At 37.4% G+C, this 144,179-nt stretch overlaps 1 protein-coding gene across 1 annotated transcript; it reads right to left on the bottom strand.

Annotated features, from left to right (window-relative positions):
• Positions 1-14,623: 14,623 nt before the first annotated feature.
• Positions 14,624-63,381, bottom strand: IGF1 (insulin like growth factor 1). Its single transcript, XM_052790424.1, has 4 exons — positions 63,127-63,381; positions 58,593-58,749; positions 22,793-22,974; positions 14,624-15,043 (listed from the first exon to the last, which is right to left on the bottom strand). The coding sequence occupies exons 1-4, from the start codon at positions 63,187-63,189 to the stop codon at positions 14,984-14,986; spliced, it is 462 nt and encodes a 153-aa protein (XP_052646384.1). The 5' UTR covers positions 63,190-63,381; the 3' UTR covers positions 14,624-14,983.
• Between the last annotated feature and the right edge of the window lie 80,798 nt (positions 63,382-144,179).

Raw genomic sequence — 144,179 nt, forward strand, 5'->3', positions numbered from 1 at the left:
TTTTATGTTATGTTCAAATTATATGGCATACCACCTTGATAATGTGTTCAGGCTTCAGTAATCTGAGAGACCACATGACACATTTCTAAACTGAGAGTTTTAGAGGGGCCTTCATCATAGACTATTATATAATTACTGTTATGTTTCAGCTTTTACATTTTTGCATTTGACCTTTCAGTTTCCTGAAACTTTTGACGTTAAAATTTTGCAGATTTACTCTCTTCCTGAGTACTATCTGTAATTGTATGTACACTCTGAAACTGGGCAAGTAATAGACATTTCTGCATATGGGGGCAAGCTGAATAGAAAAGAATCCACTGTATTATTAAAAATTATTGAGTATTGGTTTTAGCCAAATATTGAACAGAATTTTTTAGAATGGGAGAGGCATTCCAAATAAAAGTTGCCTTTGTTTGTTCAATTGTTTGTCTTGATAGATTTACGAACCTTTCAAAATTTTATGTTGCGTATTAAATCAGCTTTTTGTCCAGATGGAAAATCCCTCATCTACACAAGCTTGTGCTGCATACGTCCATATAATTCTAATGATTCTCCCCCTTTCTGGTGCTTGAAAGAATTTAAGAAAATAATGTAACAGGTCAGGAAGAAATCACAAGATGCTGGAGAAGCACTGTGGTGTCATCAGTTAAACTCTGATTTTTTTAATCAAGGTGCCAGGGACAATTTACCTGTATCTGACGCTAGTGTGCTGAGTGATATTGGGGAAGTTACTCTGTACAACCCATAATAAAATGAAAACATTGCCATTCATTTCCCACATTTGAAGATGTGAGAGCCATAATGAGGGAGGTTTTGTAATATTCTTTGGAAATTTTCAGCTTTAAGCAAATAAATTACTGTGTTTATCTGCTACTGGGAAGCTTGAAGGAATAGAGAGCAGTGCAAAGGGGAGGACAAAGTTTCTTCCTGATACCCTAGACTTACTCTCACACAGAAACCAGATAGCATGGAAAATGCTTCCTGAGAGAGTCTCTGGATGTATAATTACTAGAACATGAGGGATGGGGAAAGAATGTTTAGCACTGGTATTTTTTGTACAAAGAAAATTGTGCACACAGAAAACAACAGTTGAAAAGGAAACAGAGAGAGAAAGAAGGTGCTTACGGTACTGATGAATGCTCAAGATATGCCAGAAAGGATAGTTTTAGAATAAGATATGTAACAAATGACATTTTCTGAAGTAATAATTTGTCAATACATTGGAAAAATACTTTCAGATGAAAATTTAAACACACATTTACAGAGTATTCTTACCTTGGATATATTGTGTTAGCTAAATGTGATTATATGGATACTTTCTAGGAAACTAACTTTAACAAACAGTGGTGGCAGCTCCTTAATTAACAGTGTTACCTGAAAAGCAAAGATCCAGCTGCATAAAGACAACCCAAGAGTGTAAGGGAATTAAGAGTCTGTCTGTTGTTAGGAGACAGTGAAGAACGTTATTCTGTGAGAATCCTCTTTCAAAAATCAGAGAAAGGATACGTGGATTTGATGGGGTTTGCATTGGATAAGGGAATAGAAAGAAGGAAGAATTAAAGGAACAGAGAAAAGAAGTAAGACAGCATATAGAAAAAAGGTAACTAACAGAACAAAATCAAATCAAGGGATTTGTACTCTGACAGGGGAAAGAATCAGAGCTATATGAAATATAAGAAGCCTGAAGTTTGTACTTTGTTATTTATTTGAAAGGCACATAGTAATTTAAAATTCTTAAATAAAATAAGGTTTGAAGGTACCTCTTATTAAATATTGTTGAAAAATGTCAGCGAAGGAAGTAAAAAGCATAGCCAGAGAGAGAAATTAAAAAAGAATAAAAGTCATTTCATAGCTTTCTGTTGAACTAGCAAAAGGCATATCATGAGTTGATGAAGAAAAAATATAGTAGTACACCTATATTAATAGACTTACATTACATGGAAAAAATACTTATGGACATAGAATTATAATGATTTTAATAATATCACTTTTATTAATAAGAAACATTTTAAATGGACCTATTTATGGTATGTATTTGCATACTGATTCAAGTACCTTACAGAATCTTCGCCAAAGACTCAGATGGCTTTTTTATACTGGTAACTCTGTTACTGCACTGGCACTTAGAGCCAATAAGTTTAAAGAACCAGTCTGTTTCCTCGTTAAAAGGAAGCAGAAATGCAAAAAGACTGAAAGACAAATCATGCCAACTAGAGATTTTCTTTATTTAGTCCCAGGAAAGCTCCAGTCCCTCTCAGAATAGAATGGTTAAAAAGTGGGTTGACCTTATCCTCAAGATTTCAGCAGTATTGCAGAGCCAGACTTGCTGGCCACTGACATTCGACAGGATACAGAAATACAAGCTTCAAACTGATATAAGGGAAAATCCTAGATGTCAGTGGTTACCCAGAAAGGCAGTAGAAATGTCCCCATTTGAATACGAGATCTACATTTGTGAGATGCTGATGAAATTCCTTGACTCACTGGACTCCTTGGGTAGTGATAAGGTTAGCATGCTGCAAGTTAAGCTATTAAGTTATCTTGATTTTGTGATTACAGACAGTATGGACACTTAAATAGAAAGAGCAAAAAGTGAACTTAAGGATAGGAAGAAATGTTTTAATATTAACTGGCACTGTTGTTCTGGCTTGCATAGCAGAGAACATGCAGTATTTGAACCAAGTTAAAAAGCTGGGTAAAAAAGTTAAATGCTGTTTAGACAGAACAAGAACAGCAGGAAGTGTGTTTGATAGTAAGTTATATTTGCAGAAAAGGCTAATTCAAATGTTTTGTCTGAAGTCAATCGCTTATTTATTGATTACTAAAACAACAATGAGATGTGCTTAAAGCAGTACCAGATTGTGTTCAGCATGTTAAATTACCAAGAAATTTACTGACTGATTTGGCTCTAAGAGCTAGGAATGAGTTATGTGTACGAAAAAATATTTGAAGCTGGGAAGTACCAGCAATGACAACAATATACAGATGAAGATCTGCAGGATAGGCAAAGATATAGATTATTTTCAGAAAAGCAAGGATTTGAAGACTGTGAAATGAAGAAAACTATCTCCCTTGCACAGTATGAATACAGATTTTGGTAGGGATTCTGCTGCCAGGTAGTTTCAATAAAATCCATATGAATCCAAACACAGGTAACAGACTGATACTTCCATAATGTGAACTAGAGTACAAATGATGGATGTGACAGAAACATAAACTATTTGAAAGAATTCAAGAAAATTATATCTGAAATACCAATGCCTAGACCAAAACTGAACAAACATTAGCAGCTTCTCTGTGGTCTGTTAATGGTGGGAATAACAGATTTCCCCTGCTCTGTCTGCTTTTAAACCTAAAAGATCTTAAAGTGATTAGAGTTGTGTAGTATGCTGTGTGCCCAGAGATGTTCCACCTCCAGAATTAAAATACCTCCCTCTTCTGTAAGCCACACTGGGATCTGGAATCCATACTGTATAGCATTTAAGTCTTCAAAGGTCTTTATCTCATCAGAAGGCTGAGGGCATGCTTAATGGTGTAGTATTGGGCACCCAAAAAGTGCTGGCATTGTTGCTTTTTTTTTTTTTTTTCCAAATTGCAAGCTATTGTAGTATGTGTAGAATCAATGGGAGATCTGATTTGATTCCATTTTCAGCCTGATGGCATTCAAACCTTTATCTCTCAATTCTTGACAACATGCCCAAATCAGTAAACTTACCAGCTTTTTTTGTTGGATGGACTGGGAAGGCATTCGCTGCTTCTCCTATTGCACTGGGTCACTACATAGCAAGAATAGGTGGTATATGGAACAGAAGGAAAAACCAAACAAAAAGAGTGAAAACATCACTTAGTGGAGAGAGCACATGCTGTGAAGGCAAGTCGTGGAGGGATTTGGAGTCTGGTCCAAAGAGAGTGCATTTTAATTGAAATGGTTGTTGTATTAGAGGTGAAGTCCAAGCACTCCCCAAACAAAACCAACCCAGTGGTAATCTGGAAATCCTGCTTTAATCTTTGTTTTATCTCAGTTTGACTAACACTTTTCTTCCTGTTTTGTTCAATTTCTTCTCAATATTTTGGTTGTCAAAATACAGAGATGACAAATTACTTCTATTCAGAAAGCCAGCAGAAAATCTGTGTACCACTGATGTATACTGCAACATGTGCAAACTGTTCTGAGTGTTAACAGCTCTGTCACCCTCTCAGTTGGTAAAACATACTTCTCAGAGGTAACTCCTTTTCGTAGAGATGAGAGATTGGCTTAGAATCACCACTAATGAACTTTATGTAAAAAGTATGTACAAGACATATAATAAGTAACAATATAAGGTCATAAACCAAAATTAAGGCAATAATGTGTGAATAAAGGTATTTTTAACCATGTGTAAAACAGTATGAAAATACAGGACAAAACCACACATAGCTGAATGAAGTTGGCCAAGTAAAAAAACAAAATCGGTTTAGTTTTCCACACACAACGTAAACATTGCATTAATAAAATAAGAGTTTCTTCCATGACATTTTTAACAGCTGCTGTTGATAGTCCTAAATTTTAGTAAGCTTCTAGAAGTCCTGCTGGCCTTCAAGTAGCAATGGATTTCTGTATTGATTTTTCTCTTTAGCTGTGATCCAAAACCAGTCCAAGTTAGGGCAATAAATAAGATAATTTCCCGGTAAGTCAATATCCAGGCTTGGTTAATCTGCAGCAACTCTTTGATCAAAAGGTTCTATAAATTAAATTATCTGCATGTGGGGAAGTGCACAACTGAAGAAAGGAGCTGGCTACTAAAGTTTTGATTTTTTCTGAACTATTAGTAATTTCCTAGACATTTCCTTAATTCCTGTGGAGTGTTCTTATTTTGCTTGTGTTAGCATAGCTTATCATACAGTCGTATTTATTAACAAGTACATGTTGTTCACACAAGACTGAAAACTTGTGGTAATGTATGCAATACATATGGTTAAAACTTCAAAAAATTGTGATTAAGAATACAAATGAATGGATTTTTAAAATGCTCCTAGGCCATGTTACCAAATCCACAAGTTGTTGTGGTCTCTGTTAACTGCTTCTCATCATCAGAAAATAAGAATGAAAATATGTTTATTATTGTTGGGTGATTATTTTTAAACTGAAATCTCCACACATTGCTTAAGTATTATGATCAGACAGTGTGGGTTTAAAAATTATTGGCTGTGAATATTTAAATACAGAGAAGTTTATGTGAAGGGTATTACTTTAGGGATTGTGCACTTAGAGATTGTGCACTTAGAGTTTAGAATGGCTACTATGCCAGCAGGATAAAAATACAAGAAGTCAGAGTAAAGATAAGATGGGGAAACCAGTCCAGGAAACTGTTTTGCACTGTAGCCAAAATCAATATCTAGGGAAAAATGCTAGAACAAGGCAACATGTAGTGAAACTTTCCTACCCTCCATTGATTTACAGTTTAGGGACTTCCTGAGCCAAATTTTTGTGTCTATTTGCATTTCCAGTGGTAAGGCTGTCCTCAGGCCTCCCAGAACCATGAGTTCGCTGGCAGAGTAAAGCATTGCCCACAACAAAAGAAAATGGATTTATGGAGCACTTAAGCCAAATGGAGATAGACAAGTTCTTGGGACCACATGAGATACGTATGAGGGTGATAAGGGAGCTATGCAGTGGTGTTGTGAGGCTGCTCTCTATAATATTAGAAAGGTTATGGCAACTGTGGGAGTTTAGTGACTGAGAAAAGGCAAACATTGTACCCATCTGAGAGGGCCAAGATCTGTGGAGATACAAGTTGGCCTTTGTATCTGGAAAGTTATAGAAAAAAATCTTCCTGGAAGCTGTTTCCAAGCACATGAAGGACAAGGTGGCAAATGGGAACAGTCAGTAATAGATTTACCAAGGCATAATCATGCCTGGTCGACGGGATTGCCTTAATATCACCCATAAACTTTGTGTTCTTATTGTTCACCCCTTCTCCAGCTCATTTAGGAAAAGGTTGAACAGCATGGGTGCTAGAACAGGTTGCAGCAGATAGCCCCTCCACTATCAACTGACCATTTTTCCTGATTTATCTTTTCTGCTTTTTAACCAGTGGTGTCCACATATGAAGAACTTCTCTCTCGTTCCACAACAGTTTAGTGTTTTTAAGAACTTTAGATGAGGGACTTAATTTACAAGAATTTTGGAAATCCAAGATCACCCTGATCTTCCTTGACTCCATGTTTGTCCTTTCTTCCGAAGAACTCCCAATAGATTTCTGAGGCTTAACTTCACAACAACCATCTTCCTTTTCCTACAAGATACCTTATTTATTACATAGTATTTATTCACATACCCACAGATTCTGCTCTTTAGAACAATTTAAGTGATAGAGATACATGGCATAGTAGTTTGTAGTTCCTTAAATGTCCCTTGGATATTTTTAGAAGAGTCAGTATACATTAGATACTACCTAGTTCTCATATAGCAAGGAGCTTTTGAGTGAGTGGCTGTATACCAGAGTTCAGATATCTTCACCTGTGAGTTAATATGGTTTGTTCCTGGTCATTCATTACTATTAATTTTATCTATAGGTTCCATAATTCCTTCTGCTGACACTTCATCTTATCAAGGCTCTTGAGCCACTAGTTAACTTTCCACGCCAGTCCTATCTTAGGAGTGAAGCCAGCTCATCCTATTCAGGTATGGCCTGATTTTGGTGTATTCTGAGAATTGAAATGTATATTATCAGGGAAGAGAAAGGAAGAATGCAAATTACTGCAAAATCTATGTGGATGAGGAATTTTCAACGCATTTTTTATTAACCATAATCCTTTATTAGACCTCACAGAGGTGTAAACTATACATACAAATACATTAGAAAGATACCCTCTTAACAGTAATGCTTCACATTTTGGACCTGATACCAAGAGGGTTGCAAACATTTCAGTACATTCTACAAACCAAAGGGTGCATTAGCCTTTATGTATACAGAGTGACAAAGCCCTTTACTGAAATCAAAGTAGATAGATAAAAGTGAAAATCAGTCAGCTACCTCTTCCACCCTTTACCTACCATAAATGCATATAAAAGCCTTTAAAAGCATGAATACACTATTATTTATGGAGCAAAGTTTACTGTTCTAGACAGCTTGTAGAGAGAGGGGAAGAGAATGGTCAAGATGGCATTACATGAACTGCAAACTAGCAAAAATTCTTGATTTTTTTTATATTTGTACATATTAAGAGCTCTGTTTTTTGATTTATTGGTTGTTACTAGAAAAGCTTGTAAGTGCTAAACGGGGAGAATAGCGCAACAAAGACATTGTTGAGGTATTTGGGGGATTCTGCAACACAATGATGTTACATACACAGTATGAAATATTATTTGTCATCAAGTAGTGACATTGTATTATGAGTAAGCACAAGAAAATAAAAAAGAAAGAATAAATCCAGTTAGAACTTTAATAGAGAGTTTAAATGGTTTTTAGTGAATGAACATTTAACACTTGTCACTGTTTGGTTATAATGACTTGAAATGTTAATAGTAGCATTATTCAGTAGTGAAATCAGAAATTCATGTATCCACATTCATGCTTGCATCATGGAAAGCCCAGTTTTAGTCAGGATACCAATTGAAGTCTAACAGTGAAGAAAGGGAGGACAGTTATTATTCCTATTGGAAAGGCTGTCCTGGAAACCAAGTGCTATTGATCTCTTCATTTAGCACTTCTGGGTGGCTTTGCAGATAATTTGGGAGGAGAGAAAGCTCATACATGATTTGATTATCAGCAGCAGGTGGTGCTGCTTCTTCTACTTTAACTTTGTTTCCTAAAATCCTGAGGCTTGATAAACATGTTTAATATTCAACCCAAAGACTCCAAGGATTAAGAAACTGTAAAACAGACCCATCACATTCTGATAAAAGCAACATGAAGTATCAGACTACAGGTGAAGCTGTTCAGAACATTATGAAGTACTAGTATGCTTTCAGTGGAGCATTTTATGACTCATGTTTGATGAGACTTAGTTTAATCAGGCAACTATTATCATTATACACTTTTAATAATTGTTTTTTCATCTTGCACAGGATTTCTATAGAATTCAGTTGAACTAATTCCTTAGAAATGGTAATAAATGAAAAAGTAAGATTTATATACTGTATCATGCAGTGTAACTTGCATGTGCTTTATTATATTCAAACTTGTCTCTAAGTGGAAATAATGAAGAGTATTATAATTCTTATGCAGTATTTATATCAATTTGATTTGAAACTCTAATCTAAAAAAAAAGAAAAAAAAATGGAATTCATCCCTGTGCACAAAATAAGGACACTGTACCTCTTTCACTGGTAGCACTTTAGTCTATTGGTCTTGGATTCTTTGTCTTTGATCATTGTTAAAGTGGGTTTTTTCATACCATAACCCGGGTTAATGCTGGTGAACCAGGAAGAGTGAATATTCATTTCATTTTAAAATGTACAAAGTTAAATATTTCACTACAAAAGATGAATTTCATTGAATCAGTTGTAAATATAGTTATCTGGTTAAACCTTTTTCTTTAACACAAGTACATGAAGCATGATCCTATTTATCAAGATAGAGTCCTTTTTGTTCTGCAGGTATTTTGTAGTTGCTTTATAGGAATGAGATTATACTAATGAATATAAAATACAATAAGAAGGAATGTCTTTGATTTAGTTAAAAAATGGTTCATACCTTTCAAATGTGAAAAAAAAAAACCTCTCAACTATATATGTGCTCTTTCTTAAGAACTTCAATCAAGTGTGAATATGTAAATGTTGTAGGTGGGTGTATGTATGTTAAATATTTGTGGGAAAGGATGTTTAGCAGCAGAAGTATCATGTTGACGTTTTTTATGACTTTTGTGAGCCAAGCTGGCAAAACAAAAAGTTACTGAAGAATATAGAGAAATCAAAAATTATTATAAATAATTTGGGATATAGGAGTTTACAGTGCTAAGTCTTCTCCATTTCTGAAATAGTTAAGGGTACTATAGAGAGGCGTGAATTATTCTTACAAAACCCATCTAATTGATGAATAATTGAGATGATATTAAATGACAGAAATTTTCATTCTTCTCTGTTTATATTACCCATTGTTCTTACTTTGAAGGGATGCTTACACTTAAAAAAATCTCACTTAACAGAAGTTATCTGGAGAAGAATGAAATAAAAGAAAATTTTAAAATCAATGTTTTCATAATAAGGCCCTCAGAGTTAGTATTTTATGTCTCTGCTTAAACAGATAAATAAATTTGTCTGATGACAGCAAAGAAGTGTCTTATGATTTAAAAACCAGGTCATTTCTTTAGGTGGATTTGTGACACCCATGTTATACAATGTTCTTCTAAAGTTAGATTCCAGTTGGATTATTGAATATAATCCATGAGAAATAATGTGTAAAAAGCAAGAAGTTTAAATTTTACTTGAGAGGAAAAAGAAGAAAAGCATAATATACATGTGCACATGTTATAACATTTTTTATATATACACATATACATACATATGTCTCTATATATGTATATATCTATATATACATACACACACCCTTTATGCAACTAGTATAAGATTTCTGAATGTAAGCATCAGGGAGGTCCTTCTAGTTTTGGTCTCTGCTAGACTGGTATCTCTATACTGTACTATATGTAATCAAGTTTCAGATATTCCCATAACATCCTTCATGTAAAAAATCAAAGAAGATTTATATATATCAGATACTGTGTGTTTGGACAGTTATAGACCAGTAGAATATTCCAATGCTGTGAAAAGCAAAATGTATAGCGTAGGATCACAATGAGTAAAAACTTTGTGTTAATAACATTTTTCCTTCTTTCAAGACAACTTTAATCTAGTTGCTTTACTTAATGCTACTTCCACAGATGAATTGGATAATTAGTAAGCTCATCAAGGCAAATTCTTTATTTTTTGTGGATTGTACCCAAGAGGAAAAAATCTTAATCACTTGAAAGCCTCATCTCCTCCTCCTTACCCCTGCCCCCCAAATCAAAACAAAGTGAATCAAAACAAAACACCCCCCCCTCCCCCCCAAAACACACAGACAAACAATAAAATATGCTGCAATAGTGTTTTAACTAGGTTTGCTGGGGGGAGGGAGGAATGAATGTTGGTTTTGAATAGAAGTTTGGCATTTGGAAGACTTGTTTGCACTGAACAGTATCCTTAAAAGAGGGACCAGTATAGGTTGAGTCCCCAAATAAATTATTACTATTCCTTTTCTGACTAAAAATAAAACATTTTAAATATATTGATTATACCTTCATCAGAACATAAGTATTCTATCTAGCCTATAGGTTCCAAGAATCTCTATTTGGGCTTAACTTACCATCATTTCAAAACAAAACAATGAAATGTGAAATTTTGCACATCAGGATGTTCATAGTGACCACATAAAGTTAAAAAAAAATTCACAGACTGTTAGCCATGTATTTCAACTTTTTCTCACATTTGAAACTAGTGAGAATTACAAATAGCATCAGTTTCATGTTAGGAATATTTATTTTTTCATTCCTTGTTAAGATCAGATGCATTTCTTTCTGTTTTTTTTTTTTAAAGATTATTGAATTTTGGGGGGCATACCATGAGAGAGAAGGTAATCAGGTAAAAATAAAAATGTGTGATCAATGAAAATCTCAATCATATCATGCCACTGACTTTAAGCCAAACTTTATGCTGATTTCATGCTAGAGTGTGGCTTAAAAATCTTTGGTATGATATAGGACTTGCATTAATTTGAACAGACTTTCAGTTATATCCATTGTTCCCTGACTTCAAATGCTTGTCTTTGTCTGTATTTCTGACTTGGAGTAAAGATTCAGAATTGCATTTCAAGTCTATGAAATTTTGTGGCATTTTGACTCTTATTCCTGCCCCATCTCCACTGATTTAAGATTTCTTTGCCATTACTGAGTGACAAAAAGTTGAAAAGTTATGGCTAGTTGTACTTCTATTTTAATAACCATACCTATATAATTGTCATTTTCATACATTAAAAAAATATTTATGCTTTCTTTTATATTTTAGTCAAGTACTTTCTTAAACAAAACAATAGCACCACTTTGGCATTGTTGGCCAAACCAGTAAGAGGTAAAGCAAATATGCATACACTTTTCTGAACTTGTCTTAACACGCATGTGGTTGTTAAAATGGAGAGCCAAGAAGACACAGTGCTTGGCCTAGAGTCTTCATTAATCAACTTTAACCATTGATACTAGGTCAACAAACAGCTCATGGGGCAACTGAACACAGCTACTAGTTGTGTATGGAATTCACTTCTGTAAAGAAAGCCTACCACTAATTTACCCTTTAATCTTAAAAATTGACTGTAATCTGTCTTGGGCAAAAGGTGCCTACCTTAAGGTACCTACAGGGACTGAACGCAATATTCCCTTATTTGATTATCTTTTCTCTCTTGACTCATGAGCCTCATACAAGTCTTTCACACAAATATAAGTGTAGGTTTGTAAGTACATTTTGAACAGAATATAGAATTTATACCTTTTCCATTTAAATGCTTAACGATTAATTATTATTACTATGGAGATGAGGCTCAACTTTTGCTACCTTGATGAGAGAGATATCTTATCTTCAGTGGGTTTAGGTCTGCAGTCCTTTTTGAACTAACTGAAAGTAATGAGGCTTAATTCACTTTTTTACTTCTGCAATTCAGTGACATTCTGTGTAATAATTGGAGTTTTATGTCTGTTCTAAAATGCAAAAATCTGTGACTTCTGTCACGTGTTTTACATGATATGGAAGGATGGGCAGTGGGATTTTCTTTACCACTTAAGTGATTTATGAGTATCAATGGCATCCAGTGGGACCCCTGTTCCTAAATGTCTGGAGTGCTTTTGAAAATCCAGCTGAACCCTTCAATTTCTCTAATTAGAAGTTTTTCAAGCCAGACTACTTTGTACTTTTGGGAGGGAGATGTTTTGACTCATGCTTCAACTTCTTTAAGTAGCGGATTTATTGAGATTACTAAGCTAATGCAGCCCTTTATCTTTCACACTGACTGGTACATCATGTGATCCCTGCCATATGACTGGAGATTTCTTATACAAGTATGCATTTCCCATCCATGCATTTCTCTATGGTGGTGGAGCTGCTCTCCATTTTGTGATACCGTTTGTTCTCTAGTAAAGCAAAGCATTGCCTTTGAAGCTTGTAGCTATTCATTACTTATTGTAGTTTCTTTCAAGAATTGTTCTAATTTGTTTAGATAGTCAAGCTCTGATGTTAGGTGTTGCTGTCTATGAGTGACATTTTCTAATTATGATCTCTCAACAGGGGAAATATGGTGGCATGAATGTGAGTGCATGAATCCCCAAATCAGACCAAAATTTGAATTAATTTACAGGAATTAAATAGCACAATGATGTATGGTTATTCAGAGCATATGTTAACAGAGCATCAGTAGAATGTTAGCTACAAAGTAACTTGCCACCACAGAGATCTACAAATTGCTTTTTGTGCTCACATTTTTCCCTCCTCCCCTTAGAACTTCAGAGGAGGTAGGGGACAGAGAGAGTCATGGGACACAAAATGGAAATAAGTATTATGTCTGTGGAAGCATCAAAATAATGGCTTATTCTTAGAATGCATTTCAGAATTCTGAACAGCCATTGAAGGAAAAATACTTCCCTCTCCATCCCCTCTGCCGAAAAAAGGCCTGTAAGAGCTGCGACAAATATCAGAATTGCTACCTGTTTGTTGAATTGGTGGTAAATAATTTAGGTTAGTTTCCCCATCTGTTTCCCTGTACTTTCTTCCTTTTTCAACAGAACTATCTCAGTCAGTGACAGCTGTGACATATTCTTTTTATTCATTTACTGTTCTGCTTTTACATTGCAATAGCAGCCTATTGTGCATATAAACATGCATCTCAGAAAGCGGACGGTTTATCGAATTGCATAGGAATATGTTGCACTTTCCTTGGAAAAAATACAAACCCCAAATTTTCTATGGGAATAAAAAAGGAACTAGAATAATTTGTTAGACTTTTAAAACCTACCTTTCCTGTCTGTTTCACAAGAAACTACTGAGGAGCTGTACAATATGCAGTCTGCAGAGATTCTTCTCTCGTGTTGTAATCAATAGTTCAGTCATCTACTCCCATGGATGTAGTAGAAAATAAGGCAGATTTGAGCCTTTAAAAAGAGATAGTCCCTTTACAGATCTAATCTAACATCTCCCTAATTGCTCCCTTCATACAGTACTCTCCTTGCCCTCCTTCGGGCTGACCAAGGGATACCTCATCCCTTGTCTGAGCTTACCGCGTGCAGGGGAATGGGGGGAAGAAGTCGAGTGGAACCATATTGCAGTTCTGGATGGGGTGGAACAGTACATTCTCCTCTGCCCTCTCTTCCCTTCTCTCATGGAGAAGTTTATTACTCGCCTTGGGACACTGTTGGCTTCCTATCCCCCTGTACTGCATGGCTGATCTAGCACTGAGTTGATTTACAGAAACAGAGCGTAGGACACAGTGTCAGTCAAGGTAGAATCAGTGCAGTACCTATCAAGGTTACAGGGCAGAGATTATCCAGAAATATGTCTCCCACAAGAGTGCATGAAAGGCTATTGTAAGTAGCAGTTTGAAGGACGTTATGCTTCACCTTTTCTTGAGGACTCTTTCCACACTGTAATTTGGTGATTAGATTAGCTTTTCTGATTTACAGAGAGATGCAGCAGCCTAATTAACAGTCAATTTAGTCACATCTGATTGTGGGAAGAATTAAAATGGCAGAGAACTTGAGTAACCCTCTGTTACCTTTGAATAGAATGCTGATATTTCAGAAGGATTTAGGCCCTGATGGGCTACCCTTTGAAGTCAGTTAAGGGCTATTTTTTCTAATTGTCTTCTCTGGGCCTAGGCATCTATGAATTTGTGTTCCACATAACTATAAGTGAAAACACCACAATTCAAACATCTGAAAGGAAACACGTATCTGAATTTTCTTTTGAAGATGGGAAAGTTATTTCCATGAAGGAATCTGAAGCCGTTTTAGTTCATTTAAACTGAGTATTTTAAAAACTATTTTGTTATTTAATCTTTGGCTTGATCTTTTCATATTTGCTTTTACCCATTACCATTTTGGCCAGACCCTTTCATGTAACAAACTATAAAATAGCACCATTGTACTATAAAACAGAGATTTTTACATACTGTTTGATATATGTGTATTATTGATATGCTAAATTTTACATACTGCATTATATGGAGGAAGAAAGAAGTTACCTATACTGTTGCAAAATAATTACCTGGAAGAATCATTAATGGTTTGAGAGCCTATGTATGCTTTAACTGCTTTTAAAAATCTTTTGTCTCACAAATTGCAACAAACTGCATCTTTGCAAGAGAAGGAAAAATAAAACTGTCTTAAAACAAATGCATCTATAACCCATATTCTGTCAAAATGCCACAGATGGAATTAATGGATGTTTAAAACTGTATATGTTACTTTACTGCTGCTGTTACTGGGAATGTCAAACTGTGCAAATATGAAGGGGTAGACAAACAATGTTATCAGACACTGTAAAACAAACAGCCTGTTGCTTGTATAGAAGTGCAAATAAAAAAACCACCACTTAGACAAGGCTGATGAATGACTCCAGCAGCCAGTGTTCATAGGTTAATTTAGTGCAATTGGATCCATCAAAGGCCCATAAATTTGTAGGCTTTTGAGGGGCACAGGACTTTAAGAGATTTTGTGCAGGACATTTAAAACAGGTTAACAAACAGTAATATATCAACCACAGAATTTTTTAGCTCTGGGCTGGTTAAAATGTTCTGTTCTCTAAAGACTTAATATTGGAATGTTTAGTTGCATTGTTCGCTGGGAGAATGCCCATTGGTTGAGATTGCATCAAGCTTATTAAACCATAGGGTTTTTTAAGTCTTCCAATGTTTAACAAATAATTTATTTACAGCAAAGTATCCTGCAGATGGCACATTCATTCTTCATTCTTGTGGATGGCATGTTCTTACATTCTGTAGTTTCTGTTTCCTGTGTTCCCTCTACTTGTATTCTTCAAATGCACTTCCTGAAGGTGTAGAAAAAAAAAATTATTCCAGATAGGTTTTAACACGCTGTATGACCACAAAATTCATATTAGTGGGAAAACAGTTATCCTGAATGCTGGAATTGTTAGAGCCCTTCTGCCAGTTCACAGAGAACTTAACTATACAAAACTTCTGTACACTAAATTCCCCGTTCTCCCAGGCATAAGCACTTTGCTGCCATTGTTGATCTTGGCAGAGGAAACATCTGCATACTGGAACCTGGATGGGCTTAGACACACAGTAGGTACCAAAGATTTTCTTTCTTTTAGAACAAGGACATTTGCAAAAGCAGGATGTCTAGGGGCCAGGGAACTTTAGAGTTGTAACTGCAAGATTTATGGAGCCTCCTGGGCTTTGGTACCCAGTGGTCAGAGGTTTTCAAAACTGCTGAGTGGGACTCTGTTACCTACATATTGCATAAATGGCATATTAGATGTGTAAGGTTTTTGTTGGATAAGACCTTTAGGAGGATAAAAAGTGTGGGTTCACTGCAGGAGCTGCAGCCAAATAATTTGTATTTGCAAAAAGAGACCTGTTGATGTGCCAGGCAAATCAAGAGGGCTTTGGAATGAATAATGCCCTTGGTTCACTGTCATTCCATGCACAGGCCAGTTTCCAGCAGCAGTGGTGGTTGTGGCATAGATCTTTCAGTTTGATTTCCTTATTTGCCATGCTGGTAAATATTAGCTGGGCCCAAATCTTTTCATATTCAGTACCAGACTAGAGGCAGAATTCTTAAGTGACTCTCCATATTTATAATCCCCATCAGAATTAAAATTCTCAGTTAACTGAAATCATATCTGTTGTTCTAAGAAAAGCCAAAAATAAAAAATCTCCCTGAGAAAGGTGAGGCATGTATATGCAGCTCTACCACTGCATTATCTGCTATTTAAGCCCTAAAAAAAAAAAGGAAATGTAATCTCTAAAATTTAAAAAGTAATGAAATTTTTGCCTGCTTGTCTGATGGACAGAAAGAAAATGGAAGCTGATTTGATGCATTACAGTAGTTTTGTGGCTTTTTAAAAATGATTTCCTACATAAAATACTATTCTATATATAACTTTTCCATTTGCCTCTAGTATCTATTAAACACAAAATAAATCAGAAACTGGCAAAGGATCACAAAACTTGAGCTCACATAGAGCTTATTAATTTTTACTGGTTTTGGATTGGGTTCTGATGGATATGAGTTGAATTATTATTTTCAGAATATAAAAAAACCCCAAGCAGTATTAGTAATTGTTAAATTAATTATACCACCAACAAGTAAAACATTGAGCCAAACTAAGATTTATCATCACTGACAAGCCAAATTTGTTAATAGCAAAGTATTCATAATGAAGAAATGTCTTTGTTAGCAATCTGCCATTCTAGACATTCTTAGTCCGAAATGCAATACTAAATGAGGAAGAAGAGATTAATCATCTAGTCATTATTCCTGTGATCAGTTCAGTAGGATACTGGCTTGTCTTCATCAAATTTTGCTAATACCGCTATAGAATAGCTTCCTCAGCACGGGTCAAATACAGAAACAGAAATGTCAACAGAACTCTCCTTATCCATAAATTAAAATTTTGCTGTTCCGTCGCCTGTTTCTCTTGCAGCTTTTCAAAAAATACCTTTTCTGTCTTTAGTTTTCCCTAAGTTGTACCTTAGATTTCACCCTGAAGTACTCATTCTGGATTAACCCTTCAATTTGCACTGATTTTCACTAAAATCATCATTGCAGCACTTCACAGGAGTCTGCCACTGTTAAGGATCCTGCCTTATGCTACAAATGCTTATATTGGTAACAATGAACTAAGAAAACAGGAATTCCTGGACTCATCTGCCCTGTTTTTTTCCTCATGGCAACAAAGTAAAATATCCTGGTCAGTGCTGCCCCTAGGTTCTCCTCTTTGAAGAGAGTTTACCAGCATATAGGAAAAGTTATATGCTACATTTTAGTTGCAAAAAGTCATACATTCTTAAAAGCTGCACACTCATGACCTATAAAATGGACAGTGAGAGCCTTATTATGAAACAACAGCCATTTTGCATTACAGTGGCTTTCAAAGTATACTTAGATTGAAAATTAACTATCTGTTTCCCAAATGAAAATATAAATTCTCTCCACTGCTGTTGTTGCCTGACTTTAAAATGGTTTTATCATCCAAATAAAGCAAATACTAAGATGCAGCAGGGTTTCAGTTACAGCTTTTAATACTGACATGTAGATAGAAAAAGAGCTGTTATAATACACAGGCTAGCTTTGAAATTGAGGGAAGATGGGCAGGTTACTTTTAGAACAGTTTCTCCTTTGGAATCAGCATTTTGATGAATAACTACAAAGTGGCACTGGTGGTGGCAGCAGTAACATGCGTGCCAGAAAATGCTTTGACCCACATAACACATTTTTTCAAGTATGCAGTGTTGAGACCATTAAAAAAAAAACAGTGTGAATGCCTGAATCAGGTTCTCAGACCTGCATTTGCGCTGGTATAGAAAAGCTTGCCTTATTTCTCAAGTCTTTGAAAATAAGGTAATTAGAAATAAAATTGTTATCTGTGGTGCTTGTTTCATTAGCAGATCCTCTGAACTGATATTCAGACCCAGACAAAGACAATAAGCACTTTAAGGTGGCAGGTGCAAAATGTCAACTTTGCATAAGTCAGTTCAGGAACAGAGCAGTGCAGACTTCTAGCCTATCACCTTAAGCATGGATCTTTGGAGACACAGCAGCATTAACATAAGGATAACGACAACCTCAGTGATAGTAAAGGTCATTTGACTAAGATGGAGGGGTATTGGGAAGCATGCAGCAGCATTCTTATCCTATTAGGCTGGACATTTAAACCTCATATTGACATTAAAAGGTCTCTTGCTTTATTGGTAATAAATGGAAAGTCTAATGTTTGTAGTAACAGGCATGATATCTTAGCTAAGAACTCCCTGGGGTCTCTGAAAACTTTGTAGTTCTGTGGGCAGTGTGATCAGTAACATCATAACAGGGCTGGAAAGTAAGCAATGGGAGAAAATAATTTTCTGGGGTGAAGAGGCCAAGTTCTTCCATCTGGTACACCTAAAGGTTCCCCCATTGGCTTGGTAATGTGGCATGGCTGTAGAAATTAGGATTAGTGCCATTATGCATATTTTGGCCTGTAAATGTATCTGTGAGTTGATATTGAGCCAAATACAAAAGAATCTGCCAATCTTAGAAAGATTAATGAGAAATAATGTTATATTTTTTCTGTTTTCTTAATGACATTTTCTTAAACTAAAAATATTAACATCTTTTTCCTCTCTCTCTTAGTCCCACTTAGTATTTATTTAAATTTTGAAGATTAGATAAAATCTGAAAAGGATTTTTGAGGCAATCTGCTTCCTATTGATACTTCGTTGGTGTATATATATATATATATATTTATGTGTATTTTCCACATATGAGGCCTAAAGAAGAATAAGGACTAAAAATCTGAGGAAGAGCAAAGTTTTATCAAGATGTACCCCTCTTTGGTCCTTTTGCTCAGGTTGCAGGGGGACAGTATGGCATTATGGTTTTTTGCTTTCCCTCTTCTTTATTTACTGGATTTTAATATCAGCCTTACCAGTGTTCACATTCATGTAATAATTTTCAAGGTACCTTGTAGCCTTAAATTGGTAAGAACTTTGTGCCACTGGTTCTGTGACACTGCTTCATTCAAAAAGGTCAGTCTTCCCTCACATACACAATTGTTGTGGAAATAGCTCAATTATTTCCTTTGCTTGAATAGAGAACAAGGGTTTTTTCAACGTTCTATTCACTAGTTTCCCAAATTGCTGTTAAAACTTAATTCACTTAAGGGTAAATAGACTAAACTTTTATTAGTATTTCTCAGAAGAGAAAGAAACGAATGAAAGAAAAGCTAGATGGAACCATGTACACTGAAGACAGAACTTTAATTCCCCTCCTTGCTCCTCTTTCGCAGTTTAGAACTATAAACATAAACTTAGTGTAAAAATAGGTGAAACCATTACTTTGCTTTCCAGCACAAATACTGAAAGTTTCTCCCTTCTCCTTACTCCTACCTTACGAGCTGATGTATTTGCTCACTAAATGAGATTCTAATCTGAAAGCAATGTCAACAATTATTCTTATGGTTTTAGGTTAAAAAAAATCTTGATCTGTAATGTGCTTTGGTTTCACACCTGTTCTCTGTTAAAAAATCAGGGACATCTTTCTTGGCTTTAGAAATGCTGACATATGATTAAGTTGTGTCCTCTTTAATAATCTCTGCTCATATACATAACTAACTGCAGTTGAGGTAGAATTTTATAATGGATTTGTATCATGCAGTTGATCACTTCCTATTTTTTAATTAGCTCTGGCAAGAGGAAAACCTCAGTATCTCTCATTTTTTAACAGTAAGAATTCTACTGAAAGCTTTCAACAGAGTATTCAAATAGCAAGCAAGTAAACAAAACAGGCGTCGGAGCAGCGTAATTGATGAGTGATCAGTAAATGAGCAACCAACAGATCCTCCAGGTTGGTTGGATTTCTTTCTTCATTTCTTTTTTTTGTGAATCTGTGAAGTATGCTGTGTATATAATAACCCTAAGTATATAATAACAATGTGTTTATTTTTCACTTTTCAATATACTTTTATATTTATTTGTAAGTGAGGGTCTTAGAACAGGACAAATAATGGTCTTATAGAGAAAGAAATATTTTGTTCGTTAGCTACAAACAAATAAAACTCTACACATACAGTCTCTGTAATTGGATTAAAACTAGTTCTTAATGTTGGCCTTATAGCAGCAGATAGGCATTTGGGGAGTTCCCAGCTGACCTTAATCATTTAGTGCCTGGCCCTCATCATTCAGATTTGTGCGTGTAGTGTAGCAACTTTTGTAATGTAATGACCAAAGACCAGCATTAACATAACCTCTAAGCAGAACAGCCCTGCGCCATTGAACTAAGTTATTCTACCAAATTGTGCATAGGAGGAATGATCTGCTCAAGGAATTGGGAATGTGGACCACTTACTTACAAAAACACTTAAACTAAAACCCCAATCCTGTATTTGTTGATTAAAAAGGTTATGAGGCGATGCCACATAAAAATTACATTAGAAGTATGAAAAGCATAAGAAACCGATTGTGTATGGAATCTGAGAGTAACAGTACAATGTCTTATGTATTCCACTTAAGCCTGCCTTAAATCTTGTATCTAAATAAGAAAATATTAAAGAGGACATATATATTATCTTACATATATATATTCACTTTATATGTACAAGATATATGTCTCATATATAACATAATATTGAGAGAAAAATATACTAAAGCAGAAAAAAATTGCTCAACTGAAAAATAATTTTACTTTAGTATAATTAATTGTTTAATTAAAATCAGTGACATATCAACACTATGAATTAGCTAAATGCATTCATATTGGGGGAGCCTATCCAAAGAAAAAAGTATGAACATAGCATTGTCTTTCTTAATGGAGGCATGTACAGCTGACTGCAAAAAGCAAGAAAAAATAATTACATAAGAATATGTACCAGAGATGTTTCACACAGTTTTTCTTAATGAATTGTTTCCTTTCTCTTCCCTTCCCTGTATTTTCCTTTTATCTATCATAGATCTGAATAATAGTTTCTCCTACCTCTTCTGTATTTTTGTTTCCTCAATCTAATTTTCTCCATCCACAGATATTAATGAAAATTTCAGTCTGTTTTTTCCATCAGATTTCTGTTATTTTATCATCAAGTTCCCATCAAGAAGCATTTATGATTTTTCTGCTTCTGTTCACCTCTCTCCTCCTTTTCACATACATTTTCTTTAAAGGTGTTGTTTTCTTTAATATTAATTTTTCTCTAATTTTATTTTCTCTCCCCTCTTCTCAAAATCCTGTCTTTTCTGTGTAATGCACCATGGTTCATTCAGTTCTTCAACATTTCTCATCTTCTCAGCCTCTCTGATCTAATTCCCTCCCCTTTCTTTTCCTCTGCTCCTCATTGTCCTTTTACTGCCCTTTCCACATCTTGATTTTTTCTCCTTTTAATTTCCCAGATGATTTCTTCTGCAGCTAGGTTCTTTCAATTACTACATACTCCTTCTAATTTTTTTCTTCATCCAGTATTCCCTCTTGAACACTACCTCCCCTGCTGCTGCAGAAAGATGCAAGGCCTCTCTTCTGTTCCTTCCTGCTTGTAAGAAAAGTGTTTTCCTGCCTATCTTTTGAGCTGGGAAGAGGACAGCTGCCTAAAGAATGACATCATTCCTTAGCCCTCCAAGGAAAGTGGTGTGGAGATCCATCAGAGAGCTGGCAGGTATCTTGTCTCCTTTTACTTGAAGTTACAGAATGTTTTACCCATCAACTTAGCAACAAGTATTGGACGGAGCACACAGATTGCTGGCTAAGCCTGTTTTCTTCTTTTCCCACAAGCCTTAAATCTATGTGTGCCCGGATAGGAATAAACCACAGGGTTTTCTTGTCTATAGTTTTCTTGTCTATAGTTGAGCTCTACCTGAAGAAGACTTTACTTGTCGTCATGTGTGCCTTTTGAGGTGTTCACGGCTAAGGTGATACTTCCCCGGAAGAATCGTACAGCCACTACTTTAAAAGGTTGAAAAATCCTGAGGAAGAGGTGAAAGGATTCCATTCTATGGATTGACTTATGGAAAAGAAATGGATGCTGGAACAATTAAAATTGTTCTTTTCATAAAGGTGATATTAAGGAAATTACTATATAGTGCTGGTTTCCTGACTTCCTATGAAACCTTAGGATTTCATGCAGTTCCATTCTTATAAGAAAAAATTTTCAGATAACTGCAGGAGTGGAGTCAACATATGTGTAGGACAGACAGGGTCAACAGCAATAAAATATATCACTAGAGGCTTACATCAGATGACAGATAACATGCAGAACAGATGTTCAGAACTCAAACAGGAGAGACAGTTGGACGTGAGCTTAGTGGTAGCTAGTCTAAGATGGGTTACTGAACTATAGGCTCTGTTGAGAAGAGATGAGATTTAACTACATATATGTACAGTATATATGTAGTATGACAGGAACAAAAATCTAAATACCCTGAACTCCACAACTATACAAATAATACCAATGAATATTTGAAGTGCTTGGAGAATATACATATTAAACACTAAATAGTTAAAATGAAGCATGTAATGATTACAGTGACTATGCAGTTAATTTAGTTCTGATAGATAAAAAAAAAAAGGCCAAAATAATGAGGAAAGAAAAAAATCATTTGTTCATTTACATATAAAATGAATAGCAGAAGACTGTGTTTTCCCGCTTGATCACTCACTCTACCTCTTCCTGACAAGGAAGGATGAGTGAGGAGGTTCTGGATAGATCAGTTGTTAAATATTCAGTGTTTGGTTTCTCTTTTGAAAGAAGTCTTAGGTGCTATTTATGATTGAATGATGTGAGCACTTGTCATTTACTACCCAGTAGCAGGATAAAGCCTCACAACTACTAGCTGAGCAATTCCATGTTTTATTCAGTGTTCTAAGAAATGAGATATAACACACCATTTTTTACTTATTTCCTACCATGGACACTATTTTCCAAAACTCCACTAAATCTCAGTGTCCCTAGTAGGCAGAACACATCAGTTGTTTGCTATGTTACCAGCCTTGATAGAATTTTCCTTCCCTAAAATAGGCAGGGGTTTGGGTTTTTTTTTTTGTGTGTTTTTTTGTTTCGTTTCGTTTTGTTTTGTTTTCCAGCCTGGCCTACCTTTTGTGCTTTTGGCATATCAGTGTGGCGCTGAGCACGTACAGAGCGTGCAGATTTAGGTGGCTTTATTGGAGCACAATACATCTCCAGCCTCCTCAGGTCACAACTCTGGAAGCAGCATTCATCCACTATTCCCTTGTGGTGTAAGCGTCTACTGCTGGATCCATACCCTGTAGGCTTACCTATTCAAAACACAAATGGAAAGTTTTTATGTTAGAAAGAAAATGCAAAGATTTCAGAAGCAATCATATTAAGTTGCATTATTTTAACTGAGTCACCAATGACAGTTGTAGAAGCTGCCTGTGTGTATTTGTTCTAAGACCCTGTTCTCAGACACAGGTTCAAAAGATGTTCCTGGAAAAGGCCAGCGTTGATCTCTGTCTATGGGTGGTTGCTATGTAAGCATTTGAGCAAAGTTGTATCTTCTTAGAAACGTATTAAAAGATTTTCTTGAACTGCCTTGGCATTTAAAATGGAGAGGGAGGAAGCTGAAATCTGGCATTTAGAAGCCTTGCAAAGGAAATTTGCCCTTTAGCTTTTGGATAAAAACTGATTGTTGAGCTGACTGGTGTTTAAAGATCATAGATCATGCCTGTGTTGTAGGCAAGTATTTTCTAATGAAAAAGGCTACACTGAGCCACTATGTGAAGTCAGAATGGGTTCCAAAGGGGTAATACTGTATACAACTGCACAGTCTGCAAGATCTGCAAGCTCAAAAACTAGTGGGAAGCAGGAAATAAGGCAAAAAAGTAAGCAATGAAATGCAGCAGAAATAGGAAGATGGTCAATAGGAAAGATAAAAGCAGAAGATTTTATATCCTATAGCTTTGCACAAGACAGAAAATGGGACTGACATAATGTGGTCTTTCCTGTGTTTTGTGTTTGCACTGGGCATCTGTACAAACTACTTGATTGGCAAATATTTTTTCACTCAGCTCCAGTAAAGGGTGATGTTTTCATTCATAGAACTCTTACACTCTTCTCTTTTTTTCCAGTGATTTATGATTTCTTTAGTAACTGTTGATTTCTCTGCTATACTATGCAAAGATTACAGGCTCATTATTTCCTGGGCTTGTTTGTATGCAACCCAGTTGGATGTTCAGTTGCCCTGTTATGACTAACTAGAAATGAAGGAACAGTAAATTCACAAAAATAAGTAGTTGCTTACTTACTACATCTATTTTAAAATTCTGGTAGAATTTGGTTTCAGACAGTAAAATTTTGTAAAGGTTAAATGTTTTGTTTTGACATTTTAAGCATTAAATGTTTCCATTTACAGAATGATCCACATTGGTTAAGAACCCAAAAATGTGGAAAAAAAGGAAAGAAAATTGCAGCAAGAGCCAAAAAATGAAGTAACTCAATTTAGTCAGCAATTTTTTTCTTCCCTGCCCCCCCCCCCCCCCTTCATTTTTATCACTGAGACCAAAAATCTGTTATTCACAGATTTTGGCAGGAGTTTACTTTTTAAGAAATTACTCAAGCTAGATAAAGAATAAGGGTATCAAAAAAGATGAAAATTCAGTTTCTCTTTGGGAAATTATTGGCTCCAATGCTTACACAGCAAATTCTAGGTTAACATCCATATACTTGTCCTGCAGTTGTCAATTTGAAGACAACACTGCATTTTGCAATTCTCTGTGATTAAAACATATGTCCACTGATGAAAAACCCTTGAGGCCATAGCACATCCGTAAATGAAAAGACCTCTAGTGGTAAAGTATGTCTAACATTTTAGCCAGCAATACAGTCAGCTAAGAACTAACTATCCCTATGAGCTTTATAAACCCAGACAATAGGTTTTTAAATGTCTTTTTTTCCAGGGACTATAAATTAAACAAAAAGAAAAACATGCTTACTTAGTATATTGCAATCCACTGAGGGCCTCTATACTGTACATTGCCTGCTAAATTATTTGTTTCATAAGACTAAACAGAACAGCCAGCCAAGAGTAGATTACAGTAATATTTTGATTTGTCTGTGTGTGTGTGTGTGTGTGTGTTCTTTTCTGTGTATCACTGAAAAGTATTATAAATACTAAGACACAGAGTTTGGGTTTTTTTTTCCCCAGACTATTTTCACTCACTGAATTACAATATAAAGTACAAGCTTTTTTCTGGAGATTTTTCTGAAGTCTGTTAATCAGGTTGTCTTAGCCTAATACTTTTGAAATTTAGCAGTCATGGTAAAATGTGGAGTGTCATTACTGTACGGGATACCCAGAGCTGCTCCACATTTTGTCTTGCTCCCATTTAAAACATGGAAGGGCAAATTCTGTTCCTGGATATACAGGTGTAACTCTCCCTAATAGGTCCAGCTGAACTGTAGGTACAAATAGTTGATTAGTTAAGCTTACCTTTCTTTTCTCAGTCTGCCAGTTTTTCATGAGCAAACACACTCTAAAAGCTTCTGTTTGAGAATGTTCTTTTAAATGGTATTTCATAGCAGCTAACAGGCATAGGGGTTTGCTTGATTCCCTGCCTACTGCTAAAAATAAGGATGGACAGTTCATTGGTTATTCTCATCTGGCTTATCACGACCTTTCTACCTAGAAAAGATGTTACCTATTAAAGAAATTCTATCAATCCAATAGAAGATTTCAGGATTTGTAATATTTTGCACTTCAAAGAATCTTACAAATGGTAGCTGCTCATGACATTCATGCTAGGTAGGTTTTCTTTGATGGTACAAGATGTAGAGGAACTAGAGCTGTGTACTCTAACTTTTAATAACATCACTCATTTATTTGTGTATGATGCCTTCCCAATAAGTCAAGCAGGAACTTACACAATTTTTTTGTTAGTTGGAAGTTGTCAATTCTGAGTTTTATTCTCATCTAGCTACTATCTAGTTGTGTGATTATGTGGAAGTTATTTTACCCTTCAGCGTCTGAATTTAACCATTCATAAAGTTGATAAAATACCTTGAATAACCCCTGATGCATTGCCTGCCTTATTTAGTAATCAGTAGCAACATTTCTCCTGCACTATCATATGCATAAGTAGTTAATACAAATCCTGAAACCTGGAATCTTTCAGGTGAAAATCTCAGTGTATTTCACAATTATTTTTACTGTAGACAGACCAAAGACGCCTATGAGTTGTTTTTCTTTCTGACAGAATAACAACTTTATGAAGGAGGATATAATACCTTATAACTCTTTAAAAAACCGGCATAGTACATGTAAGACGCTTGAATGGAATCACTAACACATCAGTGATGTGGTCAGCAATGAAACTTGATGTTTATTTATAGACTGAAATATTCATGTATTACAATTCATGTATTACATGGCATACTAAATGCTCATCCTTCATAAAAAAGATAACATTAGTATTGTGAAGTCAAATGGTTTTAATTTTTTGCTTAAAAAAAAAAGTTTTCCTAAGGTTTTTGGAAGACCTAAGCAATCAAGTATACTTAAAATTCATATGAAATAGAAGGTTATATTACCTAAAGTGCTATACAACAGATAGAGCAAATAAATAGAGAAAAAAAAAAGGAAAAATTATTCTTTTTCCGTAACAATGATTCTGGACTCTACTTTTGAGAAGTATCTGATGTCTAAATTAATTTTAAACCAATAGATTTTAAATTGTTGCTGTCCTCTTAAGTGCTGCAGTATACAAAGATGCTATCGCAGACAAAGATGAGATAAAGAATTACAAGGAGATACTACCACTTCTACCCATATTATCAGTATTTGGCCCACCTTCTTCTGGAAGGACTGCAGGAGCAGGCAGTCCCAGTTCATTGAGTTACCAAAGTATGCACTTAGATCTAGGCAAATGTTCAAGCTCCTACACAGTCTGTTGGACTAAAGCACATATTCAACAGTAAGGACATGCCTGAGTGCTCTCCTACATAGGGAATGATGTAACTAAGCACTTAAGTTAATTTCTAGACCAAAATCTGTATTAGCAAATAAATGGCTGGTGCTTTAACAGTTTTCTGTTCCTTAATTTTTTTTTATGATGTGGCCTTAAAATACTGACTGATCCTGCTGTGTCAGTATACTGGGCACCCGTATAGTTCTTTCTCATCTTTCTGACACAATTTGAGTGCTGCCTTCCAGCTGTTATCAAAAAGTTCCTTATATTTACTCAACCTTCAAAGTGCTGCCTGTGGACATATAACAGTCCTAGGCATTCCTTTTTGCTGATGTACACTGATCTCCTTTCTTTCCTTTTTTGTCAGTTGCTAGCTCAAAAGAGGTTTCATATCATGTAGGTCAAAGTTTACTTAATAGAATTTTTGGCTCTCATTTAATCTACTGTACCAAATATGTGAATGTTTCTTTCCATGTGCTACAAGCAGATACGAAGTCTAGTCACGCTGTTCTGAAGTCCCCTGAAAGCAGGCCAAGGTACAGAATTCCAATAGTTAAACAGCTGGCTTCTGTACTAACAGCACTTCCCTTTAAATAATGCAAAGTCAGTGGAGTAATTCAGCAGGGCTTGTTTACGTTTCATTTCTTTGTTTCCCCCCGTCTTTCCAAAATATCTCCCTGGTGCTGCCATTGGTTCTGCTCTACTGATGGTTTCAATGTGAGAAGCACTGGTGTAGGTGGACTGTAGAAGTCTCAACTGTCAAACTATCTAGGCATTCTGTGGAGAATTATAATCTACTGTTGTAGCATTAATGTTAGAAATTACATGAGAAATAGCCCAGGATAAACACAAAGCTCATCTACTGTTTAGAAGATTCCAGGAAGAACTGCAGTTAACATGTCCTGGAGCTTTTATGTGAGTCTTTATATTTGCTGTATGTAGTGTCTTTTTTAGCCCAGCAATAGAACCCAAGAATGCCATTTAGACTGTAATTCAGAAAAACATCATAAATCTGAAAAACAGTGAACTTATTCCTAACCTACTATTAGAGCCAATCTTCAGCTAGAACTGCAGCTTTTAAAGTAATGTGAAAAGCTATTGACCTATCATTGTACTATAATCTTGTCCTGAGAAACTCAAAATGTTTCCTTCAAAACATCAGGGTTATACAATTTGTACAGTTTTCAAGCATTGATAGCTGTTTGGGGGCACTTCTGTGAGGGATCCTCCAGAGAAGTGTGATGACAAACTTCTTTTCTCATTTACCACTGTGTCCAGTTTGCAGCTTACAGTATCTGGATGTACGTAAGCATACTATGAAGCAGTAGGTCAGGCAGACAGAATTTTTCGGTGGCTTGAACAGCAAGGTTGAGAGTCTGTGGTGCTGTACTACAATGTAGTAACTGGACAAGCAGATCCTGTACGCTAGTTCCAGACTGGGAGCTGGTGGTTGGAGTATTTTTGAATTGCATGTACTATCTGTCTTATGGTGGCACAGAAGACTAGGGATGCTGAGTTTGAGATTCACCTTACTCAGCTTTACTATTTGAAAATTAGGGATCTAGTTTAAGATAGTCAAGTCAACAAGCAGGTGTATCTGGAGAGTGACTTATTCCTGCTTTGAATGCTTTCCTTAAAATGAAATGAATCCTTGTCCTCTGAAAGAGCCTGTGTTCTTTCATCAACTACAGATAAAGCTACTTGATTTAGAGTATACGCACAACTTCTAGGTAACTGAACTCAAAGAAAATTAATTCCATTGAAAGTGGTTTGTCCTAAATCACAAAATGCGTGTCACTGGTAGAGTACAAAGCCATTCTCTTTTATTTCCATTTTAACGATTAAATGTAATGACACATATTGTTCTAAAAAGCATAGCAGCCAGCCTACTGTTTAATTATATATCTCCATACCTGTTCAACTATGTTCTGTACATAGGCTAGTATTCATGATAAATGCATACATATGCAAAATAAGAGATTGTTGATATCACTTTTCGTCTCCTTGTGATCTTAGACAAATGGTTTAATGTTATATTGGTAATACTTCTTGAGGGTACTCTGGAATTTCTTATCTGTATTTGGAAAATTATGAGTCAATGTTCAATCAGCAGGAAATGCCTGTATTTTGATACTTCTATGAACTGTTAAAACAAACAAGCAAACAACAGATCTTGTGAACCGTTGTAAAGTCCCTTAAGAGAAATACCTCAAGGTTTAAATGTTGCGAAGTAGGCAATCTGATTTTCATGTAAATAAGTTGCATGCATTTTGAAGCTACAATATTTAATTTTTAGCTTCCATTTTCCTTCAATGTTTTGTTAGTGCCAAAAAATAATTATGCTTAGGCTGATTTTTGTTTGTATTCATCAAAATGAGCATATATTAGCATTTATAAATGCTCAATGAATGGATGCTCTAGCTCTGAAGTCTAATTTAATATGCATGAGAATAGAGGATAAGCTTTATCAGTATGCACAAGTAAAATCTTTACGAAAGCATATGCATTTGTTAATATTGAGATACTGCACTAGAGCTACTGCTTTGTGGAATACTGGATTGCATTAATTACCGAGTCTAAGGCAAGATGTTTGCTCATTGCTCTGAAATTCTAGGTGAGTAAGACTGGGAAAACATAGGCACTCAGTTAGTACTGATCTATAAGAGAAATCTATCAAGACTTCACAGAATGTTTTGCCTGAATAATTAAGATTTATAAGCTGCACCTTATGAAAAAATGAAAACTCTTTGATGTTTCAAATGGAGAGTAAAATAACTATTTCGCTTCTTTAAAGTCAGTTAGCTGACAAATGTAGATTTATTCCAAAAGGTGTCTTAATTTTTAATTTGTATGTCTGTGTTTATTTAGTCTGCCACACAGTTGAAGAAGGTAATTTTTTCCTTTAGAAATATGCTTTCAGAAGCATTTTTTTCTTCATTGTGTATTTAATTGGAAAAAAAATTTCTCCTCTTCCCCTAAACTTATTTCCAAAGTATAGCACTTGTAACAATTTCCTCTCACATACAGCTGCACTGTACTCTGCCCTTTTTATGGAATGGCTGCTTTGGAGGCCATTAAGTATACGAAGCATGTGATAGAGCCATTATGCTTCACACAGTAGTTCCTAAGCCAGTTGCAACGTGTGAAGAGAAAGACCTATAGTCTTGTGAGTATTGCACTGGGATATGAAACGGAAATTTCAGAGTTTAGAATTCTTTTGAGGAAAAAAAATAGCAGAAAGAGTGGGAAACAATATAATGTATTATTTTACACCAATTCAGTGCTCTAGAAGGTGAAAACCTTGCCAACCTAGCACAATTTACAAGCCTACGTCAGATTCCAGGGCTGGAAAGTGCCAGAAGCTGCCAAAAAATATATACTTTGGCAAGGGAAATGCTTTGCTGGAAAGAAATGCACTATTGCAAGAATAGCCAGGTTTATCGGGGTTTAGGACAAGATAATTAGAAACCAGTAGGTCATTGTTACATTTGAATATTGCCCCCTGTGGTGCATCAAGGAGCACAATGGTAATACAGTCACCCATCCATAATGAGGATATGTTCTCTCCTCTTCTTGTATGTGCTCTCTCAGTAAATAATTACTGCTCACCCTTAGGTGTGGTGGAAGGATGATCAGTCATGATAGGACCTTTTATACCTTTCTTATCCTGTAGCCAATGTAAAACTGCCTTTTATTTGGATTACCAAATGAATAACAATGCAAAAACCATAACTGGGTGAAAACCTAGCATCAATGAAGTCACTGGGAAATCTTTTAGTGCAGTCAGGATCATGTCCTGATGAATCCGGTGCCATAAGCTACTTTATATAACCTGATCCAAGGTCTATTAAAATCAGTGAAAAGACTTCCATTGCCCTTAGTAGGCTTTGCATCAGGCTGATAATGAACAATCACTTGCTTTTTCTTCCAACCTTACAGTTCAGTGAGTAAATACTATCTTAGTGGCATCTAAAGAGATTTGCAGGGAATGGATATGATGCGATTCCTTGAAGGAGGTAAGAACAAAATGATGTACAATGTGAAGCAGAATGACTGCTGTGCAGTTAATGCCGCTGACCACATAACAAGCAGTACATTGCTTTGCACTGTATAATCAAGATTTTTATCTCTATAGGTACTCTTTCTCAGCTGTATTCTGAGACATGAAAGCAAATAACAAATGACAAACATGGTACCCTTGCTCCTGCATTTTGGAATCATCATCTGGTTAAAGGCAGAAGGTATGAATGGCTGTTGCATTAAGTAACTCCTGTCTAATACCATTCACACTATACAGAAGTGCACCTATTGACACACGTTAATTTTTATTTCTATTTGTACAGCCCTAGCACTTGCAGGAGGTTAAGCAGTTGAGCGCAGGCCACCGTCATCTTATCTACTATAGAGGTAGACAATTTTCATTCCTTTATTAGAAACAAGAGTGACAATAGAAAAGAAAGCAGGAGGGAGAAAGAAGATAACAGTAAGGGCCTGGCTCACTTCTCACACTAGTTTTGTATTTGTCTAATGCAGTTAACTTCAGTGGATTTACTCAAATGTGCTCTAAGCTCTAGAGCTATAAGCTTTGTTTAGTAAGATCTGATATCATTGCCGAGGGCTTTGTCAGCAAGAAGCATCCAACCTTGTACAATGATGCAGCAACAGAGCATAAGGAATAAACAAGATTCAGCATTGTGCCTGTGCAGTATTATCTGAATCTTGTTTAGAATTTCAGTTATTGAACCTTTCTGTACAAGTCAGAATGACATTATTTTAATTACTTCAAAAATTACTTTATGCGCGGTAAGATGACTTAATGCTTTGATAGAAATCCAGCATGTAGTTTTCTTATGGCCAACATTTTAAACATGAATTATTTTCCAGAAAACTTATTTTTGATTTTCTGCTACTTTTGGCATATTGGGATACTTTTACTAGTGAAGACTGACTTACAAGATTCCTGATTAGAAAGGACAAATTAACCACTACATTCAGAAAGGGAATTAAGACAGAAAGATTAAGAGACAGATTCTTTTAGCTTCGCTGATGTTAAACAGTACTTTATCCTAAATTGAGAGAGCTCTTTGCAGAGAAAGGTAGTACTTAATTTGACTAATATTTATGGCACCTACCTATCAATTATTTGCCCGGGAGAAGGCTGTGACAGTGCCAGGAACTGAACCTCCATCAACATAAGCACAAGGCCAATGCTTTAACTACATACCTGTCTTCCTTTAACCTTATTTTTGAGTCAGTAGGGCATGTAAGAATCTAATCTTGAAATGAAACATTCCTTTGAGGTCATGATGCTCCTGTTAAACTTGTCTAATGAGATAAAAGAAGAAGTGATACTTTCCAGTGAAGTCCATAGTCATTAGGGAGTGAGGATGAAGTCACTGGGATGAGAAAGGGACAGTGAGTTGTGTCTGGAAACAAAACCAGAACCAAACCTAGCTAAAATATACTGTTATGCTTGATTCACCTTTCACTCACACTGGTTTTCTACCAGTGGTAGCTCCATTCTTTAGTGATTTAATACTGCAATAGGAGCTAGGAGAATCGATTCTAGTGACAGGTACATAAAGAAAAAGTCACCACTGAATAATAAATGAAACTACTCTTGTTCTCCTTGACCATCCACTCACCTTGCTATTATTGAAGACATGCAGGGGGATTATAAAGGAACACTGGTATAGTGCAGGGAGAATTGGTTCCAGTATACCATCTTAAATACCAAACCTACAGTTTCTGTAGGATTGTTGAAAATGGAAGTGCTTATAGGCAGTAACGTTGGTTTATGAAGCAAATAGGAAATAATTCTTCTTTTACAGGGCTGACAATGCCCTCTCCAGTCATGGTTTTTAAAACAGAATGTGGTTTCTGAGTAGATCTTTTTAAGTTCTCACTTGCCAAGTTTCAATGGCCTTTTCAGGGAAGTTCAAAGGTTTTAAAAGTTAATTTCCATTTAAGGAGAAGTTTTTCTAAGTAACCGGAATTATTCTCTTCTTTTACTATTTCCTTTCCAACTTGTTTAGACTTGATTAATGATTGAAACCTCTGCATCAGTTAAAGATGTTTTTCAATGGCTTCTCTTATTTGTCAATCTTGCTGTCCTTTTGTTTTGCTTATAGGAATACTATAAACTTTAGAAGGGCTGTGAATAAGTATGCTTACAATGGTGTAGACTTTTTCATTTATCTTATTGGTGTACTCGTGTGTAAGCTGACTCTGTGTCACCTTATTAAAGTGTAAGGTGAGTCTGTAAATGCTAACTCTGTTAGATGTGGTTCAGTCTACAAAATCATTCTTCCCAGCACTGGGTCAGTGGTTTTGCACATCACGATGTCGACTTCATCAGGCTGAGCCTAACCCTGCTCAGGAGCTATGGTGGTTATGCAAAAAACCCCACACAAACCCTCCAAAAATATTGTGGAAAAATGAAAAAAATACTTGTCTTAAGCATACTTGGCCAGTGGAGGGCTTACATGGTATCACAGAAAATGAGAAAGTGGAACCAAGTAATTCCTATGAAGTGCATTTCTAAAGAATCTCTTTTATTCCTGTGTTGGTTATGAGAAATCACAGCCCTTTTTAATTCTCAAGCCTTCAACACCTATCATTTAATTTTTATTACTTTAAATGCTAATAAATCTCAAAGCCTGGAGGACTTTGAAGAAAGCTTTTGATCATCTGAAAAGCATAGATTCTGAGTTGTGTCTGAAGATATTACTTGGACATAGGCATCAGTATTAAGGCCTTTTCAAATATTTTTGTTGTGAGTCTTTTGATATTCAGTTCTGAAGTTACAAGTTACTTAGCTGTATTTGAAATTAATGATCTAGTATTCAAATATGACCTTAAGAGTCAAGCTGTACATAGGAAAATTATGTTCAGGCACACTCTGTTGGTACCCAAAATTTGACTTAATAAGATCATAAGTATTTTCAAATAACTATCTTTAAGTAGTTAGTTGTAGTTAATCCTACAATTAAATCTGATATTGATATACATAAACCGAATCAAATAGGATAGAAAACAATACTTCCACACAAAATCCCCCACCAAAACACCAAAATCCTTGTAATTTTTTCTTCTTTGCTTCTTCTGTCTAACTTGATACAACTAAAGGAATGGGCAAATGTCCAAGAGACGTTAGGTCATTTTGAGATATTATAGATGTGCAGTTAAAAATTGGGGTTTTTTTATAACATATTCAAATTAGCTTTGTTGTTAGCCACTCAAATGTCATTAGAAGTGGAATAATCTATACAATTTCCTCTGACTTTGCCTTCTAAAAGTACTATTGCATAATTGTGATAATACTTGCAACCTCCTGCACTCTTGGTATTTATACATTTTGAGTGTGGATGTAGATGCCAGCAGTACAGTATTTTCTTCTCTTAGCCCTTCTGTACCAAAACTTTTTAGAGTTCTTTCCATTGAGAGTGATTTTTGGATAAAATATGACCATTACTCTCACTGAACCTTTGGTCAAAATGTATACCAAATGAAAGTTTTCTGTGGTTTGGGAAAGTTGGATTAATTTTTTTCCCCTTGTTTTTCATTTTACATTCCTCTGAAGTCCTCTTTGCTAGCCAGAAAAGGAGGTGCCAAAATAACCCAAGGAGGCTGTGCAGCCTGTCCGGAAGTGAGAAGTTCAGCAAGTTTGGTGAGAGTGGCTGTTCATGTAAAAGTTCCAGCGTAAGAACCTTAACCGGGACGACGCTTTAATTTTGCAGAACTCATTTTCCCCATTTGGGAAGTAAAATGAAGTCACTTTCACAATTCTGTTTGTCTAAAATGGCTCTGAGTTTTCTCTTCTTTGCTTTTAAATGATTATCTAAACTGCTTCTCTTGTGATTTTGCTTAATTATTTGCAATCTCTCCTCATCTGTCAGTTGCTTATGCCTCTCATGCATTACTACTTCTCTTCTTCTAATATCACTTCAGAACTTTTCTAATGAATTTCCTAAAGTCATTCTAGTATTCTAGGTATTCTTTGTTTATCCCTCTAGCAGTTAGACAGCAGGGCATTAAATAAGTTGTTATCAATTTAAAGTTCATAATTGTTTTGACTTTCCATCCAGCATCATAAAACTGCTATGCAATCAACTGTGATCACTCTAAAGATTAAAAACACAAAAATACACTATTGCATATGGTTTTCTCTATACAACCTCAGAACAAAGTTGGTTTTAGACCAGATAAATTTAACGTGTATCTCATTTAGAATTAGTGACAATAAAATACAATCAACATAAGCATCATCCTTGCCATTTTTTTGTAATCTTAGTGATACAAAGCATAAATCGAAATCTTTGGTGCAGGAAATAGCTGCATATTATGAACCTGTGCGGGACTGAATCTCTATCTTTCTCTCTTTACGTGTCTGTCTCTCTACTTGCATGGCTGTGATCTTTTGCCAACAGCTACTATGCAGCATCCTCATAGAATACTACAGGTACCACGGAGGCATACGCTGCCTCTCCAATGGCTTCTTGTGTCTTCAACTGTATATATTATGTGAATATTATATGAATTACCTGCTGTAGTGAAATATATAGAAGTTTTTTTTTTCTCTATCATAAGAGATAGAGAGATGGAGCTGTTGTAATGAAGCCATATCACTAGCAAATAGATCTGAGCACTGGAATTTCCTGGATATTATTTATATTATAGAGCAAACTGGCTATGCCTCCAGAAGATTTGAGTGATCAGCACATAATAGATAAAATTTACCCTAGTACATAAGGTTTACAAAAAGACTTTCTGTCCTTTAAATGCTTTTTATCAATTGTTCTTAAGGTCAAGGTCTACTGAAAAATTTAAACCAAATATTTATCTGACAGGGACTGCAGTTTATTTCTGCATCATTCTCAAGTTTTTGGTTTCCTTTTTCAGTTAAGACTGGTTTTATGGCTGGTCACACATTAGCCCCGAAATCACATTATCGGTAGCAGCCATTAAGACTAGCTGTAAGTAGATATACCTTTTTTCCTTCAGTGTTGAGATCCAGGAGGTTTTATAATTGTCACATCTTCTGGCCAGCACGTGCTGCTGGAATGCCTGGGGACTGACAGTGGCACTGTGGTCATTGTTTTGGTGCATTATTTATGTGCAAAATATGGGCGGTCGGTTCAGGTTGGTTTTTACACTAGAGGGCTCCTCCAGCCTTGGTTAGCAGTGTGGCAGAACCTCCAAGTCAGAGCGGTGGAAACATGCTGCAGTGTAAGGGTATGCCTGCGTTATAAGACATAACAGGCTCGCTGTGTCTTCGCTTCACAGAAATTGCTTCTGTGTATCATGATACTGTCACTTCACAAGCAGTATTAGAGAGGCCTGTGATAATTTTTCCTCCTTCTTACCACATAATGTGGGAAGAACGAAAACACTACGGAACTATTTCTGGGCAAAGAGAAGTTAAGATTCGCTCACTCTTCAGTTTATAGGTACACAGGAGAATGGTAAATGCTGTAATCAAGCCAGCTGGCAAACTGGAAATCTTACCTTGAATGTTTCCTTAAATTATGGTCACTAGGTAACATTTTTGGAGGCTATTGAAAATCACGTCAACTCATCTCTCTGCTCTTAGAGTGGCTGAGTTGATTTAATTTCAGTAGTGGGACCTGTATTTTTACAGGTTGAAGAAAATGCTTATGCTAGCTCTGCATGTTGCAGTAGCTTTTCCTGTCAGTATTTGGATCTTGGACTACAGTGGCTCAAATAACACAAGAACTAGAAAGTGAGAAGGAAACTTAACTGTTGGAGGAAGGCTCCCCCATGTAATAACTCCTCTTGACTTTTTTTAGACCAAAATTTCAGATAATTTTGACCTGTAAATACAGTTCTGGAATTTGAAAAATAAATTGGTAAAGAAGATGTGCAAATCAGGAAGTAAAACACTTCTCCGATATCTGCCCTGTACTCTGTCCTTTGGCCTCTTTTCTGCACTATTAATAGTTTTCTTAACTGTCTATACAGAAATTTCTTAGTATTAATCAGGGTAGGCTTTCTTCATTTCCAGTTTAAATGAAGTATTACAGTAGAAAACCAGGAAATTTACAAACAAAATAGCTGTCTGCTGTAGTTTAGCAACCTTTTAAGTTTCTAAAATAACTGAACTCTATTCAGTGTGAGGGGTTGTGTAGTAAACAGCGTTGTCCATTCAAGTAAGGATATCAGAACTTGCTCCCAAAACACTGAGTTATGTTGATATTTTAAAATACTGCTACTGATCTCCACAGCTTAAGCACTTAAGCCCTGCCCTGCTCTTTGTCAGCTTCATGCTTGGGAAATGTCACTGGAGTGACAGCTGGTGGAGTGAAGGCAAAGAGCAGAGAGGAAGCATTGAAAAATGCTTGGAACATATTGCTGTATTGTAGGGAGAAAAGATACTCAAAATCTAGAAAACGATATATGGCTTTTAAAATCCACAACATTTTCCATCCTATGTAAAAGACTGCTTGGTATTGGCTGCAATTAAACTTATATGTGTGAAGAGCAGTATATTTATCAGAACTCCTTGCCATTCTTCAATAATGCAGCAACAAGGAAGATTATCCTTTCCCCTACTCCAGGATGATGTCATTGTACTGATTAGGACTTAGGAAAGGTTTATGTTCTTAACACTAGAATTAAAGAATATAATACTCCTTTTAATATAGTAATTTCTAGCTCTACTAATTTTCAATGTTTATCTTGCAAGATCATTAGGAAATTCAGAAATAATTTCTCTGGTTTGAGAGAAAAAGAGTGGGGTGATCTAAGGATAAATAAGCTCTCTGCTGTAGTGTTCCTTGACCACTGTATCACATCTGGCAAGTATCTACAAGGTCTTTCAAAATGATACGCTGTAAAATTGCTAAGAAATGCAGTCTTTAAAAAGTCAAACATATTGTTAACATTTTAGTGTTGAAGCTGGTAGTAATTATTGAGTACTATATTTGTTTCCTAACAGAACAGACGTTCTTAATTTATTATTTCATGTTGTAAATTTTCACATTAGACACCATACTGGCTCAAGATAAAATATCAGTGATAGGACACTTGTTCTTTCTTTTTATTCAGAAGAAACCAGACATTATTGCACCATGTCCTCTATCTTGCTCAGATGCGTTTTGACTCATTTCCTTACAGAAATTGCTGAAACCTCTCCAGAGTTCTTCACGGACGATTCATTCATTATTGTCTCAGTGCTCTGGCACAATTATATAAAGTTGTATTTAGTGGATATAGAAGAAGAAAGATTAAGAGTTAGCTCCTCTGGATGGGCTATATGGCATCTGGTATAGCTCAAGCAGGAATCAGTGAGGGGCAGCCCAATCCCTAAAGAACAATTCATCCTGTCTTATTGTACAAAGTGCATATAAATGTTTGAAAATTAAATACTTCTGCAAAAGCAAACTAAATATCCCTTAACACTATCACCAACTGAGCAGCCAAACACAAAGTTTGGTAATCATACATATAAATTATCATTCTTTGACACCATAATATTGCCATTGACTCTGATAGTTAGAGCAGGTAACAACACCTAAACTTCAGATTGCCTCAACTTTGTAGTATTAATCATTGCCTTAATGTTGTTATAACTTAGCCAAAACTTAGCTGTCTGGGTTTCAGGGTTTGTGCATTGTGCATCTTTGATAAGTTTTTGATGTTTTTTGTCATCGTCTTGTAAAGGAATGGGAGAGTGAAAGGTGCGGCTAAAACCATTGAGTCATTTCCTACAATAAGATTAGAAGCCACATGGTTTTGCCCTTATTAAAATGTAAGCCCCTCTTCTCTGAAGTGTATGGCTATTTTATTGAATAACCCTTGGGCTTCCATGATGTGAAGGTGGAATTTGTGGAGGAGGCAAAAAGGCAATTACTTTGGTTCAGATATGTACACTTGTGTCCTGCATGTGGAAATTCACCTAAACATTGCAAATTTCCAAGGTTCTGAGGTATTTATCAGTAAAGGTAGGTATAGGTATTTATCAGTCCAGTATAAGTATTTACCGGTTCAGTTAGCTGAAGAGTTGGGCTGCCACAAATGTTTTTCTTTTTATACCCCCCTCACGATAATTTCAAGGAGTTGTGATTCGGCAACTCTCTTGCTGTTCAGAATGGCTGCTATCATTTGTTACTGCTACCATAACTGAACCTGCTGTCTGATATTGACGTTTCCCCATCTGAACATTGAGGTGAGGTTTCTCTTAAAAAACATTTTTTCTTGGACTCTACTGAGACTGAAGTTAATTGACATGTGGCTACTTTGTGGTTAGGTGATCTGGTGTGGGTATTTCTATAGAGATGCTTCACAGCCTGCTTCCCACTCTGCGCTAAGCAGGACTGCAAGATCGATACTTCTATAGCTAGCCACTGACATGCAATTGCTAGTACATGGTGCAATTACTGCCCAGCCCAGATTTGGTGGGAAAAATTGGACACAGTTGCACGTGCTGTGAGTTTGTGAGAGGACAACTGTCCTTGAAACCTGGTTCAAACATGATTCACCCTCAAAGGAATCAAAGTCCTAGTTCAGGCAAGGTAGCTGCCAAATACGGAACTTTATTACCAACTTTTAAAGGCTCCTCTGTCTTAAATTATGTTTTCTTTTGATTCATCATTTTCACCTCTTTCCAGATGAATTTTTTCTGCCTTGCTTGTTAACACCTTTCTCTTACTGCTAACTCTCGCCTTCTTTTCTTCTGCATGGAATTTGGATGTATAATGACTGTTTTTAAAAGAAATATACTAGAGTATTGACTCCTTTAAATTAATGATGGATATCTCAAAGCTCAGACTAAGGGATTTTTTTCCTACTGTTCCTGCCTTGAGAATACTAGAAACTTTGTACAGAGTTTCTATTAAATTTGAAAGAGTAAAACTTTTCTCAACTGATTTTCCCAAACCAAAATTACGTAGCAATTCTGAAAAATAATACCGTCACAGCTAGTACTGACCCAGAACTGACAGATATCTTACCTCCAGGGGGGTCACTGACTTCAGGGTAGTTAACCTCATGGGAATATTGATAGAAACAGGGCTAGTAAAAAAGCATGCAAGGCAAGTGCGCTCTTCTCTGAGGTGACTCTTGATTTATTGCCTCATCTCTATGTTAGCATTGGCAGAATGTTGTGGAGAATGAAAAGAAATTGCTTACTAGGCTCTACCACTTTATTGAGAGGATGCAAGGAAAGTGGTGTGAAAAGTGGAATGTGTGGGGAATTAGAGTGAGAGCACTGTATTTTGTTGCTGGCAGATGTCTGCTAGGCTTCACCATTTTACTGGGTTGGTACAATTCAGTTGTTATGACACATCCAGGAAGAAAAACAGAAAACACGAGCTGGAGGCTTGGAGAAAATTAAATGATGATGACTCAGAACTTACACCCCAAACTAAAATGAAGATTGAAACACTGCACCAATTTGTTTAGCAGAGGAATCTGAAGCACACGTGAAGAAATGAGCTTCCAATTTATTGACGCTTTGCACTGATCTTTAGATGAAGAGGGTAATATTAGAAAGCTAGTGTCAAGGTGAAAGGCAAGGGTGATACAGATAAACTGCAAGCTGAGCTTATGTTTTTGCTGCCATTCGCTTTTCAAAATATTCTTTTTGTTCAATGTGTAGTCAGCCCCACATCTGCTTCTGCTGAAATCCAAGGAAAAGTGTTTCAGTGCCTAGAAGTGTTATTGTTTGACTCGTTTGGCTGGGAGAGTGAGTCTCAAGTAACCTATGAACTCTGTGCCATATACTTGCAGTAAGCAGAGGGCCTGCTGGGGTGATCTACTTAACTTGCCATTAAGTTTTATGTAACTGTTATAGTATTGTTTAAAAACAGTTTGAGGGATTCTCTGCAGAAATATGGCATACATTAACTTCTAGTTTGGAAGTAGTAGCCAATTTTTATCCCTTATGTAAACAGATCTATTTTTATTGTATTTACTGAACCGTCTTCCTAAGTCTGATAGACTATTACCTATAATTTATCATCCTTACTGCAATGTGGCATTTTGCTTAAAACTTTAACCCTTCCAGTGGTTGAGTTATATATGGGTGAGCTTCTGAGAAATAGTATTTGGATGGATCTGATTGGTTACCTGAATTGGGGGATTTCAAAAGCATTTAAAAGGTGAATAAACATCCTTGCTTCATTTTCACACATGGTGAAAGTAAGACAAATACAGATAAAATGGGTTTGTTCAAGGTTAAGTAAGCTAGTTAGTCCCAAACCTAGAAATAGACATAGCCCTCCCAGCTGCTTTATTCTTTATCCATTGCCTATCTACAGAAGCACTTGGTCTGTCCTCTGAAATATAAAAGGTGAGAGAGAGTTTACACCAATTAGGCTTCTTGTATTCGGAAGTCTTATTTCTGGACGCATGGATTGCACAGAAAGGGACTCTGTTAGCCAGAATCGTGTACTGCTGGACTCATACATTTCAACATCTCACCATTTCTTTTTATGGGTGCAAAATTTATAAAGACATTTTCTGTACATGTGAGAATTTGGTTAGCAACAAGATCATCTTATGCAGCATGTCAAGAAATCAAGTGACTGTGGGTTTGATGCTGGGAGTAATCTGTGTCCAGAATTCTTGTGCACTTTAAGTAGCAGTTATAATTGCCAAGTGTTGAAAGACCAGATGGTGGTCTTGTTATTTGTTACCAGAGAAATTCAGGTCCTTTTATCTTTGCCAAAGAAGCTGTAATTCAGTCTACCCCAGATGATGGTGTTGTACGGGGCATATCATCCCTTATCTTGTGAAAGCATAGCCTCAAAACTCATTGAATAGGATGCAGCTGACAGGGTATAGTAAGCCTTTATTTCATATTTTTATGCATCATAAAGACAGTGTTAGTGGTCTCCTAAGTGGATTATCAAGAGGGCAATGGCTACATTACACCACTGCTGATGACTGTGATCACATAAAGGGACAATGAGTCCAACATAGTGCCTCTGGTTTACAGCTCCAATATACTGATATTCTAAAAGGAGGTAACAGATAACACCAGATACTCCCTACCGCATGTCACTTGAGGCAAAGGGTATGTGTCATTCCCTTTACTAGTACCCGGCAATACTGAATTCTGTTTATCACCAGCCACTTGGCAACAAGAACTATTATTCTTGGTCAGTGCTTTGCTGCTGCCCTGCACAGCAGCTGCTCTGGAATTTCTGCAGCTCGCAAGAATGAGGCAATTTCTGTCACTCCAGTGAGAGCAGAAAGAGGCTAATGATTTTTTGGAAAGGTGCTTAGGTTTGAAGAAAAAGAGAGGAGGATTACATTCCCCAGTTTCTGTTACATGCTGTTCTCCATTGCTTATAGTTGTCGGGCCTAACCTATAATAAGTTAACTTGGACTGATAGATAGACCATTTACTCAGCAATTGGGAGTACTATGCTATTTATTGACGGCATACATCTAGGTGCATTGTGGCCCATTTGTAATGTAGAAGCTCAAGTTTATTGTTGTCCATTAAAATGATCAGGATTAGCTCTCTTACGAGACTATACCACTATGAGTTATATTGGTGATGAAACCTGTTCTTACTGCGTCTGTTGCCTGAACCCAGGCTTCCAGTGTTAACATTGGCTTAACAAGCTTTACATTTTCTTTTCCCCTTATAAAAAAAATATAAAGAGCTCATATTTCAAAATAAATCTCCTGAATTGTACTTTGTTTAACATCTGACACAGCTAAGATTTTAAGCTGCTGAATGCACATATAATGCACTTTAAAAAGTGACATTGCTATGGTTATGAGTTACACAACAACATGATGTCAGCCCTCTGATTGGTGCCATGGTATTTAGCAATGCCACTTGGACAGGAAAGTTCACACACAGAAGCCTGTCCAACAGTTCTAAGAATTTTATATCTTTTGAAGTATTCAATATATTTCTTTATGTGTTGAAGCACTGGCCTTCCAAATCCTTGTTTTTATTTTCCAGCAATCTCAGTGAACTTGGGGTCATTGGATTGCTTGCTTTCTCACTGGCTGCACTGAAATCAAGCAGCCATCAGCTAAATTACTATAGTTTAAATGTGTCTAAAAAGAATTCAAAGCAGCACTTTAAAACAGCATGATGACTCTGTTTTCAACATGGCACAAGTATATAACACAAACCAAAGAGGTAGAGGTGGTTCAAAGAAAAGGTGGATTTTCTGTAGTGGCTCAAACTAAGAAAAAATGGGACTTTCAGATTTCAACTGCCTACTTCAGCCACAAGTTTTCTGTGATTATAGTTGTTCCAGCAAGAAATCAATCTACTGTTGATACAAATTAGGTCTTAGTTTTCCAAGACATCTCTCCATCTCCTGAGACTATAGGGAAACAGCAAAATGAAAACTTTATCAAAATATTATCAATCTATACTGGCAATATGGCAATGAAAGCCTATCAGTTCCTTCGTCTGAAAAAAAGTCAAATTAAGGACAGTTAGGATGGACTCGGCCAACAAAACCATATTTATATGTTTAGGTTGTTCAGAACAGTTTTCCATGTGTTGCATACAATACGGTGATGCAGAATGGGGAAAGCAGGAAAAAAACAAACGTATGAAGTGGGGTTTTTTTAGTAGATTACTGTCCATTGCCAACAAAGCTTGATAAGTGAAAAACATTATACTGACTGTTGAGATATGCATTGGTGGTCTCTGCTAACATTCACATCATAAAATTACTTGAATGAATTCTCATCCAGTTGGTAGTTTCTATTGACTACCCATGAATGGATAAGCCTAATTTATATTGTCATTATTGAAGATAGGAAATTAATTATTCCAGCTGAAGGTTTAACATGCAAGTCTGAGAGGTGTTTACACAACCACAGTACTCCAGGAACTTCTTGTGAACAGATATAGGGATTTTCTGTACCACCTTTCATGACCTCCTTCATTAGTTGAAAAGGAAAAGAATTATTTTTATGTTCTTTCTTAATTGTTTTTAACCTTTTCATCTAAAATCAGATCTCTTGACCAAGAGATTTCCATCATTTAAAATTTTAAATGATTCTGCACTGAATTCTATTTATCACCAGCCACTTGGCAACAAGAACTATTCTTGGTCAGTGCTTTGCTGCTGCCCTGCACAGCAGCTGCTCTGGAATTTCTGCAGTTTGCAAGGATGAGGTAATTTCTGTCGCTCCAATGAAAGCAGAAAGAGGCTAATGATTTTTTGGAAAGGTGCTTAGATTTGAATAAAAAGAGAGGAATATTACATTGCTTTTGTTTCCAGCTGTCTTGGCAGAAGTGCTTTGTTAGCTCAGGTAGGATGGGGTATATGCTGAAACTGCTTTTGAGCAAGTGGCACACTTGCAGCTGCATGTTTTAAAATCTACTTTTGCCTTTTTGCTTCAGTTTCCCCTGTATAAAGGGAAGGTCCTACCTCACTGTATATCTAGGTTAAATTCATTGTCATTTGTATTCTGTTTTGAACATACCAAGTACTAGCAGAAATGTTAAAATTACTTTGCAGAAAAAATCCTTGCCATCTCCAGTTGGATATGCAATTACTAGGGCAACAAAAAAATTTAAAGGAACAGATGATTTCCTAGGAAATTGTAGGATAAAATGGATTTGTCTGGGTGCTGCAATCAAATACTTCTATGCTGAGCACTCTGGAGGAGTTTATGAGGAAAATATTAATTCTTATTGTCTGCAGTGTTTGGATCTTGGAAGTCAATAGGGCATGAGACCATCCATTACGTAGTGAGGACAGAATAAATATTTGAATGATTTTTTCCTTCTCCCAAGAAGTGTGCATCCTGCATAACTACGGATACGATTTTTTTTTAAAGACTGTAGTCTTTTAGTGGTGGACTGTATCATAATGTAAAACTGATTGGCCTGTGACCAAAATTAACGTTAATATTCCCTGATTTTAAGGGATTCTTAAGACCACAGCTTAAGTCACTAGTTCTTTCATTAAGCTCTTCTGTTTGAGTTGCAGCACATGTTTAAAAAATGTGTTTAATTCATACAGTCCTGCATTATTTGTCTTATGCAAACTAATACTTTTTAATAACACCTGCAGATTCTCTTACTCCCTATATTACAACGTATTTAGAATTCTTGCAATAAATTTAGGTGCCATCAGATGGTCTCATTGCAGTGGAGACTAGGTCTAATTCACAAGTACATGAAACTTCAAAATATGACATCCTAAAGAAGTTTGAGAGATTTTTAATTATATTTTTCTGGTCAGAAGACAAAAAACCCCAATAAAATATGCATTGTCTCCAACTTCCTGCAATTATTATAATTTTACTCATGTTCAATCTTTATCCTGTGTTGTTTGTGGTCCATGTTTAGGCTTTGGCATCTTGCAAATGAGGTTAGTAGAAAGGTAGCATTACAGTACTTATTAACCACTGGCTGTTCCAGAATGCCTCTTAGAATATTTATTCAAATTCAGCCTTCATTATTTTTAGCTCACTTGGGAAATTATTAGCTTTCATCTGATGCCTCACATATTTATGCTAGAAATAAGAAGATTTCATACTAAGCGTATTAGTATGTTTAACGTCAGAGAGGAAGCCAAGTCATTATGCCAATTCTTATTTTAAAGAGCTTTTAATAGTGATAGCTTTTTCACAAGTAGTCAATAAGGTCCATAAGCAAAATTTAGACAAGTAGCTAAGGACTCTGACTCGTATTTCCAAAGGCAACTAAAAACACAGGCATATGCCTAGGTTTTTACCCCCCCCCCCCCCCCCCCCGGCCTAGGACCACCTATCATTGATTTCAGTGGAAATTAGATCATGACTGCTGCTGAAAAATCTCTTGAGTGTCCATCTGCCTCTTCAGTGCCTAAAAAAACATTGAAAATCTGCCTCGTATGCCTTTAGGAGCCTCCAAGGTCTCACTGACTTTTCATGAGACTTGTACTAATTTTTGAAAATAGATTAACACTTCTAAAAAGTTAGTGTTCAGTCTTTTAGATGTAGCCACAAAATCAAGAGCAATTTAAGCACTTCAGCAAACACTTACGTACAAAGAATTGATAATTTTTAATAGTTTGTACCATGAATGGTAGATGAACTTTAAAATTACACTACAAACCTTTCAGGTTGGTTTGAATGAATGTTAAAAATGAGGAGTTTTTTGATGTACGTGTACCCTTTTCAAATCAGGCACAAGTAGTATCTATTGATTGCTCAAAAGAGCCTCTATTTGCTATATTTATAATACAGAAGGAAAAATATCAGAAGTTCAGCTGGTAGTTCTTAGGAAAAACAGATGACTAGTTAGAAACCAGTGGGAATTCAGTCAAGGGAAAATATTTGTGGTGCAATGATACTTATGGCCAAAAGACCTAGGAAAATCAATGATCAATGTTTTCTTTAGTGAGCAGAGAGAATTCCTCAAATTAACTCACACTATCCTCAGTGCACTGAGCCAAAGCCAACTGAAGTTAATAGATAACCTTGAGTAAGTATCCATGGACTCCTGATTGCGGATTATGAAGTGAAGAAACTCCGGGACAGGGCCAGCCTGGATTACTAATACATCACTATTTTCCCCTTCTTTGGTATCATCTTTGTCCCTTCTTTATTATACTATATATCAGCTTTTCCTTGACAATGTCTCTTTTTTCTCTGCCATATGAAAGCATAGCTATGTACTTTTTTTTATATTACATCCTAAAAAAACCCAGCAAGGGCATTCCCACCTGTTTCATAATTCAAAGATAGTCGTTTTGCATTCAAAATTTGTTGCAGGTTATTTGATTCTTGAAGGGGGGTTCAAGCCTGATTTATTAAAAAAAAAAAAAGTTCTTTTTTCACAGAGCTTCATCTGTTTCATATCAGAGTATAAATTTATATTTGAAAAGAGCAGCAGACAATAAGAATATCACCACTTCTGAATTCTGCTCATTTTATTAGTCTTCATCTTAGTGATAACAGGAAATAGTTGTATTTTATTGCATCTGCTTCTACTGCTTTCAAAACCAAGATGACTGTGTAACAAAAATCATAGTAGTTGACTTAACGCCATTAGAGCTGCAGTTGTAGAATTTCATTCCATTGTTTGCAAAAAAGAAAGGTAAGGGTCAAATTCTACAAAAATATCTTCCTATTATTTTTTGAATGACCATATGTCAGGAAAGACATTGAGCTGCTTGAGCGTGTCCAGAGAAGGGCAACCAAGTTGGTGAGGGGCCTGGAGCATAAGTCTTATGAGGAGCGGCTGAAGGATCTGGGGTTGTTCAGTCTAGAAAAGAGGAGGCTGAGGGGAGACCTTATCGCTCTCTACAACTACCTGAGGGGGGGTTGTAGTGAGGTGGGTGTTGGTCTCTTCTGTCAGGTGTCTGGAGATAGGACAAGAGGAAATGGCCTCAAGTTGAGGCAAGGGAGATTTAGGTTAGATATTAGGAAAAATTTTTTTACTGAGAGGGTTGTCAAACATTGGAATGGGCTGCCCAGGGAAGTGGTTGAGTCACCATCCCTGGAGGTATTCAAAAAGCGAGTGGACAGGGTACTCCAGGGCATGGTTTAGGAGGCATGGTTAATGGTTGGACTTGATGATCTTGAAGGTCTTTTCCAACCGAAATGATTTATGATTCTATGATTCTATATTATCTTGACCACTCCACTTTTTTAGATGATTGTATCTTGGGATAGCTATATTAAATCTACTGTATCTGATTCCTGAAATAGCAGCGGAACTCTACAAGTGTACAAAAATCATTCATGTATCTCATACAAGATCACCCTTCATGACTTTTAAATAGAGAAGTCACTACATAACTGTGAAGTGAGAGAATTGTGTGGAAACCCTACCCTCATTTCTACCCCATTTCTCTCAAGCCAGACCAACTGCAAATCATACAATGCACAATATTAAGAGTAGCCCGAAATAAGCTAAATTGTATACATATTTATTCATAGCAAGTATAAATAATCCTTTCTTGGTTTTAGTGCTTTACTCTCACTGCTTCAAAACAATACAGTTACTGAAAAAGGTTGGTCAAGATCTGGACAACTTAAGTACAATTCCTACCCCCCATAGCTGGTTTGGAAATTTTAACTACTGCAATTACTCTTCCCTGCAAAGGGATCACTTCAGAGAAGATCACGGAATGTGGTTCTGTACTGTTTCTATATTGCCATGGATGAAGGGAGGAACTGAAGTGAGGAAGGTACAGGGACTTTGTGCTGTTGATTCGACTCATTGAATGGTTAACAACCTCAGGTGGGGTTCTGTCTTACTTCAGTCATATTATTTCTTTTATAGATGAGCTCATTAGGTCAGCAGTAGCTATTTTTTAAATCTTCAATTTGCCTAAGTATCTCAAAACTGTATGGCCATTGTATCAATGAGTATCTCAAAACTGTACTTGAGCATCATTCTGTGTCCTTTCTCCATGATAATACTTTATGGTACAGCATTCTAACGGAGAAAATGCTTCCTTAATGACGCCTCATATTTAGATGTCACTCTAGGTTTTAAATATTATTATTGTCTCAATTTCTTAAAAAATTGCTGGGCCATGTATATTCATAGGAATAGAAATGAATCCGTGTGAACAGCAGTATAAAAAATTGCTTCATTATTTATGCATGGGTGAGTGCACTTGTCTCATTATGCAGGAATAAAATGTGAAGGAGTGTTACTTATTATGGCGTGTAAGAGTATATTCTATCTACTACATCAAGAAAGCAAAGATAGATAAGCTTTTCCCTTTTACTGTCTCAGAGCGGAGTGCTTTCTCCAATAGGATTCACACTGAGTCAGACTAAGGCCTGGCAGTTCTTAAAGGCCAAAGGAACAACTCTAACTAGTGTTACCTGCATAAGGCACATTCTGGGTCTTTGCTTAACTGTATTATATGATGGCAGCTAAAATAAGCTTGGTTTTCCTTTGATCTGAAATATGGTCCGTATAAGTGCATACTTATCTCCACACTGAAGTTCACTGTCTGGTTTTAAATTGAGTCATCCCACCAAAATTTAGGCTCTTATTGAAGGGTCCTTACTCAACCGACTTAACTAGCTTAAGGATACAATTGCCATAGCTTCCTTGCTTAATTTAGTGGAGAAGGAAAAGTATGTCCTATGGGATACTCAGAACTTAATGAGAGCTCTGAAAATTTCTTACTCCTCTCACTGACTGTAGAATGAGCTTGAGTAGGCTCCTAACTCAGATACCTCATTTAAGTGCCCAAAAGTAGATGGAATGAATCTGAACCAGAATCTCCTTGTGTATATTGGATCAAGCTCTGTTTAACCTTTAGCATTCAGAAGGTTCAGTCTGTATGTGGATAAAAGAAAATTATGTTTGTCACAGATTGTCTGACTAGAAAGAACTGAATTTAAAAGTCTTTTCTCTGAAAACAGGTGAAAGGAACAATACAGGCAACAACATAAAATGCAAATGAGAGCTTTTCTAATACATCTACCCTTCTCTATATGAATCATGGAGGTGTAACATTACCTATTCTTTCTACACCACTATCCTCCCTTGAAAAAAAGAAGAAAATAAAACCACCAAAAAACGTCAGTAAGGAATACTTTGATATTACTGAATTCCAAAATATAAGTAGGGTCATAATGCAAATTATTTCAGTAGTACCTCTGTTTTCATTCAGTGCCCATTGATTTAGAGTAAAATGCCAGAAACAATTAGAAAAAATAGAAGTGTTCTAAAAGCAAATATAGATGGTGTTTTTGCATTTAACCTTAGCTATATATTTCAGAAATAGACATGGCTTTTATTCAGGACATGTATTTGCCAATAATACATCTGATTAAACTAGGAAAATTAGACATACTATCAGTAGCTTGCTCCCAAATTACACAAGAAGAAATTAGATACGTTTTCAGTAGCTTGCTCTCAAATCTCTTCAGTCTATGAGTCACCAGATTCTTCCTGCCAAACTAAATATGTCTGTGAAAGGCTGGAAACTTTAATGGAAAGAAACATAAAACTTGAAATACGTAGGAAAAACTAAGTTTTTTCATGGAAGACCTGTTGACTAGTAATTCAGGAATTCAGGGGATGTAGAAACAAATTATTACATCTTACTTGTCTGCAGAAGTTTCAGGGTATGAAACGTATTCAATTTAAACCTGCTATGTTAACCTAAAATAGATGTCCTTATTAGCTTTCATGTAACCTAAAGTAATCAATGAAGACTTACAGAAGGAAGTTGTAAAAATTTCATCATAACAGTAGAAGCTCTTATCTAGTCATTTTGATGGGGCTGTGTCGTGGTTTAACCCCAGCCAGCAACTAAACACCACACAGCCACTCACTCACTCCCCCCCACCCAGTGGGATGGGGGAGAAAATCGGGAAAAGAAGCAAAACCTGTGAGTTGAGATAAGAACGGTTTAATAGAACAGAGAAAGAAGAAACTAATAATGATAATGATAACACTAATAAAATGACAACAGCAATAATGAAAGGATTGGAATGTACAAATGATGCGCAGTGCAATTGCTCACCACCCGCCGACCGACACCCAGCCAGTCCCCGAGCGGCGAATCCCTGCCCCCCACTTCCCTGTTCCTATACTGGATGGGACGTCACATGGTATGGAATACACCGTTGGCCAGTTTGGGTCAGGTGCCCTGGCTGTGTCCTGTGCCAACTTCTTGTGCCCCTCCAGCTTTCTCACTGGCTGGGCATGAGAAGCTGAAAAATCCTTGACATTAGTCTAAACACTACTGAGCAACAACTGAAAACATCAGTGTTACCAACATTCTTCGCTCTGAACTCAGAACATAGCACTGTACCAGCTACCAGGAAGACAGTTAACTCTATCCCAGCTGAAACCAGGACAGGCTGAGTTAAAAGAAACCTTCAGTACAATTCATGCAAGTCTGAAAAAAATCCCTCTGTTGTAAACTGGATTTGTTATGTATAGTACCACACAGCCATCAAAGCTTATTAGGAATATACTCATCTTTTCAGATCCACAACCATAACGACATCTTCTCTACCATTTTCCCCACAACACTTATACTTTTTCTACCTTTGCATAAGCCATATATTTAAAAATATTCTTTAGAATACAGACTTGTTGTGAAATATAAAGTTGTGTGCGTAATTTCAGCTTTTATCCATTGCCTTAGTAGGATATGGCTGTTTAATTAACATACTTTTGAAGTCAAAACAATTTTCAGTAGTATTTACTTTCCTTAGAAGTTGCAGTTTGTAGGAGCTGGGGGTGTTACTTAAGTGCTTATTTGTTTGGAGATAGAAATAGTTAATAAGTATTGCTAGAATACTTATTTTCAGAAAGAAAGCAGTTTTGTTCACTGGGCTGGATTGAGTCAGAATGGTCTGAGCCAACCCCTTCTTTTTTCTGCGTACTCAGCCCCGTGTAAATTTCTGCCCAACACACAAAGACACAAACACTATAAACAAATAGTTCTGTATCAAAAAAAATCATATAATTTCAGGTTTGGGTGTGAGCCATAATTTCCTAATGGAAGTGCTTTAACAGGACACTCTTTCCCTACTTCCACGCTTTTATGGGCACATAAGGAAGCAGAAGAATCTGCTGTCTGGAAGCACTCTCTTACTCTAGAACAGTTATATTACATAGATGGGAAAGCTGGGATCCCAGAAAATTTCAAAAGTAAGATGGGAAATATATAAATATGCTGTAGACTCAGGGAAAAAAAAAAAAAAAAAAAAAGAGATGAGCCCTAAATTGTTTCTTTGATAAAAGGAAGCTATTCCAGTATTCACTAGCAAAGGATTTAACATGAGGTAAGCAAACAGCTTCCACTCTGTCTCGTAAAAGCAAGAACACTGAAAACATATGAAATTTGACTGTATATGGGATTCAGTCAGAAAATACAGCAAGTACCTCAGATGTGTGTCTGATTTTGTAGGAATTTAGGTTTACTAAGGAATTCAAACCAGTTTTCTAAGGAATTCCAAACCAATTTACCAGGAATTGGCATTGGAGAGGCAATCAGAAATTTAACCCAAAAGTTGCTCAGATAAAATTGGCAAGATAAGCTCACCTGTGTAATTTGTCTAATACTTAAAGAAGTCTGAAAAGAAAATAGCATTTGTCTTTTCTTGCTTTGATGCAGTAAGAAAAGCAATTTATCCTATTATTCTGAAGGTTATGTGTTAACCAGTGCCTAAGGTACAGCTTTTCGGTTGAAATCGACATTTAGTATTTAACTAGATTCAATTTTTTAAACTTTTACTTAGAGTGACAATGCAAAATTTTCTGTAAGTTGGAGTGACTGACTGGTCAGTGTACGATATGCCCCTCCAAAGGCTATGGATGTGTTAAAATTCCTGTTCTCAGAACCTCATTCACAGATACAAACATGAAATATGACTGTCATTACTTAACAATTAGACCCAGTACTTGGACTATATCTTATATAGAGATTTTGCATTAAATGCACCACAAAGAAAGTATGAATTAATGGCTTTTTCTTCTTTTTGACATGGAAGTTCCTGTGGTTATTACCAGAGATAAATTTAGCATAAATTCTTCAATAAGTATACATTTGTGGTATTGCTTTTGTCTTGATTTCTAGACTGAGAAATGACTTAAGTGTTGGTTACCCCTTTCATTTGTTGTCATATTTTTTAACAATTAAGCTTTTATCATAGGGAAATATTGACATATGGGTGTGGTTTAATAAACAAGTTCAGTTCCATCCTTTTTTAGCAAAGCTCTGAAATGAAAATGGCTTTAAGTCTCTTTGATTTTCAGTGATGTGAGAGGGTTTGAAACATGTATAAGAGCTAAAGTGCTGAATAACCTCTAGAGAAATGGCTGTATGAACTTCCTTCTCTGAATGAGCACTCTGTATAGATTGCCCTAGATGCTCAAGTATTTAATGTAAGATGTTTTTATTAAGAGACTCTGTGGTTCTGCTAAACTGAGTAATTTGCCTTGTGACTCTTGCTGCTGTTGATCAAATATTGCAAATGCATGATTATTACCAGAATAAATGAAGAGGTCCATATGCAAAGGTTTTGGCCAATTGCATAGAGCATATGCCAGAATTTAAGTCAGTGAAGGGTTTTTCTTGGTATTTAAGATTCAGTGGAAAAGTAAGAGGGGCAGCTATGCCAAGAATTAATGCTGATCTTGCCAAGTGCTTCTTTGAGTGATTTTATCCAACATGAGACTAAACAATGTATTAAATACACATATAGCAGTTAGGGAATCAAATGTCAAATAACAGCTTTCTGCTATTTGAGACCAAATTTGAAACTTGGTCTAGTGCATAGATAAAGGCAAACACCATAAAAAGCATTAGCATCTCTAACATCTAACAACTAATATAGACACATATAAATTGAACTTCTGAAGAAACTGTACTTATTTGGTTTTGGTAATGGACACTTTCTGCAGAGATGTTTCTTGCTGAAATTTATATAAATGGTTTGCTTCCAGTCACCTCATTAAAATTATCATTACTACTACAGTCCCTCTTAATGAAAAGGTTGAAAAATTATGAAATCCTTGGCGAACTGAGAACTAGCTGTAGAGGTGACCTGTTTGCGGAGTCCAAATTTAGTGTGTTTTAGAGGCTAAATCCTCCTAAACTCACTGTGTGATCCATGGAGAAAGAAGGCGGAACCTCTTTCTCTGTTATTAAAGAGGTAACTTCAGAAGATTAACCGCACTAAACTAAGGTTAGCTTTTATGAACACTCCCTAGCCTTTCTTAATGTGGTAAAAAAGCACAAAATTCTTTCAAAGACTGGCTTATTTTCAAAGAACTTCCTCAATCATTACTACCAGGGGCAACAGAGCACACACCATACTTACATATCAGTTATTTGACTACACAGTGATACAATTCCAGAAGCAAGAGCTGTCTTTTTTCTTACAGAAGTATATCAATAACTGTGCCTATAGTCCTGGTTCCCTAAGCACTGACCCTGCAGACCTGGCTAAAGCACATCTTAGCTCCTTTCCAGGCTAGCTTTCCTGAAAGAAGTAAGGAACCTGGGTATAAAGATTGAGGAATACACTCAAATCTTCCATGGATACAGGATTTGGACATGAATGGGGCATATAGCCAGACCAAGGAACTGAAAAACACTCTCAGATCTTGCTGTGTGAACGTAGCCAAGATGACCAGCATTTCTTTGCAAAGATTTGTAAGACTGTCGCTGACACCGCAGGCTGTGTGTGTCCACGGCAGCTTTTCAGCATGCCTCTCCTGGGTTTGTAACATTAACTTTCCTTTCAATCAGGGACACAGAGAGGAGCTAATGACTCATAGCTCCTTACAGGTATGGAGTAGTTAAAGAACTGAGTGTCATGCCATCTCTTGTAATTATGTTGATAGGTTTGACAGGCCTAGAAACTTTAATAACATCTTAAAAGCAGACTTCCTGAAGTAAACAAGCTGTTAACTAAAGGGGAAATAGAAGCAGCAAAACGTAATTGCCTATTGCTGTGCCCCTTATTTCCTCCTTTGTAAGGCAGCAATTCCTCCATATATACCTTAGTTCTACAAAGCAACGAGATCTGATGACAGCTCTGATTACCCAAAATTATGTTCGCTGTCTTACCCTGATTTTCTGATGATTATAAATCCATAGTCTTATGTTGCACACAGCTGGGTATATTCCCAAGGACATCACAGAATTCTGATTGTTTTAGTGGGGAAAAAAGGTAGTAAAAATCTGTAATGATTCTCCACAAAGCAGTTGACACAAAGACCATTATGCTGGATACCAGAAAAGCCTGGTTTTTATGGGATTCACTCTTTTGCCTATGGAAACATGTGCTAGATCATTCTCCATTCTCTGAAGAATATCAGAGGAACTCCATTGTGTCAGGTATGTAAATTCAGCTCCTTCTTTTCCATGCAAATGATGCTTCAAAAGATTCACCATAAGCCCAAAGCAGGTTTTTTAACAGAAAAAAAGTGGTTTTTTAATTCATGAAATTGATTGCCATGGCTTCAAATAAGCATTGCCATCTAACTTGGGCTTTAGAAATTAGAATGACTGAAAGTGTCTAAGTAAACAAGTTTACTTTATTGGCACTTGTGTGTACTGTTAGCCAAACTGGTATCCATTTATTGGAAAAGGAAAAGGTATATTTTCAAAGGAGAAGAAACTAGATAAAAAAGAATATAGCATTTGCTCCTTAGAGCAAACTACATTTGCTTTCCTATCTCATGGTAGTAACAGTCCTCAGGAAACAACATGAGCAAGAATGAATGATTGTCCACCAAATTCAACTTGTATGAAGGAAAAAAAAAATCTTTTTTTTTGGTTAATCTACAAAGTAAATTCCTGTCATAAGACTAGACTATTTCAAGCAAATTTCCCCCCTCCTGGGCCATAGCTTCTGTAAGTTTCCTGTAATTTGTCCTTTCAGTTTTTCCAACATTCTCTGCCCTCAGCATTGGTTTGTAATAGCAATGGCATGGTAGACCTTTCTAGGCATTAAAATGCAAATGAACACAGCAGCCGTCTCACTTTGCTTCATGACTGTTGAATCCAGAGTTTTTGAGACTAGAGAAACATTAATTGAGAAGAGTTGGAGCTAAGCATAACCACTTGTACAGCTGTGGCCAGGCTCCCTGTTTGTTGGCTTCTCCTAACATCAGGGAGCGTGCAGGAACTTGAGTGGCAGAAGTTCTGCCAGAGAGGTGTTGCTAGATAAAAAGTAGCAACAAACTGCTCTTCATGGGTGAATCATGGGAGAGAGGAAGCTGTCCAAGAAGTAGCCAGTGCTGGTTGGGGTGAAATGTGACCAAAGGCAGATGCTCTATTTTGAGATTTGTGTAGTGTTCTCCCCTAAAAAAACCTTTAAGAAATGCTCCTTGCCAGTCTACCTCATGAAGAAAGGGAGTGGTAGAAACCACATTTGACTTCCTCCTGAAGTCAATACTTTTCTTTGTGTGTGGTAAGCAGCTGGGGCATTTCTTCAGAAGCTGTAAAGAATTTTCTTTTATAGCTAGGAAGTTGGGCAGAGTAGACTATATAAAGGAATTTTTTTCCTTCCAGTCCTAGCCATAGATATAGCCTTGTGGTTGTGGAGTAGAGTTTCAACAGAAAGTAACTCAATTATTTCTATCTTCATTTCCACCCACAACTCCCAAGGAATAGTCAGAAGTTTTGACCTTGAATTGGAACCGGGAGATCCACCTCAGCCAAAAGGTATTCTTTATATTTGGAGTCTCTAGTGACATACAGAATGATGGAATAAAAACCTTCCCTCACAGCTATTTCCTGTGCAAGTTAAAGACAAACATTACCATTGATTATACTTTATATAAAGGAACCAGAGTATGCAAATAGAAGGCTTAAAATACAATTTAAATTGACATCCTCTTCACAATAAAAGAAAGTTCACTGGATTTTTACTTCTGCATTCTTAAAAAGTCCCAAGAAATGGAGCAATGTTTTTAACTTCCAGTAACATGCTGCATTCTGTAATACATTTGTTATGAGAATCTCAAGTTGTTTTACCACTGTCACTGGACTTACTTTTCTATAGTTCTATATTTTAGATTAAACACTAACAAATTAGAGGGAGAAGGCTAAAACAGATTAAATTGCTGCCTCATGAATCAGAAGTAGTCAGATAGAGGACACACGTTACTTAGCATCCAAGGGCCACGTATCAAGTCCATAAAATTCCTGTTGACTACAACAGTGCAAGACTTTCCCTAACCAGGGTGGTCATTCATTAGTAAAACCTTCCACAGTCTTCCATAAAAAACAAGGTAGACCTTTATGGTGTCAACAGTTCCATTATTTCAAGTGAAAACTCAGAATGTAGGAAAACAACAAAGAAAACTAGAGAGAAAGCCTTTACTGACAGCAGATAAAACTCAAGATTGCAAGGGTAAAGATCTCCTTTAAAACTTCAGAAACTCATCCTGGTTTTTTAAAGTAAGGATGATCTAGCTTAGGGAATGTAGAGATTTGAAACGGATTGTGCAACCTTAGGATAACTGTGATGACTGAAAACAAAGAGAGTTATTGCTAATGATTAGCATTTCACATGTCATCTCACCTTGGGGAATACAAAGAGTACACGTAACTAGGTCTGATTGCTTGGCAGTAACAGCCACTCTTGTGGTAAGCAAGTGTGATAGTTCTCTGAACAAGCAGCAAATACTCTGCAGGGAGAGGAATGACTGGGAAAATGCCTAAGATACATGCACAGTAAAAAACCCCTGCTATGCTGCTCTCAGGATGCAGTATATTGTCTCATTGTTTTCTGGTGCAGAAACAGGAGGGGGAGATGAAAGTCTTCCCTTACATTCCTTCCAGCCACAAAGAGAAAGTATTTGTAGGACACTCAAGTAGCCCCTTAAGTGTAACTCAGCTGCTGATAAATGTAACAGATTTTGGTGTTCAAATGAACACATAAAGAGTTGGTAGAAAAATGTAAATTCCTTTATGAGAGATTCCAGTATTTTTAAAATTGTGTTTAGCACCAGAATACTAAGTTAAACAGCACCCTAGAATAGATGCTTACTAACGTTAGCTAAAGTGTTAAATACAGAAAAAAAAGGGTTCTTCAGTGAACTAATTTGCATATATGAAACTAAGGCTCCCAGTTTCAAAGGTAAACTTTAATAGAAAGTGCCATGAAGACAGTGAAAATGTCTGCAGCTGGTATGTTGAGGAAATCAGGATTTTCTGTAAATTAAAGGTGCAAGAATCTGGATTTCTATTTTTATTGCAAGCAAGGAGACAAGTATTGAAAGCAATAATTCCATGAATAGAAATGAATAGGAATTAGGTGAGTAAGATCAGAAAAACAAAAGTGATAGCTTAGAAAGCAAGAGTGATTAGGCTAAAATGAGGACTATAAAAGTAAAAAAAAAAAAACAAAACCAAAACAAACCAACCACAACCAAAAGCAAACCAAGAAACAAAACCTAGACCTTACAAAGAATATAAAAATAAATAGAAAAAAACCCCCTTCAGTTAATTTCTTAGCTTTATAGCCTAACCACCCCAGATTTTTTTTTCTTAGTTATATTGTTTGGAAAGGTAACTGAGGCCCTGAAGGAGAGGAAACTTCAGACAAGCATATATTAATACTAAAAGTAAACACTCGCTTTAGAGGCACTAAAAGCACAAATTCTTGCATGTTGAATTCTTGAATAAATATATTAATGAATAAATTCAGAATTAATATATTCCTAGCTAAAAGTTTCATTAACTTTATGTTATTTGAGTAGCAAATAGCTGAGAATCAGAAATAGATCTCTATTATTTACAAGTTGTGTATATATTGATCTTGACAGCATTTGCAAGAAGGTACTAAGATTAAAGAGTTATCTAACAACCCTAGCTTTGCACAATCTATATCACGGCAAAGGAAAAATATTGTGATGTTCAGTTCCAAAGTGTAGGTCTTGCTCCAAAAAGTTATTTGACTAGTAATGTATCCACACTATTGCAGATTTAATTTTATCTGTTTTCTGTACTGGTGTTAATCTTTATTATCTCACTATGCATGAATTTTCCTTCACCTGTGTTTAACTGACGAAGCACGTGGATACTTGGATGGGGTAACTTTCTGCTTGTTGCCTTCCAGCTTTTCTTTTTTAAAAACCAGATGTTGAAGCCTAGTGTATTTTTAATATGATACAATGTGTACTTAAGCTGTTTACTAGTCTGACATAACAAGTACATGCAGTTCTGCCTCATGAATATCTTGGGTCTAGTATGTGCTTTCGTTCATTTAATTTCAGTGGCAGGTTAGCAGAAAGCAGTAATATAGCAGGTGGAAAAGCAGCAGCTGGAAAGTGGTTAAAAACAATAACATGCCTGAAAAGGAAAACTTGTCAGAAACTCAGAGAGGCTGAACGCAGGTACAGCTTTATTCTTTACTGAGACTTCATGGTCGCTGAAGACTTGGGTGTCTCCATGATAGACGGTACTAGTCATACTCAGCAGCCTGGTTTGATCATTCCTAAACTCACTTAGAGCAGTTGCAAACTCCAGTGGATTACATGGAAAAGTTTAGCAGTTGAATGAAAGAAAGGGTTGACTTACTGAAGTAAAAGCCTCTGTCTCCACACACGAACTGAAGAGCATCAACCAGCTCAGCACCACAGAGTGTTTCTGGGCCAGCAGCAGCAGAACTGGTTAAGGTAAGCAAACACAGGCCAAGGTAGAAGAAATGAATGTAGGACACAGTGTGCATCTTCACCTGCCAAGGAAGCAAAAGCAGTGTCAGAATTTCCCAACAGAGTCCTAAAGAAAATGACTCCTGCACCCTTGTGAGTTGAAAATGCATATGTACTGTAATTTGTTAGACAATAAACACAGTACCAGGAAATGCCTCACCATAATTTTGCAACTGTCTACGTATTCTAGTCCATGTATTTTGCAAAGTGATTACTTCCTCTGGTGAATATTCTTGGTTCACATTCACACGTAGTTAGAGAACCTTGTAGTAACTATGATTTATGGTTGCTCCTGCAAAAGGAGGATATGGAAGAATGCAACAGACAGGCAAAGAGAAGCCCAGAATAATAAAAGTAAGGAAGACTAGACAACCTTGAATTGTTTTGTCTGAGACCAGATAGGCTATGAGGGAATATGACAGTTACCTACCCATGTACTGTGGCAGGTGGAGGTGGCATATGACAGAGAAGAGCTATTTAAACTAACAAACAGCACTGGCACAAGAATAAATGGCTGTAAACTGGATGGAAGGAAATTTGGCCCAATAGGAAAAGGGTTCATAATTAGTACTCCATGGTTCTCCAGCCACCTTATAAGGGGAAATACCAGGACAAAACAAAAGAAGTTTCAAGGTAGAGCTTGCCAAAATTACAGAAGAGTTGATGTGGGACCTTACATAGTAGGGGACTGCATTCAATGACTCTTACAGTCCTCTGTTACTGGCAAGTTAACATTTGGAAGCATTCAAGAAATGAAGAAGAGCACTAGTGGGAGTGTTAAGGATTTGTATTTTTACTTGATGGAAGCAATGACCTCCATTATATTCTCTTAGTCAGGTTTGGCTATGAGGTATACACAGAGGTGATTGATAATTCTTTTCTCATTTACATTTGGTTACAAACTGTCTTTTTCCTGGATTTATGATTGAAGAAACACCAATCCTCAATGGGTGTAAATTTGCACCATTCCATTTATCCACTTCCTTTTATATCAATTTATATCAACCAAAGACCTTACCCAACATGTCAAAGAAGATAGCATTATCTTTTTTAAATACTAGGAAAAGTTATTTATATTTAGTAGCAGGACAGTGAAGAATGTGCTTAATGCATATTCTGAACTGATTCAGATCACTTGCCAAAAATACGAGTTTCGAAAGGTGTAAATCTGAATTTAATTTCATTCTCTTTCAAGGTTAACATTAGTATTGCAGTCGGGTAAAAGTTACAAATCTTTCTCGCACATACAGTTAACCTTGGCTTAAAACGGCTTTGTATTAGCAGAGTGGTGCAAAGTAATTGGAGTAAAATGATTAATCTTCCCTAAAGTTTCTTTCAGGGTTTCAGGGACCATTTAATCTTATTTTTGAACTGAACTTTTGGAAAACCTATGAAATTATCTATTGTCTGCTCACATGGGATCTGATCCAGTGGGGTATTGAGCCTTCTCTAGTCAATAATTTTTAAAAATTCTTATTTTCTTGGCAAGGGATCTTAGCACCTTGCTGGATGAGTCCCCTATTTCAGCTTAAGTCAAAGCTGAATAAGATACAAATCTATAAATAAATCAGGAATTATCCCCCCTTTTTTCCTGATATTTCCACTGTGAAAATAATGAACAAATCTAAATCCCACGATATATCATAAAAAGAAAGAATAATTATTTTCCCATACACAAGAGTCTTTAGCCAACTTTGCCATGCAAAAACCAACAAACTTTAATGCATGGACATGACTTCAATGGCAAATGGGGGAAGATCAGATTATAAATGAGTGATGATAACATGAGGCATTATTTCCTGTAATGATTCCATATCTTAACAACATCAATTTCTTTCTTCCCTTGCCATATTTTTTAATTTCTAAGATAAATGTGATGCACCTGCAGTTTAAGATGGTTCCCAGTTCTGAGGAGGTAAAGCAGAAAGCTGTTTAGCACACCGCCTCAGAAGGCTGAAAGACATTACAAATACAAGAACATTATGCATTTAACAATTTGTTCTTGTATAACATTTGGGCCAGAAATAAACATAAATCTTAGACATTTAACAATTTTGTATTTTTCAAGACTTTTCAGCTGGGTTGCATTTTCAGATAAATATCAGCACTGAACTACAACAAAACAGATTATCTACTGTTTTTCCTTTAGGGGAAGCCAAAAAGTCTGCACAGTATAAACCACAGAGAATTTCTAACTTTATCTCCAAATTTAACAACAGTCAAGAACTTTCAAACAAGTAAAAACTTTGGGGAAAAGAAAACAGACTCACATGTTTCTAGGGCTCAATCAATTATTTGTTAAATTAAGCGCTGCTTCACCAAAACTAATTCCAAAACATAGTTTAAAACTTTAACTTTGCTTCATCATTTTAATTAAACATAACATTAGTTGATTCAATATGTTTCTGATAAAATCAAATTTCCCATTTATGTCTGAGGGGAATATTCTTAAGAAAATACAGAGTTGTAATCCAATATTGCTTCAGGTTCTTTACAAAGAGGCAGGGTGCTTGCAATGTCCCCAATTTGACTAGAAAGTTTAGAGTTTAAAAGAAAATGCATTGGCATGTGGGTGGGGTTTATTGAAGCATCTAATTACATTTGGAAATTGAATACAGGTTCAGGATGAGCCTGGTTAAGCACTTCTTTTAGTTGCATAGAATGACTGACCATATTTTCACAGCTGGAATTTCCTCTTTTTTTCAGTAAAATAACCAGCTTTTGCTGCATTCCTTTTTTAATAGTCCAGAAGAGTGGCACCACAGAGGAATGTCATATATGAACACTCTAGATCTCTTTTACTTCTTGATTCTTCTATGTAAGTCCTCTTCGTCTAACAATCAGTTGGCACAAGCTGTGCATAAGAATTCTTCATGTGCTTGGTGATTTTAATAACATATAAGATCATCTACAATAATTGCAAATATCTTGAAGGGGGCAAAATTTTTATGGATAGTATATGCTATTATAGATAATAGCTACATATAGCTGTTATTTGCTATTAAAAAAAAAAGAGTTATATTCAAAATTACATTTTGCTACATAAAGTTTGGACCTGATTGCCAAGCCATAGTAGAAGTATGTAATTAGTATGTAATAACAGTATTCACTAGTAATTATTATATAAATAAAGCATATATACTCTAGAATTGATCAAGGTTTAAATACTGCTAACTTTGATTAAAGAATCTGGGCTACATCCTAACCTAAATCAATATGTTCCATTGATTCCAAGGAAGCTTGGCAGGATGCACCAGCTGAAGAACTAGCACATTACTTTTATGTCTCTTAGTGCCTTGCTCAATACTTAAAAAAAAATCATCTTCATCTTTCAAGTATATTGGAAAGGATGCCCATTTATACATTAAGAGAATGGTTTCATCCATTGCAATTACAGACCTGCTTTTTTGAATCACATTAAGGAATGACATAAGTGTGTTTTAAGTGTAAGACATTCTAAAAAAATAATCAGGCCCTAAACAATTAAAACAGTAGAATTCTGTCAACTGCATAAGTGTCCTTGCAAAATATTAAAGAAAAAAGTTCGTGAAGGGTATAAATTTGCTGATAATGGAAAGTTGAACTAGGGCCAATTGAGAGAAACAGAGGTCAATGCACCTACTGAAGCCAAATTTACTTAAAGACAGTTAATATTAATGTGTAGAAATTACAGGGTCGTAACATGAAACTTCACAAGCAAACTTTCCTGAAACAGCCCTCCCTACAAGGGAAAACTTGGAGATGAACATGTAGGGGAATTTCCATTTTCTTTATGTACAATTGCTTAAGCTATACAAATATGCAAGGTCAGCAAGAGTTGCAGCTGGTTTCTAGTGTAGAAAACAAACTGAACTTCACATTTACTTTTAATTTATGAAAGCAAAAAACAAGTAACTGCTACAATGCTGCCAGAAAATTGCTACAGTGACAACATCCCTTAAAAGTTTCCCTGTGAAAGCATGAACATTTTATCTATAAATGTGTATAATAAAACTGCAGAAACTTAACATGTGAATAATACCTTTTTCCTATAAAACCCTGCACCTGCAGAAAATAGCTAGAAGTTCTTGTTTTCAGAAGCATTAATTAACGATATAGACAATGATGTAATTGGACCCTTTAATAATGACATAACTGAAAAATTGCAAAGTTCTCTGAATAGAAGTGAAATTTAAGACATGTATCTGCAATAGTTTACCCTTACAGTTATCTATGTAATTGCAACTATTACATACAGCCATTTTCCAGATCACATAAAATTGCATGTTCAGCAATTTATAAATAATTCTCAGTTCTAAAATAATGTTATTGAAAAGTGCACAATACTCCTCAAACCAGAAGCAGACAATACACAGTAAAATAAAACTAAAAAATTATTTGAAATAGTAATAAAGATTTACCTTCAAGAAATCACAAAAGCAGCACTTAACTAATTGTGTTGATAGACTGTTGATTTTTTCCATTGCTTCTTAAAAGTGCAAAGTCTGGAAATGAATTTGTTAGCAGTAATGATGAGAAAAAAGAAATCCAGAGAGATGTGAGATGTTGAGAGCAATGTCACATTTCAATATTGAGGACTTTATTCCATTGCGCAGGCTCTATCTGCTCTGATTTTAGCAGTGACAGTGAGATTTAGCAAACAGAAGAGGGATTTAGAGAAAATCCTCACATTTATCTACATTACACAGACACTGTAGACAGGAAACAGCTGGGGGAGCATTTGCCTTCTCTCTCTCTCCCTCTTCTGGCAAAGTTACCGAGTAAGGACTTTTTTGGGCATGGTGACAAATAACATCATACCTTTGCGTTTTAAAACTAGAGCACAGAAGCATATTTTTTTCCCTTTAAAAGAATGTGAATTAGTGACTGAGGGGTGAGCAGACAAAAAAGCTTGTGCTGCCATGAAAAATAAGAAAATGTATTCTGGTTAACTTTCAGATAGCTATGTGTGCATTTGTATTTATGTGTGTGTGTATCTGCATTTCAAATATATAAAAACTTACACACGTAAGGGCGTTGTTTGTATATATGCATACCTTTGTATGTATGTACACATTTTATTTATGCATAGAGGCACAGGTATTTTATTTATATAGTATAGAAATACAGGCAGTCGGTTATCTACTTTTTTCTTAATGCATCTTTACGTTATTAAACTTGGCACGCCAAATGCTGAGTAACAATTAAAACCTCCAACTCTCTGTGCTATTAACCCTAAGAGAGCAGTTTGTAATTTGCTAAAAATAACAGAATTGTAGAGCACTACTTGTAAATAGGGCAAAACAGCTTTGTGATCTTTTAGCAACCACACAGGAGAAGTCGAATCATTTCCTAGAATTTACAGTACTATGAATATAGTAACACAAGTAGCCCAGTTTGGGGGGCTTCCATGACATTTATCTTAAGTGTGTTGCTGTAATTATAAAGTGATTTTTCCCTCCTTTTAGTAGTAATCTTCATAATTACTCTTGATAACAATTTAAATGACACTGGGAGAGAGACAATTCAACTTTGCTAGTTCTGCAATACCTAACTTTTGCCTTTTTATTTTTCCTCAATTATGAGTATATTATAAATAACACCAGCTGGCCAGCAACATGCTCTCACGGGTTATGATGTCATTCAAATCCCTCAACTGTGTTAGTGGCTTGCAATGTGCTCCAAGCCAGCTGTTTTTCTATTTATAATGTATGCTTGCATTTCAATACTTAGCTATTGAGAATAAAGTTGTGATGCTGTTTTATAGATACAATTTGTACTTGTTACCCTTTGGTTTTGGAAGATGGCATTTAACAGTAGAGGATTAAACAAGACTACAGCTCCAGAGACCAAACAGCGCATGATTTCCATAAAAGCTGTTTCAGAACACTGCATTTTGTCCCTGTCCCCTTGCACTCAAGTGAGAGTTGCATGCTGAGGTGCTAGCTGTACTTTATTATTGAAAATAAAAATTGAGGTTGTGTTTGCCCAGGTCCCCTCTCAGTTTTCAGATCCACCTTGATCTATATGGTGCTTGCCAGGCAGAAAGGGCACATTTAGTTATTTGTATGCTCTATGAATGGCTAATACTCTGCTCTGTGCAGTTTTAAACAGTGTACGGTTAGCTAAGCTGATTAATCTTTGGAAGGGATTTCTTCTGATGTAGCGTAATGGCAGAATCACGGGGGGCTTTGAGTTAAGTTTGTTTAGTGCTGGTAATACCAGTATTTCAAGTATTCTAATACACATTTGCACTGCAGGTACTGTATTTTAATATTCTGGTCTGTTTTATTCTTCCCTCTGCATTTCAGGGGTCATTGAATAGCGGCACAGTTCTACACATAGCTTGACGTACGTAGCCTACTGCAACTCATGGCATATGTATCACTTACTTATTTCACCAGCCTAATAGAAGAATGTGGGAAGACAAATTATCAAAGCTCTGATATTCTTTATCTTTCACTTTTACAGTACTACAGAGGGGTACACATACTTCTGCTTTTTTCTTCCTAAATAACTGAAAGAATCCACTCATTCATTGCTTCCCCACTGCCTGCACCTCAAACCCTCGTTTCACTCCTCACTGCTTGCTTTCTCCTAGGTTTCACCAGGCCTCTCTTGGTCGTGAGAGCAGCATGCAGTAGAAGATGCAACTTTTGGCTTTCAGGGTAGCCAGAGAATTGTCGTGTCTCTACACAACTGCTAATCCTGTTTCTTTCCAGCCGGAATAGAGTCAAGAGAGGGGTTTGGTAGTAAGCTTTAGACTTACTGTTAGTGCAGGCCTTTTTCTCACTAAGTAATTCCATTTTTGTCTAGAAAATTAAACATTTCTCGGGTCATATTGATCTGGGGATCACTACTTTCCTAAAATATAGCTTCTACTCTGGTGATGATATTCTAGTCAGTATAGCAGTCTGTTAACTAATGGAGATTTGTTCATTTCTCCCTTGTTAAATATAATAGCTTTTACTTTATAAACCATTTAGAATAAAGTACTGTATGATTACTACATTATGGTTGAGTGCTTATGCAGTTACATATATTTCCTTGAATAAAATGCACCTGTAGACTACAGAGGATATGATAGTCATCAAAATACTCACGAAAGAAGTCCAGATCAGAAAAAAAGTATTTAATTGGAATGTGTATAGCTATTCTACATTAAAAGGCAATAGCATATATATTTTTGTTTGGCTTCTTAGGCATAACCTACAGTGATATAATAGCCACAAAGATATATGAAATGTGCACGAGAGAGATAATCAGATATTTAGGAATTTGCGTTCTGATCCTCATCTTCTGCACTCTAATACTCTTGTGATATCACTGATGTGCTGTAATGCTGTAGAGCTCATGTGTCAGTTTTTCTGGGGAGAACTCCATTTTATAGAAGACAGCAAAACTACAAGTAATCAATTATCCTAATTAATATATTATCCCTCCTTAAATCCTTCCTTAAAAGGTAGGAATATTGCCACAATGCCTGAAAAAATCTGAACTATAGTAAGGCAACTGGCATGCCATCCTCTTGCATTCTTCTATATTAGATCACTCTTACCTGTATGCAGTTATTTGTTGTCTGTAACTGTTGTTTCTTTTCTTACATTGGGATTGTAAGTTTTCTGGAACCCAGATAGAATCACTATAATAGATATCACCTGAGAGGGTGATAGGGCTGAGACCATGGTGGAAGACAGGATGGGAGAAGACAATAAACACAGTGGCTGGCAAACAGCTGTTCCTCATTATGTGAAAATAGCAGAGACAAAATTGTCTTTTATTATGTTGTTTTAAGGACATTCATCCTGCAGAGAACATACACAGATGCAGTAAGATTCATGCAGTGTGAACAGATGATGGAGCTGTATTGAATGCCATGGGTAATATGTCCCTTCTCTCCACCCCCCAGCCAAAAGCAGAAGAGCCTTTTGAAGGACTGATGCCTTAGCAGTCTTCCGTTAGATTACTGACTGGTTACTGAATTCAGTTCATTGGGCCAATGGGAACTGTATTTTTTGGTCTTTTTTTTTTTGGGGGGGGGGGTGAGGTGCCAAATCATGATATTAGACATTAAAGCATGTTAATTTGCCTAAATCTAGGCATCTAGTGTAATTTTTAGTGCTGCGGGATATCCTGCATGCCCCCAGCTTCCACTACAGTGATACTTGTTTCCCATAAGTCTCTGTGTCCTATCTGCGGACCTCATATAAATTTCTTGCATACTTTAGGGCATCTCAAATGGCCTTCAGCACCTGCAGGTAACTGAACCCCACCATAAGGCCTTCTTCTGGCATGCTGATCTGGGATTCTTGTAAGTAAGTGCAGCCTTTGGCCTGAGTATTACCTTTGGCTTCTTCATAAATAGAGATACTCTGTCTTCTGTCATTTACTATTTTTGTGATCCATTTGTGAAGAGGTTTTAAAGTGGAGAACACGACAATTTTCACTGAATTTCAGCATGATCTGAGTGTATATTTTCCTTACTCTCCTTTGCTTATCCTCCAGCTTAAGCTCTTTTGGTTTGGAGCTGTCTCTTTTTATTTGCTTCATAAATCATCTCCCTACTTTTGGATAAGATAAAATGTTATTTGCAATGTTAGTATTATTTTCTGAAACACACAAATGATTGTTTAGCTCTTATAGTCTCTAGTGAATGATTTATAAAATATTACCTGTTTACTATTGGAGAAGTTTGGCTTTCTTTTCTAGGAAGCAACTTTGGAGAAAGGGGTGAAAGGGAGTATTTTATTAATATGGAATGTTGTGTTGAAGTTAGTGGCAAATCAAGTATATGGTAGAAAATTCCTTTCATCAAGTTAAAAGTTAGGAAATCAAGAAAGAAATCATTTTACTTATTCATTTGAGCTAATGAACTGTTTAAAAAGAAAACCCAAGCACCTTTTCTCATGGTGGCCTAAGTAGCATCATCACTACATGAAAAACAAGTAACATATTTGATGGGGAGGATGAGGGCATGCAATTTGAGCTGTCATTACATCGGCAATATTGAAGAGACACAAAGGAGAGAGCAGTGCCATGAAAACCAGTTTCTCACTGGGGCAAAACCGGGAAAGTGCAAGTTTCATGACTGAATGAGGATCAAGTAAATTGAAACCTTTCATATTCACTGATCAAAAAACCCACAAGTGTTTCAAGAGCAGGTTGGATGCCTGAGAACCTCAGTCCAGAATTAATGCTTATAGGTAGTAGTGGTAGAAACAATCAGTTTTAATAACAGGTCAGAATTAATCCACAGACTTGTAAACTGAAAGTACTGAGTACTTCACACTGTGTGGAGTAATAATAGCTTTACTAAGATCACAAGAAGGCAAGGACTTTATTGCTTGCAACTAGGATGCAGAGAAAGTGTGTGGTTAGAATGCTATGATGAATAAAATGAAGTACTGTATAATTTTAATTTACGGTATAAGTTAAAGTAGCTACCATTTTGAATATCCTTGTATTGGTAGGGGTTTTTTTCCCTAGATTTCAGAAACAATTGCTGCTAAAAATAATAGAAAGCCAAATATTGATCTTATTTTCTTACTCAAATTAAATGTACATCAACTATTGGATATATTGTTTTCACAATTTAAAAACTTGATTTTTTAAAATTATAATATATAATGGAAACTCATTAATTATTATTAAGTGGCATGAGATGATGTGTAGTTATGACTGGTAAAACAAAAATACAAAATACGAAAAGTAAAATTAAATAAGCAAAACTAAAAAGCTCAAACAGAATGTGTTTCAACATTTTTTAAAGCATTTTTTTAGGTTTTTTGATTTCTGTTTTGTGGGAAATTTTGAAATAGTTTGTTCTGATTCAGAATAATCAGAATACCAGAATTTTCCATTAAACTGGAAATTCCCAGTTTCAGCTGTCTGTAGTCTTGCTCTCCCTTTCCCAATGTTAAGCACTGAATAGATCATCATTGCTCCAAAAAGTTGCTTGCTTTCTTATTCCTAAAAGAAGCAAACAGTCAGAATTAACAAAGAAAGAAAATTGAGAAATATGACTGCATCAGCTCTGTGCTTGCATGCACAGAAAGAAGGCAAAATATGTGGGAACTGTGATAGGCTGGGGTTTACATACATGCGTATAGCTTCCTGCTAGATGAAGGATGGTTTCCACAAGTCCCTTAAATGTCTGTATCACAGGAAAAAAAAATTCAGGGCCTTAAATATTCTTTTCATTTCCTAAACTTTTACATCCACATTTCGATGAAATGTAGAGGCATATTCATTTTTTCCTGAGTCATCTCAAGGGTTAATCTGTGATCATAGATTTATATAAAATACCATCTAGCAGTTATATTTCATGGTGTTTTGCTTTTTCCGTAAGTTAGATACAGGCATTAGCATTCATATGTGTGATTTTTTTTTTTTTTTTTTGGTTTGCTGACTTAGAAAGAACTGTAAAAGAGGACAAATTGAATAATGTAAATTTTTGTTTGTTACAAGCAGGTTGCATATTTCCATACAAAGCAAACAGTGTGAGCCCATGGCAAAATGCCTGTTTATTTTATCTTGGCCTGAAGAATTCTTGCATGAGTTACAATAAGGAGTACTTTCTGAAGTCTGTACTTATAAACAAACACTATTTGGAGATGAAATAAGATGTCTCTAAAAAAAAGAACATCTGCTTAGTCCATTTTTAATTTCTTTAATTTACAATTAATCTAGCTCCTACTGCATTGCTTTGGACTCTTTCTTCTGGGTTCATTTCTCTTCGCTCCCATGATTTACTGCATAGAAGGGGCTTATCTTATAAAATTTATACAATGTTTTGTGGCCTGAAGCCAGTATGTTCTGCACCTTCAAAGACTAAGCCCCCTCACTGACAATTTCATTTCTATTTTCTTCAAATAGAAGTTACAGATACATTGGTCACCCCTGGTTTGGCCTATTAGTTACAGTGATACTCTGGTTTATTTTGATCAAAACATTAAAAGCTAATGAAAAAAAAACAAACAAACCCATAAACAACCTCACCTAATTATAATTTTTAGATTTTGGTCAACTATGCTTTCATTAAGAAACTACTGAATAATTCATTTAACTACCAAACTACTGAAAAGAACCCACAGAATGACAAAATTGCCCCAAATGAAAGCTATATCAATTCTGATTCATAAGTGCTTCTCTGTAATAAAGACTTAACCAGTGTCATTTAAAGCTCAGACCTCAATCTATACTGTAGCCCTAGGATATAGCAACCATCTCTTCAACTGTCATCTTAAATGGTATTGTCTGATCAAATGACCAAATCAGATTTCTTTTCCCTGTTTTCATCTTAAAATAGGAAGTATGTTGGGCTGTAGCAGAATGAGGCTCTGCATTTAGCAAAATTGGAGGGGTGAATCTATCTTAACCCATGCATGGATTCTGTGGTTCTGAACAATATCTGCTTAGTAAGCTTGATGTATTTTTCATCCTTTATTTCCATCCACTTCGTCTTTGACAATGTTATTTCATCATTGGATACGTCTTTAGGTTTTCTGAAGCGATGGTGGCTTAGGCCATTGAGACTGATTTTGCAAATCTGTGGTTTCAGATTTCAGGGCATCCTGTATGTGAATGCATTAAACCAAGCAAAAATGCATCTTTGATCTCTAACAGATCTTAAATACAATTGCATTGAACTTGGCTCTTATTATCATTTCTACCTCTGAATTACTGTATTACCTTGAGCCACTTGAGCCATTTCTCCAATCAGTTCCATATTTTCCTATCTGTGAAACAGGAATAATAGTTCTGAAATGTTTTGTAATGTACTTTGAGACTCATAGAGGGAAAGCAGAGCAAGCCACGTTATGTATATTTTGGAAAACATCATCGTGGCCGAAAAACACCTCTGTATGTTTATAGGAATTGACAAGTTACTGTGTTAGCCCTGCGCGTGTTATGTCTGTCATTTTCCAGAAGTGTTAAGCATAGCTGGAAGAATTCCCAACAGATGCTTCCTTTTACTTATTTTCTTATTTTTTTCTTTTACACCATTCACAAGTGTTCTTGTCAAAGACCTTCTGTGCAGAACTGCTTCTGGAATGATTGTTCTTTATACGATACTAATATTAAAGTAACATTAAAGTAATAATATTGAAGTAATAATATTAATCGCTTATGCAAGGGAGGAGTGATATATATGAAAACAGTGAAATATAACTAGAAAGAGAATTGCATCCCATGAGGTGGCAGACACCAATGGCTAGCTATATATTACTTGGGATATATAGGGAACAATTTAATAAATAATCCTTAGTCTAAACATGTACACATGACTGATTTATAGAATAAGGTCCTGACTCTACAGGAAACTTTTTTCCAGTCTCTGAACCTGCCTATGGGTTGAGCATCGCCCCTCTGCAGAAAAAAAACCACCTGCTGGCAAAGCGACTATTGTCTAGGTGCTTTTCAGTGGTAATGAGCACCTGCAGCACTAACTTGACTTCTTTTGGTGCTAATGGGTGGTTACCATTTAAGATTGGTAAAATTGATTTGAATCTTACTTACTCTTTCCGTAATCCTTTAACCTCCTTTCCTTCAGTGTTATGTAGAATATTAGATCTTTTTAAAAAAATAAAATAAAACATCATGAATATGAAAGGTTTTATCACATGAAAAAAACCCACAAAGACGTAAGAAAACTTGTTTTATCTTTGTTAAAGAGGGGCAAGTTCTGTGAGAAGTATCATGGGTTAGAAGTTTAGATGATGAAGAGAAATAAGAGTCTTAAGCCAAATTATTTCATTGTTTAGAGTTTTAGCTTTTCTCACAAAAGATTAAGAGGAGGAGAACACATTTACTTCATGTTCTGTGTTATCTATTTAAACAGGACTTCCTGTTTCTGTGTCTACTTTTACAGCTATCACATCTTTAGCTTGCTAAATCTTTATTTTTTTTGCATGGTTTTTTGTTACATAGGATATTTTCTACATCAAAGATTATTATTGCCTCTTTAGAAAAATGTTACTGTTTACCATCTTTCTTTTTATGGGCAACAGCATCATCATTATAGTAAAGAACTGAATAATGGTGCAGTTTTGAGATGCTTCCAAACATCATCAGTGTTGCAAAACACTCCTTTTAAGATTTGAAAAGTGTAGCAGGCTGTGTAGCAGATTTTATCAGTGGAACAAAAATCTTTGCTTGTTGTTTTATTTAAAAGGTTTCTCTCTATAAATTTCTATTTCCATTCTTTTTTTTTTTAACAAATTTTTTTTTTAATGTTTCTATAATCATTAATACTGCATCTGTATGCTACTGGGTCATTCAGAAACGCAGGTCCGAGCCCGATCAGCTGTGAACATAAGATCACACTTCAGCTGAATAAGGCAGAGCAGAATTCAGCATTGATGTGGTTTTATGCTGGTTGCAGAAGGAGACATGGTATTTTATTCTTCATAACTTTGGAGGGGTGCAGGCAATTGTTATGTGAGCTGGCATAAAGACTGCAGGTACAAAATTAATCTGTCAAAACTTGAGCAAATTTTAATAGGCACAGTGAGTTTTGTTTGAAGCTTCATGTCATGTATGCTTGGAATATTTTTATATAGTATTAGAAGCCCTAAAATTGAGTGTACTATTCATTGAACCGTGGACTTTAGCAAGATTGGAACATACTGGCTTAGAATCAGTTGCATTTTTTTTTTATTTTAAAAATTATCTTTGAATATTTTTGTAGATGATTACAGTGCTCTGATAGGTGTGTTAGGTTTCTGTTTCTTTTATTCTAATCTTTACTGATAATTTTAATAATTTTCTTCTTATTCTAAAAACATATTGTTTATATGGAAACAAAAGTATGCTACGTGCTTTTCTGTCTAGTTTTTGTTATGATAGGTATATATGATTCTAGTCATAATGAAATAGATGTAAACTTACTTTTCAGTTCTTTACTGGAGTAACATTTTTCTGTTTTACCAGTATTCCATCAGAAGAATCTTTAACATTGCTACTATATAAAAATAATATCCCCTCCCCTCTAAATTAAAAAGGGGGACTTTATGGTTAAAAATCAAACACATGATACAAAAAAAGAAAAGATTTACAGTTGCACCTGAACCCTTTTATTAGCCCCCACTGTACATTCAGTTTCTTCCCTGAATGAAGAAGAAATTCTTCAGGGGAAATACTCTGTGGTCATGTAATTACAGGTTAATAAAAGGATGGACTCAAGGCTACTTGAGTGGCCACATGTTTGCCATTTCCAAGACGACTTTCCAGTCTTGCAAAACATCCATCTGAATAGCAAACATGTCATTTCTTGCGCTTTGAGCATGAGACTCACTCCTTTTGCTCATGCTTTACTCCTCCTGCCACAAAAGTGGTATCTCATTACCACTTAGTAAAATTATTATTGCTTCTCTGTGGCTGCACATGGCGTGTAGTGCTCAAAGATAGGGAAAACAGCCTGTATTGTTGTGTTCAGTGCCATACTTACCAGTGATGTTGGTTTTGGAGGCTGTGCCTACACTTCACAGGGCGGGCAACCTGGGTACCACCTTTCTTTGGAAATTACAGCAAAGAAGGGTGCGTGCTCAGGTCTTGACTCAAGGCTCAGGATGTGGACAGAATGCGCACCTCAACTGGGGAACTTCAGGAGTGCTTCTCAGTTTCACTGTCCATATGTAGTCACAGAAACCTCGTTGACTAAATATTGCCTGGGAGACAGCCTCCTATAATTTTAGCAGCTCAGTCTTCCTGGAGGCAACCATTACTTGACCTTGTATGTAAAAAGATCTGACATGACCCAGATGCATTTTGTACTAATTAGTCATACCTGCTAACTGCTACTGGGTTTTCACGACTGTCAGGTGAATTGAGAAGTCTAGAGCAATCTTAATTCCAAACACATGAAACCCTTTTGTAGCTCAGCAGGCACGTGGCCTTTGACTATCACACTACTATAGATGACAAATTAACCAAGGTGCTCTCATGATTTAGTTGGGAATCTCTGCCAAAAAGGTCTGTGTGCGAAAAGAAATAGCTTAACTGATGCTGTTATTCTCCATAAAGGTGTGAAGGCATACACTGATGCCAAAAAAGAAAGATTTAGCAGATGTTAATGATAGGTCCTAGGTCCCTGATTTTACACTTGCAGTTACAGATGGTTATGTTTTTCTTTCCTTCCTGTCCTGCACTGATACACCATTCTGCGCATAGTGAAAAAAAAAAAAAAGCTATGTTCCACTGGGGCTCTATACAGGAAGACATTTTTAACATTCTTATAGACTCTTCAAGACACATACTGATTATGAATATTTATTAATTTATTCCAAAACTAATGAAGTCTGTATTTGATTTTGATCATGTGTGATTCTTTTTTAAAGGCAGTGTTTGAATAACAGGTGAGACAGAATGGTTTGATAAAAAGAAAAAAATTGTGCTTTTGTCTCTTCCACCCAAACTGATCAGTGGCTTGCTTACTACCAACAGAACTGTGAACATGTTTACATTTATGCTTAAATACTGTTCAGTGTGATATGGGTAGTGAAATCTATCCTCAAAATAACTGCTGGAACTGGTAAGTTATCCTAACATTAATGAAAATGTGCTCAAAATCATGCTTTATAATACAGTATTTTAAATATGCATTATGTGAACACTTCTGGTTTGAGTTGATTCATGTGTTATAAGAACCAGCTGAAGTTCATGATGTAACCATGTTAACACTTTTTAATAGCTTTTTGAGAACACAACACAATTGTGTTAATGATAATCAGTTAAAGACTCTATTTGTTCCAGATGTTACTTTCCTAGGCAAAAAAAAAGATTAAAAACAAAAAAGAATTTCTTCTATGTCCCTGTTTAATATCAATTACTCAGAAAAGTCCTAATGTAAACCTAATCACTTTCTTTAGATAACATACTAGCAAGCCATAGCTTGAATTGGATATGTGAATACAATTGTGAAAGAAACAGAGATGCCTAGAAAAGCATTTTCTTTTTCTGGCATGGGCCTTTAGTTCCCAGTGGCCTCAAGTCCCACACCACAAAATCACTATAATTGGCATGGCTGGCAACTTCTTCTCTCATTGTCAAACAGATCTTTTACAGTAAATTTGTAGGAACTCTGAAATTGAGCTAATACCAAAAGTATCAAAAGGAAAAAAGAAAGCAAACCACACACAGATTCAAGCATACCATTAAATGACTGACTTTTGATAAACCGTAAGATTAAGTGACCTATATTAACAAAAAAAAGGCATTTATTTATTAGTTGCTTGTATTTCAAAGGTTTCTCCAAGAGAAACTTGACATTCAATGCCTCATCGGCAGCATGAGTACGTTTTACTAGACTTATGTTAGATAGACATGTCCGGGCTTGTTCATATTGTTAAATAAACATTGATCTTAAGGGTTATAACTCCAGGAAAGAAAGGAATACGAATCTTGGGAGGTGGTGAAACATTATGCAAATATCTCTATGTTGCAGTAGTAGCTGGAAAATATCTTTAGTCATTGCAATAGGTTGTAAGAAATACCTTTTCTAGAACTTTTCCTCCCTGCATAAATTAGGAAAAGGTATGATGGCCCAGAAACTCTCCTACCCTAGGACAAGCTCAAGAAAGGAAGGAAGTTATTTATGGGTCCTACATTCCTGTAGTTATGTAACTCTTCTACATTGCTCCAGAGGATCTCCCCAATAAGGATATATCAGGCAGAGGACACATACAAGACCATAATGAATATCCCATGATTTTCAACCACACCAATGTTCACAGGATGCTCTTGGAATACAGTCCCTTGTAGCACCTCTTGCAAGGATATTTGGTCTCTTCTTTGCTCTATACCTCAAGCATTCTGTGGCACATCATGCTGTTTTTCATAAAGGAGCCTTCTCACTGTTCCCCTTCAACATTGCCAATGATCTTTCTGTGACTGCAATTTCTGATTAGTCATGACTAACAAGGTCGGAGAGAAGTAAGGAAGGAAGCAGGAGGCTCCAAGGAAGGAGGTGGACCTACTGCCCAGAAGTAAAGCAACATTATTCTGCCCTCTGCACATATAGTCACTGTATCTTGAGGACTGTGTCCTTTTGGACAGTCAAGTCCCAGTTTCTCTTTGCTGCACCAAGAACATAAGACTTCTGGCCAACTGTGTCTTGGTCGTTCTGGGCATGGATTGTGAGCATCCTTGGTACTGTCATATGATGAGACTACAAGGAATTTAGCTACATGGAACAGCTGCTACATATCTGCTGAGTTTTCCTCTGGTTCACTCAAAGCACAAAGGTATTGCCTATGAAGCAGGTGGACTGGCAGTGTGGAGAGTGCTATTAGGATCACTCAGGACTATAGACCCTTCAAAATGCCTGTAGGGAGAACACGAACTGTCACTGTTTATTCCAGTGCAGTGAAGACCTTGACCTTGGTAGATACTGCTCTTGCAAGGTAAGGGAAATATACCATCTGTATCAACATATATTGGGCATTAGGCCAAAATAATAGAGTCTTTTTGTAAACAGCAAAACCAGTTTTTTTGGTTAAGTGTAAAAGTCACTTCTGTTTTCCAATTTAAGGAGCTTTTATTAGCCTTACATGGAGAAAAAGAGTCTTAAAAACTAGTGAGACCTGAAAGACAGACCTTTTTTTCTCTATTGTTAAATACAAACACTCCCCCTGCAAAAGGCAGAAAATGTTTTTTGCCAGTACAGTCAGAATCTACATAAGAAGGCTACCCGTATTAATCACAGTCAGATTAAGCATTTCCTTTTTACAGAAACACTGTGACATGTTCCTGCCTTTGATGGGCTGCCTTATTTGGATGTTTTCATAGTGTTAATGAATTTTTGCAGTTTGATCAGGGAAAAATAGAAAATATAAATACAAGTCGTGTAGTGACAAGTTTTTTTCAAAGTATTTAAGTAAAAAAGCACCCCTGACAGCAACATGTATTTGTGGAAGAGCAATGGGCAAAGAGTGAGTGCCACTAGCCTTCTCTGTCATACAGACTGTTGAATTCTCCACTGAGTATTCATTAAAAAAATGTCTGTTATCACAGTTCCTGCAAATGACTGCAAACAGGACATCCTGCCTTACAAAAAAAAACAAAATCAAGAGTCAAGAAGAGCCCTTTCTCCATGTCTATCAATAATCCTTTGGGAAACCTGTACCTAGCAGTCGCTCTACTGCCTGGTGTTGATATTCTGGATGCCCCCTCTGTACTCTTTTCTTGGTCATGTGGGTAAAATCACTTGCCTGGACTCTCCAGTGCTGTATATGTATAGACTGCAGTAAACAGGCAGGTGAGCTGAGCTGGAGTAGTGCTGCTCTGTGTATAATCCTATTAACAGTGGCAGTTCAGTCAGCACTGACTGTTTACTTTTGCTGAATGGTGATCCTGCCTACCAAGGCTGTCCTTGTGCCTTACAGGGAAGGGGACTATGGCCATATAGATAGGAGAGATGTTCCACTGCCTTTATCTGCATCCTCATGACTGTAGACCTGGGTATCTGCCACATTACATTTCCCCTCCCAGGGAATGATGTAGTCCACTTCCTCATGCTTGTCCCTGAGGTCATGACCACACCCTTCTCCCAGTTGTGAATATCTTGTCTCCAGAGGGAAAAATGCCAGCCTTATAAGTTTGGTCTGTTCAGCAGGGTTTTGGAAGGGACATACCTTGTGTAGGGGTATGGGCCTTAAGCAGTCTGATACGAGATTGAGGCAGGGTGGGCTATGCTGTGTTAGGTGTGATGTTCTGGAATGCTGGGATGGGCTGGCAGGAGTGCAGATCATCTAAGCTGTGTAAAGAATTCAGAGCATGCTGGAGCTCTGAAGGTTTTTTTTCTTGACATTAAAACAGCAATGCTTTCAGTTTCACGTAAGGGAGATTTGAAGTGCTAGGCAGTGTGGGCAGTCGGAGAATCTGGTCTTGAGTGTGCTGCTGAAACAGTAACAAGACAAACTGTAACTGCAACACAGCAGTTGACTCGACTTGTTCTGGCCATAGCCCTGGCATGACTGTTTTAAAATGTGCCAAGCTGATTATAGTCTGCAGGAGACTATGTGCCAACTGAGAATTGCTGGAAGGCAGGCCAACATCAAAACAGTTAGAGGGTAAACTGCTTGTTGACTTTGTGAGTGACTTCTGGGAAGAGGGGCAGCCTCTGGCAGCCTCTGAAATTGCTGAGAATGGAAGGAAGTAACGTCCTCTCAGAAATGCAGTTTGGGGTGGTTAAGAGAAAAAAAAATAACCCTTGTGCCTCTTTGAGACAAGAGTTGTGGGAAAGATAGAGTGAGTTCATGGACTTAGTGTGGGGGAAGGGAATGAAGAAACTTGCTGGTTTTGTTAGGAAATGGGTTAGTTTTTCCTTGCTCACTCCAGTTCAATCCAGAGGATTGGGGCCCTATATGAGCCAATGAAGTCAGGATGGTTTGGAATACATTGTCCTTATTGGCCACAAAAGCTAAAAAGGGAAGGTATTTAAGTCCACCCTTTTAATAAAAATGGGCATATATCATGCAGATACCCCTGGACTTTATTCTTTCTGCTGGTAATAAGTTGACCAACGCCCCTCAGTCGATCATTACCAGGCTTCTTAATAGGGACTTAAATTCATAAGCCATAGCTGTATTTCTTGGCTTTGGTCTGTGCTTAAAAGCATTACAGATGGAGCAGGAGTTGATAGGTAAACTTGTGGCACTTAAATCCAGGCAGTTATTCATTATAAAATTTATTTAGTTCATTAAATCAATCTCTCTCCGAGCATTTTTTTTCTTCTGCCCTCAATTCCCTGTATCACTACGACCAAAAGGAGTTGTAGTGTCTGCATGTTTTTAAAATAAACAGAAAAATCCTTGATGGTGCTGGACTAGATGTTCCTGATAACATGTTGCCAACAGAAAAGTTCTCATCCTTGAAGAAAGTTTTTCAAGTGGTCATGACACTCTCAATCATGTAAGCTTCTCTTCAGAACAGACATTCGGTGCCCTCAAATGACTCTTCAGACTTGGCTCAGAAACAGGCTGACACAAAAGGGGCTAATTAACACACACATTTTCATGTGGAGGAATCTGGTTTCCAAACAGATTTTTACCAGTAATATAGCTGACGAGCTGAATCTGCTAGGGCTGTTTCTTCCGTCCAATTTGAATGAAAATGGAAACAAGAGAGAGGAGAAAGAGACATTTCATTCCAGTGACGATACAGACATGATGAATTCCTCTGAGCCCAACTTCTGTCATGTTATATTTCTTCTTAAATGAAGCAAGGCACAAAATATCAGAGGAAACAAATTAAAATATAGATAAATGTTACATGTGCCATGTACATATCCACAGGAAATGTGGGTATGTACATTTCTGGAATATGTATGTATTTATGGAGAAGAGGCAGAAAGGGAGTAGAAAGGTGGTCCTACACTATAGCACTGGCCTAGAATCATGAAGACAACACTCCATTTCTCACTTCTGGTACAGACTTCATATCCTGTAATTCCCTTATAATGATTGCAGCTGTATAGCCCTACTCTGCACAAAGGTTTTAAGGCTGCATGTGCATCTCTTCAGACAATTGTGACAGAACAGACAGACAAAAGCAGTGAATTTGGTAGAACCCAGAAATCGACCACCACCACCTCTACTCCCTCACACTCCCCCAACACCGCTTCGGAGAAGATGTCCTTAATGTGCAGGGCCTCGGGTTCTACTGCTTACTTTCATGTGCTCCCTCTTCTACCTGGATTGATTCTGAACCAACTATTATTTTACTGTCATCATTATGGGATATTATATATGCCCCTCTCCCCACCATAGCAACAACTACCAACTGTTGATAGTTAATTGCTCCAGACTAATCCACTGCATGTACCCTTGTATCTGGCAGGGTATTGTAGTGGCTGCTAGTAAAGGGCTGTGAAGATAAGAACAGATTTTCACATGTTTTAGTGTATCACAAGGACTCCATTGTAACATTGTGCCCTTTGGATTAACATTAAAGAAACGATTTTTTGTCAGTTTATCAAAGGAAAATTAAAGTTCCTTAGACATCAGTTACATTGAATCTGAGCCTTTAATCATACTGACAAGAAAAGATAGAGAATTTGAGCTGAAGAATGCGTTCATAGCCTTAATGTTGGGTGGCTGGTATTTAACTCTGTGTAAGCTACTGATTTTTACAGGGAAGAGTTTTGTCTCCCTAAAGGTACATACTTCAGTATCATTTCAGTTTAAAATATTCTAGCCCATACACCTCTATACATTTACCCCATATGGTAGAACGGATTTTTTTAATTCCAAAGACTATTAGATAAATTTCTAGAAATGGTTCATTCAGAAATCAGTTTGTTTTGCATCCAGCAACACAAGGAACTCAAACAGAAGTTTAGGGGCAAAAAGGTCCTGATTCTCAATGACACTGCCTGGGCAGTCCTTATCCAATGTGAAAGTCTATTTGCGGTATTAACAAATATTAATGTACTGAAAACTGTTATAAAATGGGTACTGGACCAGCTCCCAGAAAAACCTTTAGGAAATGCTTAATGAAAAAAAGTGCTAAACTTGAAGCTTCTCTTTAAGAAAGTAGGAGATTGCTAAGTGAAAATCATAAGCAAACAGAAGGTGATCTGGTTAGTAAATGAACTACTGTACAGCTATTTGGGATTACAGGCTTTTCCACATCTGACCAATAGAAAACCTGAACAAACAAGTTACAGTTCTAGAAATAAAGCCTCCTGGACAAACAGCTGGGGGTAATTATAAGACCATGACCAAGCCATCAACAGTGTAGGTGTTGCTTTCAGTTTGGAGCCAAAGGGAAAAGGAGGCAGTTAAAAACATACTCTGGGGAGAAGGAGTAGGAAAGAGCTGTAAATATAATAACGTAAAGGGTCACCTTAAAAACAAGTAGTAGGAGTAAGTAGAGACCATATAAGGCATAGAAAATGTACATGTTCAAAAGAAAAGTACATTTTTAGAAGCAGAAAAGTATAGAAATAGCTTGAGAGTTGTCCAAGGTCAAGCTGAATCACATGTTACAAAAAAAACACAACCCAGAAAACCTAACTAAAATGCTTATCTAATTTTCTGTTCTACTCTTCCTATAGTGGGCTTATGCCACCTTTTTTCTCTCTTGCTGTATAATTTTCTGTTTTCTCCCTCTATATTTTGCAGTGCAGCAAGTATTTTGCAGTTCTCCTGTATTGTGTGCTCTTCTTCATTTTTATTAGTGTGTAGTTTCATGGGTTGTCTGCCGACTTTAGCATAAATTCTCCTTTTCAGTGCTGTCTATTTACTAACTGCAACCGTGTTGAGCATTTAGGACAGTGAACTTCAGGTGGAAGGTGGTATACAAGAGATTTTCCTTGGAAAAGCTTTGCTTCTAATTAAACAAGGTTTTTTGCTATGAGGGATGTCTGGTCATTGAATGCCATGGGTGATAACTTGTGCCAGCAAAATTATTCAGTTAATATTAAGACTCTGAAGCCCAAAGCCTAATGGGAGATGGATTTGTGTGGTCTGACCACTGAAGAAGTGATAGCTCAAATCTTGTGAGATGAAGGGGAAATACTGAGATGTGGGATCAGTGGTGTAATTAGCCTAGGAGGAATGACAGCAAGGACTGTAGTTTTATGTTGCTTCAAAATAGTATAGCGTGTCTTCAATGTCTTGCTGAAGTATTAATCAAAACTAACATGAAAGAAAAATACCCAGCAAACAAATTAACAATAGTACTTCATGTAACAGCAGAGGTATTCACTGGAAGTCTAACATCTACATTTTGGACAGATACAGTCATTCATTTTACATTTCTCATGGTCTCTACCCAACAGAATAGTGTTATAGTCAGTATCATTAAATAGCTGAGAGGACTAGAATTGATCCTCTTTAAGTTTCCGTTTGTATAGTAGTCTTCAGTTCTGCAGTGATGTAAGATGCAGAAAGAGATTTATCAGTTTTGCTGTTTCAGAAGGAGTAATTTTTCTGTATGAACCCTTAAAAATGTAAGCAAGACTGACCAGTTCCAGGTCCTGGAGGAACTATGAGATGAAATTCAGTCTCTCATTCAGATCCAAAGCAAATAATGATGAGTGAAGGTCAACATGCAACTGTACAAGAGAATGGGTAATGAGAATGAAAAAGGCTAAGACCTGTCACTAAGAAGTCTCATCTGAAACACCTGGTGCAAGCAGACCTGTATCTCCCTAGTTTTGTTACAGCTTGACTAAAGTACAGCTGAAGTTTAGCTGATTTTGAATTCACAGACTTTCTGGTATGTTCTCTACTGTCAAACTAGTTCATTTTTTTTCCCCTTTCATAAACTGATTGCCTGTTCAGATTGTGCAACACGCTTTTTACCTTTGGAACTACTGGTAAATGCTCTGAAATTCTGATTTATGATTTGAATGACACTAGGAGGCATCAGGTATAGGTTTGAGCATTTTTCAGCGTAAGTTCTTGTGGAAAGCACCATGCAAACACCACAAAAGTTTTTGACAATAAATCTTGAAGGCTGTTGAAAGAAAATGTTGAAGTACAGTGAACAAAAAAAAAAAAAAAGAATTTGTAACTTTAACTTGTTGTGGTGGTGTGGATTGAGCATGTATTCCTCTGTTTGGGAAGTGTCAAGTTGAACATGTTATCTAACCACAGCCCTTTACAGTGGCTGAGGTCTAAACTTGACCCAAGTGCATGTTTAGCCAGATGTCATTTGCGATTACAGGAATTTGGACTGACTTTCAGCTAAACCACAAACCTGGATGAATGAATGTTGTTCCAGATGCATTATCTCATAATCCTAAAGAAAATAAGATCTCAGATGAAAGGACTATAGAATTTTCCTTTGTATGAGCTTTGAAAGCTAAGGCTAATCCTGAGATCATTGAAAAGGTTTAACCTACCACTGTGTGAAATTTTAGCCAAACAGAACTTAAGAGCTTTAATACTTTTAGAATCCCTTCAAATTAGTAAAGAAATATTCAATATTAGTTGAACTGGTTCAGTGATCTTGAAGCATATAACAATTTCTCACTTTAAAACACCGTAATATATTATTATGTGTTTGTTAGCTTACATTGTGCTAGTAACATCTCGATCATATATGGAATATTCTTCGTTGTGGGGAACTCTTTACACATAGTGTTATGCAGAAAGATCACAGAGATACTATAGTCCAATAATACCTCAACATAAAGACTTGTACTGAATATCTGGAGAAAAAGGAACTGGCAGAAAGGGAGTGAATGGTTTTAGGAGCTGTATTTTATCTCCAATCAATGAATAGCCACTGTAGATTTCTAAGATAAGTGTGTGTATAAATATATATATATCTTGCATGAGTATTGGCACTCTCAATCTTACTCTTCTGTGCTACTAGAAGGCAACCCAGGCTACTAGTTTAGTTACTAACTTTTAGCTAATTAAAGGTCTTGGGTGACACCTCCTCTCCCATAAAATATTCCAGAAGACACAAAAATAAACTGGGCTTTCAAACAGCAGTGAAAGCCCTATATCTTCTGCACAGCTGAAGGTCCAATATTGTTAGTGCTACTCTATCACCCTCAATTTCAGATGAGGTTATGGTGTTTTAACAGGCTGTCTGTCAGCTGAACTGTAGCAAATGTAAGTGGGTCTTCTGAGCCTGTAGCATGCGCAAAAGTGAGTCTCACTTTAAGGCATTTTCTTGTGGACTGAGCTAAGTCACAGTACTTTACCTTTGTTTCTGGCTAAAAGTGAACTGGCAAACAAAAATCATGTGTTGTATGATAATTTGTCAAGCAACTTGATGGTGTGTCCGAGTCCTTATTGAGAGATATCCTAAATATTCTAAAAAAATCTATGCTTGGTAGAACTTACAAAGCAAACTGATTTATATGCAGACATAATAATTAAAAAAACCATGCCCATGTTCTTAATGGTGGGACACTTTACTGGATTACTGGAATCACAGAATTTAAACAGGAAAAAGAATATATATCTCCCTAAAAGACTATGAGGATCATCATTCGTTTCCTTGGTGTCACCAGAGTGATTAATGGTTTTTGAACTGCAATTGTGGAAGCAGCCAGAAAATGAACAGATACAGAGTTATGGGAAACAGTGACATGGGATAAATATGCAGGAACTGGAAATCAGTTATGCTGAAGATATTACTGTTAATGCCTTAGAAAAATATTTGGCTCTGCTCACAGTACATATATCTTTGAGATGTCTGCATTAGCCTAATGATGAAGGATTAGCAAGCCTCTTCTAGGTAGCTAATTCATACAGGTTTGTGTCAAAAAAGAATTATATTCTTTTGGTTTGGGAATTTGACACCTTGTTATAGATAATTTAGAGTGTATGAGAGAACTACCTTTTTGATGCCAAATGGCAATCTCCAATAATGGCCAGCATTGTTATAAAGAGGATCACAGATTTGAGTAGTTACTCCTTCCAGCTATACTCTTTCTGGATGAGAAGTGAAAGTCTGCTAACATGATATTCAATTATTTGCTTACCTTCTTAACATTTAACCTGCAGCAGCCAAGTTCACCTTATCTCTTGCTGACCATTTACATAGCTAATCCTTTCCTACCATGGACACTTCAAAAAAAAAGACACCTATTTAGTGAAATGAACTTTCTTCTGCTTTTGTTTCATGGTTTATTTGAACTCAGGTGATACTTTCATCATCTTGGGAAGAATAGGAAGAATAAATAATTACTGGCTTTACTGAGAATGGCTAGTGAAAGAATGGCCTGAAGTAGATTTAAATTCTTTACCTGTGCAACATAAATCAGAAAACACATCTGTCACACAATTCAAGATTTGTTTTCCATGTATACATATCAATTAGCTACAGGAATGCTTTGATAGTGTTTTCTAAATGTGTTGTAACGCTGCTGAGGAAATTATCATTAAAGAGTGCTGAGGTAGCTGGTTAATGTCATTGCAATGGTGCTCTAAAAAATCTTTGAGAACTCATGGCAGTTGGGCAAGATTCCTAAGGACTGGCAGACAGCAAAGACACTCCTGTTTTCAGGAAGGACAAAAAGAAAGAGCAGCTGATATTGTTTATTTTGACTTTAGCAAGGCTTTCAACACTGTCTCCCGTAATATCTGCATAGACAAACTGATGAAGTTTGGACAACATAGACACTGAGGTGGATTGAAAACTGGCTAAACTGCTGGGATCAAAGGGTAGCAGCATGAAGTCCTGCTGGAAAGTAGTCACTGTTTGTGTGCTCCAGGACTGGATACTAGAGCCGATACTGTTTAACATCTTCACTTATGATCTGGATAAAGGGACAGAGTGCACACACAGCAAGTTTGTGGATGATGCAAAATTAGAATGGTTGATACACAAAATGATTGTGCTGCCTTTCAGAGAGACCTTGACAGGCTGAAGAAATAGGTCAACAGGAATCTCATGATTTCTAACAAAGGGAAATATCAAGTCCTGCACCTGGAAGGAATAACCCCATTCACCAGCACAAGCTGGAGACCAACCAGCTGGAAATCAGCTTTGCAGAAAAGACCTGGTGACCTGGGGATCCTGGTAGACAAGTGGACCACGAGCTAAGAATGTGTCCTTGTGGAAAAGAAGGCCTACAGTGTCCTGGGCTGTATTAGGCAAAGCATTGCCAGCAGGTGGAGGGAGGTCACCCTTTCCCTTTTCCCACTCCAGTCCTGGACTCCCCCATATACAGAAAGGACACTAACATACCAGAGTGAGTCCATTGAAGGGCATGAAGATGATTTAGGGACTGGCGCATCTCACATGAGTGAGAGACAGAGAGCTTGGAATGTTAAGGCTGGAGAAGAGAAGGCTTACAGGGATCTTTTCAAAGTGGTAAAGGGGAGAGGGGCTAAAGAAGGTGAAGCTGGATTCTTCTCAGTGATATCCTGTGAAAGGATAAGAGGCAATGGGAACAAGCTGAAACACAGTATATTCAGATTAAAAATAAGGAAAAAGGGTTTTATAGTGCAAGTGTTCAAAGGCTGGAAGAGGTTGCCTGCAGAGATTGTGGAATCTCCATCCTTGGAGATATTCAAAACCTGAATGGATATATTACTGAGCAATCTGCTTTAGTTGACCCTGCTAAGACCAGAAAGGTGGTAGATGAGGGGAAAGCTGCTGATATTGTTAAAGGATTGATAGACAATGTCCAGAGGTCCCTTCCAACCCCAATGATTCCATGATTCTGTGAAATGACTTTCAAGAGCTACACCTTCCACACACTATCCACACACTAGGTAGACTAGTATGTCTGCATAAAATGTCATGACTTACATGACTGAAACAATCAGAAAATGTGTTTGACAAGGCAAAATGTTGTTTTGTGAACCACAGTGCATGAGAATTTAGCCTTGACCTTTTTCCTGGGGTTGTAAGGAATTGGTTGGGTGTACAGGTAGCAAAGAAGTGTGGTTAGGGTAATTGGTTGGAAGAAGCCTATTTCGTTTGCTTTTCTAGCCCATGAGAAGGTTTTGGCAGTTGTCTGGGCATTCAGTTGTTTATAGGAAACAATATACAGGGTCTATAAAGCAAAAGTCTGAAACTATTGAGCGTCCTTCAGTTTTCATGAGCCCACAGCCTACAGGCAAAGTAGACTACATATACTGACTAATTAATAAATAAGATGTTTAATATTTGTCTCTTCATAGATAAGATTTCTGCTAAAGTAACATTTCCCATTCCCTGTGACGTACCTAACAAGGTATTTAAAAAATTGAGAAGAGCTACATTTCTAGTTCTCTGTAGTGACTTGTTGGGGAGAACATATTTATTTCTTGTACGGATACAAATAGCTGGGAAAAGCATACTGTTATTACTAACTTGGCTCAGGTCACAATTATGATGTTCAAAACTAGACAGTACTTCTACAAATATCTTGCCTTTTTCACTGCCTGAAGTTTTATATGTTTTAACTTTCAGCAGTAAATGTGTCACTCATCTAGAAGCTTTATCCAGAAGTCGTAGTTGGCACACACTCCATTATACCAAATAATACTAAATAATGAAGAAGAATGGAGACTGATTATTAATGCAAAATGACTTGAATAAGCGAATGAATAGAATGACAAAAATAGATTAAATAATTGAGTCTCAGAAAGGATGTTAAAATGTACGTCTTTCTTACATAAATCAAAAATGAAGTGTGTACGACACAGAGTGACTCATCCTGTGAATAAGGGGAAGATGAATTCAAGTGTTATTTGCCAGTAGTAATAGATGGTACCACTCTGGTTCTGTCAATCTGCTAAATAATAAAGATGGACCTAATACAGGAAGTCAGTAGGAGTTTTGCTTGGCTAAGGAATGTAGCATAGAGCACTAGGAAAGTAATGAATTTAAATAAGAAATATCTATTGTGTTGGCCTACATTCTAATCCCGCCTCTAGTGAATTAAATAGTAAAATGTTTATTAGCATCACTGGGAACAGGGAAGAATCCCCTCTCCTCCGATCAAATTAATTCCTTTGTTAGCAGCAAAGTAAAATGTAAGGCAACCTGCAAATAGCCTATAACAAGTTATTTTTGCTCAACATAGTAAAAGTTTGAACAGACTTTTTTTAGTAATGTCCATCAGTGAAGGACAAGGTAGGAATGTTATTCATTTTCAAGGTAGAAGAAATTTAAATTTTTATCATGTGCCACAGTAGACATGAAAGAAATAGCAAATCTATAGGACAAAGGACTTGTAAGAATTAGCATACAGATGATACCACATTATCAAATCTGAATTATATAAATAGGCATTATTACATTAATCACTGAATATTTCATTATTGAATTAGAAATTGTAGCTTAAAATCAAATGGCATTTCCATATGAATTTCTGACTATGGATAAGATATCACAGACAGATGAGGCTTGAAAGTTTCTATTTGTTTTAGTGATGTCTAGATTGGGTCAGTTTTTCAAAGCCTCCCTCTTTTCTGTACATTCCGGGGTGAAAAAAAATGCAACAATGACTGCTTTTTTATTGTGCTTACAAATCTGAATTCTCAAATTTTAGCTTGTCACTGCTAAAGGGAAAAAAAAAAAAAGAAATAGTGGCATGGTTTTAATGCACTGAGAGTAGAAAAAGAGTAGAGAAGTAAAAAGAGACTAGAAAGACAGGGGGGAAATAAACTTGGCAAAAAAAATCTTGAAGTGCATGAAGGTCAGAACAGGAGAGAAAGCTTGGAGGAGACAGATGTGCTTGGGAACAAAAAGGGTAAACGCAATTTCTGGAGTAGAGCAAAGCCTTGGACTCATTAAAGCAGAGCAAAACAATCAAGAAGGAGACTTTGGGGAGCGAAGAGAGCAATCACACCTTGGAAGGAAAAAGAGAAAGAAACTGGGAAGTGGGCCTGAAAGAGGAGAGCAGGGGAGAGTTGAGAAACGAGGTTTTGGGAGAAGAGATAGGGCTTTGCTAGGATGGAGTTAAGCAAAAAATATTGCTAAAGGCTCCAGCTCTCTGAAATGTCAGCCAAGGTGGCTGTCTGTAAATCTCTGGGTTTATTTATTTGTCTTGCCACAATATATAAAGGAATTTATTTAGTTAGTGAAACACATTTTTATTGCATTCTGCAGAGCTTATTCTCCCTTCAGTGTACATGCTAATAAATCGATGGGAAAACAGATGTCTCTGAGTAGTTTTCCATTGACAATTTTTTCTTGCTATTTAGAATTTTTAAGAATATGCAAACTTTTGGAAAAGTCCACATAGACTGTGCCTAATTCATGCAGGCTAGAAATGCAGAAATTCATACTTAATTGTGAAATATAGAGGGCTGATAAATGGCTAGATGATATAACTCTGAATCACTTAATCACTAACATGATCAGATTGTCAGTGATGTTACTCCAACAGAAAGTGCTCCCCTACGTGAAAAACAATTGTACACTGTATTCCCAAAGACTATCTTGGACAGTGAATTAAGCAGTCTGAGTGATTAATGGATTCGGCAAATACTGGAATAGATTAATCAGTCTTTGATTATGGTGTGTTCAGAGAAGTAAAGAAGTTATGAAAAAAAAGGGACTTCTGCTAACAGTATAGTTCTTCCATTGAAGGCTATAAAGTTTTGTAGAATTTGACCTATTATCCATATTTAATCAGTTATATCACATTAGGAAAAGAGTCTGTTTCCTCTGCTCCTAACAATTAGCATGTCACTCTTCAGGTGGGATACCTGAAAGCAGCAGAAGGCCTTGAAAAGTAATACACTGTTTTTCATATAAAGATGAGGAGGAAATAATGTGTTTAAAAACTTCTTTCATTATTTTCCTTTTTTCACTGTGTATCAGCACAGTGCTTTGAAAAGTTTCCTCCCTTGTTTAAGCTGATTGTTGGCTTACATCACCATGCTGCAGCCTGAGCTAAGCCAAAGCAACCTAAACCCCAATGAATCTCCAGTATTTCATCTACTAATACCCACATTTTTTTCACAGGTTGCATAATGAGCTAACTACATAAGAATGTTGTTTGTACCTGTTGGTGAATCTATAGCTTATATATTCAGAAGACAAAAATGAGGAAAGCAAAATATCTTCACAGCAACTACCAAAATAATTTTTCTTCTAGTATGTGACAATTGTTGTTATATTTTGGACAGGGATATTAGGAACCAAAGATTAAAATCCTTCTTGTACTTAGGAAAGACACCTTGTTTGGGATCCTTCCTAACCATGTTGTCTCATTCTGTTCTGTTCAGTATGTAAAAATATACGTGTGTGTGTGTAAACATATCTCTCTCTCTCTCTCTCTCTCTAAAGTTCTTTCCCTCTTTGAGTGTTACACTGACACACACACACATAAATTAGTATAAAAAGAGGAAGGGGGGTGGGTTACACAACTTCTTTTAGTTTGATGTGATGTGGGTAGAGAGGACAAACCACACTCAAAAACTAGAAGAAGGGCTCTCTGCCATGTCATTGAGTGGAGGAAAGGCAGACTTAGACGCACTACATGCAGGAATTGTCAGGTTACTTGTGTTGAACCAGCTGCCATGAACAGAGTGATTTCTGGCATCTTGTAAGAAACCAGTTGGTGGCTGGTACATGGAGCCATAACCTCCATATCAAAAAGAGGGAAACTTTGTCTGTTTGGAGTCCATTTAAATGCTGACTATTGTAAAGGGTCTTTGTCTTTAGCAGGGATTGCAACCCAGGATGAATAGAGTCCTGAACTATTGATTCAAATCTTGGCTGCAGGAAAGATTTTTTTCATTATTTTGACTAGTCTCAGAAAAGGTGGGTACCCACCTCAAAACCAGACCCAGCAACTTATGCATGGTGTGCATGAGAGTAAGTGACTGATGCACAGAAGAGGCCTATATCACAAGGCTTGCCTTGCAGTTGACCTCTGTGAGACTTCTATCCACAGCCTCCCATAGGGATCTGAGGGAATACTAGACCCCCTACAGGTCAGAGAGTTCTGCCAACTTGCATCAAGTTTACATTAAAACAAGAAAGGAAGAATAAATTCTCAAACCTTTCAAATGGAGGAACATTTTTTGAATTAAGATTTATTACTTGGTTTCATAATCTGTTACTTGACAGCAGCTGGCTATACAAAGTGCGGAGTCTATTGGATTAGTTTATATAACAGATGGTTCTGTTTTCAAATTTACTCCAAATGTTCAGATGCTTTAGTAAATTAATATTTCCCATCTGATAATACCCCATGGGCTCAGCTTTAATCTTTCAACAAAAAAAGAGTTAATAAAGACCACTGGGAATCATTGACACTTGATTTGAAAATGACAGCCTGGGGAGTGACAGACTAGGGTAAAATGCATGAGCAATGGCAATAAGAGTATTGTACTGAGGTTCAAGCTAAAATCATGTATGCAGTGTTGCAGTTTACTTCTCAATATAATTTTATGGGAAGATTTCAAAACCTGTTTCATTTGTTAGAAGGTGTGTATGTTTCTTGCACTATCCAAAACTTCTACTTGTGTAAAAACCAGTCTTGAAAGTACATGAAGAAAGCAAGACCAGCCAATAAATTCATTAAGCCTCATGAAAGCTCTCTAAAATGGGTGAGATTATAAGTGTAGTACAACACCCTAGTGTAGTGTATTAATTGTAATAAATGGGTCATCTTACATGTTTTTGAATCATTGGAAGAAAAAAAAAAAAGAAATCCAAGACAGCTTCTAAAGACCTGCAGGCAGTACCCTGTGTTGTCTGTTTCTTACTCAGTAGACATATAGAGATCTTCTATATCTGCTTGTTAGCCTTATATCAACCTTCAACAATTTTCTTTCCTTCTCTAAACTGACATGTAAAAAAAACCTTACTAAAGGATATTAAGAAAATAGGAACTGCGAACAGTGTTGCTGTTTCAACATAAATTTGCTCTCTGTACATACATGTGATATGACACCAGTTTCAATTACATAGCACTTTTAATTAGACAGCCACATCTCACTTTTCCTACAGAACTCCAACCTCATTAATGGCTATGACAAATGGTGCTCATTGAAGATTGGTCTTTACTCAGTAGTTCTTCACAGTCTCATTTTTCAGTATATGACCCTATGCATTATTTATCATGTGCCATCCAAACCCTGTCCTGAATATAGAACTTTTACTATGTACAGAAATATTTCTACTGGGCTCTTGCATTAGTGCCAATGGATTAGTTCAAAAGGAATATGTGACCTTAGGCAGGATTCCAGAACCCTGGAGTTATGCGACCAGACTCCATAAGTGATGTAAAGGGAGAGTAAAGATATTTTAGAGGGCTATGCAGATTGACTATCAAGTTGAGTAGACTGCTGTCCAGGGATGACACACAGAGCATTATTGAAAACAAAAGTACACTTCAAGTCTTTCCACCATGGAAACTGAAGGATCTTACTAAAGGGTACAGGAAGGCACATCCTTGCACTTTTGACAAAAGCCCTATCCCTCACCCTTGGTGAAAGTTCTTGCTTTCAGTAAAGAGCAGGGAACATTATTATTATTTCCAAATTTGACTAGAGGAGGAGGCAGCAAAGGAGTTGATGGTACTGTTGCGGTGATGTTGGTGATGCAATAGTTTACTAGTTAAGCATTCACTTGGCATGTTAGAAATCCAGGTTTAGTTAATTTCCATCCCTCTCTGACAGAGGAATCAAGTGTGTACTCAACAGCCATTCCACTGTGCAAAAAAGCATTCAAGTTTTACTTAATCAGGCAAGAAAGAGGACAAGGTGAACTGTAATTCCTTAATTTAATGGCTAGAACATGCAGTTGAGAATGAAGGAGGAAATGAGTGAGCAGCTGCTGCCTAAGATAGCGAATACCTATTTTGCTTTTTTCCTAGTAAGGAATCCTTTAAAAATATGAAAAACCTACAATGGAGTGCAGGGCTTTCTAATACAGCCCTGCTGTTGCCTGGAGCCTAACAACTTGTCCAGAAAGTTTATACGCATCATCCTTCCATGCTGTGGCACAGCTTCAAAAGGAATGAGTGTTTCTACCCTCCCTTCCTTGCATTCCCCAAAAGTCTATTGTGTGGAAGCTCTGAGCATGAGTCAGCTCAGAAGAAGGAGGAAATTAAGTCTGTACCTCCTACATCCCTGAGAAATGCCATACAGACTAGACTATTACCTAACAGGAGGCACCACCTTCTTGGCCAGTTAGGTTTTAACAGAAATCAGTGGGAGTAAGCCTTTTAACAGACATAGATGGGAGTTTCTAGATTCAAATCAGGTTGAGGAAAGCATGTGTATTGAAATAAGCCCTACTTACAGTGGCATACCTCTCTGTGAATATGCAGAAGCAGAATTTTAGATACTTGTTACACTGTGAGGTAACTGAGACTCTTATGGAGATTGGGTGTTTCCAAGATTGCGTGGAAACAGAAATGGGTGTTAGAAGATCTCAGAATTAGAAGTAGGCTCTGGCTTAAATTCACATGAAGACCTACTGTCATTATTTTAGTCCTTTCAATCTGTCCATAGCACTTTAAAAATATTAATGATTTTATTTTAGTGACAGTCCTGTCCAGTAGAGACTATTATCATCACGGAACTATGACAGACTATAGCTAAAACAGTGAAAGAATGTAAGGTGGCCAGTCTGACATAGATGAGTTGACATTATAAGAACAGTCTAAGTGAAGAGTAGAGCCCATCTTGAGACCTCTTTGGTCTCACTGACCTTAGTTACAGCAGTAAGAGCTCTGCACACTTGCTGTGTGGTTTCACACTGTACAAGCAAAAAAAGCAACCACCCTGTCCGCTTCAGAAAATTTCTGATCATTTGACTTTCCCAGCAGCACCTAAGAGCTTCAAGAGGAGCTGAGACAGAATCTATTTACCCAGGGAAGCTTTAACTTCTATAACCTTGAGGACGTCCCTCTGCCTCCTGCATGTTCCACTCTCAATGTTATGCTTTATGGCAAGACTCCGGTAGCTCTCCTCATTCACCCCACAGCCTTGAGCACCATGCACTAAATAAGACCTGGCTTCACTCAGAAGAACTGTACCATCATGGACTTGATTGTATCCACATGCATATGCACAAGGGAGGCACATCACAACTTCATAAAGCAATTTACACTGCGGTAACAGCACAGGAACAAAAATTAGACTAAAAAACCACTGAACTTTCAATCCTGCGCAATATTGTGGGTCCTCACGTGGGTTATCAGTGGGTCTGGGTTCTTAAAATGTGTAACACAGCTGTTTAGCACTTGAGCTAACAAAGTAATTTGTAGTAGCAGAAGGTTTTTGTCTTCCACTAGGGGGGAATGGATACACATACTTTGCTGGTGAGTGTAACAAATCTTTGCTAGCTCATGAAGAAATTATGAGGCTTGGGGGCAGTAGGTTAACTCGTCCTAAGACAAAGAATAAGGAAGTCATAGTCTAAAAATAGAAACAGACCCCAAGAATGATGCCTAGTTTCCTTTTATCTGTCTCTGGATTTCTGAGAGCTTTGGGATATGCTCAGGTCAAACTTTTTTCTGCAACTAAGAGGAAAAAAATTGAAAAAGTAGGACATTAAGAAAAACACCAAGCATTAGAAGATGCACAGTAAATGTGTCTGAGTAGGTGAAATATAGTAACGTATTTGGTGACTGAAAGCAGGGTCATCAGTTCAAAAGCACTGAGCTGCCTCCACCACAGACATCAGTTCCTGTCCTACATACAACGGCTCAAAGCTTCCTGGTGCTACCCTAACTCCATTCACTAAAGTCAAAAGCAGCTTACCTGACAAACTGTCCCAGTGGTTTCTATATTAAATTACTGTGAAGCAAAGGTGACAGGACCTGGCATTTAGTAAGAAAACTTTCCAAAATCACTAATGATGCAAGGATCCCGGTTCTGGGATCTTTGATTGCCAAACTTGGGAGGGCTTTTGAGTTTGGGTCTCAGCCAGACCCTCAGTCCTGTGATGTGCTGAGTGCCTTCAGCTCCCTAACAGCCTTGGCTATGGATGCTCTTCTGACTGTGTCACCTTGGGCCTCAATTACTCCTCTCGATTTTTATTTTCCCTACCCCCCTGTTCATTCGTCTGTTAATGCCAGTTCTCCTCCCTTTCCTTCCCTCGTGGCAATGAATTTTCATTCACTGTGGGCCTCTCCAGTTCCCACTGAAGTCAACGAGTGCTTTGCCATTGACTTCCGTGGGAACAAGATCTGGCCTTTCCTATTCTTTTTCTCTCTTCACCCACCCACAGCTGTCATCTATCTATTCTTATGCTGCTTCTCTAGGTTTTTTTAAGTCTCTGTCCAATATTATAAACTTCATATTTTTTTAATATTTCTCTGGCCTCTTTATGCACTGTAATCTGAACCTTTTGCTGTTTAACCTCCCTAATGTTTCACACACCCATTCCCTTGTCCCTCTTTCATTTTGTTTCTTTTCCAGCTTTTGGCTTTCCTATTTTAACCTCTCTGACTGAAATAAGAAACAGAAAAATAAACGAAAGCACTAAGAACTTCATACAGTAGCTGGGTGAGGTGGTGGTTTGGATTCATCAAAGGGTATTCGTTTTTCAAATTTTAATAGCCTAGATAGGAATCTTGTTCATTATTCATCTGTGTTAGAATTGTAATGAAACACTGCAGTGGGGGGAATTAAATTTCTAGACAGATGCTTCATAAATAAAGAAGCATTTCATAAATATCAAATTATGCCACTATCTTAGCATGTGCAGGTTCTCTGTCATTACAGAAATGTGATAATTATCTCTGATTATTCATTATAATTTAAGAATGGATAATGAGTAGAAAATGTATGCATGAAGGAGGGAAATACCTGTAGCACTGAGGTTTTACCTTTCCTCTTTTATATGTGAGTTTTAGGGGGGGGGGTTGCAGGATTAATTCAGCACTCATTTCAGCAGAGAAAATTAGTATGTGGTTAAGTAGTATCTCTGTTTAACAGTACAGTTAACTGTGTGTTTCACTAACTAACTGCTGAATAGTACTTTTTCCTTGCAACAGGCTCTTTCTCATTCAACCGTACTCTGTTCCCACTAGCATTTTCATAGATAAGGTCAACATGAAAACTTATTTTGTTGGTTTTTAAAGTGTATTTTATGAGCAGAATTAAATAATTTCATTTCCCAGTTTTCTTTTGTATTCCAGACAGAAATAATCTATTCACTGCCTGAATAGGTTCATGACAGGCAACAGCAACATGAAATTCTCACACTCTTTCACACCAAAGTGTCTCCTTTTTATCTGAGGGGCCACTTAGAGGAGTGAGAGCTGAGACAACTGGCCAAGGTACGGCCATTCTGTGAAATTCCAGCTGGAAAGGGTTCCAATCATGGTGGTGGTTGTTGACCTGTAGTACTTGTGACAAGTATTTGACAGACATTCCCTAACTTATTTGATAAAGGGAAGTGAACTGCTCATGGTATGCTATTTGGTGAATAATATATTTCTGTCACCACCTACATAATCTGGATTAGAACTGTGGTCAGATTTAAGAGATATATGGACAGGTAGTAAGACTGTGAGTAGTAATGAAAGTTCAACAGAGCAGAAAGTTTTCAGTGTGATGGATGTAATTTGTTAGGATTCCAGGAAGTATGATGCAAGACCTAAAGGGAAAGTAAAACAATGGGAGAAGAGCATGGTATAGGGAAAATTTCCCTTTTCATACATGAAGAGGTAACAGAATTTGCTAACATATCTGCGGTAGCTCAGCTGAGGTAGCACAAGTAGCACAGGTGACAAAGTAGAAAGAATAAGAAGAAAGAAAACAGGAGGCACATGACTCCTGGACTTGGATATTCTAGAAAATCAGGTTGGAAGCGACTTCAGGAGAGCATCTAGTCATGCTCTTTGCAACCAGGAAGCATATGCCATCTTGGAGGTGCTCTGAATGGCAGATGAAACATGAAGCAGCCTTGTGATTTCTTGTTTCAGAGCCATGCTGTGATTAGGCACAAAGGAATTTTTTTAATGGAAATGAGACATGAACTAAAGAGGGTTGAAAAAACCTGCATTTTAGTTCAGTATTAATTTCCTCAGCAGGCTTCACTATCCCCAAATTATTCTTGACAGAATAGTTCCAAGCATTTACCTCTTTTACACTGACTACATTTTTATTTCATAGCAAAAATTCTTACTCCTTGTCCATATCATATCTAAAATGTAATGAGATCTTTTACAATTTCATTAGATTATTATAGAATAACAGGCTGCAAGTCTTACCCTATGCTGTAAGATACCATATAAAATCTGTATGCATACAGTATTTTATTATCACATGATGAGATAGGAAACAGCCTATTTGTCATTAAACTACTTGAGAAGTAAACAGAGAGATCAAGAAATTCTTGTCTGCAAAGTGCCATAACAGTTATGTATTACCAAACTGTTACAGTAAGGTCCATTTTGTGAACTGAAGAGAGGTTTCAGTTATGCATGCAATATTCCTGTATCATATTTGCATATAACTATAGCAGTAGACTCATCCTTATATTGTATTAATGTTAATATTTTGTGTGTGCTGAGGTGTGCTTAGTTATTGTATAATTCTGAATCATGTGGTAAAGCCAGTCAACACACTTCTGTGGATTTAAATGCAAATCAAGTAGTTCTGGCATTTAATTTTTATTAATCACAAAGTACTCTCAACTTTCTCAAAGTCTGATCTTTTCATCCTAAGCTTATTTGATCTTCATCCAAGTAACCAGCATGATTCAGTATTCTCCCAGGATATAATATTATAGTTTGCAAAGTGATTGTTAAATGCATTAATAATTTCAATGGGATCATTAATAACATCTCTTGTCAGTGACCTAGCCTGGATAATAACTTTCTTGTGACTTGCATGAAGTAAATTTTTTTTTGGGGGGGGGGGGGGGGCATCCTTTTCCAGAGGTTTCTAGATGTCTTTCAGTTGTTTTCCAGTGACTGAAATAGCTTTTAACTGTGGTATGTCTTGAGGTTTATGCATTCATTTCTAAGAAAATGTGATAATTGGTTAACCAACCATCCCTCTGTAGTTGTCCTGATTGCTTAACCTAACAACTCCACCAATATTTGCTGTAAATAACAGTAATTATATGAATTTTTCATGATAATGTCATGTTGTTACAGACTAATTTAAGGCAGCAAGTGTCTATTGACACAAGTCTTATAAACCTATTAAAATAGTATGGCAAAGAGATCTGGGCCGAAAATTAATTTTGTGGAATTTCAGTTTATAAGAGCAATGTATCATCATTATTAGTATTTTCATGTCAGGATAGTCATATGATTGCAAAGGCTAATTCTCCGGCTGTTGGCATATCATTAAGAACCCCCAAATGCACTATAACTTGGAGAGAGACATTCATCGTCTTTGTCTCCCTATTTACCCCTGCCAGTTTGATGGATCTCTGTCTTGCAACATTCATCTTGCAGATCACCATATCCTCCTGCAACAGCAAGCTATCTCTATATATCTCTATATTGTCTATATTGCTCTCTCCTGTTTTCCATGTGGAGAATAAAGAAAGTCCAACTACTTGTTGGCCCTGCAAAGAGATTGCCACTCTTCAAGCAAGGATCACTCTTCTTTCTGCTTTATCTAACTTGGTATGATGTGTAGCAATGGAGCCAAGGACCAAGGTGACATCATTTATCAAAGAAAGTAGGTTAAGAAAAAAAATTCAGTTGTGGAAACAACAATATAGCCTGCTAAACCAAAGAGAGTGAAATCCCTGCCAAACATTGACATAACTCATTAGCAACCAGTTCCTTAAGTACTTGCCTCTGTGCATTGCCTGGTGTGAGAAAGCCAGTTTTCAGTTGTAGGAAAATGAGAAAGTCCTTAGGTAGATCTGCTTGTAACTGTCCTTCACTGAAACATATTCTGGTTACTCTTCTCTGCTGTATCCTTCCCTGTGATACATCCAGTGTTGTATAGCTAATAAGCAAGATTTTTATGTATTAGCAGCAGCAGCCTCACCTTTGCCTCTTTTGCACATATGTTGAAAGGGCAGAATGGGGGTCCATAGCAGTAGACTACAATGTTTACTATGGCTGGTATTCTTCGGACAGTGAATGAAGCAGCTAAGCTAACATGAAACAATTATATGTGCAGAACCATCCATTTTACTACATGTCTTCTGTCTTTCTAGACCTAGAAATTTTAATAACATTTTCAAATGCATATTGTTATTAGTGGACTTTTGGGGGGTTATCCTAAACTTGGAGCTATTATCGTTCAGTCCATTCCCTAGGTCAAGTTAGACTCACCCATAAGAATCTCCATCCTCGGTTAGCAACCAGTGGGTGTAACTGAGCTGGTTATAACAGCTGGGGAATGCAGGCATTCATACAATGACTGTGTCATTGTATGCATTGGCATAAGCACCACTCTAGGAACTTTGCCCTATTGCGCTTACCCTCTTCCCTTACCTTTCCCAGAAGAAAAAAAGTCCACCATTGGCTAGTTTGGTGGTTGCTTTACTCTTCTGAAACATTCTAGTGAAGCAAGGCCTAAACACAACAGAAGGGTCCCCAAATTGCTACAGGCAGAATTTTCCAACAAACTCCAGCTAGAACAATGATTAGTAGAGAGGAAAGGAGGCTATTCAATCTGGCCTTGTGTTACTCAGTCCCTATAGGTGTTGTTGATAAACAAGATACTAATTATGCATTGTAGCTTCAGTCCTGTGAAGTCCTGTGTCCTATAAATTTAATCTTTCTTCATGTGGAGGCAAACTGGGTAAGTACTTATCTCCTCTCTTCAGATGAGAGGCTGAAGCTTAGGTTGTTAGCATTACGGAATCATAGAAATTAAAGATGGAAAAATTTTATTAGATCATCTACAGTAGTTCTTCATCTTGCCAATACAAGCATTTTACTATAGAACAATGACTCCTTGCCCAAAGCCGCAGAGAGAATCAGTGTCAGAGCCAGGATTAAAACTCAAGGAGTTTCTGGCTCCCTGTCCTCTACTCAGACGGCAAGAGCATACTGCAGAAAAGCTAGATTGTCCAAACATTAACAAAGAACAGCAGGGATGATTTGATTAATTCAGATTCATTGCTAAAAGGCCTGTAATGGTTTTGATTAGCCCTTGGGCCCTCATCAGGCTTAGAGGGGTGTGTGTGGTAAATTTCCTTTTACCAGTATATTACCTAGAAGATCTTGAAGTGATATGTGTTCTTGAGAAACACGCAATTAAAACACTACTTCAAGCAAATCCCTGTGAATATCTGGATCAGCATCTTTATGATAAATAGGTCAGACTTAATCCTGTAAGCTCTCGAAGGCAGGGGCTGTGTTTTCAATATGTCCGTACAGTACCTTCCTGGACACTCTAAACAGTACTGTGGTATAAATTAATAATAATTAATATTTATTAATTGGACATGAGAGCTAAAGTTAGAAGTTATTTCTGAGGTGTAGCTTCACTTGTTCATAAGCAGTTGCACCATGATACTTCTATGTGCTTAGTCCACGGGGCTATTTGTGAGTATCAGTTGTTCTGTATCCCATATATATTTGCAAGGATGAGTATTACATAGGATGTGCTTATTATTGTTACTATTGCATAGCACTCAGTGTATATACTTCTATAGAAGCTCATGTAGCATCTATAGAAAGAACACTTAAAAAGTCAATATTTACTGCACAGGTCTATTTTCACTTCAGCACCAGAATTTTCATACACAGGTTTCTACAATAAAAGTAGTATTATTGGGATTGGAAACACTGCTTAGTATTAAAGTTTTCAGATGTGTCTCATTATAAAACCTTGTTTTCAGTAGCTAAACTTTAACTATTTAAGGAACGTTTTCAGTCATACGTATCTAACTCAGACAGGATTTTTTTGAGAAAATTTTACTCTGAATAGTCCAGTTATTTCTAAAAAACCAAGAAAAAAACCTGCAACTCTTTTAGTGAGAAGATTTGAACCCTTGTGTTTTGGAGCACGGATATAAAATTTTCAAAAGGTGATCTTTATGTTGGATGTCTGTTTTCTTCCTGTTTTGAACAAAAACTTCAGGATGTTATGAGTTGTTCTGGCAGCAGTTTTTCTGCACTTAACTTCTTCCCACTTAAAACTGAAGCTTTCCACTGATCTGATTCTGTTTACTCTTGAACATCAAGGTTTTTACCTCTTCAGTGCTCTTTTGGTCCTACCCCAGTTGTCAGATGACTTCTCAGACACTAACAAATGACACTCAGTGTTGAGTTTTACATTGCATTTTAGCAGGAATCTGAAAATGAGTGGTTACACGCTGTGGCAATGCAGAAGATAATGAGAATTAGCTCTCTGCATGTAGCTAAGGTTGTGCTTTCACAATCACTTGAAGATGATCTAAGTAGATGCTTCTGCCAAAAGTGGTGACCTCACCTATCCCCAGACAATGGTGGCATATTCCTGCTTCTTGACTTTTAGAGAACTAATCCAGATAAAGACTACTGACTTTTTTGGCTGAATTAGTTTGCTGACACTGTAGCCATGTAGATGCTAGCACAGGAGTGGGAGTAAGACTGCTTGCCTATGGCAGGGACAGGGAATGCTAGCTCATATAGTCAGCAGCTGAAATTATCTGAAACTAATAATTACTAGCAGTCATGTCCCCCCCAACTTTCCATTGACTATATGTAATCTTTGAATTCAGTCAACAGCCTGCTAGTATAGAGATTAGTTCATAAGACATGGCTGGTAAACATCAACAGCTTTTGAATATGCCACTAGCGAAACTTATCTGCTACTTGAAAATTATTAGGGGTAGTCATAGGGATTTTGTTGTATGCCTGTACTTCTTTTATTGAATGCCAGACCACCTGATCTGCACATATCATTTGGCCATGAAGGGTGGAATTCATTTTACTTAACTTTAGATGTCTGTAATGTAAACACTGAAAACTGAGCTGACCACCTAGGCTCTCTTTAATCATCAGTGAAATGTTATTGGGACTTCTAGACTGGGACCTGTTTCAATAAACTGTCTTTAGAAGGATTAATCATGCTCTAGAAATGTTTACCTTGCTCTATTGAGTAAATAAAAAATTAATCCTCTGCAGATGATTAGTCACATGACAACATATACACTGTTATATGAGATGAAGCCAATCAAAAAGCCTAACCTGGTAAACTCAAGGACTGGTTAAGCAAGGAGATTTGGTCAGAGAGAGACTGAAATTGGTTGGCAAATTCATGATGCAGCTGGGTCTGAAGGCAAGAACAACTACTATGGACAACCAACTACCAGCTCCCTTCCTCTTCTAAATGATAGTGGTCTGTGCCATGACAAAATATATCAGCCCTACTTATGAATCATATGGGTATCAAAATAGTGCAACTTGATGGATATTGCTGATTTCATACTTTGCTGTTTTAAAAACGTAGGCATTTATTCAAAGTCAAGCACTGAAAAGTGAGAATTGCCATTAAGATCATCCCTAAAGGATCATCATCCATGCTACACTCTCCATGAGATGGAAATCTCAGGTGGGAGTTTACACTGTTCCTATTCAAGATCAGCATATTTCCCTGAATTTAAAGGTTGTACATGCCTATGTAAAAAACCAAAACCAGATATGCCTGGAAGAGTGAAATCAGTAACCTCTCCCCACATTCCAAGAGGAGGAAAAAACAAACAAGAACATGTCAGTCAGTCAAACATGCTGTTGTACTGCTACATGCAAATAACTCGAAAGGATTTAAACAAGTAGAAAATATTTTTTAGAAAAAACCCAAATTTTAGAAAAAAAAAATCCTTGCAAAATGTAAACAACTGTTTCTAAAAGATTTATAAGTATTTTTGTTTGTTTTAAAACTAGATCTGACATCTAACTGTGCAGAGTAATACCGTTATGCTTAGTTTGGTGTTATGTATTATGGACCAACTGAATCAGAGATCTATCTACATAATAAAAATTAGACAAATTTTAATTATTTGTTGAACCGAGGCCAAAGCAGTAATGTTAACATACACTTTAATGAAATTCTGTTTTAAATATAAAAAGTAGAAATATATTAACTGCAATTGAGTAATATGTAAGAAATAAACATCTAACTTTCCAGCTGGGCATTTACAACCTCTGGCATGTAACTGAGTAACTTCAGTGAGATTAAAGTGGTTAGGTTAAGCACTACGCATAGGAGCATGAGGCATGAGAACAACTTGAGCATATGAGAACAGGGGATGGTCCCAATGAAAAGCACATCTGTAAGTTTCATATACTGTGAATTCCCTGGCTCCAGTTGCAGATCATGCCATTGTTTCTAAATAGCTCTGAGATTCCTCCCTGTGTCAGTGCAAAGCATTGTTAAAGTTTAATACTACTTCTGTGCTGCTCAGTTTCTTAGTTTTCTTGGCACACTCCACTGAGGAAGAGGAATGCTTAGGGCTAAAAATGAATAACTTTAATTAGAGTAAGGCCTTCTAATACTAGGCCAAATTGTGAGTCCTTCAACTGAGCAGAACTCCCACTAATTTGAGAGGAACTTTTGTTCAATTGACTGCATAACTTGAATCATTGTCCCATGTTAACCTCTGGTAGCTTAGTTAGTCTCATTGCAAGATACACAGGGAAAGCCATCTTAATCCTGAGGAGCTGAGTCTAAAAATGGGTCACCAACAGCCCTCATCTAAAAGAGCTTTTATGTCCTAGCTTCAGCTTGATTTAATATTCTCAACTGCTGGTGATGCAGACTACCACTTTTCTAGCAGCTGAGGGTTTGTTTCTGAGTTACTACTGCTGCATTCTGGGTGAGCAAGAGTAAAATTCTTGATTGTTTTTCAGTAAAAACAAAATCTAGTCGGAAATGACTTGCATATTCTTGGAAGATGATTGCTTTTGCTAATCCAGCTAACTACCTCAAATTCTCCATAATTTCGGATGAGCAAACCACTGGGAAATTTTGTTGTGCTGCATTCGAGGATAGTTGCATTTCACTCATGGATAAGGCAGGGGTTTCTCTCTCCACTTCTGTTTATGAGACTCAGTAAATGGTATGATCTGGAATACTTCTGGAAGAAAGGAATAGTGCTGCAAGAAATATGGCTTTAAAGACTATTTTCTACAGCTTCTAATCTGGCTACATGCATTGTTACTTTGTTCTGAAAGCAAAAGTACCGTATGGGAGAACTATTATTAGCATTTTTATTGCTTAAGGAACTTATTATTAAAAGAATGTAAAGGAGAAAAACAGCCAGCTCCTTGTCAAATGTCAGCTTTTGTGACAGTAAGGGTAAGATTTTCAGAAGTCCTCAAATTTACTTTACGTCTTTTCAAGTCAGCAGGAAAAATTGTATTCACTTTGATGGAATTTAGACCAGAATGAAAAAAAATCATTAGAAATTTCAGAGAAATAGAAGATTTCAACTTGCATTGTCATCTGTTGGTCTCTTATACTGACATTTATGGGAATTTTCCCATTTTGTTTCACTGCATTGTGACTGAAGTTATCACAATCTTATTCTAAATCTTAGTAACTTTAGTGTTAAACCCCTTTTGATGGATTTAGGAAAAATGGTTTAAGACATTTCTTTTTCATTCAATGACTTAAAGTGGTGAATAATTTCACCATAACACTTGTAAGTTATTTATTATTATCTTGATAATCCAAAAAATGCACCTTATTTTTATTTTCAATTTGTCAAGCTTCAATTTCTAGCTATTAGTTCTTGATATTTATCTTTATAAATTAAAAAAATCAACAAAACCACTATTGAAAGCCTTCTCATTTAATCACTAATAAACTATTATAGGGTCACCTAGTTAACTTCTCAGGGATAAATTAACTAGACTGAGCTTTTCTGTTCTGTCATTCTAAGACTAATTTTCCACACAATGATTCATTCTTATTTTGCTTTCCTGAGCGCTACACGATTTTTTAATATCTTTTTTTAAGTGTGGGCATCAGAATTACAGACACTATTCCAATAATGGCCTCACTGGTGAGAATCACGCGTAAAAATTGCTCCAAAATGCATTACTCAGATACTATTGCGATAGGGGCCAGATAGTACCTAGCTACCCTGATAGATATAAAAGCTGTAATAACATTACATTCCAACCTTTTTGTTTGGTTTTGGTTCTTGTGGTTCTATGCACTCACCATGTTCGTTTTATTTTGAGTTTTAGTTGTTCCAAAACTGTAAAGTGAAACTCATCTCAGCCCACAGTTCTTCCCCTTCTGCCCCCTCAATTTTGTGCTGAAACTATGCAAAAATGTGCATTTTTGTTATTTTTATTTAAACACAAAAATAGTTTGGCGCAACTGTGCTGAAAACTGGGTCATGGCTTGTTCACAATATTTGTAGCCCTTTCAAGGAACATCGGTTGTACTTAGGGCTTGCAATGAATTCTGAATTTAACAGTTTCAGGTGGCAGGTGTGAACACTGTCCTGAGTTAAATGACTATGCTTTTTAATGTTTCAGAATATGCTACTGTAAGTTAATTCCTGTTCATTTTTTTTCTGGCGAGTTACTGATTGAAGCTAAAAGTTAAAATATTTTTGTATTTGGAAGGTAAGTGGCAGTTTGAATGTAGTTCTTTTAAATTAAGTTTACTGAATGTGAAAATGACTCCATGGGATTAAACTGAGGTCTGTTTTTTAATAACATTTGTGATTGTGATTTCCTCAAAACACTGCCTTATATAAATTGGGTTCAGCATGGTCAGGCTGAGGACTCATGACAAAGTCACATTAGTTTAACAAGAAATCATGCATCAGCAGAGCAACACTTATAGCATGGGAGGATGGTTTTGTCTCAAAGCAAATATAAGGTCACCCAACATGAATGTATGGGCACATGGTTGAATTATACAAGCTTTTTTCAGACTTGGTAGCTGAAATTGTGTATCCTCTCAGCCAGTCAGTCATATATTAATAAAACCTAGCTTAAGTCTCAAGGAAAAAAGTTATATTGCCTCACATATGAAGGAGGCTAAGAAGACAACCATAAAATGTAACAGAATTTCCACTGGTGCATGGCAACTTCATTGTCTATATGCCTGTAATGTAGATGATTGCTGTTAAAAAGTATCTATCTGCCTTGTGGTATCTGTTTAGTAGTATGAAACTTTTGGGAAATGAACCCCAAGTCTTACATAGAATTTAACAAAGACTGCAAAACTTTCGGTGAAATAAGCTGAATTTCCAGCAAACATGGGGCAATTTTTGGAGGGGAACTGTGTAAAGCCTGCCTGTTTCAGCTAATTTTTGCTTTTGATCTGATGCAAACCTATAGGCTTAAATGAAAAGGAAAAAACTTTTCTTTGGCAACTGTTCAGTCTAGCTCTGAAACCTGAATGAGACTGGACTTCATAGGTAGAGTAGGTTCCATACTTTATCTCTAAATGTAACTGGGAGAATGATGACAACTTTGTACTTTCATCATCTTCACTCTGAGCGTGGATGACAGAGGGAAAGCTAAAATAAAGTTGTCAGTTCATTTACATTATTTTTATAAATAAACAGCAGTATGTTTACAAGAATTCAGTTTCTTTAAGGAGTGAGGAAATCAAACCTTAGAAATGTATTTTGAGATGATAGTAACCACCACAATTCAAAGCAGCACTGAGGGATTTTAAAAAGTGAATCCCATGTATATCAGTTAGTTTTATTAAATCTCTTTGCTATGTCTTGAAATTAAAATACAAATTTCAACCCAAGAAGTATGGAGCTATTATTTAGATCCTCATGGATAGCTATTGCAAAGAAGCACAGAATCACAGGTTATGGTATTTTATGAAGAGCGATGAAGCTCACATCAAGAAATATGGAATTACTTAAAACTCAGCAAGTTGTGAAATTCATTGCAAATTCAAGAGCCATTCCAGCTCTCTGAAATGTTTGGGAAACCTTAAAGTAACTCATGGTGTGAATTTTTTGAAAACATGAATCAATACCTGAAGGAACTTCAGGGATCAGTCACCACATGATTTTGTTATGATGAGCTCACTGATGTGCTCCTGTGAAATCCAGTGAAGGAGCTGACAGCGCCAGGTTATCCAGTGGACCCAAACCAGCTGTTACTGACTTCCTGAAAAATAATGTAGAACATGAAACCAAGTCCCTGTGTAAATTTTTTTTTGTTACACTATTGAGAGTGTGGAAAAATTACAAGTCACCAAACTTAGCAATACTTATGAAAACCCTTGTGTAGATGTCCTTATGTTAGCAAAAAGGTATCTTTGTTTATGTAAATACACCTCAGAATGTAATACATCTCATAGACAAACTAATGAAGTATGGAGTAATTGCAGGAATGCGGGAATTGCTCATAATATTTGCTAGAATGATTCAAAGACTGGTCAAACCTAAGTGGAAATCCTGAGTATTTTTCAACTTATGATAGCAAACATACAAAAGCTTTGAGTGTTCCAGAAAGCAGTCACTCTTCGCTTTGGCAAGCATAAGACATAGGTAGAGCTAAATAAAACATGTGCATGTGTTTCTCTCTTTCCTCACCACTTCAACTCAAACTGATGCAAGTCATACTCATCTTGGGTATGAGAGAAAAATCTCCTTCAACTCACTTCTGTAGCTAATTTTCTGCTTTTAGTTGCTTCTTGAGCTCATCTCTTAACCTGTTATTACTTCTTAAGTGTCCTTTTTTTGAATCTCATCACTTGCATCAAATGATCACATATTTTCCATTAGATTCATTGCTAGTTATTAACCCACTTTGCTGCATTTGTGTTTTGGCTGCTATCTTCAGCATATTCAAATATCAGTCACTGTGATCACCTGCTCACTCTGTCCAGACCTGTATATGTGACACAGGTTAGCCCACTAATCATATGACTCCCAGCAAATGTCTCCAAAAGAAATTAACTATCTGAAGTCCAGGAACATGGATCACAAAGTTAATCAGGTAAAGGGAAGCATGCATTCTATTATTAACATTTAATGCAGACATCTGGTTTATTCGTGATATAATCTTCCACTCCATGAGAAGGCTTTGTTAGCTCTAGCTTAACTGGCAAACCCTACCCAGCACAGATGAATGCCAAATTTTGTGCTAACACTTGTAAACCAAAGCCATCATGTTTCATGTAGCTCTTTTCATATCTGCTATAATACCTAAACAAATGGGGTGAGTTGAGGACAGAGTTGCAGCCCTAACTTTGAATTTCCTAGCTTTTGTGGGCTTAAGTCATACCCTTAATGTTATTTGAAAGTATTTTTTTGTGGTTTAATATATACTATAACTTGTTCTTTTGTGACAACTGGATTTATACTGGCTTCATCCCTAATACCACTGGAAACTGGAAGCAGGTCATAGTGTGAGCCTGTCTTCCAAATATTTTAAACAGAAAGTCACCATTCTGCACTCATTGCTCTTGTTCTCCAATAAAAGTTCAGTGTTCCATATTAATTAGAATGATACCTCTTATGTCAATACCACCTCCAACTTGTAGACTGTTTGTCCTCCTGAATGTTAAAGGTGAACAAATGAACAAAAATCTCTTTGTACTTTTTCTCCTTTCTTTTTTACTTGTATGAAAAGACCTGGTTTTAATGAAAAAAAGGGGTGGTTTTTTACACTAGAAATTCTTTTCTTGTCTTTTAATTTGATTTTCCTTGGCTGATTCCATAGTTGCTCTATTCTATGTTTGAAGATTTTAATGCTACAGGCTGTGTTCATGTTGACAAAAGTCTGTCTATCTCTACCTATAAGTACTGTCTAGTATGTCTTCATATTAAAACCGTAGGCCTTAGTTGTCTGCGTAACATTACATCACATAGCAAAATAAGTTTATGTGAAGTCCTGCCTCCTAATAACTCTATTGCTGGAAGCCTGCAGAACAAAATATGTACCAAGCCCATATGCTTCTTTTTTGAGGAGGAAGATGCTGGATCTTGTCCTGTATGGATAGAACCCAGTTTCATGAGAACCGAAGGAAATGAGACGTTTGTGGGAGAAAATGAGTGAGGGGAACAGGGGAAGGACAATGGGAGAAGATGTTGAAGAGTCCATGGGTACTACTTGTGTCCCTACACAAGCAGAGAACAGGAAATTCCAAACCCAAGCTTTCCCCCACCACTATGCCCTACCCTGTTTTCCTCTCAGGGAGTGATTTTACGGTCACTTCAATGCAGCATGAGTGAGGGCTGTCACTGAAACCACAGTATCTCCCTTCCCAGTCTTCTGACTGTATGTTCCTGTCCTGCCACCTCCCCTTAACAGGCGTTAGCAAGAGACCATTTGTTCAGTAAGTCAGCTCAGTGAACTGATCTGGCTGCAGATGGACCCTTTCTTTGCTCCCTTTTTCACTACCTTTTTCGGTATCTTTTTCCATGCCAACTTGCATGAGTTGGACTAAAAAAGTATGGAAATTCACCCTCCATTGCGCTGATAAAGCTATACGGGTGGTCTTTTTCTGTTTGTTTCAATTACCTGTTTACAGCGCAGCACCATAAACAGTTGAGATAAGAATGAGGAGGGAGTGGACAGGAACACTGTCATTTTACTTTATCACTGAATGAACTGTAACATTCACGTTCATACAGCATTCATTCATACAACATGCATATAGCCACAGAGAGAAGCTGGATAAAAAGAAGTATTCCACCAACAGAGAGAGGTCAGAAAAAATCTTGAACAGCTAATCTGCTCTCTGTCTGACCAAAAAACTTTGCTGAAGTGACTTTTGTAACTCAAAAGCTTTTGTTGTATATTGAGAAAGTCAATAAACATTGACTTATTTTTGGAAAGGCAACTGTTGATGGCAAATTACTTGGTTCCTTATCTTTTCATAAAGGTGTAAATCATCATTTCAAAGCAGATTGAGACAAGTGATTTTCAGGCCTGTTCTCAAAAGATCTGGAAGACCTTACCCCTGTGCTAGCCACTGGCTAAAAGGGATTGCTCAGAACACTGTGTAAGGGCTATATTTGCAGGAGAAATCCCTTTTACACAGATTTGGGCCTCAGCTCAAGACTGTCTAATTTAATTAAGGAACACTTAAGAAAGCTTCATTTTTGCAGCTGTCTTAAGTTTTTCTCTCCGTTAAAATAAACCAGTATAAAACCCGTCTTTCTTTCTTGTTTGGTGTAGCTTTCACTTTGCAGAACATCTGTAACAAGGGGGAGAAACAATGCCTTTTTGGTCTTGAAAGTTGGAGCTGTGAAATATGACAGTAGGCATTTGGCAGATGAAGTGTTAATTTTTTGTCATCTTATTGGACACCAGTTTTTCTCACCTATTCTAGGTCCACTTACCCCTTTTATCACATCCTTGTGCTTTTCTGACAATGCAAAGAAGTGAAGCTATTTTGTTTAATATGGGGGAATTCCAAATGCCTATAAAGCTGTCATAGCGAACCACATGTTACCAGACCTATTTCTTCCACCTTTCTTCCTTTTTTGTGGCTAGCAGAAGTGCGCATGTGGCTCTGGCAATCCCAGACATCCTAGTAACATTGATGCAAGCTACATTAAACTTAAGTGTTTCATGTGTATCGTTTTGCTGAGAACAGCAAAAGTTCACAAGACTGTGAATTTGCCAAAAATAAGGCGACATCCCAGTAAAGGGGGCATCATCCAGATTCTCAGAGTTGGAAGACCTCACCAAAGTGACAGAGGTGATACTGTGGCAGGTGAATAGTAGTAAGGTGATTGTCTTGCTGCTTCTCCAGGAGACAGATCATCTCTTTATTATTGTCAAAGGTATTAAAATATATACATGCATCTTGTTTCCATTCTTTTGGGCTGGAGTCCAAGTAGCAAAAAGAGTTTGTTTGCTACCTCAAAATACAATAGGGAGGAATGTGTGTATGTATGTACACACGTACAATCACACATAAATGCACACAAACACAGAGGTTAGTTTTAATTTACTCTAAAATGCATAAGTGTATTTGTGAGATGGAAACTAAGAAAATCCATAATGAGACTGAATGAAGTCCCAGCGCCTCCTAAGATTTGAGAACAGAAAGCAGTTTTCCAAGCTTTCATGTATGGAAATATCAGATGAGTCAATGGATGTTCTCCGTGCTAGGAGCTTCCAGGGCTACTTTCTCTATGTCAGCAGCATTGCCTTACAACTCGTTTTTAAAGGCCGCTCAGTATCCACAGCCACCACTGATTTAGCTGGAGCTTTGGGTGCTCAGTAGCCCTGAAGCTGGGCTTATGGCTTCCATGATACTTCAGGAAAGGCAGTCACACAAAAACAGTTTAGGGAAATTAACATCTGGCATTTGGGTTAATGTAAGATCTGCTCAAGGTGACAATTCCTGGTAAAAAATTACACTGGAGATGAAAAACAAAAAAAGAAAGAAAACCTGACTTACTCATAGTGTAATAACACTGTGCTTTTAAAATGCTTTTAACCACAAACAGTTTGGAGCAACCAATTGCAATCTATTAAGTTTCAGCTCACAGGGTTTTTACTTTTTCCTCAGCCCTTTCTTGTACGTTATGTAAGTGTTTTTAGGAAATTTGGAGTTCTTACTGAATTTAAAAGAAATATCTAGCTTTATGAGGAGAAACCAACTAATATCCATAGCTTCTAAGGTAGACTTTGGAAACTAAGGAGATTTTGCACTATTGATTGATGGGTATGTTTTATAGTCAATTCTTTTTCTTTGTCCTTCTGGGAGTTATTTCACTTTAAGTTCAGGGGCAAACCCAGCCTGATTTATACAATTGTCATTATGTAGAATACTGGAACTTTTATGTTTCTTGCTTTGGGATGAGTAAAGTAAGCAAAAGTTGCCTTAGAGAGTATATCTATCCACAGCAAGATTTTTTTAGTTTATACGGGAGAGATTTTTACATATAATATACATTTATCCTTCTTGAATTAAGTAATATAGGCAATATTTTAATACTATACTGGTACTTATAACCACAGTAATTCTTCCTTTACCCACATAGACCTTTCAGGAGTTTCAATGAGAACTGAAACCTGTTCATCTCAATGGTGATGGAGCTAATCTATTATTGCAAATTAATTAAAAAATCCAATGAAATTCTTATTGGAGTAACATCCCCACATATTTTTTCCATCTCGGTTTTAGGATGTGGTTATTTTTTCTGATGTGCAGTAAGTTATGTTGTTTGGATAATCTGTTTGGGAAGTCAAGAAACAATGAAATCTAATGACTAAATCCTACTTTTCATGGATTTGCTGGGGTAGCCCATTATCTGCTATTCTACTTTTGTAGATTTATTAAATATTTTATGGAGAAGGCTTATTTCACATTGTATCAGACTATGTTAGGATAGCTGTTCTTGTATCTGGGAATAGAAGTATGCTTAATGGCTAGAAGTGTTCTATAATGCTTCTTGGAAGCTGAGTAAAGACAATTAGTGTTTGCTTTGGGACTGTGATGATTTTAAGCCTTATTAAGGGATTCACCTAGTGTTCTTCCTCTCCTCATCATTCCTTTTGTGGTTATGCAGGATATAAACAGCTGAATCATTCACAAGCTGAAATTTGTGAACCAAATTTTAACATGGTTGCTGTCAAAACAATATTCAGTGGTGCCAGAAGAGAGGGGAATGTGAGGGTGAGGATTGGGCCTTTCCTCACATGGAGGAAATAGTGGCCTTCAGGTAACACGTGTGAGATGACAGGAACAGAGGAAGAGAAAGGAGCTGCTTGGTGAACCAAGTGTCAATAGTATAGTACTTGGGAGAAGAGGCAGTAGGAACAGGAGACAGATCTGGCTTGGGAACCACTTCTGATTTTGATACCTAATTCAGAACAAAACTGTCTTCAGCTTGGGCCTGGCAGCTAACCGATGGAAGATTTAAAAGAAATGTAAGTAGTGGAAAAGCAATACTTGGAAGCATCTCTGCCCACTTGGTTTGCCAGGAGAATACTGTTAGACTTGGTTTCTATTTCACACAAACATTGATAGGATATAATTTGCGATGATGGGCATTGTGCTGAGTGTATAATTTGGGGATGTGCTAGAATCTGTCTCTTTTAAGGCTGACTGCAAATATTGTTTTATAAACTGGATAATTGAGCAATAATCATCAGTGTCACATAAACAGAAGGGTCAGTCTTCTCCCACTTCAAGAAGCTGAAACAGTGTTAGCCTGATGCAGAATAGTCAAACATCATCTGTGCTATGCATTCTGCTTAAAAACAAAAGTGTATTCTTGAGTTTTAGAAATAAATTAGTAACTCAGTCCTCACACAAAACTCTCTTGACTTCAGCAAAAATGCTCTGCATGAGGGAGTGGATGGATCTTCAGACAGAGGTATGTATGTCTGATACAGACTCTACAAACAATCAGGAATTAACACTTTCCGCAGCATTCTAAACTCTCCAGATGAAAGCTGATGCATATTTTGCTGGGAAAAAAATGGAAGTGTATATTAAAATAAATTATTAATACTACCTTAATTTAGTATATTAATAAAGTAATTTTACTAAAATTCTTCTACTAATGAAGATATTTTAGAATATGACATTGTCTTGTAGTTCGTGGATCCTGGCATATTGAAGAATGAAACCAAAAAACATACTTTGGAATACTTTGGAAGCATGGCACGTGCAGAGCATCATATTAATGCTGTAAAGCTTATCGAATATCTCTAAGAGATTTCCAGGAACTATCTTCATGCGTAAAAAAGGTGGTAAAGGAACATTTTCTGCTGGTACTAAGGTTACTGGGGAAAGGGGAAAGTTCATGGACTCAGGGAGGCTGTCAGGGTGATTAACCTCTGTTGCCAAGGGTGTTTCATAGTCTTTTTTCTCTGAGAAATAACCTATACTGTTTTGATTAGATTAAAGAGGTCTGGCAGATCATGATCTTAAAACTGTCTGTACCAACCCTTATGGATGAAAAGTTGACATCGTATATTCCAGAATAGGACAAGGGTCTGTATTAGAGACAGAGACAGATGAAAAGATCTGAAGTAATCAGGCTCTCCAACACTTCCGTATGCCTGCCTGATAAGCTAGATCTGCATAGAAGTTCTTCATTGCTTTATGAATTGTTTTCTCTGCAGCTTTTATTGTTCTAAGTAGATGATAACTAGCATTGTTACAGATGACTCTACCCTTACAAGTCCTGACATTGTCCCAGTGAGAACATGGATAGAAGTTCCTCCCTGAAGTCAGACTTGCAGAGATCATCTCAAAGACCCACAGCCTCAATCTCCTCCTGGATGGAGGGAAAATAAAGTGCTCCTTATCAAAAAATTGTGTCGTTCCAAGGTTTTAAGACTTAAATAGGAACACTGAAAGAGACACAATGGATCAGAGATGCATTAAACTCAGAAACTGTGACAGAGGCACTCTGGGACACACCAATCCATGAGGATTTTGTGAAAAGGAAAGATAAAAGAAAGGTTAGATGATTCCTCAGTGTGCTGAATGCACCTCACGGTTTTTATAGAATAATATAACTGAACTGTGCTTGACTCAATTTAAAATTTTACTTTGTGGTTGACCTTTTCCAGATTAATGACACAGTTTCAGTGGTAGGACACAGGAGACGTGCCAGTTACAGTGATTAAATAAAAACATTAAGAGAAACTATATATATTGTTGCCTAGCAGAGAACCAAAACATTTTTTCCTGAAAGCCACATGAACTTATTTTCCAGGTCTTAAAAATGGCTGTGCATTGGACATCAATAGAAAGGAACTGGAAGAGAGAGGTGATTTGTAGTAGTCGTACTTTGGAGGGTGATGATAGTTATTATAATATCCCCAAATACTTTTTATGTGAAAATAAATACTGAATTTGAAAAATAGTGCCAGAGCATTAAGGTCACACTCCAGCTATATATTTTAAAACGTGCTTCACTTTACTGACTTTAATTACTGTCTCTTTAAGATTTTTCTACCAATTTCCAGATGTTACCTCAAATCTGATATGGATAAATGAAGACTCTTAATCTTTTCCCTGTTAATCCCTTTTACCTTCTTTCTAATCAGTATGAATAATGCTAATCTGTTTACTCAGTCCCAGAACCCGGGCATAACCTTTGGGTTGGGCTTGATTCCAGATCTTCACATCCAGGCTCTGCATGTGTCTTTGCCATTTGAGACCTCCATTCTGGGCTGGGACAAATCTGTCTCTGAACATGCCTGTCTGTGTACCCTAACTATATATAGACAACAAAAGCAAGTAGTTTGGATTAGATAAATTTTTATCAGGCTGTAGCTGGATAAAGTGAATCCCCATATGAGATAATGAAGACCTGGATCAAGGGTTTAGGAACACTGAAGAATAGAAAAGGTAGAATATGAAAGATGATCTGGAGAAGGAACTTTTAGGCATAGCATCCTTTTGAGGCATATAGGCAAAATGGTTGTTTTCATTCTGTCTGAAGTTAATAAGAACTTCTTCTTTCCTTTTTTTTCTGAAGAAGGCAGATCCATGACTTTTGTTCTCTTCAGAACAGAATTAAGATACATGTGTTGGAGGAATATTACTGAAAACAAGTCACCCAAAGTGTGAGTGGTCAAACTAACGAGCTTTGAAGATGGTAATGAAAACCACAGCATTTACACTAGGCAAGGAATGGGTGCAGTAAATAAAACCTCAGTCTGAGTATCCTGTTAACTTTTGCTAGCAGAGGGAATGGCCTGAATGTGACAGTTCATATTCTCTTCAGTCCCTGAAGACTTGGAACTCTAAGAGTAGGCTACCACCTGTGAAGATTATGCTGTGTTCATGGCCTAGTATGCAGACTTATTTTCCTATGATTTGGAGAATTGCTTTTGAATCAATTGATTTTGTAAAGCACCAGGGCAATTCCTTCCTTTCAGTGACACTGGAATTAGTAATCTGTCAATGCAAATGTTTCATTTTCAAAATATGAAGTCATTTGGCACATGAACTGTGTGGATTTTTGGTTGTTTCATGTCTATGACATACAAAGCCTGAAATTGTGTGTAATAGAGAGAGGGGGAGAAAAGCCTCTGATTTGCTCGTGTTTTGTATTTTAAATGCTCTCTTATCTTTCTGAGTGAAAAGAGCAGAGCTTTTAATAATCACTTTTTTCTTTCCTTTTTTTTTTTTTTTTTTTGGTAAATGATCAAAACAGAAACTTAATTTTATGTAGGAAGTAATCAGTTGAGTTAGCCTCTTATTTCTTTGAAACTTGATTCCAAGATCAGCTATCCTTTCCTGAAGATCTTCAGGTAGCTTCCTTCTTTTCTTTTTATTTTAATTTTGGGTGACTGTTCTGTCTTCTCAAAGAACCTGATGGTAAGCACAATAGCCATAGTGGTGTGCTTTCCAGACTGAAGATACAGTTTCTGTATCCCTTATAGAGTTATCTCTAGAATGCCTCCATACAAGGAATATATCTAGTTTGCATTCATAATACAAATATGTTTAGTGTACATCCATGTATCTCGCGACTGGGTGTTGCAATTCCTTCTCAAGTGGAACTTCTTCTGCTCTAAAATGACTCTATCAACACAAGCAGAGGTGGTTCTAGGCTGAGTGATAGAGCCAGAGGCTTCAATTTCTTCAACACCAAGGCTATGTCTATGAAGTATTGGTTTGCGTATGCAGATTATTTCTTGTTTTGCTTATATGGACTCCAACTAGAATTAAAATGGATTTTTATTTATTTGAAAAAGGACTATGAATGTTAGTAGGATATGTAGATTACCTGAATGAATATAATTTCTCCAGGCAGACAAGGCACATAAATGTATTCCACGTTTCCAGATATTTTTCTACTTCTCTGGCAAATTGAAATACAAAGTTCTCATCTGCCTCTTTCAAACTTACTGGCCTCCACCACACAGTGATAAAAAAAACAACAAAAACTTTTTTTTTTTCCTTTTGAATGAATATTCAAACAAGCTGTGTTGTCCAGATATCCAAAATCTCCATGTGGTATTCACTGCAAAGGTTAACCCAATTTCAGAAAGACTGGAGTTAATGGATTTCATGGGCATTACTTAAGTAAAATTACCACCTAAGTGAAATGGGAAAACATCACATGAAAAACAAACAAAACTGTCTTGTAAAAAGATGTCTTAAACCCAAATGAAACAAGAATATTATTGAGTCTACTTAAAAATCGAGGTGAAAAATTGGAAGAAATTTGCAGGGAACTTTGCCATTTTGTTTTACAGAAAATGAATGGATGTGTTCCCATTTCTGTGGAAAATTTTCGAGGTACCTCACATAATTTATAATTGATTTTCCACTAAACTGTTGAAAAATCTTTTTTTTTGCTTCTGCTGCTAAAGTGCAACACCAGCAAAAATCTGCAGAACATCTTGGCAAATTCTTCAGAAATTAACTCTACCTCAAAAACCTGGAAGTATGATGTCTTCTTTTTTTTTTGTATTTGAAAATAAGAATACTATGAACTTGTGGAAAACATTAGTTACATAATTCAGTAAAAGGCCGTAGTACTGTAGTTATAGCAGTATATTTTAGCAGAACGTTTCAAATGACACTTTGAGGTAAATTTTATACTTTTTAGATTTGAAATATAATAGTGCCTTTTCAGGGCTCTTGGACCTAATTTATGGCTTAGATGCCATATACCAACAAGTGTCAAACCTGCAGTTGGTTTGCTGCTTCCTAGATTTCTAAGTCTGGATATTAGAACTTCTTAAAGAATCATCTCATGGGTTTTATTACTGTATAATGAGTCTTTCAGCTCTGAGTTGCTGACTGAATTTTCTGTGGCAACAAAAATGCTTTATTATCTGGAGAGCATTTAAGGAAATCAGAACTTTCATTTACTGTGTGACAACTTTGCCCACAACTTGAATGCAGTACAAAGAGCCATTAGAATTAACCTTAATTGACAAGTTCACCAGAAATCAAGGAGAAACTGTTGTCTTTTCCTTTAAAGTATAGCTCTATCTGCACTGTTCTGAGGTCTCATGTTTGATATAGATGGGAGTGAGATGTACATTTTTACTGCTCATATTGTAGCCGTGCTGTGGAGGAAGAAGTCCTCAGCTAAAGCTGAAGGTCCTTTGGAACTAAATACACATTTTGCAGCTGATGTCAGTGGGACTAGCATTTCACCCTTAGGTTCCATAAAAATTCACCTGGAACCATTCGCAATGCCCTACACTGATTTTTCAAAACTATCTCCACAGTATTTTTAGCAAAATTACTTACTCAGTAGGCTTTAGAAACAGCTAAATGAAAGGGTTTCACTTGCTCTCTCAAGCTACAGACAGTAAGCTACCATTTATCTCCTAAAGCCCCTGAGAATATATTTTAGTTTAGCTATGGTATTAGTTCTGGTCATAGCATTGATATGAAAAAAAAAGTGTGTAAGATTAGTTTCACTGCTAGTAGTCTTAAATTTATACATTTCACTTGGCACTGGTGAGATGATTTTCAGATACTCTTTGAAATACATTTCTGTCAGTATTTTCTGTCACTGTAGATCCATTATAGCTTGAAAAGTCCTGCTGAAGAGACAGATGTATACCTTTGTTTCTCATTGCCTAACAGCTAATATTAGATTATGTATATTATCTTGCTAAGAGCTAGTTTTGCTCAAGCTTATTTTCAAAATGTCTATTTCTATCTCTATCTTGATAGAGAGCCAAGGCCGGATATTGTCATGTTTTCTGAATTGAAAACCTTCAAATACATACTAGAATATTAACTGAAAATTCTCAACTGAAATACTAATTACTGGACAATATTGTTACCACATGATGTCCAAGCCAGTGTTGAATACCTTCTACATGTAAATGTTTAAAGCATATGAATTATAGCCAGTTTTGCACTTCAAACAGAATATTTATGGTTTAGATATAATCTAGAATTAAGTTGATTCCTGCCTTCAAAGCTGATTATTTAGTGACTAATTTTGAAAAAAAAAAAAAAAATCCTACTTTATCTTTGTCATAGAATTTAGGGGTTTTTTTTCTTGCACTGGTCTTCTGCACCAGGTATATCTCTTATTCATACTTTTGGTCACTTTTAGTGAAGATTGCTCATTTGCTTGAGCACTAATCATGTGTTTATATGATGCAGATCAACTGAGCTTCACTGTATTCAAGGTAACACCTGTCTGTGGGACACTAAACGGAAAGTATGAAATCTGACTTCAGGTTAGCAATCTGTTCTTATATTATTTCAGGTTGCAAACTAATTGTCAGAGAAGCATCAACCCTCTAGAATCTGATTTAATGATTCAAGGCTTCTATGCTCAGATATTTTTGCTACAGTGTACTTTGGCTGTGAAGCTTCTCATGCTGTTATTTACGAGTGTGACATGGCTCCATTTACTAAAACCACACTGGAAGCTTGTTTGATTTATGTGACTTATTTATAATTATTTAGGATGCTAATTTTACTTCTTTAAATTTGCTGAGCGGCAAGGCTTGATGGATTCCATAAAAAGAGTCCTTTTTATTTATTAATTGATTAATTCTGTAATAATCTGATGTTATTTCATAATTAAATTGTTCCGTATGTTCACAAATAGAAAACTGCAGGGGAAATTAGCGGTAAAAGAGCTCTCAGCCCTTCCCCCTCTATTTAAAAAAGAACATTATATCCATTTTCAAGTTACCATATCCCAAGGGAAAATCACTTTGTAACTTCTATTCTCTCTCAAAAAAAGCTCTTCAGTCAGTTACAAAATAATGGCCAAAGATTTATTTTATAGCTCCTGAAGATTACTTCAATGCATAGAAAAATAAAATTACACAAGTACCTTACTAAAAGCTCAGTATTAGTGTTAATTTCACATTTTTTATGAGTTCTTTTTAGGTACTGTTAATTTAAAACTGATTCAGGTGGGGTGATTTGGATGCAAATTCCTCTGTGTAATTTGTGTTGTTTTTTAAAAAAGAGAAACTATATAACATAACGAATTATAAGCTGGAGGAGACCTTTGACTGATAAATACACAGGTTGAGAGTAGGAGACTGCAATTAAATATAGGACTTAAGAGTGTATGATGTGATCCTCTGCTATTTTAAATATGTCTCTGAACAGACACAAATTGGTGAAAATAATCCTGGATGTAAATGTGGTAATATCAGCTAATCCACATTTTTTGTTTTGGTTTTGTTTTTTTTTTATAAAATCCTTTGATATGTGCAGAAGAAAGATTAAATACTCCAAACTAAATTATCTTCTCTTCTTATGTCTCATATTTTCATCTGCTGTGTTGTCCCTGAGGTGTACAATGTCATTCTAATTCAACTGGCCGTTTTTTCTTTTCCTTCTAATTTCACCTTGCTTTCACCTTTATTACTCTTCTGCCACAAAATCTGCAAACACTACCTATCCCTTTGGAGTCAGTGATTCTCTTTGACCCAAATTTATACCCAAGATACTACAAACAATGAGATGCAATAAATATCAAATAATACAATGTTAAAGTCTGTACTGTGATTTGAGACGTGGAAGGAAATTACTTGTGTTTTGTACAACATCAAAGAATTATTGTCACTTAGGCATGTGCTGCAGAAATTGGAAGTACAGATAGCTTAAGATCTTTTGACATTAGAGGCATTGTATGCAAGAAAATTCTGACATTTTTCCATTATAAGATGCTTTTAAAAATTGTTTATAACTTTGCTAAAATTAAACTGCTTGGGTTGGAATTTCCTTGTCTGACTGGGGCTGGTTTTGATCATTTTAAGTTTCAATTTCTCACAAGATAAGTTTTATACATTGTCTTACACTTGTTGCCATGACAATGATCATAAGTCTGTACTTTGGAGCAGGGACTTGTTATGTTTCTAGAAGAACTGTTTGAGTTTCAGGGGTGGATCATTTACTTGCCCTTCAAAATTTGTCCAGGTTTGACCAACTTGTAATTCTTTGAATAGTCTTAATTTACACATCCTCAGTACGGTTTTGTTAACAAATTTTCACACACATTTTATGAATATTCCCTATGTCTTAGGCATACCTTGTCTGCTCAGAGAGTCAATGAACGATTAAAACTGAAACATCTTCAATGTCATTGAGGAAATCATTCAAATCGATTTCCCTATGCCATTGTTTCCAGGACAGTGCATGAAGAACAGCATCTACACGACGCAAAATTTTAGTGGCTTCCATGCTAGCTTGAAATGGCTGGCTATATCTGCATTGCATAGGGCAAATGTGGCTATTCTTGCCTCTACATAAGGCTGTCCTGCACTGCTTCTGATCCTGGGTTAGATAGTTACAGTTTAGGTATCTCTGCATTTTCTTCCCTTACTTGCTGTAATTATATCCGTAGCCTATCTGTATTCTCCATAATTTTGCTCTCGCTCCTGAAACATCATGGAGAAGGTAGAGAGGAGGAAGGGTGTACAAGAAAGAAGAGCGGAGGCTAAGGGTGTACAGTCAGAATCCTGGAGGTGGAGAGGGAAGAACAGCACAGGGACAGCATGGAGGTGTGCTGAGCAGGGAAGGTTCTGGAGATTGGGAGAGAAGGGCCTGCAAACACAAGAGCAAATATCTTAGACTCTCTAGTTCTTGCATTCCTGTGGTGTCTGTTAAGTAGGTATGGAAACCCTTAGCAGATTGTATCTCTTGACATTCATCAATGTCAGGCTCAGAGAGAGGGTGATAAGCCTTCTACAATAGAGCGACTGCATCAGTGGACAAGGTAAGAGCTATGGATGTGTTACGGATGCACGACTAACCAAATCCAACAGGTGTTAAAACTCAGATTTATTCTTCAGCAAAAGTTAGTTAGAAGTCCGATAACATTCTATAAAATCACAGGCTCAATGATGTAAAGAGAATTAATACTACATGGCTGACTTAAGAATTCCCAAGATTTAAAGTGATGGCTCAAAACGCGCGTATCACTCACCTAAAAGCTGAGGGCTCTCTCCCTCGAGGAGTTACCTCGGGAGGTGCCCTGGCCTGAGGGGGAGTCCCCGACTGCAGACCCGCTGCTCCGAGGAGGACTGCCAACGTGTCCTCCAGCGGGACCCCATTTATACCCCTGTCGAATCTGACCTGTGGTCATTTAATTCTATTGGCTAGGAGGGTCACCTCGGTGTACCTGGCGCATCTCAATTGGCCAGTTCAAATTTCAACCTGCAGCCTCCAGGGTTTCCTTCCCCTTCTCCCTTCCTGGAGAAGTTTTGTTTCCTGCTGGCAGGATGGGGGGGGCGGGATGTACTGCCACAGGATGTCATCTATGTAGACATCTGTAAGGCCTTTGATACGGTCCATGACAACATTCTTGCTGCTAAATTGGTGAGATATGGGTTTGATGGATAGACTGTTAGATGGATAAGGAATTGACTGGATGGCCATGTCCAAAGAGTTTTATATTCAATGGCTCAGTGTCTAAGTGGAAACCAGTAACAAGTGGTGTCTCTCAAGGATCCGTACTAGGACCAATACTATTTAATATTTTCATCAACAACATAGATAGTGGGATTGAGTGCACCGTCAGAAAGTTTGCAGATGACACCAAGCCAAGTGGTGCAGTTGATTCCCTAAAGGAAAGGGATGCCATACAGAGGAACTTCACAGGCTTGAGGAGCAGGTCTGTGTGAACCTTGTGAAGTTCAACAAGGCCAAGTGCAAGATCCGGCACCTGGGTTGGGGAAATCCCCAGTATCAGTACAGACTGGGCAATGAATGGGTTGAAAGCAGCCCTGTGGAGAAGGACTTGGGTCTACTAATAGATGAAAAATTGGACATGACCCAGCAATGTGCACTTGCAGCCCAGAAAGCCAATTGTATCCTGGGCTGCATCAAAAGAAATGTGACCAGAAGGTCAAGGGGAGGGATTTTCCCCCTCTGCTCTGCTCTCATGAGACCCCACCTGGAGTACTGCATCCAGCTCTGGAGTCCCCTCTACAAGAAAGACATGGACCTGTTAGAAAGGGTCCAGAGGAGGGCCACGAAAATGGTTAGAGGACTGGAGCACCTCTGCTATGAAGAAAGGCTGAGAGAGTTGGGGTTGTTCAGCCTGGAGAAGGTAGATTTAGACTGGGGAAGAAATTTTTTACAATGAGGGTAATGAGGCACTGGAACACGTTGCCCAGAGAAGTTGCGGGTGCCCCATCTTTGGAAGTGTTCAAGGTGAGGTTGGATGGGGCTTTGAGCAACCTGATAGTGAAAGATATTCCTGAGGGGCTGGACTAGATGATCTTTAAAGGTCCTTTCCAACCCAAACCATTCTATGATTCTATGATTCTAAGTTTCTACTCCTGCCATTTATTGTGTTAGCTCAGGTTGTAAAGGACTGTGTTGTGATTCTAAAAGTAGTGATTCAGATGAGGACCAATAGACTACTTAAGGTCAGACCTTTAGTTAAATTTGAGGAAATTACACTAAAAAATACTGCAAGAGTCTTAAAGTTGCAAAGTCAAGTATTTCAAAACTGTGCCAAAGGTGAAGATATTTGTTCTTTTTCCAGTAGACCTGTGTGTATATATTATAATGACGGTTTTAACTGTGCTTTTGAATGCTAAATATTTTTCTTTGCTCCACTGACGAGGCAAAGTTGTTAATAAATGGTAGGACAAAAGCTGGATATTTTGACTGCTAGAAAGAATGGTTCTGTGTACCCAAAGAAGCAGCAATCTACATTTTTGTGATGAGCACAGTACTTCTCTATGTTTGACAAATAACAGGGAAATAATTCTTTATATTGCCATTCAAATGATCACCTTCCAGTTTCAGTGTCAATTTCTTAAAATGAATGGGACAACCCATACTTTTCAAAGCTATTTTTTCACAATCATTTTATCCTCCAGAAGAACAAGAATGTAATAGGCATTTTACATGCCTATTTTGCTAGCTATGAGAACTAGACAAAACCGTCATTCTGGATTACAACCATATAAAGTAGAGGGTGTAGCAAATCCAGAAGCTAGTAGATTGCAGACTGCATAAACTATCTGTTTTAGGAAGTATGCATTGTTATATAAATAGATTAGCAAAGCAAAGCACTTGGTGCGGAGGACCCAACGTATATACTATCCACATTTCCAAGATCTCATTTTGGACAAGACTTAGCATGTAATCTCAAAAACAGCAATCCAAAAGACTAGACCTTCACTGTCTATCTGTTCCTGCACCTTATGGATGGCATTGACAGTGCCCAGCTCAGGACAGTTAACGTTATACAAAACCACAACGGCCTGAATGTTTACTGGGGGAAAAAAAAGGAGTTGAAAAGCTGCAGCACACCAAGTGGTGCTTTCTTATCAAGAAAGCAAGAGAGAAGGGGAGGGACCTTGCTTGCTCTTCATTTCACTGCCACATGGAAAGGGAGAAGGGGGTGTGAGGGCAGGGAAGTGGAATAAAGCTAGTATTGGGTTTGCATGACTTCGTGTAAGACTTTATAAAAGACAGCTGCACAGAACCAACTGATTACTCCCTGTGGGGTGAAAAGGTACCCTCAAAAAGGAAACCTTTTGCCCCTACTGAAACAAGAGCTTCTCTCCTCCTGTTCCCCTTTTTTTCAGTACTTCAGTGAAATGATTAATCTGTCCTGTGCTTACACTTTTGGCTGAAGCACCTATTCCTAGAGCTGCTACGCCCTTCCAGCCTAATGATGGGCCATTAACACCCCATGGCTTGCATACCCTGCCTTAAAGGTCCTCACAGCTGGACCTCCTCAGTCCCAACAACTACCTCCATCCTCCCACTCACAATACATTCAGCAGCCAAGCTCTCTGCATGCCTATTCCCCTGTAAAGTCAGAGAGGGACCACTGTTCAACAGCCCATGGCCCAGGCATGTAGCTTTAAGGACCAGCCAAAAATCTGAGTGGGAGGAACACCTGCAGCTCAACAGAAATGGGTCAGCAAAAGTGTTCAAACAACAACAAATTTTTATTCCCTGAGAGACCCAACATGACCCATAACTTGTCAGGAGATGAAGAGGGAGGGAGATTTTAGGACGGTGTGAGTGAATAGGAAAAAGACAGAAAAGGAACAGGGGGAGCCAATATGCCCACCACTCAGAAATTCCTTAGTAAGATAGCATGACGCACTAAGGACTAAAAATACCCCCCCAAATGCCAGTGTAACAGTTCTGACACACCCATGATTACTGGGAGGACTAGCAAGGTCCCAGCAGATGCCCTGCTGCGTGGAGCCTGCTGGCATGCCTTGCTCCCCTGGGCCAATTTGGATGCCTAAGGGGTGGTTCTGAGTACTGAGGATGGATAGCATCCATTCTGGGGGGATGGAGATCCCATGTCAGGGTTCAGCTGACCTTTCCCTCTGGTGTCTCCTGCAGCTGGCTCACTCGTTGTAGCCAGGGAGCAGGATTTTGGAGGGACACCAAAGCTGTCACAGGAGCCACTGCTCATACAATTTCTCCAGGGCTTCCTGCTCTCAAGCCTATGGGCAAGTGGGTTGCAATCTGTTCTCTAGGTGGCCTAAGAGCTACTGCGGGCTCTGCTGCTCCTATCTCTTATTCCCACCATTCTCAGCACCCTCAGGTCTTAAGTACTGCTTTAGGGCCCTGAGGCTAAACATCTGGGACTGCCGCCTGCCTGCACCAGTGAGGAGGGAAGGTACCAGGGATGGAGATGGGGCTGCCAGTAGGAGCTCTTCTTCAGCAATGGAGTCTGAGGCACCAAGGAAGGCAAGTCTGTTAGTCCTTGATTCCATGTGAAGATACAACACAACTCTCAGTTGCCTATAGCCCTTCCCTACACAAGCAGCAGGCACTAAAGCTTGTGCCCTGCTGTATTTAGGAAAGGTAATGGTCTTTGGACAGACATCTTGGGCACTGCAGTAGCATGGCATGTTCTACATGTTCTTTTTCAGTCACTGAGACAGACAAAAGGCACTCATACAGGGTGAGGAATGGCTTCTGATGTGGCTGGTTGCTGAATGCAAGATGAGTCTCATAGCTCTAATTGGATTGTGTACAAAAGCTTTAAAGCCCCTGCAGAGAAATAAAAAATCATACGATCATAAGATAATTCTGGTTGGTGGGGACCTCAGAAGGTTATCCAGTTCAACCTCCTGTGTCGCCTTTGTTTTAGCGACAACCACGTCCGGCTGAGATGGCACAGAGGCACTACATCCCACCTCTGGGCCAAAGAGCACAGACACCAATATGAGGATGCTACAAATGGCGTTTATTCAAAGCAAACAGCGTCTTATATAGGGTCTTACTTCGTTTCCACCTAATTGCGTTACGCGGTAGCTTTGTCATGAGGAGGGTGTTACCCTATCTTTCCGTACCATCGCGAGATCTTCCGTGCACCAATCCCTACACTCCTGCTCAAAGCAGAGTCAGTTATGAGATCAAACTCAGGGTTTTAAGCTCCATTGCTGGTTTAAGACCAATGCCTTAGTTCTACAAGAAATGTCTTAGGATCCTTTCCTTCCACTGCAGAAACAAGTGTGAAGAAGCTGTACCCTTAGCCAGACTGGAATCCTGGCCACCGGCACAGGGCGCTGTCAATGCTGGCTGTGGCAAGGAGCAGGCTTTCCCACATGTTGATCTTTCTTTGCAGGCTGTTTTGCAGGGTATGGTGGTGGGGCTCCTGGACCAGTGTGAAAGGCTGCACCATTAGAGTCTCCAATATGAAGATCTTGCAAGACAGGGTAGGAGATATCCACCTAGATGTCAGGCTCAGTGGAGTGCTTCCAACCAGAAGAGGTCAAGATCTTCCATAACAGTGGAATGCTGTTGTGCCATCTCCAAGATCTCTTTGTTACCCCTGCCTTCAGGAAAATGCCAGTCTTCTTCATGAACTTTATTGAGCATCGATCACTGGTACTCTCGGACCCAGCAGCAGTTGTACAGTTAGCCATGACACTTCTACTGGGTAATCCTGTTGCTGGAGAAACGTTTGGACATCTCCCCATGCAGGCTGACAGGTGTCATGTCCTTGGAGGCTTAGGTGACACCTTGAAGGGTCTTCTGAGAAGCTTTCCCTTGCCATGAGGGAAAACGGCATTTGAAAATGTGGTGGGAGGGAAAGAGAAGGTAATAAAAAGAGTCTGAGTACAGAAATGAAAATAACAAGGTCAGGTAAAAAAGAAGGGAGAATGAGGCAGGAGAAAGGTTGGATAGATGAAGAAGTGCAGTTGCAGAGTCCTGAGAGCTGGTGTACAATAGCCACATAAAGGCACAGACGTATTTTGTCATTTTATATTGTATAAGAAGTGCTCCAGAGTGTTAGCTCTCAATGAGAGCACTGTGTTATTGTATGTGTGGTTGATACAATCTGGAAGACTTTACAATAATGCAGCCTCCTCATCAGCAGTTTTTGTGCATTGGTGGGTAGTCACCTGGACCAGAGTTTCTGACTTGGCTCCACAATCTGAACTGATACCTGGTAAGCAGGAATGAATGGGGTATTTGGTTCAAATGCCACACTAGTACTCTAATGTAGATGTAAAAAAGTTACTTTTCTGTCTGTCCCCAAGGCCTATTGTTTGACCTGATTTACTGTCAGTTTTTATCTTCCCTTTCAGGTGGATGTTGCTTAGATTATTGAAACTTACCATTAAATTTTCTAAGAGGCAATGGTTGAAAGAAACAGGACAGTTTATTGGATTAATTAGTGACAAATATCTGTGCATATATTATGTAATTATTGGAGTCGCAATTTCTTTCTGAAAGAGTCTCGGTTTCCTTTTTCAAATTCAAGTTAATTGTCTTTGACTACTATATAATACTAAGATGTGAATTTCAGATTTTTGTTTTAATGAAGCTGTTTTCATCAGCGCCATTATAAAGGTTATATGATTATTTTGCTTATCTTTGTAACACTTAATCAAAGAGATTCTTTCTGGCTTGTTTTATTTTTCATTTGATTTTTTCTTCTCAGGCTGAGTTATTAATTTCTTTAGTGCCACTATTCAGGTGTCTGCTCTTAAAATTTTGCATCTTGGATGACCTTCAGAATAGTCAGTATTTTGCCTTAGTAAATCTCACTTTTTTGTTCAGGATTATGAAGGTTTACCACAAGATTCTCTCTATGTTGACAATTTTCCAGTCTTCTGGAATTTATCTAGTGTTCTTCAATGTTTGTCAGAAAATTATATTAGTAATTTAGATGTTTCCTCAGCTAATTTATTTAAGACTCTTGAACCTAAGATATCTGAGTCTGTGGTTTTGTAAATGTTTAATTGTCACAGAGACTACTTTGCATCCTCCTTTGTTACTCAAGGCTAATTTTTTAATCTATCAGTAATACCTTAAGAAGTAGATACATAACTTGATTCATTCCAAATGCCACTGGAATACCTAGTGAACATTTCTGCTTTTCCTTGATCACACTTCACCATCTTGCTGTCTGAATCTAGCTATTGACTGATAATTAATTCACTGAGTTTATTGCTTCTGGAATGTTTTTTAAAATGCCTTACTATTTAAAATCTGTTATGATAACTCATTCATTCGACTTACTGACTTCATTACCCACTTCTATCTGTAGTTTATAATCATTCTCATTTCATTGGTTTTTAATTCCCTGTCTATATATACATGCACATACATGTACGTATGCACATATACTATATGCTTGTGTATATATATAGATGTAATACACAATTTCTTTCATTGCTTTCACCAAGAAAGATATATTCTCAGCTCAAGTATCTTTTTTTGAATCTGAGGAATCTTGGCTTCTTGGGCATCCAGCAAGATGTTCCTGAAAAATTCCCAGTTGTTTTAGCACTTCTTCAGTTAAATGCATGTTCCCAACTAATCTCAGCTGTTCCTCTAAGTTTCAAAAATTGCAGGTTTTAAAAGATCCAGCAAGAGGTATTTCAGGTTGGTGACATATCCTGTTTGCATTAAATAAATCAAACCTCATTTTATTAGGCAATTTTTCAATTTTTCAATTTTTATAAAAGCTATTAACTGTTCCTTATTTATCATAATGAGGTCCATTATGGTGAGTAATTGATAATGGACATTACTGAGTTACTTGATATCACATGCAGGATTTCTGTCTTAAGAAAAAAATCCATTATTTTTAGAAATTTCTGAAGTTGTATTACTGGCTGTGTAGACTTAGAAAATGATCTTCAGGATGAAAGACACTTATGGTAACAGAGTTTTCCTTTCTGCTCTTGATAACCAGATTTTTTGAGGGGAAGCTTGTCCTTGTGGTAGTCTGTTACAGATACCTCCTAGTTTCATTTTGTTTGTTTAACTAATTAATACTCTAACCACAAACACTGGGGAGTCCACTCAGTCATCTATGACTTTCTAATCACGTAACAGGATATTGGATGCAAAATGTCACCACCATCTGACCTGGTTTTCCACTGTAGTTTTTATGGAACACATTAGACATGAAATGCAATCCTGCAAAACCCATAGGACATACCCCATCAAGTTTCTTTATTACTAATCACATAATTTCTTTTCTCCTATGTGACCACTTCCAGCTACTTTTATTGACTCACCAGGCTTGACTCAATAGTATTCATAATACCTCTCAGCATACTTATTTGCTTTTTGGTTTGTCATAAAAAATTGTGCTTTTAGTTGGCTTATGTGCTTGGGTATGTATGTCTTATTCTGTCATCATGATTCTCTCCTTTCTTGTAGTTTGAGTAGATTAAGTCTTCCTGACTACTTCATCTGTCAACCAGAAGACTGGTACGTATTTTGCTGAGATGAAGGCCATAAAACCATGTGATCTTTTATTTCCTTAGAGGTTACCTTGCTCTTTTATTGAACCAAAATCTTCCCTTCCTTCACCTACCACCCCTACTATTGAACTCCATGATCTTCTGCCTGCTTTTTAATCTTAGATGAAAAACAGCTCAACATTTCTGAAGTATCAGCTGGGTTAGCTTTTTTCAGTTTTTCTCAGCTCCCTGGTTGATGAGTGTTAGTGGCTGAAAATCACCTGAAATAAATAAATATTCCTAGCTTCAAAGCTTTTTAATCGCCTTTAGTGTTTCCTGTTGGATGGGAGAAATCATCCTGCTGTCTGTCGTGTATTGTGGAATACATCTTAGGCACATGCCCAAGATACCTCTGGGGCACTTCTGTGTACTCTGGTTTGAGCTGAACATCATGTCTCTGAATTTTTCTCTGCTAAACGAATAGATTAGTTCTTACAGGCTGTTCTTTTCTGACGTCTTACTCAGGACCAGGTAGTTATTTGATACTTCCAGCTGGGACAATAGACTCTAGAGACTCTTAAAATTGGCAGTGAGAACAGACTAATCTTTGTATTTTCTCACTTGACTTGGTTACTTGTCATGGGAAGACTGGAAGATCTGCTGTGATATTGACCCAGCTGATGCACTGGGGAATCCCATATATGCACAGTATATGAACTTCAATATCACATTCTTCTCCATTTTGGGTACCAGACTGAACCTCATGTAGAGGTTAAATAATTTCTCTTCACAAGGAGGGATACAGATAATACTAGATTTGGTGTTGGTCGTAGAAAATGATGACTGCTCATCTTTGTTGCTATAGCAAAACCACATGTATACAGCAAAGCTTATAAACACTACTCTGCAAATTCTGAGGGAAACTCTGCTGCTAACAACTCCTCTATTTATACTTCACAGTGTCTGTATTAGCTAGCTTTTATTCATCGTTTAAGTCAGTCCCATCCTGTGTCAAGGATTGTCAGCAAAGTTCAAACACCAGATGAAGATCACACACCTCAGGCAGTAGGCATGAAAATCAATGATACATTCCTGTAATTGTTCATAAAAGACCCAAACAGGAGGATTTTACTGGACTATATATTCAGCTCTTTCCTCTCATGATGATATACCGCTTAAACTCCACCTTTGGTCTCTCCCTGTTTGCTCTCCTGGCTGCTCTATAGCCTAGTTCTGCTCCTTGTTGTGGAAGCATTTTGAAATCATTATGCTTTTGTTTTCTGCAAGGCAAGATTTATAGGGAAGGTAATATCCTTTATTAGACCATTTGGTTCATTTGGAAAAAAATGGACATTCTTGCAGGGTCAGAGTCCCTTCATTACACTTGTTTTCTGCCTGCTTGGTTTTTCCATTTCTGAGAGCTCTGCTTGGAGAAAGCAGGCCTGCTCATTTTGTCCTTTTCAGTTGCTACTTCTTCCAGTGTAATAGAGAGAACATGTGTACTTGTGTTATTTTGTGGGGACTTGTGTTCTTTTGTGGAGACTTGTGTGGTTGTTTTTCCAAAATCCAAAATAAAAATAATAAAACCAATTTTAGGCCAAACATCTGTATTTTGGCCCTGGTATATGGAAACCTCACTCCCTCCAGGTTTTTTGGAAAAAGTCCTGGACTGATATGATCAACTTCTTTTTTTCTTAGAGGAAAAATAAAGATCTGCTTTACCAGTTACCTAAGAGGCAGAGAAAGACCCTATGGAGAATAAGAAGATATATGCATTGATTTTAAAATGACAAATAAGAACATTCCAAATATTTGCAAATTATTTGTTCTGCTGCTTACTCCCCAAGTAATGGAAAAACAATCCGTGTTGAGTAAGAGACTGTAGGTTGTGAATATTTTTAAGGTCCAATGCAGTCCTGAATTCCAGACCCATGCAACTTCTCAGATGTTTAGCAGAGTTTATGTAAGTTTTGACTGAGTTAAATACCAATATATTTTTGCTTGACAGCATGACCTATACATAGTGGGCAAAGAGTTCTTACACTCTTCTAGTAATCCCATTCTGTGCTTTTCTCACTCTGTTTACTTCTCCCTGAAATGACCGTGACCTTCTGCCAGATTTTCCTGAAGGTTATGCTAATCTTTATTGGCAAGAGAAACAGTAGCTGGAGCAAAAAAAGTGAAAGAAAATGCCACATGAGAATGAACAGCATGCAGAGCGTGAGAAGTTTCTGCAATAGCTGGAACTGGAGCAGCTTTGTCAGCATGCAGTCCCCAGAGCAGTAAGTGGGGATGTACACACTGAAGTATCCTGGAATGAAATCTTAATTAATTTTCTGGTATTCAAAAAGGCATTTGGGATAAATCCTTTGCTAAGGCAGCCGGGTGCACCTCAGGTACTTTCTGTGAAGTTTTGCGCATTTCATGCAGCCCCTCATTTGGGCCCCAAATCTCATTTCTTTCGTGTTTAAACCCAAATGAATGTGTATATCTGGCTGCGTGAACAAATGGAGAAAGATGGCCATATCCATGTCCCTTTTGCCTGAGAATTCTGTGTATAGCCTTTCACATATAAATGGCAAATGTGTTTATGTGCAGGGTCAAAATAACTTCCCATAAAACTTTCTGACCTGATATCAAATAACCAGAGCTTAAAACATGGCCCAAATTAAGCTACCTCATGTTAGTTTCATGCTGATCAGTGTATTTAACAAGATGGGAGTAGTCTCACCGAGTGGGGAGAAGGGGTTAATGCCACTCTCTTTAAGGAGCTGGAACTGCTGCTGCTTCCTAGTAGATCCCCAGCATTGCAGTTTAAGCCACTTTAGGCTCTTGAACATTGCAACATCCGTAGCATGATTCAGGGCCAAAATGCAAACAGTTATGTCACATCTACTTTACAAGATGGAACGTGGTTTAACCAAGTTGAGGGACAAGCGTGCTGTAACAAGGCCCCACAATATGTTTGTTTTTGTAGAGCAGATGAACCCTAAATTAGTACCAGATGTCAGTACTAGACCTGCTGTATAGGGAACACAGCAGGGAACTAGCAATTATGGTAGAGCCACTGTGAGGCCATATTTAAGGTTGCATTCTGTTTTACACTTACAGTGAGAACTCAGTCTTTTTCCTATTATAGTAAAATATCATATTGCTCCTTCCAGTGTTGGTCCATGTGTGTATCTACTGTGGGATGACAAAAAGTGCCTTGTGCTCTCAAGCCAAGGTAATTTTTGCCTTTGGAGTGCCCAAACAGCATATATATGCCCTATTTCTATTTGTGCTCTGCACTGAGGTCACGAGGAGTGGTGCGAGCTTCTTCTTTCTTGGTTTGCTTCAACTGCCTTTGGCTTCAGACGTAGCTCTGCTCTCATCACAGGCTGCAATGTTTTTGGCCTTGTGATCATTTTTCTGTCATTTTGCTTGTTAGTTTGTTCATTAGTTACTTAGCAATTTTCTTTGTTTTCCTGGACTTTTTTTGATGCCAAGAACTTCCCTCTTGGCAAACAGGGGAAAGAGGAGATTTCCAGTTTGAGTTAAGCCACGTGGCTTCCAATAGTTCTCTGCCTCAGAACAGTTTAGTCCCCTATCCCACATGACTTTTTCATGACAAGGTCTTCTCACTTGCACTTCCCATCACATGTGTTGCGGGCACATGTCAGGAAGAATCCTTATTGTCAGGAAGACAATTCCTTATTGTCAGAAAGAATCCCTTATTCTGGAGATTCTGCTACCTCCAAGTCCTTCACTTCCTCACCTAGAAAAGATCTTGAATGCGGTCTCTTCATCTTCACTGGAAATCTGCAAGGACAACTTCAGACACCAGTGGGAAAATTCAGAGGGCAAGGTCACCACGCTTAGAAGGTCTTTTTTCTCATTAATGTCTGAGTAGTTTTCCTTTGGTGCAATAGAATGCGTGGGAAGTTCAAGGAAGATAATTCAATCCAAAGTCTTCAAATAAATGTCTCTTGTTTCTTCCTTGCTTTTTAACTTCCACGACTTAGTGGTCCCGCAGGCTAAATCTATAGAAGTATACTGTAAATGGCCATGATTTAGGATCTGACTACCATTCTCTTCCAATCCACAGTGTGTAGCTGATAGCACACACCTTTGCACAGTTTTGATGCATGCCAACTAGTACTCTCCAAAGTAATACTCAGTTATGGTTCAGGGATAGTAAGGGCCAGGGAGTGTTCCTAGAAAACAATATGGATAAGACCACCTTGTTTTGGGTAGGTATAGAGTGTAGCTATGAGGGCACAAGTTTGCTCTTGAGAACATGCCACTTGTTCTAAAGGCCAGAAAATGGTCCCTGGGGTGTTTTATTTGCTAGTCCAGCTGTAGCCATAGTGGTCCTGAAGAGGTTCGCATGTACGTTTCTATGAATAACTCAACCCAGATATATAGCAGTGGGCTCCTGTGAAGATACAAAATCATCAGGAACAGCAGGAAGCCTTTGGTATTGACCCACCGAAGTAAAAATTGTATCTTCTGAGAACCGTTGATCCAACTGCATAGACCCTTTTTGTTACTCCATGACTACACAGATCCCTATTGTCATTCAGAGATAGGTCTCCACATTGTTTCACCCACTGGCAATTATTCTTCTAGTGACACGCACTCATTTCACAGGATCAGAAACACTCCTTTTGCTAGAACCAGATTTTTTTCCTCTCTTCACTCTTCTCACCATAACCAAAGAAATTCTTAAGCTATTGTCCCTACACACTGCGTAAGTCTTCATTAGCACTGGCACCTCCATCACTACCATTTAGCTTCCTGTTTTCTGACTCCTCCTTGAACTCACTCCTTAAGTGAGGAACAAGTCTTATGATACTCACAACCATATCATTAAAGCTGACTCCTTCTCAGCCCCTCAGAATTGATAAAAGGTGCTTTTTGCATTTGAGATTCTCAGAAGACACTCATACCCAGTCCCTTGGGCTCAGGGTCCATTCCTATGTGTGCCTACAGATCTTATTAAACAAGTCTTTTCCACAAGCAGGCAAACTCAGAGGTAGATTGTACGTGTCAGGGTTTTGGGTTGGGAACACAGCCTTGCAACCCATCACCCATCTTCTTCAGCTCAAATGAAACTGGAGTGCAAGGTTATTTAAAATAAGTGCCACCTAATGAACTATGGTGCTCTGAATCTACTATTTTCATCTCCTCTAGATGAGTCTGTAGCCTCTCCTGACACCTAGGAGATTATTTAAAGTGGTTCCAGAAACTCATAAGATGATCCAGGCTTTTCTGATCATAATGGAGGAATAGAAGGTTGTGTTCTGTTTTAAACTCATTGAATCTGTTTTTTTTACAGTCAAATGTAGTACATCTGTGCAAATTTATGGCTCTTTAATCCATGACTAAAAGCTGGATAGTCTGAGAAGCTTCAAAAAATGGTTCAATGAATGTCCGAGTGAATCAATTCAAAATTGCTCTTCAGTACGTCACATTCAGAACTGCATACTTTTTCAGGACCCTCTGCCTTACCATTTCTAAAAGTAGAAGACCTGTATGGAATGAAAGTTTGATAGATTTGCTGGGGTTGCAGCATATTTTTTCTCTTTGTTAATCAACAAAATTTTATTTTTCAGAAGCAATTTTATCTATGCTACAGTAAGCTAATGGTAAAAACATTCTGCTCAACTTCTGTCCTCTGACTCAATTTCAAGGCACAAGAAGCGGAATCTAAAAAAACCTCAGTAATACACTACTTCAGTTGCTATTCCCTGTATCCTTGGGGATAAAAACCAGCTTTTGCGTGGTTGGGGAAAAAAGCAGTAAAAAGAAGTTCACAACTTATGCAAAGATGATATTGGTTATTGAACATCATGATGCTCATCATGTTTAGGTAGGAGACAATTCTAAATATGTGCCAGCAGGCAAATCACTTGTGGGGACAAAGTATTGATGAATTTTAAGGAGGGCAGCCCTGAACAAGCAAAATTGGCTGTGCTATCAGGGAGACGTGCCTCTGCCTGTGGAATGAAGTTGTGTGCAACTGGTAGCTTTACCTTTCCATGTTTTTCTTTTCTGTTTTGCATTAAATGTGTTACACAAGTAACTGTAACACCCATACAATGTGGTATTGTGGCACATTAATCTAAGGGAGCTATGGAAACAGATACTGCCTCAGAAGGAAAGTGGGTTCACCTTCAACGTAAGAGGTGCTAATTTGAAGAACATTCTGTAGATTTTCAGTGAATGAGGAATCTCTCTCATGACTATGAAAATAAGACATCTTTACCAAGATTTGAAGGATCCTGTTCAGGATCCACATTTTTATAAGAGCTCTTTTAGCATGCAAAGGAGGTGGAGAAGTGTTTGTTTCCTCCTGCAGGTAATCATGCGTAGCAAGCCAAAGCCCAGCCGGCATTAGAGGTATTGTGCAAGGAGCTTGCCAAATGCTGATTCCATGGAATATCGGTCATCAGTCTAGGTTAATGGAAGGCTTTTTCAAGGTTAGAGAAAAACAGGCATAACACTAATGCTGGTGAAATATATTGTGTGACTCACCCATTGTTGGGAGCAAATGCTTCCCAACCAAGGGATTAAAAAGTGGGAATTCTGATACTTCTACTAATTAAATGAGGGGGAGGGTGCTCTGAATATTGATCTCTTGGATGATGTTCCAGTCAATAACCATGCAGATGAATGAGATTAGGGAATAGGGGAGATATGGCCTTGCATGATGCTTTCTCTTTGAAAACCCATGGCACAATCACAACACACTGTAACATAAAATTAGTCCTGCAGCTATTAAAGGTTTAGAGCTCACATAGCACCTAACAGCTCACTTAAATTTTGACTTGTCTGTGAGAGAGAAAAGAGGAAACTCCCAAAATAGGTTGCTGTCAGTGTCTCAGATGTTTTTTGTTTTGGTTACTGTAAGCTTCTCCTGTCCGGCCCCACGGTTCCTCTGTTCTCTCCCTCACATCTGTCCTAAAGGTTTCTGCTAAAGTCATACTCGTTTCCTCCCACACATTAACACTCCATTGATTTCCTGTCACTTACCATGTCAAATTCAAGCTGTTCATCTTTACCTACAACGCCCTTATTGTGTGCCCCTGCCTATATATCCAGTTTCATTTCCTCTGGCTCCCCCTCCCACATCCCTTATCTGGAAATGACCTCAGTTCACAGGATTTGTGGCCCACAAAAGAAAAGACAGGAGTGAAACTGCTTTTAATCAAAGCCCTGGTTTCCATAGCAAGTCATACCTGCCTAACTGAAAGTATAGTTTTAAGCCAATATAATCAAACCAGGGCAGCTTTCTTTTGGGGTATTCCTTTTATCGTTGTTTAAGCTTATGATTCATACATTAGTTTGCATTGGCATGTGGAAGCTAAACTGATAAAACCATTTTGAGAGCCAATATGACTGTTAGAGTTGAAAAGAAAATAATTTTCTTCCATTGCTCATTTCTGAGATTTCAAAAGAAAAAATAAAAATCCTGTCTTCCCATTGAAACAAAGCTCTCAGAGCATTGCTGGAAATGAGAAAGACCTGCACCAGTAACATAACAGTGGGGCATGATAAGAAGACCGATTCCTTGTGAATCAAACAGAAGAAAGTCTTGATCCTGGGTGTTTCCTGATTTCTCACACTTTGCCTACTTATTAAGTTTTTTATTGGTCTGAGATCTGGAGGGAAGCTGCCTCTTCCTCTCTCTCTTGCTCAGCTCCCCTTCCTAACTTCCCAGCATGCCTTTTCTATTTTTTGTCTCTTTGCTTATTGCCTTTCTAGGCACTGCATAGAAGAGATGAGCATCTAGAGCAGCATTAAGACAAGACTGGTATAAAGAAGAGCTTTGCATGGTACACTTTACTAACTGTAACTGTGCCTAGGGATCTGTTCCAATGTAGCAATCTAATTACCCTATATGCCATCTATGCGTGCCTCTGTTGGTAGGTACACTCGATCTTTGCTATGTCGTAATATGCAGTATGTCTTCTGCCCACTGTTGATGCGTTTTTGTATCTAGTTAATTCAGCATAACAACTAACTTCTAAAATCACTCAAACTTTCTCATTTCCCTATCACTTTTCTGACAGTGAAATCTGATTACGTGGGGGATAGGGACACTGACCTTTTTCTCCTGTCTACACTGAAACAGAAGGCTACACCTACCTATATGTATACAGGTAGTACTTCAACTCCTAGTAGCTCCCTGTTCGGTTTTATGTACCTAGTCACATCACTTAAATGTTTGTATGCGGGTTTTATGTTTAAGACCTGTTGATTCTTTCTTTTTTCTCACCGGCAAGAAGATACACATTCAGGAAGGCTTTTCTCGTTTAGAGAACCTCGAGTCAAACAATGGATGAGTAAATTTGACACTTTTTCTTAGAAAACTCCTGCAAAATGTGTCACAAGGTGGGGGCAAGAAGTGTCCTGACTGCTGTCATGCTACTGATGCTTGCATAGGGGTGACCGTAAGTGTCCAGTTCTCTTGAAATAAAACAGATGAAGGGAGAAGCCAAGAACATAGTGCATACTGCACGTGTACATGCATGTTATTGTGACGGTTAGGGTGGGGTTTTTTTCTGAATTTGTTTGCTTTGAGACTGAAGGTGAAAACAAGTGGCCCTGTCTTTTATTAAAGACACAATAGGTCAAATTCACCTATGGTGTAAATGTGCTTTGGCTTTCTAGTTCTCCCCACTTGAGCTAGCAGTGACTGTTTTTCCAGCACGTTTATTCCAGTATCAGCAGAGATAAAGCAAGTTGAGGAAGAAGGGGTGGGGGCTACACTAGAGGCCAAGGGCAGGGAGCTTTTCGTGCAGCCTTTCAAACACATTGATTGTAGTTTTGGATTTTTCAAAGCTGCACATGTTGAGTAATATCTGCCAATAAACACAGCTCAGTGGGTGAGAAATCTGTCTGCCTCTTGCTGAGGATTAGAAAAGACACCAAATGAGCAGTTTCTTCACATGTGGGTCATGCCCCTCACTGGGGTACTTGCCCCTGACCTAATCCTGTTCCACTTTGTCTCCCTCACTCCCTCCTGTCTTCCTTCCCCTTTCTACTCCTCCACTGCTACACTACTGGTGGTCTGGTGCATGCTGCACAGATGTTTTCCCCATGCTATTATAAGATTATTTTTCAAGTGGCTTCTTGGAACAGATGTTCCAGTGTGTGCACTCTCCTTCCCTTGGCTGAAAGTGCTCTGCGCAAAGAGCAGATTGCATTGCTGCTCTCCTTTTGATCTAAAGAGCGAGCGCAAGAAAAAAAACCACACAAATGATGCTGGTTTTCGTTTCAGGCTGCTTGGCAATGGTGCACCTGGGTGTGTGTCTCCTGCTTCTTTTCTCCCCCATCACTAGTGCTGCTTGCAGATGTTTTTTTCTGTGCCTTTCTTCTTCAGCCCATTTTTTTCCCTCTGTGACCCAATACTTTACTCCCACTGTTTTTAAATTTTCTTTCATCTAACACTCTGGTATTCATGCTTCCAAAATCATTCTCTACCCATTGCCAGCACCTCATCTTCATCTTCTGCTTCCTTTGGCAACTCCTGGACTGTTAGGATGGATTAGTCTCATGTGTTTGGGTACAAGGCCTGTCCCCTTTTTTGTCTTTTCATTTTGAGTTCAGATTCATTGCTTAATTTCTCCTTCATTGCCCCAGTGAATTCACCTGAATATTGCTCCTTTTACTTCTTCATTTTATTTCTCCCACTGGGTCAGGAACATTTTCAAGAGTCAGAGGTCTTGCGGTGTCAAGGGAGCATCTTTTTCAAGTGCCACTTAATTTATAGATGTAACAAAAGCATGACACAAGGAGGTTGTGAAATATATGCTAAGTTTTAGGATCCTGTAGCTAGGCTTAACCCACTGAATCTTACCTTCTGGGATTAAAAAAAAAATTTAAAAATCTTTATTTGATCACATCCAGTCTTTCAGATAGACAGTATGTCAGCTTCAACTGCGTCTGTTGGCCTTCCTTAAAAATTCAACTTACATGAATCCAGTCTTTACGGAGAAAAGTAAATATTGCAAATCTTTTCCAAGCCAATAAGATAGAATTTCAGAGTGGGTTCCTAACCTACTATTAATCAGCTTCAGTTGATTCAGGATGATTTACATCAGCAGAGAATTTGGTTTGGATATGTGTTCCAAAAAATCTGCCCATTATTATTCTTGTTTTGATATGGCCAGCACTGTATGTACCCATTACTTCTTTTTATATAATGTCCTCTTATGGAAAAGTCCTGTAGAATTTATTGGGGAATGATGACCTTGCATAAGAATGTATAGGATTCTCTAACAGGAAAATTATTCTCTATTGCATTCACAGTCTGTCCTAGATTCCTCCAGAAATGTTAATACTCTTTGTTGATTTATAGACTTGCAGAGAAATTTCTCTAGAATGCAACTGGGGTAAACTTATTAAGTATCATACCTTCCCAGGGAAGATTTAAACCACAATTATAACCTTGTGAACCCTTCCTTTCTCTAGCTTCCCTTGTAAGATTGTTCTATGGCATTGTACTGCAGTGTGTCTCAGCAATAAACAAACAAACAAACAAATAGGGGGATATATGCTTTGGCAGCATCTCTCATCCACTAAATTACTCCTACCTGTGAGCTGAGCCTGCAAACAGAGCTGTGGTTGCGATGCACTGCTCTCAAAATAAGAATACCTGTAAATCTGACCTATGGCTATAAATTCACCTACAATCCAAATAATCTGTTACACGTAAATTACTCTATTTCCATTCACATAGGGGACCAGTCTACCACACACCCTCCTTCTCTGGAAACTCAGAAAACTGGCCTTTCGGTACTACTGCTGGCAGCTGACTTCTTGCTAGCCTTGTATTCTGCACTGAAGTATTAGGGAGCTGTCTTAGCCGCCTCTGTATGTAAAAGGGTAGTGGAAGGGAGAAGGTCAAGAAGAAAACCAACTGGTTTAATGATGATTGTCAACAGGCTTATGAAAAAAGCTCATATGATATAAAGCACGTGATAGTAGGAAACTGGATTCTTATGGTACAGGAAATCCAGTTCTATTTCCTGACCTTTCTATGTGGTTGGTGTAGCAGGTGACATTGTAAACATAGTCATATCCAGCATGAGCTCAAGGTTTGCAAAAAACCAATAATCTATTATTTCAGTCAAAAAATTCATTGAAAATAGGCTGAAAAACAACCACATGTTGGCCATCCAGGCTATTTCTTCTGACCCAAGGCCAGACCCATATGTCATTCTGGACAAACAGGTTTTTTGCCTTCTTGTTAAAATAGTCTGTTGACAGAGATGCCATAGGCTTGCCAGCCTCTTCCAGTGTTCGACCATTCCTGCTGTCCATATAGTCTTTCAAGTGCTGAATGCCGTTTGTGGTTGTCATTGTACAGGCTTTCTTCAAAAACTCACAGGGTGATAGGAATATCTAGACTATCTCTGTTGGGCTTCTTTAAGCCTCTGACTTAGGTGTAACCTGTTATCTTAAACCCTGGGGCAGCAGGCAGGGGTTGCTTTGGTTTGGTTTTATTCCTTTAGATTAAATAATAGAGAGGAAAGCTTGAGATGTCTTTATTTTCTTTTTTATAAATAAATTTTTATATCATTATGAAAAAGTTGGGGTTTTTTTAGCTGTTGCTTTGCCTTTCAGCAGACCTTAAAATAAAACCTGTGGAATTATTATTTTTAAAGTATGAAAAAATTCAGTGTCACTGACGCTAATCTCTAGCTGACAATGAATGTTCTCTGTGAAGATGGTATTTTAGTTGCCTTTCTGTTTATCCTTCTTCAAAAGAATTTGGAGTGCTCAAGACGGTCTTTAGGCAGAGCATGCTGTTTAAACTGTACCTTTTCAGAAAATGGAATTGCAGATGGCTCTGGTGAAGATGTGCCTCCACAGCAGATATCATCCTTGCTTCAGGGTCCAAAAAGTTCATCTTGAAACACTTTTGACATGAACTGTGATCTGTGTTGGACAGAAAAATGTGAAGATCCAAGATTCCACTTGCGGCAGGTAAGCAGCCATGAACAGAAGGGATCAAAAGCTGCACAGCCCCTGCAGAGATGCTTGGAGATTTGCTACCACTTTTAATGGTAATTTAGACAAAGTAATAATGTAGCCTGTAGCGATTGGCAGTTATCTGGATTTGAATGAGTTGTCAGCTGTCTTATGACTTTATTCTGTCTGTTCAGTTTGTTTTTAATACATAAATTGTCAAAGTCTTATAATGTGCTTCCATATATCTCACTTTGGGAGTCCTTTTCAGGATTAATTGCATTTCTCTGCCTCCAGATGTGACCATCTCAAAATTTCCTGTGAGAGGTAGTGCTAACAGAGCTAGGGCAAAAGAAATCATGAAAAGGTAGCTTTCCAAGTGCATTCAGCTAATGAATGGCAGGACAGAGAAGTAGTAGCTCTTGGTTGCAAAAATGAATAGCATAGATACCAAATGATTGAAACCGAACACTTCAAGAAAGCTTTTACAGGGTTAAAATCCTCTATCTTCTACCATCCTAATATTTAACAATGTGGGAAAGCAGCAACAAGGTAAAAAAAGTCGAGAAAATATTATTATTCACAACAGACTGCTGTCAGTAACTTGAACTAATTCTGTGTATTAACGGTTATACTTGATCAGAGCACTTTGAAAGAAGATTGCAAACCCTGTCTTATTTTACCAGAGAAGGGACAAACTCATTATAGCTAAGGAAAAAGGAAGTATTGTCATAACCTGGAGTTTTGAGCTCCAGTCCCTAAAGTGCACTGAATAGTCCTCCGTGGGAGACTTCCACTTACTTTTGATAACTGCATCAGGGCCTCTGTCTCATGGCCTCTGTCACAGATACACCTAAAAATATACAGGCACTTTGGACCTCAATCCCACAATTTACAGGCTGTGGATGAGGTGGAGTTCCAAGGACTTAAGTTCATCTTTCATGGTGACAGGTTTGTGTTCTTGGTCTCTGTACTACGTCTTTCTGAGGCATAACAAATACTTCTTTTCCTCTGACCAGCTTTCTGACGCATAGGATGTTCAGAATTTGATGTCCCTGAAAGGTACAAGAAAGGATATTTGTTGTTACCACCCATTGCCTTTTCTGTTTTGTCTGTTTGTTCTACAATTGCCTTTTTATTCTGTATGCACATTTTATAACACCCACAACTTGTCATGGTGCAGAGCTTCTATAGGGTTATGGCCTTAACAGAGGCCTAAAAGAGTAACTCACACTAGGTCTGATTTAACATCCCTGTCTATCTTTTGTGATTTCCACCCTATCTATCCACAGCTTCCTGAGCCTCCCTAGGCAATGTGTTTCTGCTTGTGTGATCTCACTTTACATTGCTTAGAAGTAGGACTGTTAATTTTGGCTTGTAATTGCAACTAAATATCAAATAAAACCAAAACCAGTAAAGAACTCCACCCCAAATATTGCAATGATAAACCAAGAATAAGTACCATGTTCCAGAAAGTTTTTCTGTTCCAGCAGGGTCTGAACACTCCCCTTCCTTCACAGATCATGCTGGACTTAATGTCCTCTCTGTTTCCCACGTGCCTCTGGATACCACATTTCTGTCACACTCATCTCCAGACGTTCCTCCTATCCCCATTCTTTTCCTCACTCCTGCATAGCTCTGGACATACCTTTCCCTCTCCAAGCAAGCTGATCTGGTATCAGTGCTGATGCTCATCTTGCTGGAACTGTATTGCCCCTGGAGGTCTGAGAGTGTGATTTAAAACTATCTTGCAGGGATGATAGGGTTAAAAAGCATCATGGGGTGCACACGAAAATATTCTGTGGGCAGGGATAAAGCACATCTAATCTACAGGATGTTCTTGTGTCATTAGTATCTTACATGTTGTCCTACAGGGCCAATTATAAATAGTCCTGCAGTCACCAGATGGGAAATGTTTTTAATCACAAACCTTACTCTCTAAGCTTCTGTGTCCCTTCTCGCTGGGCAAACATGTGACAATTGATTAATATTAAACCAAATGTTGTTTATTTAACTGATAAATGGAAAACACATTCTTGGTTAACAGCTCTGTTTGGAAACAGTGTTTTAGAGGTGATCATGTAATAAAATGGGAGGAAACCCAAGTGGCAACATAGAGCATTAAGGTTGAAGCTGCTAACAACTGCAGCCAGTCAGCTAGGCAAGGCTGTCAGAACTTACAAAGAGATGAGAACAGGGCTGTTTGATTTGGAAGTCAGGTTTTAAGCCATATTTTTTGATTGCACAATTGAATTTAACTCTTAGCTAACAAGTAGACTCAGCATTTGAAGTTGCAAAGTCCATCTGTTCAGTCATCTCACAGGATCTTTTCCTCCTGGCTGGGAAGTCTTACAAAGTAGGCTTTTTTTTGCCACTGCAGTGCAGTTGATTTCCGAGAAGGCTTAAATGACATTGCAGAAGTCTTCTTTTCTAAGGGACAGCCAAAACTTCCTTGGCTCACCTGCCAGCTCTGTTCTGATTCTTGTGTGTCACACATCTGTCTGTTCACACCACACTGTTGGATGACTACTGAATTTATGGGAATATTTGTGACCACTCTTAACTGAGATGAAGGCTACGACTCCAGCAGCCAACAGCAGGCAAACATTGGCTGTCTAAAAGATATGAGCGCTCTCTTTTATAAAAATGCATTATAGTTTCTGGCACTTCCTAGATGGCTGATCTCAAGTGCTGGAGAATGTGAGGGTGGGACGTTGTGACTCAGCTCTTTGCTGTATAGCATTCATTAATATCTTGCATATTTTCCTGCAAGGACAGTTATAAATAGTTTTGTAGTGATCAGATGGGAAACAGTAAGCACAATCCTTACTCAGCACCACTGGGGAATAGGCTTCCCATTGTCCCTCCCCGCCTTTCTTTCCCTGACACCCTTGTTGTTCCCTGACCACTTTTGCTACTGGGATAGTGGCCCCAGCCTGGCCGCTGGTGGTGCAGGACTCCTCACCTAATGGGGTGAACGGGAGGGCAAAGAACCATGGGGAATGCAAGGAACCCAACTCTGCCCCCACCTCCACACACCAGCTAGATCAAATGGCTACAGGTCTGATTCAGGGTCCTCTGAAGTCCATGCAAATATTTGTGTTGATTTCAGTGGCTTTGGATCAGCACTTGTGTACACAGAAGAAAGTAAGCTTTTTTTCCCCAAAAGGGACAAAGTCATGTTTTCCTTTCATAGAGAGAAGGGGAGTGCTGATACCATCTTCCCTGCTCTGCTCCTGGGACAGTCCATCTAGATGTTGTTGTGCATCCTGATCAGTTGTTAGAGTTCTAGCTGATCCCTAGAAAAGTCTTCCTCGTGTGTACCGCTCCCTTCTTGTTACGAGACAAAGGAATGAAGCATCATGTTTTCTGCCTCGTAGTTTTGAATGTTAAAGGAGTAATCTAAGACCAGAAACATTTTATGGAATCTGCCCATTCCAAGAGAGGGAAAATTTAAGCCTTTAGCACCCATGGCACCTGTAAGTCAGTGTGAGTGGCAGAACACCTTAATTCTTTAAAAGCACATTCCACTTGCGCTTCCGTGTAATTTCTGTTTTTTCTTTAAAGCCTTTGTACCTAAAGTTGTGTGGTTGAATTGATTTTTTTTTTTCTTGGAAGAATATAGATAAGGAACTCACAAGCAAATAAACACTAAGGCTACAGTCCAGTTAGTTTACTGTTTCACAAGTCATTTAAGTTCATGTTCCTGCATCT

Source organism: Harpia harpyja, chromosome 6, assembly GCF_026419915.1.
Source record: "Harpia harpyja isolate bHarHar1 chromosome 6, bHarHar1 primary haplotype, whole genome shotgun sequence".
NCBI lineage: Eukaryota > Metazoa > Chordata > Aves > Accipitriformes > Accipitridae > Harpia > Harpia harpyja.

What these genes read in the sequence shown, in the direction of transcription:
- IGF1 (XM_052790424.1), bottom strand. Translation starts at nt 63,189, where the DNA reads ATGGAAAAAATCAACAGTCTATCAACACAATTAGTTAAGTGCTGCTTT. An exon ending in GCTTTTGTGATTTCTTGAAG is followed by an intron (nt 58,750 to 63,126) that starts GTAAATCTTTAT and finishes CTTCCTTGGCAG; the next exon opens with GTGAAGATGCACACTGTGTC. An exon ending in AGACAGAGGCTTTTACTTCA is followed by an intron (nt 22,975 to 58,592) that starts GTAAGTCAACCC and finishes TGTTTTGAATAG; the next exon opens with GTAAGCCTACAGGGTATGGA.